At 40.7% G+C, this 144,179-nt stretch overlaps 2 protein-coding genes across 2 annotated transcripts; one reads left to right on the top strand and one right to left on the bottom strand.

The window, feature by feature from the left end:
• The first annotated feature begins 58,129 nt into the window (after positions 1–58,129).
• Positions 58,130–93,517, top strand: LOC114666887 (basement membrane-specific heparan sulfate proteoglycan core protein-like). Its single transcript, XM_028821927.2, has 10 exons — positions 58,130–58,359; positions 60,709–60,744; positions 68,619–68,900; positions 70,408–70,689; positions 75,095–75,385; positions 86,800–87,066; positions 87,466–87,498; positions 89,101–89,277; positions 91,670–91,765; positions 91,872–93,517. Exons 1-10 carry the CDS (start codon positions 58,329–58,331, stop codon positions 91,973–91,975), a joined length of 1,599 nt encoding a protein of 532 aa, XP_028677760.2. The 5' UTR covers positions 58,130–58,328; the 3' UTR covers positions 91,976–93,517.
• A 19,068-nt stretch (positions 93,518–112,585) lies between these two features.
• si:dkey-283b15.2 (neuronal pentraxin-1) lies at positions 112,586–117,344 on the bottom strand. Its single transcript, XM_051920163.1, is given in 6 exon segments — positions 112,586–114,123; positions 114,392–114,571; positions 114,735–114,991; positions 115,090–115,525; positions 116,134–116,496; positions 116,498–117,344. Coding segments are annotated over 6 exon segments (1,674 nt in total). The 5' UTR covers positions 116,726–117,344; the 3' UTR covers positions 112,586–113,913.
• Between the last annotated feature and the right edge of the window lie 26,835 nt (positions 117,345–144,179).

Raw genomic sequence — 144,179 nt, 5'->3', positions numbered from 1 at the left:
ATAGTCAGAAGTTAATAAAGGCTGAAGACAGAATCGTTACAGTCTGCCAGTTTGTTATGCAAATAAGTAAGAAAAGAAAAGAAAAAATCTATAGAAATAAACTTTAAATTGTATGTCTGCCAGTCTGTCCATCAGCATATCATGTAATAATGAATAGACTTAATTTTATGAAATTTGGAAGATAACCCAAAATTGTGTACACACTTCCAGACTTGAGAGTATGTTGGCACAGTGGTGAGTACCGTTGCCTCTGCCACCTCACAGGTCAAGCATTAACAACGTGTCCAGTGAGACTCTTTGGATAGTGTGGGGGGCTTTTTCTTGCACGTTGGAAATTGGTGAATTTAATTTTGTCATTTGTGAGTGTGTGCATGAGCGGACCCCGGAACAGACTGGTGTCCTATTCAGAGCCACTTCCTGCCTTGCACTCCGTGCGGCCATGATAGACTCCTGCCCACTGCAGCCTTGAACTAGTTTAAGCTGGTCTGAGAATATTATGACTTGCTGATGAAACTAAGAGAATTCAATTTGAATGTGTGAAACTTCAAGAAAGTCTAACAGTTGGAAAAGTGAATGTTTCATACAGACCCTGGTGAAGCAGCAAGCTGGAGATGTTAAATATGTCCAGGATGTCAGTGACTATAATGAAGAGCCAGGAGGAACCAGTGCACCTTCTCAGTGAGTTTTAAGCTGTCCTGTCTAGACATTCATGTGAATCAAATGACCCTGAATACTAGAGCAACAATTACTGCTATTATGAGGCTTAAGCCCATCAAAATAGTGTAATGGGACATGACTTTAAGTTGAAGCCCTCTACTCTATGTGATTAAGGTGACATTTTAATGGGAGGCAGTAAAGGATGATCATTTTCCATATCACATTAAATATTATCAGTTCCGTTTGCTTTCCTATGACTGCTAACAAAGCACAGGCAAGAATTTAAAAATAACATCAAATGTCCTGTTCTACCCACTCAAAGTCCTGCTTCCTTTTCCAGATCAAAGCCTGGTCACTCTCTCTTCTTCTTTTGCCTCCATTCCTCTTCCAACAAGCGTTGTCCACCTCCTCCCGACTCTGACTCCCAGAGTAATGGCCACTGGCTCCTTTTATGTGATTCCCGGCAGTGCTTCTGGTGTCCTATACGATGGTCTGGAAGCACTTTCAGGTAAGATGGTGTGGTATTGCGGGTCCACAGCTCTCAGCAAAGGCCAGTTTTAGATAAATAATCACCACGCTCGCAGCTTAGCGAGGGGGCCTGGTGGTGTGTGGCCGACGCGGTTCCTGAGGAGTTCGTGGTGTGGGCGTTTCTCACCTAAGTGCACAGGTTAGAAACGGTGCACATCCGTAATTGTTCCCAGGAGCTGCTGATTGCCTCGACTATCACGTACCCCTTTATATATAGAAGTGCGAGCTGGCTAGAGGAGGAAATGAACGGAAAGAGAAAGAGACGGAGGTTGCTGGAAGGAAGTGAGAAGAAAGCCGGTGTGTGAAAGAGAGAGATAGCGCGAAGGAGATCGTGCGAACGAGCGAGAGCAGGCTCGAGTGCAGCTGGACTGTGGGTCCTAGCGAGGTGTTTAGCTAACACCTAGGGCAGTTGATTGTAGTCACTCCCGCTGAGATGACTCGCCGTGGAAGACAGCAGGAGTCAGGAGACTTGGGCAGGTAATCTCCAGCGTGGGAGTCCTGGCCGCTGGAGAGAAGCTAAGTCTCGGGTCTGGGATGAGTGCACGACCGAAGCCAGGGATCGGGAGTCCTCCAGACCTGTGTGATTGAGAGAAAGAAGGTCAGCTGCAGAGAGAGCGTCTCGCCTGCTGCAGGGCCCAAACAGGAGAAGCAGGTGAGACGCTAGTGTAAAAGAAGCACCGGGCTTGTAATTGTTTTAAAGGACTGCTTCCAGCGGTGTTTTAACCTCTGCTTTTAAAGGATTGTTTTTGTTCTATTTATTAATTTTTAAACCTCCACGTTTGTTTTATGGATTATTTATTTATTTGAAGACTGTTTTTGAAAGCACTGCACTTATTTAATTTGAACACTTTGTTTTGTTATTGTTTTTAAATAAAAGCACTTTTGCACTTTTGTACCATCCCCTTGCTATGTTGTTGCCTCACTGTCTAGCTCATCGGTAACATTACCGATGGTGACGGGTTCAAGGGCTTCCGAACAACAGATGGGAGCATGGAGTCGAACCCGTATCGTCACAGGTGGGAGTCCAATGATGTACGGCTTAGGAGACCCTGTAGCATCCCCTGCAGCATCCCCTGCTGGCACGCATGGGACCCAACAGGGCTGTACCAAACTCCAATTCCCATGAAGTCCTGAGGGAATCTGTGGTGCCACAGCAACCCAGGAGAGCTGCCCTCTAGCATTTTGGGAGAGATAATTCCCTGAGCACGACCCGGTCCTTCCATTGTGGAGGCATTCTGGCTGGGCAAGGGACCCGGCCATCTGCCGCAGCACCAGCTTGTTTTTTTTATTGTTCCTCCTTTCCTTTCCTTTGTACTGCCACTTCAACAGCATTAGGATTTTCTGTTGTTGTTTTTCTTGTGAAAATCATATACTGCAAAAAAAAAATCTCCTTATGAATACATTACATTTACCATGTATTTTCACATATATTTTAACCTTGCAATATCAATTAATTGTTCCAGTATGAAATAATTTTTGTATTACCAACAGAATGATACTTTCTTAAAATAAAACAATTCACATAATAAACAATTCATTTTAATGCTAATGTTCCTAGTTTAAAAATTATACATTTATAATAAAAAAACACTTGAATTCTATTTCTAATATCATAAATATAACTGGATAATTGGTTTGTTTATGGTCAACTCACCTGAGGCTTCAGACTTAAAACAATAGGTTAATAAATATATTGTGGCGAGCGGCTGGGGGTGGTACCCAGCCAGGACACCCAAAAGGACCGGAAGAGGGACTATGCCTCATCCGGACCACGAGAGGGCAGCCGCCCTGGATGGTATGGGGACCATGGGAACAGAGCTTGGAAGCTCAACCCTATAGGGGCCCATGTTCACCGCCAGGGGGCACCCCAATGCCTGTGGAGCCCTGGCCCACAGCACTTCCGCCACACCCGGAAGTGCTGTGGGGAAGAAGACCAGGGACACTCAGAGTGCTTCCGGCTGCACAGCCGGCACTTCCGCCACACCTGGGAGTGCTGGCGGAAGGTTATTGGGAGGCACCTGGAGCACGTCCAGGTGAGCTTAAAAGGGGCATTCGATGGCTGGAGTTGGGTGGAAGTGAGCGGAGCTCGGAGGAGAGGAGTGGAGGCGGTCAGAAGAGAGAAAGAGGCATTTGGAGAAGCCAGGACTTTGGGGTGATTGGTGCTGTGGCACTGGGTTGTGTGTAGCATAATTGTAAATAATAGTTGTAAATAAACGTGCATGGTGATTCAAACGATGTCTACCTGTCTGTGTCCGGGCTGTTGTGGAAGATGAATGTTCTCTTCGTTCCCTTGTACTAATCCTTGTCTAAGGAGTTAAGCAGAAGTAAGCTTTAAAAACATGCTTTGCTGAGCAAACAGAAAAAATATTTGTTCAAAGGACTCAAGGTCTAAGCATTTCACACTGAGACTGCCTTATCACGTTTCCTTTTAATTTACATCTGAACGCCATAACAAGGAGCCAAGGAATCAAGTTGCACAAGGAGCATTGAAGGGGCTCAAGGATTGTGTATAATAAAGTGTTGACTGTTGCATTTTCATAATGATATTAAATCACGCATTCTAGGGGTATAAAAACTTTGCCCCACCCAAAAAACAGTTGCTCAGAAGAGCCCTGACGCTGTCATGTAATATTGATTGCCTGCTTTTCTGAAACCTGCTCACTGTGACGATGTGACAATAAAGCTGCTATATGACCACACCTGCTGTCTTGTCTACGTGATCGTCCACACTGTTCACCACAATATGTAATAGTATATTACACATACAATTATTTTGACGTTTGTTTTTCTAAAATAATTGTAAAATGCATTTTATACACAAGATGAAATGGTTCAATCTAATGTTTAAGCTCATACAAATGTAATTGTTTACTGCATTCATTTTCCTGCTATAAGCAGTTCAGAGGTCTCTGCTTGTGACTGTTTTCAGATGGCAGCTCAGCTACCAGTAAACCGTTAAAATGTAGCAGCACTACCTGAGAGGGGCTGTAATTCCCAGCATGCTGTAGGATGGATCACTGCAGCAGAAAACTGGTCAGTTTTTGAACTGAAGGCCCACCCCTCTCCTTCAGTCATTGGTCAAGAATCCTCTCTTCAGTTCAAAACATCAGTTCCGTGTGACTTGCATTTCCAGTTAATTATGCATATTGTGAGCAATCAGATGGATATCTGGCATTTGGATTATGCAACACAAAAAACTTAAATAATTTTTTTATACATTGTTTGTTGTTGGACAGCATTGGTCACTGTTGGCTTCTATTATATCATAAACTTTTTATCTTTGTTCTCCACGAGTGTGTGAAATTAAAAACTACACTATAAAACACATTCAGTAAGTAACATAAAGCATACGCAATTTTTGGGTATTACGTTTAGGTCCTCTATATAAAAGGATGCTGTTTTAAACTTAGAGGACAAAAACAACATTTATTTATATAGCACATTTTTAAACAAACAATGTAGCTCAAAGTGTTTTACCTAATGTCAAACAGATTATAAAACAGATATAAAACTAGTAGAAGAGCAGTGTCCTTATATACAATATCATAATGCAAGATCACGATAAGGTCAGATGGCCAGGGGGATAGAAAAAACAAAACCAAAAAAAGTCCAGTTAAGCTGGAGGAAAAAAAAAAAATCTGTAGGGATTCCATGGCCACTCAGCCCGCACTGGGCATTCTGCTCAACTTAAACGTTCTTAGGTCAGTCCTCTCTGTTTCCAGTGTAAATGGCACAGGGGTTGGACGGGCATCCTGGCCAGAGAAGGGGATGGTTCCTTACCCGGATGGAAGGCTGTGAGCAAACAGAAGGACATCCCGACCAGAAGAAAGGAAGGAGCCAGACCCAGAAGTGATGGCCGGAGTAGATGAATGGACAACCCACCAGAAGATGTCATTGGGGACTCTTTATTTCCCCAGGACGCTAGATGGCAGCAGCCCTGGATAAACAGTTTAGTTTGTTTTTGATTATCAACTCTGTAGTTATCATTCCATTCATCTTTATGGAATAACCTTATTATTACTCACAAGGATTACAGTTCTTTCTTGAATGTGTGGTCTTTGTTCATCACCCACTTGATTCGTGGGAGTTGTCGTCACACATAGAGGGCTCCATCCATTACAGATCATCATTGCACATTCAAGATATGGTAGGATAAGATTAACATTTTTCTGTATGTCTGTTTCACTTGGGCATATTTCCAGATGTCATCACTAACTCCATCTGGTAATTGGACTGCCTCTTTTGAACTCTGCTTGTATTTATTGGTTATTTATTGCTTTTAAGTCACATACAGTAGGTTAATTAGGGTGGCTTTTGTAAACAGTTATAAATTTGTGTTAGTAAATAGTTTCTGGATACACCTTTTGTACTATGACCTCAGCGTGATGTGTCTCTGTGGGAGTGTTGTGTATGTTCGACGAGGCTGGGTGGTGGCCTGGCATCCACAGTAAAAACAAACCATGCACTGCTTAAAATAGTCTTAGTACCCAAGCACTGCTACAAAATTATGATCATTTTTTTAGATTTTTCTTTATTCTGTTCTTTTCTTTTTTCTTCCATCCATCCATCCATTCTCTTCCGCTTATCCGAGGTCAGGTTGCGGGGGCAGCAGCTTGAGCAGAGATGCCCAGACTTCCCTCTCCCTGGCCACTTCTTCTAGCTCTTCCGGGAGAATCCCAAGGCGTTCCCAGTCCAGCCGAGAGACATAGTCCCTTCAGCGTGTCCTGGGTCTTCCCCGGGGCCTCCTCCTGGTTAGACATGCCCGGAACACCTCACCAGGGAGGCGTCCAGGAGGCATCCTGATCAGATGCCCGAGCCACCTCATCTGACTCCTCTCGATGCGGAGGAGCAGTGGCTCTACTCTGAGCCCATCCCGGATGACTGAGCTTCTCACCCTATCTTTAAGGGAAAGCCCAGACACCCTGCGGAGGAAACTCATTTCAGCCGCTTGTATTCGTGATCTCGTTCTTTCGGTCACTACCCATAGCTCATGACCATAGGTGAGGGTAGGAACATACTGTAGATCGACTAGTAAATTGAGAGCTTCGCCTTGCGGCTCAGCTCCTTTTTCACCACGACAGACCGATGCAGCGCCCACATTACTGCGGATGCCGCACCGATCCGCCTGTTGATCTCACGCTCCATTCTTCCCTCACTCGTGAACAAGACCCCGAGATACTTGAACTCCTCCACTTGAGGCAGGATCTCGCTACCAACCCTGAGAGTGCACTCCACCCTTTTCCGGCTGAGGACCATGGTCTCGGATTTGGAGGTGCTGATTCTCATCCCAGCCGCTTCACACTCGGCTGCGAACCGATCCAGAGAGAGCTGAAGATCACGGCCTGATGAAGCAAACAGGACAACATCATCTGCAAAAAGCAGTGACCCAATCCTGAGTCCACCAAGCCGGACCCCCTCAACACCCTGGCTGCGCCTAGAAATTCTGTCCATAAAAGTTATGAACAGAATCGGTGACAAAGGGCAGCCCTGGCGGAGTCCAACTCTCACTGGAAACGGGTTCGACTTCGGACCAAGCTCTGGCACCGATCGTACAGGGACCGAATTCTTATATGTGAAACTGAGACAAGCATACACAGATCTCTGACTGCTTATAATCCAAACTGTGCCTATACTGTAATGTCACGTACATGCATACTGTACGCATGGCAACAGGATTGTCTGTATGTTATATTTATGTTTTGTGCTTTTTAAATAAATCTAAGTTTTTCTTACTTGATACCTAATTCTGTTCATTGTTTTCTTATTTTTGTTACTTCATTAATTACTTCAGTCTGTTTTGCACAGATGCTTTCACATTCAAGTGTCGTCGGTTCACATGTGTCAGTTGAAGCATGGTCTGAAGAGGAAAAACTTAAGTGCTGGTACCTTCTGGTTGAGATTGATTGATTGCACCAATGAAGAGGTGAACAGTGATCCACTTCATATGGACTGAAGGTGTAACAGGGGCCAAAATCCACATGGAAGACAGTGTTTTACCATGGCGGAGTGTTTACAAATGGATTGAGAAGTTCAAAAATTGTTGGACAAGAGTTCAGGACAAAAAGAGAGAGAGAAAGAGAGAGACCCCCATCCAAGTGCACTACTGGCCACAACACTGAACAAGTCCATACCATGATTCTGACAAACCAACTTTACCATTCATCCTCATGTGTGGGGAAAGCTGTACATTCAGCCTAAACAAAATGATCATGAAAGTGCAGATAATTATTGACTTTCCTTTGTATGTTCAAAGGTTCATGTCAAATCATCATCCATGTGCAAAGGGAGCAGTGATGCCACTGATGGAAAGAAATAAGAAGAGATGGGTAACTTGAGGATGCAGTCTACCATATCATCAGGTGAGTGCACACCAACTGAGCTTTTCCTTGCTTGAAGATAGACTGCTTGGTGCCAAAGGGGTATCAGTCCAGAACAGGCTATCTTCAAATAATCTGTATAAAGAAAAAGACCGATCTCCACCTGGTGGTCTTTGTTCATGAGTTTTCCTCTTTAAAAGTTTATGGAGGAAACTTCTATCGCGCATACAGCTCTTGTCACACTGATCCCTATAGTATGTCATCTGTCATCTAGTAGTTCTGTGTAGAATGTAAATGTTTATATTTCCTTCACTTTGAAAATGTTGTTTTTGTGTGTAAATGGTTATTGTTAAGTGTCTGCTCTATATCCTTTATATAGAAACTGCTGCTGTTAACATCTAAGAGGACATTTTTCCTTCCTATCTGAAACCATTGTTTTCCAGCTTTTAACAGCAGAAAGATGAAGTGACAGCCTTCTGTCTACATTTTGTCATGAAGCTAAGCATTTTGGTTCTTTTGCTGTCTTTCTCTCTCTCCAACTATTTTTGCCGTCTCCACATCCTCCTCCTGCCCATTGAACTCTGTCGTCGTCAGACTGATACAAGCAGGCCATGATCTCATCGCTCAATTCCGATTGTTCTGCTCAGATCTAATTTGCCTATTTTGATGGTTGACGTTTATAAGTACAAGTCACTGGTATCTAATGCTGCATCCGACTAAAACTTGGAACTCATGATTTCTGACTCCAACACGGAAAAAGAAAAGAAAACACACCCCAAACTCAAAACTCATAGCTGCAAACTCGGGCCTGCTCTCTTAGGTCTGAGATTGTCCGACTACATATTATGACGTTTTTGTGGTGTGAAATTTTGAATACAAGTTGATAAATATTTTGTAGGTCTTTATTGGTAACTTAGACAAAGCAATGTAATTTTAGTGTTAAATCATTGATAAGAACAGCGATTGTTTGATGTTTAAGAACCCTATCCCAGTATTTTTTTTGTATTGTTTATCCTTTTTTATTGTTGTTTTTTTATTTCTGCTTTTATTTCTTTTGTTTTTTGTAGGTCATAACACATCACTGTTTTGGAACAAGTTTCTAGGACATTACTTGTTGTGGTGTGGCCTTCATGAGAGCATGTGATGTCCAATATAACTGACTGTAGACCCCCAGAGGTTTATTTTCTATAGGGATGCTGTCAACTGGCCATAGTTCAATTAACAATTAATTAATGGACAGACGTTGCTGGACACCATTTATGTTAATCAGTTTCAAATCACTTTGAGTCCTGTGTAGTTAAACAAGTGTGTGTCTTTACAGCGCATTGCTGCACCCACCACATGACAAACCAACTCAAGATCCCAGATTAGGACCCGAGTGCAGCCATGCAACGGGTGACACCTCAGCACCACACGAGTTCAGATGGAGTGGAACCAGTGTGAGGCTTTTTATGGTGGCTGGAGTGCCAATTTTGCCACCAACCCCCAGGTTTTCCCTGCAGGGTGGAGGGCCTACTTGCAAGGCTGGATGCAGATTAACGTCATACCCAGGTCAGAGCAATTGCAGGTTAAGGGCCTTGCTCAAGGGTCACTTTTGGCATTTATGGGATTTGAAGAGGCAACTTTCCGATGTCAGTGCAAATCCCTAGCCTTAGAGCCACCATTCCACCCTACAGTGAAGAGCACCAAAGAAAAATAAACTGATTTAAATTAAACTAAGTTGAATGTCACAGAACACTCTCACATAGTCAAGGCTGACATCTTCAGACAAGCAGAAAGTGTCTACCATCTGGAACTAAAGAAATATAATTCTTTTTTGTTATGTCTGATTAAATTCATTACACAAGGTGAGATCATCAGTCCAAAGATTTTAGAAAAAGAGTGGCACTCATATATATTTTTTAGAGCAAACAACAGAGAAAGATAAATCACTGCAGAGAATCATTACTGTTGGCAAAATCGGTCACCATAACCAAAAGACCCCCCCAAAAAAAACTCAAAACAGAAAGCAGACTCAACCATAAAAAGAAACTGAGCTAGAACTCTTCAACTAGGTTGCTCCTTTATTGAAAGAGTTTGGCCTTATGAAGATGCCCACCATGATTCCTGCACATGCTGCCATGCCTTCATGCATGTATGGCAATGCCAGTAAAGATCAGACTGGAAGCCTGCATGAAAAATGTTTAGAGTAAAAGGATCAGGAGATTAAAAAAAAATGTTCAAAAATTTGAAAAGGTGTCAGAAACCAAGCAAGCCAAAATAAAACAGTAAATTCGATAAGAGGGGCAAAAGAGAATTGCTGTCAACACAGGCGTTCCATAACCAAAAAGCAAGCATGAGGTCATACAAAGAAGACTTGCTTTTGGAATCCTGAAGCAAGCAGTTGTTTTATTTTAACATTTTACTATACTTTTGAAAACCAGCATACTGTATTTACTACAGCATTATACTCAATCAGATATGTAAAAATGAATAAAAGATACAAACAAAGGAAAAATAAAAATGCAAAGAAAAAAACAAAGCAAAACAAGATTCAACCCTCACCAAAAAGAAGTGAGACACAGGGAAAACGGAAAAAAATCTTTTTTATAATCATACAACAATTAATAATATAAGACAGTCAATTACAGGCCTGACATTCTTATTCTAAAATAGTATTAATAAAATTGTTTCCACATTTTAGAAAGTTTTAGACATATCCTGTAAGAGAGATTTTTTAAGATAATGTTCTGCAGTGGGTTTGCGCCCTGCCCGGGGTTTGTTTCCTGCCTTGTGCCCTGTGTTGGCTGGGATTGGCTCCAGCAGACCCCCGTGACCCTGTAGTTAGGATATAGAGGGTTGGATAATGGATGGATGGATGGATGGATAATGTTGCTTACCCACTGTGTTATCAAAGGTGTGCTGGGATTCTTCCACATGAGCAAAAGAAGGCTCTGGGCTATTACAGTGAACTCATCCCTAGGCAATTTAATGCCATCTGGGAGTATACCAAATGGATTAGTGATTGTGATTATGACATTAAGGCTGTCTAAGAAGTAAACTACCAGTCAGAAGTTTTAGAACACCTCCGTTTTTCCAGTTTTACTTTAACTTAATCAGCTGAAATGAAATGAATGACTTAAAATGGTGGAAAGGCCAGCAGTAAACTGCCAGAGGTTTCAATTTAAAGTTTAAGTTACCAAAAACTCAAAAAGGAAATTTCAGAATGTTACAAATGGGCCTTCTTCAGGGTACCACTAATAGGTTAAAACCTACAGATGTTCTGTAGCAATTAAAAGAAATTGAGCCTTGAAAGTTGAAGCAAACAATTTGCACAGGTGTTTCGGTATCTGTTGATTACTTAAAACCCCTTTGTCTGTCCTAAAGCAGATTTGGAACAGAAAGTGTTACTACGTCCTCTACACCTTAGAAAGTCGTAAAATCCAGTGATAATGGCAAGAAAACTTTAATTTAATAATTGACATAAGACTGAGTGTTGTTACCCTTTATAAATGTAGGCATTTAATTTAGAGAAATGAAAAAAAATCCAAATGTCAGTGAATCCAGTGGTGTCCTACACAATCCAAAGGCAATTGGAAATTGGAAGGAACTTTGATAGGAAGAGATCTAGCAGACCCAAAGTCACCAGCCAATCAGAAGAGAAGTTTCTGAGGGTCACCAGCTTGCATGACAAACACCTCACAGCACAGCAGATTCAAGCACCGCTTAACGGTTCAGGTCAAAAAAAGCAAGTCTCAGTTTCTACTTTGAAGAGGAGGCTTTGTGCTGCAGGTTCAGCAGGGCAAGTGACAGTAAGAAAGACATTCCAAGTTGATTCCAGTTCCACCCATCCTCATTGATCACCTCATGCAGAATTTGTTTGAGAGTCTCGCAAAACCATCAGTTTGAGGGCGATGTACTGTACTTTTTAAGTGCTTAATTTGAAGTAACTTGGCAACTTCCCTGAACGATACTAAGATGACAGGCATCCCTTGGTTTGTTAGGACTTTTTTATGGATGCTGACACGTGAAAGGACCCCTACCAGTTTCTGTGTGATGTTTATGGAACTGGCTAGTCTCAGAGGAATAGCCTCTGGATAGTGTATAACATAATCCACCATGAGCAATATATGCTTGTCTACTATAACTATACTATACACTTAACTAAATACTCAACTATACTATATCTGTACTATACTGTATCTACCCCCATGTGCTCAAATGGGATGTCAGTGAGCAGGACGTGGACCAAAAAAGCATGGTACTTCCGAGGAATTTCTCATAATTAACACTCCATACAGGAAGCACAAAAGTGGAAGACCTCCTCATTAATGCCCGGCCAGTAAAAGCAGAGCATAATCCACTCCACAGTCTTCTTGGTACCCAAATGAGTGCGTAGGTAATGGACCTGTGCTAATTCACAAGCCTTCCAGTAGATTCGCTGAACTAGTAACAAAGACCTCACCTCTCCCTCATGCTTGGCTACATAATTCAACAAGTCATTATTAAACACAAAGAGTGAGCCACTTGACATTGGATAAGTAATACGTTGTCTATCAATCAGAAGAACTACATTCTTTGCAAATTTTAAGAAATCATTGTTCCACTGTTCTGTTTTAAAAGAGTCCAGAGTTTCCCCTAAATTGAAAATGTAAATCTGAGAGTGGATCCCTGGTGACCTCAGGGGTTGGAGTGACGGCATATGATGACTTACTGTCCGTCTCCATGGAGACATCTGTGCAAGCCGGTGTAATGTCGCCCATGTCATACTGGGTACCCATGGATTTCTATTCAGCAGGCCGTATAGACAGCTTGAGTCTGGTGTTCACCATCTACAGCAAGGCCCAGTCCTTTATGTGAGGTGGTTCATTCTTCTTGGTTTTTACTTTGTGATCAGCCCCACCTTTCTATCATTGGATAAGGTGGACTGTACATAACAGCCATGCTGATCCCTTGGCATATGATTGTACAGGAGGCAGACCTTTACCATTGTGTTTCCCGTGAATATAATTTAGACTGTTTGATCTGGATTCCCACTGTTGTTGAAGCACGTAATGGTGTGCAACAATAGAAATGTTTCTGCTGGAATCTATAAGTACTGTTGATTACAACCACCCTAATGTATGGGAGGGATAAGGGATTGACGGCAAAACAATACCTTCCTCCTGGCGCTCAGCTGCAGTCTATCGGCTCACCAAAGTGGAGACAGTTCATTATGATATGGCCCACCTCTCCACACTTGAAACACTGGAGAAGGGATGCGTGCTCCTCCTTTGGTCTGACCCATGGTTTCAACTTGGGTAGGCTCTGGAGTGGTGACACATTCTGTCCGGGACTGATGGTGATTAGCAGACTGTTCCAAGCTCTTGATTTGCAAGGCTTCCCGGTGTTGCTCGAGGGCTGCTTTGAGGTCATCTGTGGGTTATTTTTCCTCATGCCACACCAGCCGGGCAAGGAAATTAGAGAGGGCATTAACTAGTAAGTTGCAGGCTAACAGTTCAACCACTTTTTTGGAGTTATAGGCCTCTGGTGTAAGCCAACACCTGATTCTGCCCCAAAGATTGAAACCCTGGGGGTGCATGGCCTCTTTGGGTCAAACATCCACTCCCTACAAGCTGTTGTCTACTCATCCAGACTAACACCATAGCTCAGCAGCACCTCAGCTTTGAATTAGTTGTAATCTGTGGTAAAGGGCTCATCGAGGTCGTTATAAGGCTGCTAAGCTGAACACACTATACATTCCCTTTGAGGATAGGTAGCACTACGCTCAAACACTAGTAAATAAGTGTCAGTATCTTTATCTGCATATAATGGCAATAGTACCTGAGACGGGTCCATCAGTCTTTCCTGTTGGAGGGTGATAAGCACCTGATTACATACCTCTATGTCAGCAAGCTGATTCCGTTGATACCCAAACTGGATTTTGGGCGCTTGGATTTCCATCATCATGGCCTGAATGATTGCTGCCAACAGAAAATCCTGCAGACTATGCCATGGTAGCAAAAGACAAGAGATCACAAACAGTTTGGGCACCAAATGACACACGCTGTATAATTGTTAGCAAAACAACAAACATAAATTCAAAATAATCGTGAGAACAACTTCTCAAATGTGAATCCAAGTAAGAACTGATTCAAGATGGCAGATCTTCCAGTTTTAATTTCTTCCAGCACAAATAGGCAAGGCCATGTGGATGGACACCAGAAGTGATGTCAGTGGTGTTAGAGCCCTCAGTCTTCCGGTCTGCAAGCTTTTCCTTACACACTGCAACCCGCAAAGGCATTTTATACACCAAGACAATGATGAAAAAAGCTTTATCTCAACACCTAAGGTCAGTTACCTAATCAGTTTAACAGTTAACACATCACAGTCGGGAAGTACAAACAGTAATAAAAAGGAAATGACAGAAATACAAGTTACAAATACAAGTTAAAAAAAACAATTTAGCATAAACAGGAAAAAAACTTCAAAAAAGACAAAAAACAAATCCATAGGAAGAGCATCATAACATAAATAATTTTAAGAATGTCAAAACTTGCAAAAACCGATGTGTCGAGACATCCCACTTGGGGACTGTCCTTTCCTGCTGCCAACACGTAAACCGCACACCCCTTTCAGCATGGCAGTCTTCACTCTTGATGAAGTTAGGGCAGTAGTGGAAAGAGCTCAAGCATGATCTGCTTTGGGTTCAATGGGTATCACTTATAAGATCAATAGGAACTATCCAAAGCTACTGAAGAGGCTATCAAAGCTTTTACAGACACTCTGGAAAAAGAAGCAGCAACCTGGCCTCTGGACACTAGCTGAGGGCTGCTTTGCCCCTAAATAACTAAATTCATGAAGACTTGACCAGTTCTGTGAGATATCCTTGTTGGATGTTGAAGGAAAAATATTCAGTCTATCATTGAAAAAAGGCTAACCTCGTATCTTCCTGACCACACGTATATTGACCCAAGTGTCCAAAAAGGAGGAGTCCCTGGGTACTCTGGGTGTTTGGAGCATAGAGCAATGTTGAATCAGATCATCAAGAAAGCCAAGAGCAATAACAGCACACTCTCAGTTATATGGTTAGATCTCGCCAAAGCTTACCCAAACGTTCCTCACCATCTGATTCAGGTCACACTGAAGGACTACCAAGTACAGTCAGAAGTAGTTAGGCTTGTGATATCATGCACGGATTTGTTGAAAATGAGGTTCACTCTGAGGAACTTTATCACCCAATGGCTGATGCTTGAGAAGGGCATTATGACAGGATGCACAATATTGGTGGTCCTATTTGTAGCTGTCATGAATTTATTATTGAAGGCAGGAGGAACACAATGTAGACAGCCTAAAGCTGATGATGCTACAAGACATCCTGCCTGCAGACCCTTCATGGATGATGTAATAGTGTTGATTCCATCTATTCAAGGAACACGATGGATAACTAAGCACACTGGAAAAAATGGCTGCATGGTCACAGATGCAATTAACCCAACAAAATCTAGGAGCCTAAGCATTCTGAAAGGGAAGCTGTTGAAGTGCATCTTCAGCATTCAAGGGGCTGAGATTCCAAATAATTCAAGAACAAGGGATACAATGTTTAGGAAAGAACTATGATAGCACCTTGAGGGACAGTGACAATCTCAATGACACTATGGCCCAATTACACATTTGGCTCAAGGCAATTTATGACAACCAACTGCTAGGGGGGTTTAAGGTCTGGTGCTTTCAGTATGGCATCATACCCAGATTTCAATGGGCATTTCTGCTGCATGACATACCCATGATTCAAGTGGAAGCAATGGAAATACTGTGCAGCAAGTCTGTGTGGCAATGGTTGGGTGTTCCCCCAACTTTCAGCTTGATGAAACTGTTCAGTAAGACCTCTAATCTCTGCTTACCTGTCTCATTTGTGGTGAAGGAATTCAAAGCCACCAAGGCAAGGGCAGTCATCTCATTGCTTCCGTCAGAGGATGAAAAAGTCTGACATGTCAAAAAGACCATCAAGTGTGGCAGGAAGTGGAAACCTCAGAAAGCAGTAAGGGAAGGCAAAATATACTGGAAACATCAGGAGATTGTTGGGATGGTTTGCCACTTGGTAATTAAAACACTAAGAAATGGAGCATGGCCAGTGCCAAAGCCAAGAGAGAATTATTGGTGCAGAGGGTCAGCAGAAGAAGACCGCCGCATAAGAATGGTTGAGCTTGCATGTCAGGTACAGGGGATACAGTGGGATCAGGCACTCAAGCGATCGTTATCCTGGAAGGAACTATGGCGTACCGACTAGGGCAAGTTGGCTTTAATTCTTCGTGCATTAGCTGACCTCTTGCCAACCCCAAGTAACCAAAAGTTCTGGGGCAAAGAAGAAGACCCATCCTGCAACCAGTATGGAGCAACTATTTGTACCCTGAATTATACTTTAACTGGATGCCACAAAGCAGTGGGAGAAGGCCAGTACAGGTGGAGGCATGACAAAGTTCTTACAGGGATCACTAAGTGGATGAATCTTCAATGGATCAAGCCCAATAAACAACAGGCAACACCACCTGAATGCATCCATTTTCAAAGACAAGGACATAAGGTCCCAAAGACAAGGACAGCTGCAAACAGCCCACCCTTCATCTTGCATCAAGCTTCAGACTGGGAAATGCAGGTCAACTTATTTTTCCAGAAGAGGCGACAGTAACCTTACTCCGACCATCCATGGTTCTTCTATCCAGGAGTATGAAAACTATTGTGGTGGTTGATCTAACAATACCCTGGGAGGACAGGCTAGCCATTACTCCCAAAATCAGGAAGGCCAAGTACCAGGATTTCATCAAGAAGCTCTAGTTAAAAGATGGCATGCAATCTTATTCCCCATGGTATCCAGCCGGGACGTCCAAGAGGACCGGAGGAGCGGTTACCTCTCCTCCAGTCCATGAGGTGGCGACCGCCCTGGTGGCTTTGGGGACCACGGGTACATAGCCTTGAAGCTCAACCCTGTAGGGGCCCATGGTCAATGCCAGGGGGCGCCCCAATGCCTGAGGAGCCCTGGCCCTCAGCACCTGGAAGTGCTGGGGGCAAGAAGACCAGGGACACCCAGAGTGCTTCCGGGTGCGCAGTCGGCACTTCCGCCACACTTGGGAGTGCCTGTGGAAGATTGTCGGGAGGCACCTGGAGCTCATCCGGGTGGTTATAAAAGGGGCCACCTCCCTCCATTTGATGGCTAGAGTCGGGTGGAAGTGGATAGAGTTTGGAGGAGAGGAGAGGAGTAGAGGCGGTCAGAAGACGAGGAAAGGCATTATGAAGAGGCCAGGACTTTGGGAGAGTTTTGGGGTTGTGTGCACTTGTAAATATAGAGTTTGTAAATAAATATGTGTTGGGTGATGAACCATTGCTGTCCACCTGTCTGTGTCTGGGCTGCTTTCCACACCCATCAAAGTCAGCTGCCATGGCTTCCCGGCAACATCAGTGTGGTATGTCTTACAGAAGATCAATTTGGAACCTAAATCCATGAAAAAAGCCACAGAGGAGGTAGCCATTGCAGCTTAGACCATTCAAGAGTTTTGTGGCTGACAAGAGCTTGCAGTTGAAACCAGTTTGCAAGCGTACAGGTTAAGAGGTGAAACGCTTGCTATCCTGAGATACCTGCTGACGATGCACAGGGTTTCTAACAATGTGTATGCTCTGATTAGCCACCAAGGAATACCATCAAGAAGATGAATGCGTGGTTCACGATTTCAAGTAGTTCCTGCAGTTTCTGCTTGTAGCAAAGCTTCTTTGATGTTTACTTCACCTATTACAACAAAATAAGGTCAAAGAAGTACATAAATATCAAACAAATTAAAATAATAGAGGATCCCTAGTGTCTTTCCAGGTCTTTTTGGACCCTGGTTAACAGGTAGGTCGGCTCACCCACTTACCCACCTCTGCAGTCCTCCCTTTCTTCTTATCTCTCTGTGCAAACTCTGCCTTATTTTTTGCCTAATTTTACTCCTGATTAATTAAACCCTGAATAAAAGGCAACTTTTTAATTCATCCATGGGTCATTTCCAACCATCTCATTGAGTCACCTGAGGGATCATGACCGACTTCAATTTGCTGTAGGGATGCTATTCTGACTAGTGGCCCCTGAAGTGTCTGCACTGGACCCTGACACATCATTAACCCATAAAGGGTCATTCTGTCTTTTACTGGGTGGGGTATCAGGCTTTACTGTATTCCTGGGAGGGGAGAGTATAACATTTTTCCCACCCTTCATTTGTGTCTATCATAGTGTGCCATCCTGAAGTCCTACCATGGTATCCCAAATACAACAAATGAATCCAAGTGATTACACTGGCCTCGTAACTTGTTTTGCAATCACCATCAAATGCATTACTAGGGTCTTCTATGGCCCTTAACCTCTTAGTACAAATTGAAGAGAAGGTTTGCATTAAAACACTTATTTGCATGTATTATTGGGGTAGTAATCAGCATATGAAAAACAACTTGGCGAGTGACTGGCCCTGGGTTCATGGGAAACTGAAGTTGTCTCAGCAGCATGTACTGTTCCATTAATGCAGCCAGCATATGGCTCTGTAATCCTGCCCAGGCCTACTCACCCACAGCTGGGTAATGCTGGGCTGGGTGAGACTTTAGGCTTCAATTGCACCTAATCCTCACCTAACGTATCAACCTTTAGTGGGAGTCTGCTAATGGCAGCTTGGGACATTCTGCCTTCATGCACATTTCACTTGTGACAGTACTGTTACCCCTGCTTGGTGGCCAAATATGAATTCCATTAACAAACCTAATGGCTTCGTTTCATTACTGCTACTTACTTACTGCTGCCCCCAGGGTAATGGAAGAGTCAGGCGAGGCTGGACATAATGGTCCTATTGTGTCCTCAGTGACTAAATGGGAAGGGGAGGTCAAATGATAACAGGAGTGAAGCTCCTGTTGCTATTTTGGAATTTGGGTGGCCCTAGTACAACAGTGCTCTCATCAAAGGCATCATTGTATTACTGTGCTTATTATTAAAACAATGACTGAAATAGGTGGAGCCCCAAACAATATGTACATATCTGCCACTAAAAATAGCCAGTCTGAAAGATGTGAGGAAGACAGGGCGGTCCTCTCACTAGACATAATTGGGATAATGGAAGATCATTGAAATGTGTATAAATGGGAGACGGAGAACCAGAGGCGTGGAGTCACACCAACAAGAAACAAACAGCAGACTGGGAGACTGGAGTCAGAAATGAGTACAAGACGGGAGTATCCAGGAAGAGTGCATCAAATGTTTTAATATTCAAAAATGGATTGTAATACAGGCTAAGCAAGAATAATGAGTCACTAGAAAGGGTGGACTCCAAAATGGGAGACCTGAGTCAGACATTCAGCAAGACAGGAGTCACTCAGACTCCTTGAGTTGAAGTGCTTCTTCTTCAATGGCCCCTGTGGTCCATCGATGTTTCAGTCCTGCTGTTCAGATTTTCACATTTTACTGGGTTGTGAACTACTTCGATTTCATTTCCCACCTGATGGAGCTCACGCAGTCAGAGCGGTATACGTGTTAAAGCAGCAGGGTGGACACGGCCTGCTTGCCTGCCCTGCCGCTCTGTACCGTCTCCCAGTTATCAGCAGGAAGCACCAAGGCCTGGGGAGGTTATCATAACAAACAGTGCGAAATGGCAGCTGGTGTCCAGTTACTTTTGTACACAGCACTCAAATGAATATGACATAACTCATTCACTGCAATTACAAGTCCGTGCTGCCTGAAACGGTGTATCCTGTTCCTGCCGCTTTTATCTGCCTCATTCATCTTTCATCCTTCTTTTTTCATCACCGTCCCAGTGGACAGCTTTCTGAAAAGAAAAATAAATGTGCAACTGCACATTTCATTCATATACCACTAGGGAGTGTTACCAAAATGCAACTTGTTTTTTTCAATAACTTCATAATGCTGAATAAAAATAATATTGTAAACTTCATAAACCTCATAAAAAACAGGATAGTTAAGTCAATTTCCTTTATAGCATTATCTTCATGCAAGCAGAAACACTCAAAGCATTTGAACAGCTGTGAGCATAGTGGGTAGTGCAGCTGGGACTAGACTACTGCAACTGAATCCTGAATTTTCTGACAGAGAGACCCCAGACACCATCATCACGCTAAGCACTGGCACTCCCCCCCCACCCTCTTGGACTGTGCATTCAGCCCACTTTTGTCCACTCTGCTGACTTCCAACTGTAGAGCTGTGCAGAGCTCCAATTACATCAATAAGTTGGCTGATGACACAAAGGTGGTGGATCTCATCAGCAATGGGGATGAGCCAGCTTACAAAATAAAAACACACTGATTGGCGGACTTGTGCAAGTACAACAAACAGTCCCTTAACATGAATACTATGGAGGAGATGATTGCTGGCTTTAGGAAGACCCATGTCATCCACACACCACTGCATGTTGAAGGCTCAGCGGTGGTAGTGGTCAGGTTAGGTTAGGTCAGGTCAGGTTGTGGAGCATCCACAGGCTCGGTGCGTTGCTGCACCCACCACATGACTAAACAGCTCTGTATCCTGGTTGGCAACCCTCCACCAGGCAGACACATGGTCCAGTCTCACCCTTCAAAAATGACTATCTATCTGCTGCAGCCAGATGTTTTGTTTTTTTTTTATTTTATTTATTAATTTTATTGAAATCATTCCATACAAAGAGATCAATTTACAGTAATCCCTCCTCCATCGCGGGGGTTGCGTTCCAGAGCCACCCGCGAAATAAGAAAATCCGCGAAGTAGAAACTGTATGTTTATATGGTTATTTTTATATTGTCATGCTTGGGTCACAGATTTGCGCAGAAACACAGGAGGTTGTAGAGAGACAGGAACGTTATTCAAACACTGCAAACAAACATTTATCTCTTTTTCAAAAGTTTAAACTGTGCTCCATGACAAGACAGAGATGACAGTTCTGTCTCACAATTAAAAGAATGCAAACATATCTTCCTCTTCAAAGGAGTGCGTGTCAGGAGCACAGAATGTCACATAGATAGAGAAAACAATCTCTAGCAAACAAATCAATAGGGCTGTTTGGCTTTTAAGTATGCGAAGCACCGCGGCACAAAGCTGTTGAAGGCGGCAGCTCACACCCCCTCCGTCAGGAGCAGAGGGAGAGATAGATAGAGAGAGAGAGAGAGAGAGACAGAGTTTGTTTTTCAGTCAAAAATCAATACGTGCCCTTCGAGCTTTTAAGTATGCGAAGCACCGGTGCAGCATGTCGTTTCAGGAAGCAGCTGCACAAAAGATAGCAACGTGAAGATAATCTTTCAGCATTTTTAGACGAGCGTCCGTATCGTCTAGGTGTGCGAACAGCCCCCCTGCTCAATCCCCATACGTCAGGATCAGAGAAAGTCAGCACAAGAGAGAGAGAAAAGTAAGCAATCTAGCTTCTCAGCCATCTGCCAATAGCGTCCCTTGTATGAAATCAACTGGGCAAACCAACTGAGGAAGCATGTACCAGAAATTAAAAGACTCATTGTCCGCAGAAATCCGCGAACCAGCAAAAAATCCGCGATATATATTTAAATATGCTTACATATAAAATCTGCGATGGAGTGAAGCCGCGAAAGGCGAAGCGCGATATAGCGAGGGATCACTGTATACAAAAAAGAACTGAAGACAAATCAAACCCCACCCTTGAGAAGAATAGCATGGCCAAATGAGAATTGCTTAGGGCTTTTTAATAAGGCAAAAATAAACAAAAGAAAGGAAAAAATATATACAGGTAAATAAAAAATGGAGATGGCAAAGAAATGCCGGAAATAATTATTTCTCTTATTCTAAAATATTATTGATTAGATCCTGCCAGGTTTTGAAAAAATTCTGTACAGATCCTTTAACTGAGAATTTGATTTTTTCCAATTTCAAATAATATAAAACATCAGTTTCCCACTGACTTATCAGAGGAGAATTAGGATTCTTCCAATTTAACAGAATAAGTCTGCGTGCCAAAAGTGTAGTGAATGCAATCACCGTTTGCTTGTCCTTCTCCACTTCAAGTCCGTTTGGAAGAACACCAAACACAGCTGTTAGTGGGTTAGGGGGGATTGTGACACCAAGGCTGTCTGAACGGCACTTAAAAATTTTGGTCCAAAATGATGTTAGTTGGGTGCAGGCCCAAAACATGTGACCCAGTGAGGCAGGAGCTTGGTTGCAGCATTCGCAGGTTGGATCCTGCCCTGGAAACATTTTGGACAGTTTTAAGTGATAGACAGATGAGCTCAATATATAATTTTTAGTTGAATAATTCTATGCTTTGCGCATATGGAGCTCGAGTGAATTCTCTGCAATGCTACTTTCCACTCCTTTTCTGATATATTGATTAAGAGATCTTTTTCCCAATGTCCTCTTGGATCTTTGAAAGGAAGGGATTCTAATAAGATTTTATATAATGCGGAAATGGTGTCTAATTCCTCGAAATTGAGCAGTATTTTTTCCAGCATGGTGGAGGGTGCGAGATGAGGAAAATCGGGCAGTTTCTGTTTAACAAAATTTCTAATTTGAAGATAGTGAAAAAAATGTGTAGCTGGGAGGGTGAATTTGGAATGTAATTGTTCAAAGGATGCAAAGATATTGTCTATATAAAGATCTCTGAGCAATTTAATCCCAAATCTTTTCCAGGTATTAAAAACTGGATATGTTTGTAAGGGTTGAAAGAGGTGGTTCTCTTGCAGAGGTGCCACAGATGAAAGATTTTCCATCTTAAAATGCTTTCTAAGTTGGTTCCATATTCTGAGTGAGTAAAGCACAATCGGGTTATTAGTATATTTGCGATAACTTGCATTTATTGGAGCGCAGAGCAGGGAATATAAAGAAGTACTACAGGATTTTACTTCTATTGCAGACCAAGCCTGTGTATGTTCAATCATTTGTGTCCAGGTTTTTATGGCTTGTATGTTTGCTGCCCAGTAATAAAACTGGAAATTAGGTAAAGCCATGCCACCTTCTGCCTGAGGTCTTTGTAGGGTCGCTCTTCGGATACATGAGTGTTTTGAGTTCCAAATAAATGAGGTTATAGTTGAATCTAATTGCTTAAAAAACGATTCATTGATATATATTGGAATGTTTTGAAATAAAAAAAGTTTAGGAAGGATATTCATCTTAACAACGTTAATTCTTCCGGCTAGAGTGAGATGAAGGGTTGACCATCTATGCAAGTCTTGCTTAATTATTTCCATACAGATGGCAAAATTTTGTTGATAAAGAGCTTTATGTTTACTTGTGATATTTACCCCTAGGTATTTAAACTGATCTGCTATGGTAAAAGGTAGGGTGTCTAATCTAATATTATATGCTTGTGAATTTACTGGAAAGAGTATACTTTTATTCAGATTAATTCTGAGACCAGATATCTTTTGAAATTCTGTGAGTGCTGTTAAAACTGCAGGCACAGTGTTTTCTGGGTCTGATATATATAAAACCATATCATCTGCATGTAGAGAAATTTTCTGTTCCAGTCCTTCTCTGATAATCCCCTTTATCTGATAAGAATTTCGACAGTGAACCGCCAGTGGTTCAATGGCGATTGCAAACAGCAGTGGTGACAAGGGGCATCCTTGTCTGGTGCCACATTCTAGCTTAAAGTAGTTTGAACAAATGTTGTTAATACAAACTGAAGCTTCTGGATTGGTATACAGTAGTTTGATCCATGCACAAATATTCGGGCCAAACCCAAATTTCTCCAATGCAGTGAAATGGTAGTTCTATTCAATCATATCAAACGTTTTTTCTGCATCTAATGATAGTAATATCTCTGGGGTGTTTGACTTTGCTGGTGAATATACTGTATTCCATTAAACAGGCGTCGGAGATTGGAAGATAAGTGTCGGCCTTTAATAAATCCAGTTTGATCCTGTGATATTACTGAGGGCAGCACTTTCTCCATCCTTCTAGCTATAATTTTTGAGAGTATCTTAACATCATTATTCAGGAGTGAAATTGGTCTGTATGATACACATTGTAACAAGCCCTTATTTTGTTTAGGAAAGACAGTGATTAATGGTTGACGAAAAGTTTGAGGTAGAATTTGATTGTCTCTGGCTTCTGTAAATGTTGCCAATAAGAGGGGAGCTAGCTGAGTAGAGAATTTCTTACAAAATTCTACGGGGTAACCATCAGGGCCTGCTGATTTCCCGCTTTGAAGTGACTTTATAGCATCTAGTAATTCTGATAGGGTCAGAGGTTTATCCAGTTTCTCCGCACTTAAAGCATCTATTTGTGGTGTCTGTAATGTATCCAGAAATGCATTAGATTGTGTGTTGTCTTCTTTGAACTCAGTAGAATATAAGGATTTATAATAATCCCTAAATGTGTGCATTATATTTTTATGGTCAATGATTTCTTCTCCATTCGTGTTGGTGATTACTGGTATTGCATTGCGAACTTCTTGTTTGTGAATTTGTTGAGCTAAAAGCTTATTAGCTTTTTCTCCGTGTTCATAGTAATGATGTCTTGATTTATAAATAAGTTGTTCAGTTACTTTAGTTGTCAAGATGTTGAGTTCTGTATGCAGAGCCTGCCTTTTCCTGTGGAGAGCTTCACTTGGACACCTGGCTTGTTGTTCATCTATTCTAGTAATTTCGCTTCTTAGCTCTGACACTTTCTTGGTTTCTAATTTATTTCTGTGGGAAAGATATGAAATAATCTGTCCTCTTAAGAAGGCCTTTGGAGTTTCCCAGAGTGTTCCTGCAGAAACCTCTGAGGGTGTGTTTGTCTCTAGGAAGAAGCTGATTTGTTTGGATATAAATTCTGTGCAGTTCTCATCTGCTAACAGAAGAGGGTTAAGACGCCATCTGCGAGGTGAGTGTGAGGGGCTTAATGATTTTAGCTCCAAGACTAGAGGGACATGGTCGGAGATAACAGTTGTGTCGTATTTGCACGATTTAATTGTAGGCAAGAAATTATTATCTATAAAAAAATAATCAATTCTTGAGTAGCTATGATGCACTGGTGAGTAGAATGAATATGTTCTTTAGTTTGGGTTAAGAAACCTCCAAGGATCTGATAAGTTGTGGTCAGTTACAAACTGTGTAATTGTCTTTGCAGTGTTAGATGTCGTCCCCCCTGTAATAATAATAAATAATTCATTACATTTATATAGTGCTTTTCTCAGTACTCAAAGCGCTATCCACACAGGGAGGAACCAGGAAGCGAACCCATAATCTTCCACAGTCTCCTTACTGCAAAGCAGCAGCGCTACCACTGCGCCACCTGTACCAGGAGTCCTATCTAAGAGTGGATTTAAAACACAATTAAAGTCCCCAGCCATTATAATTTTATGAGTGTTCACATTGGGAATGGATGCAAATAGATTTTGCAGCCAGATGTTACATGGGCATCCCCTTGGCCTGGTCCAGCCATTCAGGTCCTCAACAATGAGGGTACTGCGAGCCCTCGGGGAGTGGTGTCACATGGCCGTAGTGCCATAACTCACATCACCTCACAATGCAGGTAATGTGCCTCATTTGGGACTCCATGAGCAACACAAAGTCAAGCCAGCAGTACCCAAGGATTCTCCGAAGAGATGCACTTTTAATATTTAATATTAATATTAATATTTAATATTTAATATTGTTTATTGTATCAGAATGCTGCTGCTGGAGAATGTGAATTTCCCATTGGGATTAATAAAGTATCTATCTATCTATCTATCTATCTATCTATCTATCTATCTATCTATCTATCTATCTATCTATCTATCTATCTATCTATCTATCTATCTATCTATCTATCTATCAGTACCAAAACAGTCCAGCCTTCATCTCAGGTCACTGGATAGCGTCCATGTCTCACAACCGTATAGCAAAACAGGAAGCACCAGGACTCTAAAGACTTGGACCTTCATCCTTTTGCAAAGATATCAGGAGCACCACACACCCCTTTCCAGCAACACCATGACCCCCATGCTCTCCTAGTCCTTCTACTGACTTCATAGGAAGAGTCACCAGAGACGTGAATGTCGCTGCTGAGGTAAGTAAACCTCTCAACAAGGTCAACACTCTCAGCAACCAACACTGCTGATGGCTGTGCCTCAGAGGTCATTAAAGGCCTGGATCTTGGTTTTTATCCAGGACACTCGCAACGCAAGCCCAGACACTCAGACTCCTCACTGACTCTCTCAAGAGCCATCATCAGATCCTCCATTGTATTAAATGATCCACTAACTATCTTCTTCTTCTGACTCTGTGATGTCTCTCAGTCTCTGCAACTGAAAAACAATCTCACAGCATGATGCTGCCACCACCACGCTTCACTGTTGCAATAGTATGTCACAGGTGGTGACTGGTGCCTAGTTTCCTCCAGACAAGAGGATTAGAACTGAGACCAAACAGTTCAATCCTGGTTTCATCAGTCCCTCAGGTGCCATTTTGTAAACTCCAAGCAGGCTTTCATGTGTCATTCGTGTCACTCTGCCCTAATGCCCACATTAGTGGAGTGTTATAGTAATGTTTTTGCTTCTAGATGTTTCTCCAGTCTTCACATATCTTCTCTGGAGCTCAGACAGAATGATCATCAGGTTCTTGGTCATCACTTTTATCATGGCTCTTTCTCTTATGATTGCTCAGTTTGGCCCTGTTGTTAGCTCTATGAAGAGTTTTGGTTATTACAAATTTCTTCCATTTAGGAATTATGGAGGTCACTGTGTTCTTGTGAACCTTCAATGCTGTAGAAATTTTATGCAGCCTTCCCCAGAATGGTGTCTCAACCCAATCCTGTTTCTAAGCTCTGCAGGAAGCTCCTTCAATGTCATGGTTTGGTTTTTGTTCTGATACACATTGTGAAATGTGGGACATTGTGTACAGGGGTGTGTGTCTTTCCTAATCATGTGCAATCAGTTGAACTGACCACAGGTGGACTCCAAAGAAGCTGTAGAAACATTTCAATGGTGATCAATAAAATGGGATGCACCCAAGCCAGATTTCAAGTGTCAGGAATACTGGCGTGAAGGTGATAGTTCTGTTTTTTTAACTTTAAATAAATTTGCAAAAATTGCTAAAATTCTGTTTTCGCTATGTCATTTTGAGGCATTGAGTGCTGTCTGGTGAGGGGAAAAAATGAATTTAAATGATTTTAGCACAAGACTACAACATAGCAACACTTCTGAGAAAGTAAAGGTGCCTGAATGCTTTCTGACGGCGCTCCGAGTTTGAATTTGTTTCTGTCAACAAGCAAATTTTCACTTTGTAGATGGTAAAGGCAATTTCTTCTCTGTGAACCAAACGGCTTATCTGGGTTTAAGGAGGCTTGTCATTTTTTATCAAATGAAACTTTTTTCTTGTAATTCCTTTTCTGAAAAGACATAAATGAATTGTAAAAATAGTCCAAGGCACAATAAGTTAATGACGGGGAATGAAGTAGCATCCTTGAGCTATAAGGAGACCTCACTGTCCCCTGAAAGCAAACTGTCTGTCGGTCTCAAACTGTAAGTTAGCCGGACTGTCCAAATTTCTTTCCTTCTCTGTGTTTGTCTGCCAGCTCACAACTCAGATGTCTGTCTGTCAGTTCTTGTGATTTTATATTGATAAGACCAGGGCCGTCTTAACAGCATTATAGCCCCCCGGGCAAAGCAGTGCACTGGGGGCCCCTACCTACACAACCATTCAGAGGAATAAAAATGTAATTGGTTGATAAAATTAAACATATATTTATTGTATTGGTACTTCTAACAAAATCAGTGTTTAAACATTAAAAGAATAATCAACAGAAATGTTTGAGCAATATAACATGAACCTTGAAAAACGCACAAATCTCAACATATCAATGATACCCAATTGGTAAACCATACAGTATGGGGCCCCTATGCTCAACTGCCCAGCATGCCCATACGCTAAGATGGCCCTGGATAAGATGGCTGTCTGTTGGTCCGTTCCCGCTGTCTTATTTCTGTTTTTTAATTTAGGCTATTAAGACAGCAGAATTAAGGACATAATAGCTAGCTTTCCAAATGTAAAAAATGAATTCAAACCCAATGATGTCGTAACATACCTGAACTGTGTAGAAACTGTAATAGCTAAAAATAAGAACTCTTTTTCACTTCTGTCCTCCTGTGATTTCAGGCATCCGCTGAAAGCGTGTAAGTGTTGGGGCCATTTGAAGGGGGGGTCGCTGAGCACATCCCTCAGGAGGCCTTTTCTGTCTTTTATACTCTTCTGACAGTCTCTTTTACAAGTTCCTGCCATAAACAATAAGTAGCAAAGGAGGCAATTAGAGTCTGAGATGAAATGGGGGGGGGGGCTCTTGGCGTAATGAATTGTTGGCCATTTTAATAGCTGGAAGGAAATGGGGTCAAGTAGTGTGCCATTCCAGTTTCCTGCTTCCAGTTTGAAAAAAATTATTATGACGGAAGTGGACTGCTTCTAAGGAGATGCCTCCATTCTGGATGTTTTTGTTTTATTATTTTTTTCTTGAATAAAGTGAGTAAAATATTGTCAAGTTCCCAAATCCATATGCCTTCATAACATTGAATGACCCATCTGCCCGCACTAAGCATGGGGTGTCTTCACTTAAATCTTGTCACTTATGTCAGTGAAGCCTTTAATTAGATTATAAAGGTTTACAACACTCAAGGATATTGAATAGGTAGGTCTATCATGTCCAAGGAAAGAGTCATCTTCTTAACTCTGAGAGAAGTTTATGGCAATGGCACCAAACCTGACCAACATGGCGTTCAGATTTGTCCTTTTCCTGCTCATAGAAGTCAGAGTGCATTTGTGTCCCACTCACAGTTTCAAGCTGTATGCATGACTAACGACACTCTCATCTCTGGGTGAATTTCACCTGCTGCCCTCCTTAAATCAGTCAGAGTTAAAGTGTTTATGTATAATAAATCCAATAATGAGAGATTGTTTTGAAAATTCCTAATTGCCTAACACTTGTCAACTTAAATGACTGTTTGTTACGTCCACTGGACTATCAACTCAAGTCTTGCTTGGGTGCGGAATATCCTCGTAATTTATCAATCCCAGTCACTTCACTATTAGTAGGAAGGAAGCGGTTTGATGGAGGAAACTCACATCTGAATATTCTCTCAAAGAAAATGACAAAGTTCTGTGGCTTCCCACTCCATGGACGCATGAATTCACGTTGAAGCAACAGGTCAGCTTTTATTTAGAGCTTTGTAAAGTGACTCTACTCCATTGGACCCTTGCGCAAGGCCCTTAACCTTCAATTGCTTCATCCTGGGTATAACGTTAAATTACTTCTATCCCTGCAAGCAGGTCCTCCAATTTACAGGAAAAACTAGGGGGTTACATGCCAGGGTTGGCACTCCAGCCACCATGCAAAAATCCTCATACTGTTCCAGGGTGGTGCTGAGGTGTCACCCGCTGGACTCCGGTTCATCATTTGTTGTGTGCGGCTAACGCGCTAACAGCTATCAGTGCTCCCAACCAACCAAGAAAAGTTCTTATTACGTTTCACTTCTCAATGTTATCACTAAGAGATGGCCCTTAAGTCCAGAGGTGTTTAATCCCCCAGCACTCCTTACACAGTGGTCCAGTTGTTTTCACCCCTTTAATTATAATAATGACACTTTAACTTTGATATATAGGGGGATTCAAAAAAGATTCATCCGATTTCAAAGAGCTTTATTTTTACCACTGTCAGGTGCCTTAGGAACCAATCACATACCAATTGAAAGAGGGGGTCATAGAGTTTCTGAATGTCACCGCCATTTCTCATCGCTGGATTGACCGTAAAGGAGCCCACGATTTGGCTCTCCACTTCTGGCCCCCAACATCACCAGATCTGACAGCATGTGAATTTTTTTGTCAGGGTACGTTAAGGATTCTGTTTATGTGCCACCACTCCCAACAACACCTGATGATCTCCGAATCACATTGAGTACAGTGACACCCGACATGCTCAACTGAGTATGGGATGAATTTGACTATTGTGTTGATGATGTCCATACAGCTTGAGGAGGTCATATTGAGCACTTGTAAAATTACATAATAAACTTTATGTTCACTTAAACCATTTACAATTTACTGCATTGTTCTGTAATGATTTACAAGTGAAATAAATCATTTTTAAATCGGATGAATCTTTTTGAACCACCTTGTATTATCTGGCAGTGATACTATTGTCATGTATGACCACCCATCATCTGAAGTCTCATTAACTGCAAAATTTATTGCAGTAAATATTACCAATGGCACAACTACATCCCATCTAGTCGGGGACCACTATGTAAAGAAATCTTACCGGATGTGTGCTAATTTTTCTTATGTCAATTAATGAATGTCTTTAGTGTAGTTATTTATAAGCACTTTCACTTTTATTAATAGTTACTAGCCAACCCGCGGCGTAGTATACGCCGCATAATTATGTATTGATGGGTGAACACTTCCTGAACGACACAGTTGTCCAAATGGGGTGGGTTTGTGGATACCACTGTGAGTGAATGAAAAGATGGACCTTTGGAGAGAGCAACATACAATTGTCCGTGACTGAAAGCGGGATCGTCTGTGACGATGGAGGCCACGCTGGTGAAAGTTACTTCGTCGGTAGGGATAAGTTTCAGCACTTGTTCATTAAGGTGTAGCGAGTCTTCGTTGTTGACGCTTAATATAGCTTGTTTACTGAGTTGTTCCGGACTCACAGTTGAGAAACACTTTTTTAATGTCTTTTAAGCACAGGGAAAAAAATTAACATGTGAAACATCCGTAATGTAATAAGCCACCAAGAAAAGTAACATTGCAATAATGCTATCTATGACCCGATCGCTGTAAACAGAAGTGAAAACAAAATCGAGGCCGGTGCATGCTTTAACTGCCTTGTAGCGCAGTGGTAGTGTTGCTGCTTTGCAGTAAGGAGACTGTGGAAGATTTTGGGTTCGCTTTCCGGTTTCTCCCTGTGTGGATAGCGCTTTGAATACTGAAAACACCGGTATATCAATGTAATGAAGTATTCTTATTCATCCAGCGCTCAGTCTGTCTCGCAGGTGCCTGTATGTGTGTGTGTGTGTGTGTGTGTGTGTGTGTGTGTGTGTGTTGCTCGCTCGCTGCACATGTTCCTGCAGGCATACCAGTAAGCGAATGAAAAGATGGAACTCTGGAGAGAGCAAAATACTCGCTGATCATGTTTTCTAGACTCAATATACAGTGGAACCCCGGTTCACGACCATAATTTGTTCCAAACCTCTGGTCATGAACCGAAGCAATTTCCCCCAATAGGATTGTATGTAAATACAATTAATCCATTCCAGACCGTACAAACTGTATGTAAATATATTTTTTTAAAGATTTTTAAGCACAAATATAGTTAATTACACCATAGAATGCACACTGTAATAGTAAAGTAATGTAAAAACATTGAATAACACTGACACAAACACCCAGGCTCCCGGCTCAGATGAATGCGCAGGCTCTCTCTCTCTCAGCAGCACGGGAGCCTCCCCAGCCCTCTCTCTTTTTCTTTCTTTCTTTCTCTCTCTCTCTCTCTCTCTCTGTAACATTGCAGCAGTTCGCGTATAGCCTTACAATCCGATCGTTGTATAAACACTTTTTTTTTTTAAATGAGTTTTAAGCACAGGGGAAAAAAAAGGAACATTTGAATAAATCCGAACTTTATTTAAAAGCGAACCAAGACAGTAACATTGCAGGAGTTCACGCTAATAGCATTACAGCCCGATTGCTGTAAACACTCTTTTTAAATGAGTTTTAAGCACATGGAAAAAAATAAACATTTGAAAAAAAGAGAAAATTAACATTGCAACACTTTCTTCTCATCACTCTTCCCCTCTTCCCTTGCTTAGAAGCCATGGTTAACTGCAAAAGCACACGAAATACTGTAGAGCACAAAGAGTTCACAGGTATAGCACACACGTATGACTGAGAACAATGAACAGGGAGAGGCTGAACACGTGCTTAAATACAGTAATCGGGGTTGGAACAAAACCCTGCATCCACAGGGGTTCCCAGGACCGAGTTTGGGAAACACTGCTGAACACAGACGAAACCGACTCAGGTGAGGAGCTGGGGTTGGCAAAGTGGTTGCAGCTATTGATTATTCAGTGTTGTTTGCCTGGGTGTCTGATCTGCTCGACGGGATCATAAATAAAAGGAAAACAATGTGAAGGCAATGTCACAGGTGATCCTGTGGTAAAGCGGGTCCACAGCTCCCCTTCAAAAGGCCATTTTTAAATAAATAATCATCGCACTCACAGCTTTAGGGAGGGGCATGGAAGTGTGGCTGAAACGGTTTCCGGGTGGAGTCGTGCTGCGGGCATTTCTCCCCTGTGCGAGCGAGTGAGGAGAGAGAGAAAGCCGGTACGTTATAGTGAGCGAGTGCAGGCTCAAAGGCAATGTGTTCCTGTGGTATAGCGGGTCCATAGCTCCCTTTCAAAAGCCCATTTTTAATCAGGCGACTGACAGTAGTGGAGTCAGGCACAGAGAAGGTCAGCTGCTGAGAGAGTGTCTCAACTGTTGCAGGGCCTGAAGTAGGTGAGATGCTAATGAAAAAGAGGCACAGGGCTTATTGGTTTTTAAAGACTGCTTCCTTCATTGTGTTTTAACCTCAGTTTTAAAGGATTGCGCGGCTCTCTCTCTTGCGCTGCCTGTGTGTGTGCGTCTGTCTCTCTGTGGCGCTGCCTGTGTGTGTGCGCGGCTCTCTCTCTCGCACTGCCTGTGTGTGTGCGCGGCTCTCTCTCTCGCGCTGCCTGTGTGTGTGTGCGCGCCGCTGTCTCTCTGTGGCGCTGCCTGTGTGTGTGCGCGGCTCTCTCTCTCTGTCGCGCTGCCTGTGTGTGTGCGCGGCTCTCCCTCTCGCGCTGCCTGTGTGTGTGCCTCTGTCTCTCTCTGGCGCTGCCTCTGTGTGAACCAAGGTTCCACTGAGGTTGACTAATGAAAAGTCAACATGGCTCAGAGCTGCATGTGGACTGTGGCACAGACAAACAGAAATGAAGGCATGTTTTCCAAGGCGTCGCGTCCGAGTTGGTGGGCGTGGCTGTGCGAGTTTTCGTCGTATCCAATGGTCTTAGGGTTGGTGGGCGTGGCTCCTTCCTGTATGCTATCATAGGTGTCTTGCCCGCTCTGGCGGCAGCTTAGAGAATCTATATATGGCTCCCTCCTGCGTGATTCATGGGTGTCTTGCTTTGCTCTGCGTGGTTTCAAGGGTGTCTTGCCCGCTCTGGCGGCGGCTTAGTGAATTATACAGTATATATAGATACTACTCCAATTCAGCTTGTGCCTCAGTGTCACCTTCAACTTTGGTAATTCAGACAGTGTTGAGGGTGGCTAGCCCATATCTGTGGGAGAAGCAACCACCCTCACACTTTTCATGAGCCCATATTCTTAAGTGAAGTGGCATCTTTGCTTACCGAAGTGACATTTTCTTTATACCCCACTCTAGGATCCTGAATGTGAGTAGCCTCACTCCAAGTGACATTAAACAGAGTTACTACACTGGTTGCCTGGCTGTCTCTCTGAAATACCGGTGTCTTGATGAGTTTCACTTCTGACCTGTAGCCAGTGCTGGTGTTATGCTATTTTGCACCCGAGGCCAAGCTTATTAGTGCACCAACCGACTGTTTGGTAGCTAACCCGTGCAGCTGGGTTTCCCCCCTTATGATCTGCGCCCTAAGCGAATGCCTAATTTGCCTTAATGGTGGCACCAGCCCTACCTGTAGCATTGTACTGTCTGTCACATAATGCTGGCTCTACAGTAGTGTCGTTCTTTTCTGTTAATTTCTCTTGTATTTGAGGCATCCATCATGTTTCCCCCAAGAAGCTGGGCAGCACCCAAGAAATGAGGCTACGATTCACCTGAGCTGGTGTGTAGAATGCCATGCAGTACACATTTCCAGACAAAAAATAAAAACTCCAGGCTGCTGTTTTCTTCCCCTAATCAGCCCTAATGTTTAAAGACTGTGAAGTTGGTCCTGACTCTTTCAATAAGCAAGCAGTCTCTTTTGATATTACCACAAAAATATATAATCTTACTAATAAGTAGGGACGTCATGATACCAGAATATTTGTATTGGACACCAATAGCAGTGAAATTTCACAAGACTCTAGGCCTATTCAACACCAGGGCAAAACCAGAAATCCCTGTCACAAGGTTTTGAACGAAAAGTAACTCCATTATTCAAGTGGGCAATATTGTGCATTTTTCTGTAATAGAGTATAAAATGTTGAAATACTAACAGCAAATTTAAAACAGCGGTGTATCAATCAAGTAGTTGCTCAGGTACTATTTAATCAAACAAGTATTGGCATTCGTAAATAACAAAACACAATGTAAGACTTGCATTTAATATGTGACAGATGTGAGAATTGTACCAGTGTAACAACAAGTGGGGATGTTTAGTATGGGGGTTAGTTGGGGGGGGGGGGGGGGGGGGGGTTGGGGGGTTGCTATTATCATAGGGGAATTTCAGCGTAGGGTTTATAAGGAATCATACCACTATTTGCAACCTAATTTATCTCACCGGGTGCACAGTCTAATTTTATTCTCTGACATTTTCTCACTTGTAAATGAAAAATAATTAAAACAAAAAAAAATCCAAATCATTCATGGTACTGTTAAATTTGTGAATTCCAAAATAATTCAGGATATTTTCATTTAAACTAACTTTTTCAAGCTGTTTTGCTAACAGCATGCATTAAAATCTCCAACATCCTACAGTCCTTTATGTGTGACCCACTTAGAAAATGGAGGGATGCTCAGACAATAACTGTATGTGAACAACCAGACAGCAAATGCAAAGCCTCTGTTCCTTTCTTGGACAGTGTAGGACATGATATTGTAAATCGATTCATCTCACCATCTACAAGTTAAACGATTATAACTCAGATCAAATCGGCCATGTGCTCTCAAAGCGTACATCATTTTCATATGTAGCTTTTACTCATGCTTTTATCACATGCTGTATTATCGTTTCTTCTGAAGAAATACATCTACTTGCGGTCAGTCATCAGTGTGGTAGCTACTTTTATTTTGGCTCCGATACTAAGAAACAGCTAGTAGCGCTACATTCTCAGCTTTTTTTGTCTGGAATTCACACCAAAGTACCGCTTCTTGTGACATCCCTACTAATGAGTGTGTGACACACACACCTTATGGGAGTGTGTTGGAGGCTCTGCAATTAAGAAAGAATGGGGGACAGGTTTTGATAACCCTAACCTTAAACCTAAGCCTAACCCTCCTCTCTGCTATCACCTCCACAGTGTCCGGTTTCACCCCAAGGACTGAACTGGCCTTCCTGATGATCTTGTTCAGTCTGTTAGTATCCTTGGCTGTAATGATACTGCTGCCCCATCACACCACAGCATACAAGATGGCACTCAATACTACAGACTCACAGAAAGTTCTCAGCAGCAGGCCTTTCTCACAAAAAATAGAGTTGTCTTTTGCCCACATTCTACTCCCATCCCGCCTTATCAAAATTGTAGCTGCTAGGCCCTGTTCCTCAATCTTTCTTCTTTGAAGACCGATTTATGATGTTTCCTAGAAAAAATATCATCTAGTGGATGTTCTCTTGCTACAACTTTACCAGTTTTGTCCTCTTTCCCATGTCTCCAAAAGTGTTTCACAGTCATGCTTGAAAAAGACAGAGTAGCATCCTGATTGGTCAATGGGAACTGAAACAAAAGACCCCTCACAATCGACTAATTCAAGCTGACAGTACACAATCTTTTTGAAGTGTCAAAAAACCACCAGGGGTCTGTAACCCACTCGAATCGGATCAGAATATACGTTGGATTAGAGCTTGTAAGTAATGTAGGAAGAGGTGTGTGGTCACTCAGTTAACTAATTACCTTCTGGCAATTAATTTAAAAAAAAATCAACAAGTTGAAGTTGAACAAGGGACAAGTGAGGGACCTCTGTTTCACTTCCCTGTCAGGATGCCAGTAATATCAAGAGATATGTACAGTTTATGAATGAGGTTCACAAATTTGAAACAGTCTACATTAACACTTACAATTTTGTCACTGAGGTTTGACATGGCCATAGACTTACTTTCACAAATAATCTAGAAATGCTTGTTGCAATAAGCACAATAATATGATGCATTTATAAAATAAGGACAATCAGCATGAGCTCAAGCGCATGCAGAAGGAACTCCAAGTCCAACTCAGGGTGGCGAAGGAGCAGTACAGGAGAAAGCTGGAGCAGAAGTTGCAGAATAACAGCATGAAGGAAGTGTGGGATGGGATGAAGATCATCACTGGCTGCAGCTCGAAGCGGGGTGCCACCATCGAGAGAGACGTGAAGAGAGCAAACCAAATGAACAACTTCTTCAACAGGTTTGACCACCCTAACCCACTCTCACTCTCACCTCAGAGTACTGCACCCTCCACACATCCTTCTGCTGATACCAGCATAGGAGAGACATCCCCACCCATAATTGCAACAGCGCAGGTGAGCAGAGAGCTGAGGAGACTTCATACCGGCAAAGCAGCGGGTCCAGATGGAGTATCGCCACGACTGCTGAAGGTCTGTGCATCGGAGCTGGGGGGTCCTCTACAGCGCATCTTCAACCTGAGCCTGGAACAGGGGAAAGTCCCGAGGCTTTGGAAAACATCTTGCATCACCCCAGTCCCAAAGGTATCACGTCCTAGTGAGCTGAGTGACATCCGGCCTGTTGCTCTGACATCACATGTGATGAAGACCATGGAGAGGCTGCTGCTTCACCACCTGAGGCCACTGGTTCAACACGCCCTCGACCCTCTGCAGTTTGCATATCAGGAGAAGGTGGGAGCGGAGGATGCCATCATCTATATGCTACATCGATCCCTCTCTCACTTGGACAGAGGCAGTGGTGCTGTAAGAATTATGTTTCTAGACTTCTCTAGCGCCTTCAACACAATCCAACCTCTGCTCCTTAGGGACAAGCTGACGGTGATGGGAGTAGATTCATACCTGGTGGCATGGATCGTGGACTATCTTAAAGACAGACCTCAGTATGTGCGTCTTGGGAACTGCACGTCTGACATTGTGGTCAGCAACACAGGAGCGCCACAAGGGACTGTACTTTCTCCGATCCTGTTCAGCCTATATACATCGGACTTCCAATACAACTCGGAGTCCTGCCACGTGCAAAAGTTCACTGATGATACTGCTATTGTGGGCTGCATCAGGAGTGGGCAGGAGGAGGAGTATAGGGACCTAATCAATGACTTTGTTAAATGGTGCGACTCAAAGCACCTACACCTGAACACCAGCAAAACCAAGGAGCTGGTGGTGGATTTTAGGAGGCCCAGACCCCTCATGGACCCCGTGATCATCAGAGGTGACTGTGTGCAGATGGTGCAGACCTATAAATACCTGGGAGTGCAGCTGGATGATAAATTAGACTGGACTGCCAATACTGATGCTCTGTGTAAGAAAGGACAGAGCTGACTATACTTCCTTAGAAGGCTGGTGTCCTTCAACATCTGCAATAAGATGCTGCAGATGTTCTATCAGACAGTTGTGACGAGCGCCCTCTTCTACGCGGTGGTGTGCTGGAGAGGCAGCATTAAGAAGAGGGACGCCTCACGCCTGGACAAACTGGTGAGGAAGGCAGGCTCTATTGTAGGCATGGAGCTGGACAGTTTAACATCTGTGGCAAAGCGACGGCGCTAAGCAGGCTCCTATCAATTATGGAAAATCCACTGCATTCACTAAATAGGATCATCTCCAGACAGAAGAGCAGCTTCAGCGACAGACTGCTGTCACTGTCCTGCTCCACTGACAGATTGAGGAGATCGTTCCTCCCCCAAACTATGCGACTCTTCAGTTCCACCCGGGGGGGTAAACATTAACATTATACAAAGTTATTGTCTGTTTTTACCTGCATTATTATCAATCTTTAATTTAATATTGTTTTTTGTATCAGTAAGGTGCGGCTGGAGTATGTGAATTTCCCCTTGGGATTAATAAAGTATCTATCTATCTATCTATCTATCTATCTATCTATCTATCTATCTATCTATCTATCTATCTATCTATCTATCTATCTATCTATCTATCTATCTAATAAAAGATGAATATATGCAAGTGTATGTATAGATATGTATGTATATAGATATATATATATATGCTTAAGATAATACCAAACTGCACAAAAGATTAATTGAACTTTTTCTCTCTTATAGAACATGGCACATAACATATGAATTCTGATTTTTCAATCTATGTGTTCAAGATGAATAACTTCTTTGTCTAATTTTTTTTTTAACAACAACAACATTTAATTATATAGCACATTTTCATACAAACAATGTAGCTCAAAGTCCATTACATGATGAAGAAAGAGAAAAAAGACAAAAGAAATAATTAAAATTAGGGAACACTAATTAACATAGAATAAAAGTATTAAGCTTCTCATGTCGGCTTACGACCCCCTCACAGCAGTTTTTGCAGTTTTTGCTTTGCACTTTCTTACTGGATTATGGATGATAAATTCATAATCACTAGAACTTATTTTTCGCAAGGTTATTGCCTTTTTGTTACAATGACACCAATGCCATAATGCATTAGCTGGCTTTGTCCTGTTTATTAAATGGCAATTAATAGTTCTCAGAGTCAAAGTAGGGGTACTTATGGTTCAGTGTAAGTGATGCTTTGTTCCTTTCCTGGTTGGCTTTCTCCAGACATGTGGCAGAATCTAGAGCTTGTTTCCCTATTTACCTTGGTCGCACCTTTGGGTTGTGAGTGGTACTACAGTTTCACTTCGAGGTTATAACAGACACGTTGTCCTCGATTGCTTGTAAACTTGTGCCTGCTGGGTCAGCTGGTAATTATTCAGCTCTCATTTCAGCAAGACAAATGTGTGGCTTTATGTACGTATATGATCTCTCTCTCTCTGCTTGTTGTTCAGCAAGGTTTGGACTAATGGCAACCTCATCTAATTCCATTATACACAGATCTTCTACCATTTCAGTTCAGCACAGTTGCCATTTACAGTAAATGGATCGTTCCAACTTCTGTTATAGTCATAACCTATAAACACTGGGTCTAGCTAGGCAGAGAGCTGTAAGCTTGACGAGAGAAGAGCCCAGAGCTGGGTTTTGCAGGTTTAATAGAAGGAATAAAAGTCTTGCCATTGGTTTCTTGGGTTCATATAAGCCCATCTTTTTGGTTCATAATCTGAGCTAAGTTTTGTCAATCAATGTTACAAATCCTTGAGTTACAGTCCTTTGTTCGAACTTGGGTGTCCAGCTAGTGCCTCTAAGAATTAACTGTCTCTGAGACTTACTTGGTCTATAATTGATCATCTTATCAGATAATGCATGGTGCCTTCATGGAAACTGAGAATTTTAGCTGACTTAAGAGTGTTATGATATCCAGCAGGCCCCTCGGTGCCCCAACGGCAGACACTACTCAACCACAATAATCAAATGGCACACTGATAGCTTCTGCCTCCTTCCTGTCCTCCTCCTTCTTGTGGTATAGCGGGTCTGTGGCTCGGAAAAGTGGGCCATTTTTAGAAATAAATAATTAATTGTCCGTCTCATTCTCTGTGGGTGTGCATGCTCATGCAGCTGTGGGGAGTTGGTGGAGTGATTGGGGCGAGACGCACCATTGTGTGAAGGTGCAGTTTGTCTCAGTTGCTTCACTGGCTCCCTGCGTTGTGCAATTCAGGGGAAGAAAAAAAGAATAAGAGCGATCGGAAGAAAAAATGGAGGTTAGAGGAGGGAGAGCAGAAAGGCAGGAATGGGAAAGAGCCAGTGTGAGCAGACGAGAGAGAAGGCAGAGAGCTGGGAGGAAGTCCCAGGTGGAGCATGTGAATGGCGCTCAGGGGCTAATGGCCACTATAGCTGAGTGACCTGGGAGTTGGAGTGGCTAAAATGCTTCTCAGTTGTAGCGACTCACTGGAGAGAGGCAGCGTGGCTGCAAGGGAGTGAGATGCTGAGAGAGATGTTCTACAGGTGGTGCCATGGACCACAGGGACTTAAGCCTGGCAGCATGAGTCCGAGACTTGATGAGGTGCCCTGCCTGGAGCCACAGAGATCTACAAGTGTCCCGAGCCTAGGAGTAGCACTGAAGGTGGGCTGAACTGCCGAATAGGCGTCTCCTTGGCTGCAAGAACCCGTATTGGGTTAAGCCAAAGAGACAACAAGTATTAAAGGACTGCACCAGGGCTCATGGTTTTAAGGACAGTTTCCTGCTTGTGTTTTAACCTCGTTTTTGAGGGATTATTTATGGATTGATTTTAACCTCCACTTTAACTTTTATGGATTATTTATTTAATAAGCACTTCACATTTTGAACACTGTTTGTTTGGATTTGTTTTAATAAAACCACTGAACACTTTACACCTCCCCTTGCTTTGTATGAGTGTCCTCATTTTCTGCCTCATCCTCGGATTTATCAGCGGTGGCCGGTTCAAGAGGCTCCTGGTGGCACCCTGTAGCACAGAGCAGATCTGCATTGTTACACTCCTCTGGAGACAAAGTGGCTCCTTTTTTGTGGGAACCACAAGTACTTCCAGTGCTATGGTATTACACCCCAAAAGCAATTCTGGGCCACATGGAAGCTGAATGAAGCAGCACCCCTGGCAGCATGCAAGGACCCCAACAGGGTCAACCTTCTGCAGTGCAATTCCCATACAAACCTGTGGATGCCAAGGTTGGGAGCCAGCCAGACGAATACTGCTACCTCTCATGCTGGGAGATGAATTGTTGATAATATCCAACCTCAGTCCATCCATTATTCGCTCATCATGACTGGGATAGGAATTGAGGTTCCTCCCAGGAGACTCCTGAATCTACTCCTGTGGTCTTCCCATTACAGCTTTCTGTCTGACTTGGGTATTATCCTCAGTCCCAATCAGGATGCCAGTCTATCCACTCCAGTGTCTATCCTGGCTTTTAATCCAGGACCTGTGTTCTAGCCATAGCAAAAATGGATAATGTCAGTCTGTCCTACATTAGCAACATTATAACCTTACATGAATTTCTCACGATTTTGTACTGATTTGAAAAATGAACTTGCTCTAAAATTACAAACTGAAAAATCAAAATATATTTTTTTTCATTTTGCCAACACTGACTTTATATGACCTAGGCCCAGTCCAAGAATTTCTCCAGGCTAGAGTTTCCTTTCTGTTATCTCTACTCTCTAACTTCCTCTTCAATGGTTGCCATACTATCCATGAACACGCTGTTGAAACATAGTTTGGATCCTTATCATATGGCAGTCTTTAAAGGGTGATTCAGTCAGTGGTGCTGTTTACACGTAACTCTTTGTAAGTGATATACAGTATTGACTTGTTTATCCAATTTAGCTCTATCTTCTATATACCAGTTCCACTCAATTTTGTGCAGTTCAGCTCCTCTGAATTACTGCACCATCCCTCACCCACCTAAATATTGGCAAATAGCTTCCGACCATTACAAGTACTTCTGGTGTAATGCACTCTGAATTAAGCAAAGCCAAGTAAGCGGATAAAATTAGTTTTTCAAGCATGTTGTATTTGGTCTGTGCTTTAGTCAGCTCACTAGACCAGTTAGAACACCTCTGCCATGGACTCCATCTTGCAACATTATTCTGTTCATGTAATGATATGGTTTTAAATTAAATTTATTGTAATCTTTCTAATATGATTTGGGGAACATTTTGCTTCCTGTATTAGGCTTTGGAATGCTGGGATTTTGTATTACGCAACAGTTTTTTTTAAGAAAAATGAATTAACTATAGGTTAGGTTAGGTTAGGTTTAGGTTTAAACAAAAGTGTGTGGTTAGTATCGTCAAGATGTTTTAAAGATAATGCAATGCCCTTCCTAATCCTTCAGGTTTATGGAGACAGAAAGAATTTCTATGCCAGTGCATTTTGATGGCATTTATTTCAAAAGACTTAAACTTTGCTTTCTCTGGCAGATTTTCACTTTTATTTTGGACTTTGCCAAAAAATTGGCTTGACCTCCAGTCAACAAACTTGGCTTGAATCTTGACTCACGTCTATCTAATCTCCTAAACCTTCCTCATAAACATACTGTCTTTCTCCTTTAAGACAGCTCAGTTCTGACATTCAAAGTCTAGTTGTACTTTTACTGGCCAGAAGTCTTAAGACTGATATAATGCTTGTTTAGTTCTTTAAAATACTTTTTGACAATATGAAGAATAAAATTCCACCAGTATTCTAAAAATCTTACAAAAGATTGTAATCTTCTTTTCTGTGGAACAGACAGTCTGCTACTTTCTGAGGAGTCCTGTGGTTTGCGAATAATAATAATAATAATAATAATAATAATAATAATAATGCATTTTATTTATTCATAAGGGCCTTTCTAAACACTCAAGGACACCAAACAATAGATAAAAATCACATTATAAACAAAGCTAAAAATACAAAGAAATATAACAAAAGTTAAAAGCTTTGATGTCTTGGGCTGTACCCTAGACTTTTCCCTAGTTTAAGATCCATCCTCTGCTCTGCATTTAATCCTTCACTTTTGGCAGTATTTTGGTCTTTTTACTATCAATAACTATAATATCAAAACATAATGAAAATACTTTTTATCTTTCAGTGCATTACAAGCAACCAAATCCCTGGCTACTAGACCATGATAGAGAGCTGGGCCACTTCTGCTCCAACATCAATAAATGCCATCACTCACAGTAACCTATCCCAGTTCCAAGTTATTGTTAATGGGATCTATAGCTATTAGTGTTAAGGTTGACATTGAAATGCAACCAAAATGCATAGGATGAATATGAGAAGAGTTGTAAAACAACCAAGATGAGGTTTGGGTCTCAAGAAGAGAAGGAGGGCAAATTACTTCATATTTATCCTTTTTACTTCCACAGCTGTAAGTGCCAACACAGCAATAGGTTCTTTACCCATACTACCTGCCAATAACAACAACAGCATTTATTTATATAGCATGTTTTCATACAAACAATGTAGCTCAAAGTGCTTTACAAGATAAAATAACAAGGAAGTTAATATATAAAACATAAACAAACAAGATTAAGCAATAATATTATACAGTAAGTAACAAAGAAAAGGGCAAAGTCGGATGGCCAGGAGGACAGAAACAAAAAAAAAAACTCCAGTCAGGCCAGATAAAAAAAATAAAATCTGCAGGACCTCCCAGAACCCACTGGGCATTCTGCCTAAAATTGATGTTCTAAATTAGTCCTTATGGTTTTCACGCTTCACATGGAAGAAATTGAGGATGATGGTCATGTGGATATCTGGGACACCAGCCATTCAATACATAAGTACAGGGGGCATCATGGTTCCTGATCAAGTGGTGGTGGAACAGATAGCCACTACAAAACAACTGGAAAAGACAGCAGAGAATAGTATAGATTAACAGGGAATTGCAGAGCCCAGAGGAAAATGATAATTCAATGCCCATATAGTGCGATAAGGATACAACTAAAATGTAGCTGTGAAAAGGCCATTTTAAAATAATGGGTTTTAGCATTTTTTTTAAATTTTCCTACAGTATTTGCAAATTTCTGTTGGTAAAGTATTCCACATTTTAGATGCATAAAAGCAAAAAGCTGTCTCACCAATTCTTTTCAGGCTGGAATTATAAGCAGACCTTCATTTGAAGATCTGAGGTTACAACTTGGAGTGTAAGGGGACAAACATTCCAAAATATAGGATGGAGCAAGATTATTTCAGGCTTTGTAAACTATTAGTAGTATTTTAAAGTCAATTCCAGATAACACCGGTAACCAATTTAACAATGCTAAAACTGGTGAAATGTGTTCAGATTTTTTTATTTCTACTTAACATTCTTGCTGCTGCACTCTTCACTAACTGTAACTGATTGATGCCTTTCTTATATAGTCTTGTAAGGTGTGCATTACAGTAATCTAGCTGAAAACAAAGCAGGACCTAGTTGTTCAGAGGTCTAACTTTAGCTATATTGCAGTTCTAGTAATCTGATTAATATGTGATTTAAAATTTAGGTCAGAGTCAATAGTTACCCCTAAATTCTTTACCCGCGACTTGACTTTTAAACCTAAGGGATCAGGTTTATTTCTAACACCCTCACTATATACATTTTTGCCAATCACTAAGGTTCTGTTTCTCCTTATTTAGTTTGAGAAAGTTACTGCTCCTTCATTTGGAAATTCAAGAAAACACAAGATCAGAGAGCCAATAGCGTCAGGGTCATCAGGCACCATCAATAAATACAGCTGTTTGTAATGTGAAATCAAGGTTAAAGCTAATTTATGAAACAATGAACTGCCTTTACTTAAGATTACAAAGTATCCTCCAAAATTCAGAAGCAGTTTGTCTTATGTGTGTTTGGATAGAGTTGTTGTTTGTTTTTATCATTATTATTATTATTTTTTTTTTTTTTTTGAGTTTCTGCAAAATTTTAATTTCCCCTTGGGGACAAATAAAGTTTAATCTATCTATCTATGGCCAAACAGTGAATTTTGTAAGCTGGAATGTCAAAGGTCTCAATCACGATCTAAAGAGAAAAAAAGTATTTGCTCACCTATCAGACCTAAATGCTAAGGTAGTACATTTACAGGAAACTCACCTAACATATAAGGACCAGTTTCGATTGCAAAGAAATTGGATCAGCCAAATTTTTCACTCCAGCTATATAAAGAAAATAGTGGTGTGGGAATCTTAATACATAAAACAATTTCATTTGTATCATCAGATGTAGTATGGGATCCTGAAGGGCGCTTTGTCATTGTGATGGGTAATTTATTCAAGTCTAAAGTGATTTTGATAAATATTAATGCACATGATGTGTATGATACAGATTTCATCCAAACATAATTAAATCAATTCCCAATATGAACACTCATACAATTATAATGGTTGGAGACTTTAATTTTGTTTTAAATCCTGACCTGGACAGATCATCAACTAAAGAGGCAATTGCATCTCATAACGCAAAGACAATTACACAGTTTGTAATGGATCATAACTTATCAGACCCATGGAGATCCTTAAATCCAAACTCTTTTAACTAGCACATCATAGTTACTCAATAACTGATTACTTTTTTTATCAATGATAATTTATTGCCCACTGTCAAATCTTGTAAGTACAACATTATTGTTATCTCTGATCATGCCCTTCTGGACTCGGAGCTTGAAACACTATGCCCTACGCACTCCTTTCATAACTGGCATCTTAACTCCCTGTTATTCACAGATGTGAACTTTACAGAATTCATCTCTGAGCAAATTGATTATTTTTTTAGAGACAAATGCACCTTAGAGGCCCCTGCCGAAACACTATTTGAAACTTTGAAGGCTTATTTACTCAGGACGGTTGCAATGTAATAACAGAAATGGAAATAAAATCATTGACCATCTTAATACATAAATCGCCAGTCTCCTCACTCACTCACTCGCTTACGTCCGTCCGAAGCCGAATGCACCGTCGCCTTCTGCGCAGTCGTCTTCTGCGCATGTCCGAAGCCGAATGCGCAGTTGCCTTCTGTGCAGCTGCCCGAAAAACCTTACGAGACAGACATCGCGGCAGGCGGCGGATTTACGGCCGCGAAAATTCAAAGAGAAAGGCGACTACGGCCGTGAAAATTCAAAGAGAAAGGCAACTTCGATTAAAGCTCTAGAGGCCTGAAAGGCGATTTTGACTACAGCTCGAGGACTAATTACGCATTCATTCAATACACCTATATCAGGTTTGTGGTGCTTATACTTATTACTATTCCACTCGTACTCGTTTCATCTTATGTTGTCGAAACGGGCTCTTTGTCTAGTAGAAATATAACACGCACGTCCAGGGAGTACTATAAGTCCTTATATTCTACTCAGTTTAAAGAACACAAGACATAATCTAAGGAGTTTTGTTGATGCAATACTAATACCACAGCTAGATACTCTTAGTGACATACAGACCAAGTTTACTTCTGAATAATGATGTTAAGATACTCTCAAAGTTTGAGAAAGTCCTTCCTTCTGTAAATATCACAAGACCACACCAGATTTATTAAAGGCAGACACTTAGCTTCAAACCTTCAGTGTCTGTTTAATGTAATATAATCACCCATAAAATCTAACACACTAGAGATCTAATTACCTTTGGACAGAGAAAAAGACTTAGACAGATTTGAATGGGACTACCTATTCACCAAATTGCACACAGTTGGATTTGGCCAAAAATATAGTATGTGAATGGATAAAACTACTTTATACCAGTCCAAAAGCCTCTGTCTCGACAAGTGTGCCTTCTACCACCATTGCTTTTTGTAATCACTATTGAGCCACTGGCCATTCACGTTGCATTAGAGATAAAGGGGATTATCAGAGAAGGACTTTAACAGAAAATATCACTATACCATCGCACTGATGACTTAAGTCACAAAACATCCAGGACCCTGCTTCGAGGTAACCACAGATGCAAGACAACTACTGCTTCACAAAATATTGTCAACTGGAAGTACACAAAATTAACAAAGATTACCTGTGTGTAGTAAGTCCCTCCATCAAGAAGCAAAACACAGGAGGTATAGAGCTCAAAATCAACAGTCAGACTTGGCTTGACCTGGGTCTCCAGAGTCAGCCTCACCACCGTCAGCCAAGATCCAAAGGCATCAGGTCAGAGTCAGGCTGGCCAAAATGTGGCAAAGACTTTTAACAATCACATAGCTAGTCCTCTAGCACTTTGACTGCAGTCTTGCCTTCTTTATTGTGTATGTCAAGTCTATTCGGCGCACAAAGTCAATTAATCATTTCTGGCTAGGTTCTTGTTTCTTAGAAGGAGGCAATTCCATATAGGACACACAGATTTGAATGTTTTCTAAAGGAAAATTACAATGTTCTGTGACCTTACACTGAAACACACACACACACGCACGCACGCACACACATGCACGCACACACACACACACACACAGACACACAACCACAAGGCCATGCTGAAATCAAAAAGCTGATCATGCTTCACAGTTTTTTAACTCTCATTCCAGCATTAGACCTCCTTGAAAGCCTTTTGCATCCCAGAAAACCTTAAGATTTTGATAAAAATTTCAATTCATTTCACAAAGACATAAAACAACGCATGTAATAAGTACATAGGCAAAATAAACATACTATAAGAGCAGTGTCAAGGCTGGGGGGCTGTCAAGAGGCAGGGCCTGTTAAAGCCCATTGCGGCACTTCCTGTGTGATTTTGGGCTATACAAAAATAAACTGTATTGTATTGTATTGTATTGTAAAACAATAAAGAGTTGGGGTACCAGCCTAGTAAACCAATATAATGTAATTGCAAAATAAAGAAAAAACACTCAGTAATTGTGGAGACTTCTTTTTAGATGTGAGTTCAGGATTGAACTGCCAAAGATGGCAGACCTTCCAGTTTCTAGTCCTTCTGTCAGAAAAAGATGGGTCCCAGTGGATGGACACTGGAAGTGATGTCAAAGGTGTTATAGCCAACAATCATTCAGTCTGTAGAGGGAGGAAGAGAGCAGGGCATTAGGAGACAGCACCAACATCTGGTGCGGTGGTAGAATTACAAACACTAGTGCCCATCAATATATTCACTATATGTGGACTTCTGACATAGTTAGATCCTTAATGTGGCTTAGCAGGGATAGAATACACCCAACCTCTGTGTAGGCCCTTGGCTAAATGGTCATCTGAATAGGCCTGATCTGGTTAAGCCATAAGGATGGGCAGTATGTGTGCAAAAGCTGTCAACCAATATCCATACAATTCACATGATGCAGCTCTGAGGAGTAAGCAACACAGGCATTTTGGATAGAATGGAAAAAAAAAAGACTCACCCTACCTGTAAAACCTTCTCACTCGCACAGGCTCTGTTAGGCAGAACGTTATTGGCTGTCAGAAAAATGGGTAAGCTTGCTGGAAACTGTGCTGGAAAGTCGTCAGAGAGGCGCATAATCGGTCATTCCCACCGATATCTACTCATGTAATCTGACATACTCTAGCAACAAGATCAGCACCTGCACTCATCACGTTTGACATCCCATTCAACTAGAAGTTGTGTAATGTGATATAAGCTTTGGCAAATTTTTACAAGGTAAAATTGTAGAAAGTCTTTTATGGAAACTTTAAACTGGAAGTCTCCAAGGGCATTAATCTGACATTTCTATATATACAGGAAGTACAGCTAAGGAAGTTATCTTGGATTTGCCCCAGAATGTATTCTTATTAGATGGGAAAAAGCTGGTCATTACATTATTTTTAGGGAATAAAAGGAAAAATTACAGGGGTTGGGTTAGGGATTCATACAATATTCCTCCATTTATTATCTGAGTGTATCAAGAAAAACAAAGATATGCATTGCATCCTTCCTCCTGTTTTCCAACATTCCCTGCTCCATTATTTTGTTGTGGTTTCCATTCATTCATTTATTTTCATTTTCTACATTTTACTATGGCAAGACCTTGGAGAGCCAGAGCCACAGGACCCAAATACACATCACTACAGTCACTGACAGACCACCAACTGACCAAACAGCACTTTGGAATGTGGCAGAAAACCCATGTGAGCACGAGGAGAACACGCACACCAACTCCACGCATGCCTGAACCCTAGGGCTGTGTAGAGGTGAGTCAGTAGAGAAAACCAGTGTACCACCATGGCAGAGGCCATCAGACTCATACCAGCCCATCCATCCATTTTCCAACCTGCTGAATCCGAACACAGGGTCATGGGGGTCTGCTAAACTCAATTTTGTTTTTTGTGACTTAACCTTCTTTTAGTGTTTCTTCCTCTGCTTTTCAATTTTGTTTCTGTTTTTAACTTTTAATTGGTTTGCAACTCCATTATTTCACCACATGTTCCTATCTTCCGGTGTCCACATTTCAGATGGTGTCCATGTGCCCTTCGTCTTCATAAGTGGCTTCTAAGAGACCCCTAAGTTATGGGGTCCTGTGCAAAAAAAAAAAAGACACACAGTACAAGCGACACTTAAGATGGCACAAATGTATGTGCACCTTAACCCATTAAAGTGAAAAGATGTTTTGACTCAGCAGTGTTTGGTCTTGATGTTGTTTCAGCTCAGGTTCCTAACATCTTACCTCTTTGTTTGTTTACTAGTTTATGACCCCACGGTTCATTTTTTTCCTTGAACATATATACTGTGACTTCAGCCTTAACCACACACTACTACCTTAATATGACATCATCTGCTGCCAACTCTTTTGTCCTTTACACTTGCCTTTCATCGAAAGACGTAGTAAGTTGCCTGGCAACATCAATTAAGATGTCAATCACGTGATGCCAAGGTGGCCTAGTAACAAGTCCTTCATCTTCTTTCATTCTCTTGCCTCTTGGGGCTACTTTTGCTTTCCCAACTCCTTGCTGTTTGACCGTGTCTTGGTATTTTATAGCTACTGTGCATCTCAGGTCTCATCTTTAGCTATGTTGTGGTCTAATTGGACAGAAGTAGTAAGCCATTTTAGGGCTCAGTAGAGACTTGTGAAGGTCTTGTTAAGAGAGAAAGGCAAAAGAATTGTCAGTAAACAATACCAGCACCTGTAGCACTTCAATTAGAACGATGCTTCATCAGTAAAGATTTAAAGCCAGCAAGATCCCTAAGAATTGATTGCTTTAATATGAAAGCAAGGCCTGAATCATAATCTTTGGACAATGTTCAGTTCAAGCTGTGATGATGTCATGCAACCATGTAGCATCATAGAGACTAAACAAAAAAATGGTGGCATCCCCTGAAAAACAATCATATATCAACTCATGTCAAAATGACTGTACCAAATAATGACAATATATTTTTGAAACAAAAATAAAACTGGAAAACATTGAAGACATGAAACAAAATGCATTAAGCAGCTGTCACGTGTATTCTTGACAGGATACAGATTTGGGTTTATTATCTCCTGCCTGAACTTTAATGACTGTCTCGCCTGATTTTTAACTGAGTCTACTTGTGTTTGACTCCTGCGTCTGTTGACAGCTACATCTCTTCATTCGTGTTATTGTCAGAGATGCTTATTGGTGTCCAAGGATTAATTGTGAGATAAGGTGACCAGGTGGGATAAGTGCTAAGTAGGAAGAGCAGCAAAAGACAAAACTGAGAAGACAAACTAAACGAGGCAAACAGGATCAAAGGGCAAGACAAGGACTCATAGTCAGGGAAGGAAGAAAGTCGCAGTCAGGAAGGAGATTCTACCACTAGGGCTGATTGAAAAGCAGCTAACTAAAATTAAGAGTTGCAGTTTGCATTTTTTATCCACCATGGGCTGAGAAGGGTAGGCTCATGGCCATACTGTATTTACAGTATATCATCAAGTCTAGATGTCACAGTCTCAAGACTGAAAAAGGCAAGGATTTGTCCTTAATACATATAAATATTATGAGGGAAAAAAATTACAGGAACTGATTCCTGAACAATCTTAATTTTCATAAAAAAATTGCATAAATCATGATGGTTATCATTTTTCTTGTTTATGCCATTATTGTGTTTTTTTTATTTAATTTTTCAAAATTGTTTCATGGTGTGTTTCTATCACCATTATTTTCAGTTGTATTTAATGGGTGCTGCCATATAATTTACAGTAGCGACCCCATGCTAATCATATGGTGCATGACCTGTGAAGTCATTGCATCGCCCCCTTAAAAGATGTTGGTGTTGGTGACATCCTAGCTTTTATATTCTCAATATAAAGCATATAAAAGTGTATGTGTGTATAATATTTTATATATAATAGGGGGCTTTGCCCCCTGCTCGCTTTGCTTGCCAATCCCCATGCTTGCGCTACACAGTAGCCTCTTTGCGGTTCTGCTTCTCGCATATGGGGATGTGGATGTACAATTTACTAACTATTTTACATTACAGGGAGTAATTAACCATATTAAAAAATATTAAAATTTAATAATTTGAATGTAAATTATGTTTCATGTTGTGTTAGAGTTATTCGTTGTGTAATATGATTTTGTTCTGTTTAGCTTTGAAATTAACACACAAAAACATTTTAAACGTACACTTTTATTGTAAAACAATTTTTTTTAATTAAATTTTCATCAATGTCACATTAAATTGAGATTCTGTGTTTGGACATTCATTGTGACAATGCCACATAAAACTGCATGTGATCGAATTTCGTTTCTTTCTCTCTATTAAATAAAATTACTTTTTTGAATGTTTGGCTCTGAGATTTGTAAATTGTCTTTGAAAAAGCTATTCTAATGGGAAACTGTTAACGTTTTAACACGAATGGCATATCAAGATCTCCTTTGTCGTCTAATGTTATCCCCTGAAGGTGTACTACATTACCTTTCTTGTATACATCCTTCTTTTTACGGTAATTTGTGCGGAGGAAAACTGGACGGTTGTAAATATTCTTTGGAATATTGTAAGTTGATGTTTTTATCTTCTGCACGATCACCACCAACTGTTTCTGCATAGTCTATTGATACGCATTTAACCAATTTGCAGTGTAACCGATCATCATTTTTGGTTTTAATTCATTTGACTTCATCGTTTCTCAAAGCTAGGATTGCCCGTGTACTCATTTTTACTGTTGATAACCCTTCGTGGTTAAATTCTTCACAAAGATTCTTCTTTAATTGGGAACTTAAAGTGAGGAAAACGTTAAAATTTATAAGAGCTGAGAGAGCAAGAACTGTGTCTGTCAGAAGCATTCACACAAATGAGAGGTGAAAATACCATGTGCTTGGTTTTCTATGGTTGAGAGGAGGGCATGACTTGAAAACATCTCATGGCCAAAGTCTTGACTTGCGGGACTTAAAATCTTCCAAAAAGTCTTGTCTAGTTGCAGGATTTTTTTAATTATAGTAGATATAGATATATATATATATATATATATGGTTGAAATAGTTTACTGTCAAATAATGCAAAGAGTACGTGACACGTGTTTTGCCCTAATTCTGGGCTCATCAGGCGTACACACTCTACTGCACTCCCTCTCGGGAATCGAACCTCGGACGTCAGCGCCGATGCCCCTAACGTTGCGCCACGGCGTGTGGTTCGTTTATTTGACAGCATGTAGATCGGGGTAATTACATTCACGGCATTCGTAGTCTGAATCACAATCTGATTGTATGGGTGGTTACCTAGAGTGTGTACGCCTGATGAGCCCAGAATTAGGGCGAAACACGTGTCGCGTACTCTTTGCATTATTTGACAGTAAACTATTTCAACCATTCTATGATCTGCTTCTCACAACTGAGGGCACCGTGGCGGATGTTAGCAGACTTGCTGGCCAACCACAAGCGTTACCTGGTAGGTAACCACCCATATAATCAGATTGTGACACAGACAATGAATGCCATGAATATATATATATATATATATATATATATATATATATATATATATATATATATATATATATATATACACACACACACATATATAAGGTGGACTGAAGGGGGCTCTTCAGCTCCCCAAACTCAACACAAGCACACACTGACATGGACAGAGGGCACTTCCAAAAATCATTTTCCACCAACACAGTACCAAGCACAGTAAATAATCACAGATACGCACTTTACCTTCATTCTTTCTCTTCCTTGTCTCTCTCCATCTCTGTTTCCTCCCTCCTCCAGCAAGCTTTGTCTGTTCCTTCCCGACTCTGGCTCCTGGAACTGCAGCAGCAGGCTTCCTTTATATGACACCCGGGAGTACTTCTGGTGACCTGTTAACATGGTCCTGAAGCACTTCCAGGTGAGGCGGGAACCTGATAAAGTAGAACTCCCAAGTCTCTGCAGCACCCCCTGGCAGCATCTATAGGACCCAACAGGGCTGAGACATTAAACCCTGAGGGAACCCGTAGGGCTGTCATGTAACGTTTCTGGGGAGATAATGTCCTATGCATGCTCTTTCCCCCGGTTCTTCCAGTACACAGGCATCTTGGCTGGGTATGGGCACCGGCCATCGCCCACTCTATATATATATATATATATATATATATATATATACACATGTATATACATACATACATACATACATATATCTGTGGTGGACTGGCGTCCTGCCTGGAGTTTGTTTCCTGCCTTGCACCCTGTGTTGGTTGAGATTGGCTTCAGAAGACCGCCGTGACCCTGTAGTTAGGATATAGCGGGTTGGATAGTGGTGGGATGGATGGATAGATATATATTGTAACCACAAAGGGAGCCACTGATACCTAAATCACAGACACAGTAATACCCAACACAATTCAAGGTTCAAATAAAGGTTTTTATTTGAAAAAAACTCCTTCTTCATAAGAACACAGGCAAAAATACACAGTTTCCTTTCACCTCCGAGAGAGCGTTGCCCACTGCCTCCTGACTCTGACTCGTTTAAGTGTGGCGCTGGGTTCTCTTTTAAAGTTGACCCAGGAACTGCTTCTGGTCTTATGCCCAAATTGTCCAGAACAGTCCTTCCCTGGCAGCGTCTTCTGGCGGTCCCCAAAGCCCCCAACAGGGCTGTGTTTCTGGACTCCAACTCCCATACAGCCCTGTGGGTGTCCTAATCATGTTCATCCCTGAGGAACACTGCCATCTGTCCATCCATTATGACCTCCCGACCAGGCATGAATCCTTCTTTTATCCCGGCCAGGATGCCTGTCCTTCCTTCCTGTCACCTACAATATATAAGGTGGAAAGGTTTCAGAACTGGCATGCCTCCATATAATGAGGAACATTCAGTCCCCAGCTTAAACTTCTTATTTTAAATGCTATTTTAATAGCATAGTTAGACAAGTTCATCTGATATTGAAAGGCAGAAGGAGGACTGGAAATGAATTTGAATGAGCAATGCTAAAGAAGTGTCAAATTTCAGGGGGCAGCAACTTAGGAACAGCCACCAATGACAGAAAACCAGTCAGTCTGGGGTGCCAGTATATTCAGTTCAAATTATATTTGTTACATCTGTACAATTAGGGCAAGGACATACATTACAAATAAATGCCAATTCCACATATTCAGACTGATGAGAAGTGAAGTCTGACTCAGCAAGGCTGGAAATGGTGTCTCAAAATAAAGACAAATGGCCATTTATCTAATTTCCAGTCTGGCTGAGATGGGCTGAAAAAAGGTTTTAGCTCAGAGAGATTTTCAATATTACAGGATTCCAGACTTGACCCCATTGCAGACTTCCATTGTCTGTCATTATTAATTACCAACAGCCTTGTCTCATGGTCTTGGGGCTCACTTTCTTACAACTTTGTGTCATTTTTAAATCCATATTTTAGGATGGAAGCCCATCATTGATCACTATTGTAGAACTTTTGGCAGATCCCTTGACTTAAAGCAATTTGATGGACTGGGAAGCGTTACAATTACCGTATATACTCGCGTTTAAGTTCTCCCGCAGATAAGTTGGAGCTTGATTTTACCGTATAATTTCTGGTATTTTATAATGTAGGTCGTATAAATTGAATGCAGAAAACTCACACTATTGGTCCAATATGATAAGCTAACACCCACCTGATAGAGTAACCACGGAGCACACGGCCTTTTCTTCTATGTATTCTGCCTATGTGACCACACGGTAATACCCGAACTATTCCAGAGCGATGTTTGCACTGTTTTGTGTATCTCACATCCTCATACACCTTTATTGTAAGAGCATCCCTTATCTACGATGGAGCATTCGATCAGAAGAAAATATGATGCTGGTTTTAAATTAAACATCGTTCAAGTAGTGAAAGAAATTGGTAACTGTGCTGCTGCAACAAAATTTGATGCGTCTGAGAAACTGATGAGAGATTGGAGGAAGCAAGAAGATGTAAAAAAAAAAAAAAATTAAGTGTCGTATTGTTGAATGAGTGTATAAATCGGGGTCTGATTTTATGATCAATTTTTTGGGTTTCAAGACCCGATTTATATGTCAGGTATCTGCAAATGTGTTGTTGGCAAATGAAGCTTGGGCCGGTTAAGTGAGTCATTTAGCAGGGTGTGTATAATCTTAAAATGCAGAGTCAGAGCCAGTGCCCCGCATGACCTGACTAAGGTGATATCACATCCTGACACTGGCCAAGGAAAACCTGCTGCTGAGTTAGTATTGTGGGCTAATCTACACAATGAAAACAAAAGAACACTCCAAGCAACACCATGAAAAACACAAGTCAGGGGCTGGAGACAACAAAATATCCAAGTTACTGAATATCCCTTGGAGTCCAGTTAAGAGATGTAAAGAGTGTGGCACAGCTGTACTGTTCATCTGCCTAGAGCAGGCCGTCCACAAAACACTGAGTGGTTGTGCACGAAAAAACTAGTGAGGAAGGCCACCAAGGTGAAGGAGATACAGGCGTCAGTGACTGAGACATGAGAGACTGTGGATGTAATAAATGTTGCTCAGCTTTATTGGAGTGTGACGAAGAGAAAACCGCATTAAAAAAATATATATGTACCTGAAATCTTGGCTAGTGTTTGCCAGAGGCACATGGGAGACTTTGGGAAGGTTCTATGATCAATTAACATTGAGCTTTCTGGGTGTTTAGACTAAATGCCACATTTCACGTAAGCCAAGCAGTGTCCATTATCTAAAACACAGAATCTCTTCAGTGAGGCATTGTGGGTGGTGGCATCATGCTGTTAGGATGCTTCTCTGCAGCAGGTGCTGTCTGAAAAATGAATGCAGTAAAACACAGGGAAATCCTGAAGGAAAATGTGCACCTTGGGAGAAGATTTGTTTTCCAGCAAAACAACAACCCCAAGCAAAAAGCCAAAGTTACCCAGGACTGGCTTGAGAACAACAGTATTAATGTCCTGGAGTGACCAAGTCAGAGTATATGCCTTGCATAGAATTCACACTAAAAATTGGCATACGGACAAAACTAGAAATGTCTGTACGCACAAAAACATTCAGATGCATAGAGCTGTGTGTAAGTGAAGTTCTACGCACTTCCCCTTTATAAATCGCAATTGGCATGAATTTTAATGCACATGCCCACAGCTCCTCCCAGAATTTTGAATATGCAAATTAATATAAATAGCCCCTCCTGTTCCGTGTTTTGTTAAAAGACACTGGCAAAAGCACGTGTGAAAAAGAAGAATTTCAGTGAATGCGATGTGGAGGTCCTGCTCAGTGAAGTGGAGGCGAGGTGAAACAAACTATTTGGTGGCTAAAGCAGTGGTATAAACAGCAAAAGGAAATTGATGGAGTGGCAGAACATGGCGGTGCCACTCAAAAGTTCAAGTTCAGAAAGTTGCACATTGTCTGAAATAAAAATGAAGTGGTTGAAGTGAAAAGGCGAGTTCCAGCTCACTGTCTGATTGTCAATTGGAGGAGGTAGAGGAATTCTGGGGCTCACACCGTTTAAGCAGCAAGCTGCTGCCATTATTGGCGAGACACTAATGTCCAGCATTTTATCGTTGCTCCCTCAGTGGGTTGACGAGTGGAGTGAGAAGTCACGTTTTCAGCAGGTACCCGCTGTCACCGAAGTAATTGTGTTATATGGTTACATCACACAGATAACTTACAATTTTGACCAAAGGGATAATATTAAATGTCTTATCTTACCCAGAAGCCAGCCATCACACACAATACCATTTTTAGCTTTGTTCTCAACACTACTATTTCTCAGATAGAATGAATCATGAATTGAGCCAGGCCATCTTGCCACAACATTAATGAGATGCATTTTCACATCACAGATAATTAAATTATAATTTAAACATTAATAGAGTGGAAATGCTTTCTATTTACATAAGCACATTCATTCTCTGAAGTCGCCTTTATAGCAATGTGAATGCAGTCGATCACTCCGATTGCAGACATTGCTGAGAATTGCACTTTGATGTTTGCCAGTTTAGTGTTGTGGCACCCGTATGGGGTTCACGCCCGGCCGGGATGCCCAGGAGGACAGGAGGAGAGCTCATTCCTCCTCCAGAATGCGAGGGGGCATTCGCCCTGGTTGTATTGGGGGCCCGTGGCCACCGCCAGGGGGTGCCCTGATGCCTTGGGGACCCTGGACCCCTGCGCTTCCACCACACCCGGAGGTGCTGGGGGGAAGAGAAGAAGGGACACCCGGAGTGCTTCTGGGTACACAGCCGACACTTCTGCCACACTGGGAAGTGCCGGTGGAAGATTGCCGGGGAGCACCTGGAGCACATCCGGGTGTGTATAAAAGGGGCCGCCTCCCTTCAGTCAAAAAAAAGAATCGGGAGGAAGTAGGATGACGTCGGGAGGAAGACAAGGAGGCGGCTTGAAGAAGGCATTGTGTTGTGGCCAGGACTTTGGGGTATGTGGGCACAGGAATATTGTAAATAGTCAATTAAATAAACGTGTGTTGGGTGACATGTACGTGTCTGCCTGTCTGTGTCCGAGCCTGTCTTCACAGTGTAAAGAAACCTTATATATCTGGATGACATGCAGATAATACCACCCCATGCAACTGTCATGGTGTGACTGAGTAATGACTGAGAAATACCTGATCAGTCAGTCAGTTCAGGTTGAAAACCTCCTGTGGCTAAAAACCAGAGAGTGGACAGAACTTACAAAGGTGCGGGTAGAGCATAATTCCAGTTCAGCACACAGTAGAGTAGCTCTTGGTAATCGAAATCGACCTTAAGCCAGTCATCCATCCATCCATCCATTATCAAACCCGCTATATCCTAACTAACTACAGGGTCACAGGGGTCTGCTGGAGCCAATCCCATCATCATCTCTAAATACGCACTCTCTTCTAATTCTTCCATTTGCGATGTTTTCTAACAACGCTAAAGCACCTATGTTAGTTGGAATACTTTGGCCATTCTGTGCATCATTATATTGTTAAAGAACAGTCAAGTGCCTCAAATTTGTAAACGATATGCAATTAATTTCAGTGTATTTAATTAATCCTGCATCATGGATGTGAATCTAAAAAAGAAAGGGAAACCACACAGAAACAGCAGCACTGCTTCAATGCTGGGTGCCACCCAGGCTGCCGTGAAAATCTGCATGGCTATACTCAGAGTTTAATTTTTATATATTTTGATGTGAGAGTGGAAACGGGCGTATGCAACATTTTTCTGTATATGCACCGTTTATACATGAGGCCCCTGGTCTCAAAGCAATTAAGAATTTGTGGATGGACATAGAAATGCTGTTCACTCACGAGCACCATGACACCTGACTGAGCTGGAGGAGTTTGATAAAGAAGAATAGAGAAAAACTGCAGCGTCCAGATGTGCCAAGCTGATGGAGAGAGTCTGAAGGCTGTCATGGCTGCCAAAACAGCTTTGACTAAAGACAGGGGTGAATACTTGGAATCAATTATTTTGTGTTTTATATATTTGTAATGAATTTAGACTATTGTGCAAAGATTTTTCATTTTTCTTTTAAACAGCCTTTATCTGTTGATCAGTGTCAGAAAAGGCAAGTTAAATCCATTGTGTTTCAGTGTTGTACATTATAACAATAAAATGTGATTTTTTTATAGGTACTCTGTTTGGTCTTGTTGAACCTGCAGTAATGTAGCACAGACTTTTTGAGCAAAAAATTACCAGAGATATGTTTTGCAACTAAAATTCATTTTTACCTCTGAATGGCAGGCTATCATTCCAGTTGTTTGGACTTTGATAAATAATAGGAAATTAAACAGAAAGCAAGTAACATCAAACAGCTTCATAAATAAGGAATTCCTCTGATTAAATCATTAGCTCACTTTCCTGTTTCTTCAAGCAGAAAAAAAGAATAAAACAGGGTGGGCACTTGGGAATTGAGCCTAGGTGGGCAAAGGACATCCAGCAGAATTGGACAATATCCTGGGAGGAGCCTCAGAGTTGTGTGCAGTCAATGCCCCCTCACAGCCCTTGTGTTTTTGTGGGACTGGCCCGGAATTAGGCTGAATAGTGATCAGTGCTGAACGTCAGGAGGGGCGGGGGGCAGGAAAGAGTAAACACTGTGTGCCCAGGGGCGTACAAGTGCACATCTGTGAGAGTCTTCAGTGGGGTGGGGACCCAAATGTTAAGAGCTCTGCGACTGAAGCCGTGCAAGCAGCTCATCTCCCAGCTTAGCACCACTACTGCGTCCTCCCATCAGCCAGATGAAGACTGCCAGGGTGTACTTCATCACCGGTAAGTGGCTTGCTTAGAAACTTTGAGATCAATTTATTTTTCAATAACCAAATTGAACTTTATATAAATGTAGAGATAAAAGGTATGGGTAAACAATACATTAACGGAAAATGAGTTTGTATTTGGAAAGTAACTGTGCAGAATAGCATACTTCTTCTAATAAATCTCTACTAATAATCACAATAAACAGAATGATGATATTTCTCATCAACAAATTATCAAACTTCCATTACTGTAGCCATCAAAACTACAAAGTAGTAGATTACCAAGAGGTTAATTGTTAATATTGCATTAAGACATATCTTCTTTTGCATGAGTTATATTCTCACAATGCCAAACTGCATGATTTGGAAACTCATCAATCAGAATAAACTATTAGTAACCCAACGTACCAAACATGGCATGTGTCTGTCAGTTTATTAGTGCCTCTCTATCTGTCTATCTGGTGCTGTCACGTCTGGCTCCTTATCTAAACTGTTGCCCTACATTTTTAGATTAAGTCTTATACTTGGAATGGGAAAGCTGACATCTTTAATCTGTGACACCTCAGCATTAACCTCGTCCTCCACAGTGCCATCTGCATGTGCTCTTCTGGGGCCTCCTGTTATTGTCTTTATGGATTTCACTCTATTGCTTGATTCACTTTGGTCTATAATATATTAAACCTTGTGCACAGATACGATCTAAAAGTAGATTTGATTTGAGATCGATTAGTCCTTTAATATTAAAGGACAGTTTTGCTCATTAGTCTTGCACACACACACACACATAGGAGTTGTATTCTCACATTTAATATTACAAATGCAACTCTTTGCCCTTCTTTTTTAAATCTTGGTGTTTCGAAATGGTCAGAATTTAAAAGAAAAGTGATTAAGGAAATCTGGGTCTTATAACGATGGCATACTTTACTGTTTTGCTTTTCTATTTTACACACAGAGTTTTAAATAACAAGTTTAAAGCAATATCTTACTGACTAGACTGGCAATTTCTATATATATATACATACACACACGCACACACACACACACATACATACATTATATATAAAATGTGTGTGTGTGTCTGTCACCAAGGCAACCACAGGTTCGCAGTGCCACCGAGGCAACTGCAGTTTCACAGCCGCCCCGCGTAACACGTCTGGTGATGCGGGTAACACTGACCTGGCCGCGTCCCTGCTCGTGTGCCGTATCTCTGTGTATTGAAGTGCTAGTCTCCCGTTTGAATAAACACCCTGACTGTTCTTGTTTTGATTCAAATAAAGCTGGTTCTCTTGAAACCTTTGGACTCAGCATCTTCTCTCAGGGGGTAAGACAGTGGCTCATGCGTCACAAAATATATATAAGCAAAGATCTGTGATTCGGTTTTCATACCCACAAAAGAAGAAAATGAATCATGTATCTTTTATTCCTGAGCTTTCAACACTCATCAGGTGTCATCATCTGAGGAAAATGACTAGACATACAGAAATCAAAGGCGATATATAGCAAATGGGAATGAGGGGATAGGTGGGTGTAAGAGGGGTGATTAGTAACCCCAATCCTGCTCAGGAATAAAAGACTGCTTTAAGATAAGTCACTGTGGATTTCTAGTTACATAAATATCCTGGTAGGTAACCACCCGTACAATCAGATCGTGTTTCAGACTACGAATGCTATGAATGTAATTACCCCGATCTCCAGGCTGTCAAATAAACGAACCACACGCCGTGACATAACGTAAACGGGCTTCGCCGCTGATGTCCGAGGTTCGATCCTCTCGAGGGGATGCAGTGGAGTGTGTACGCCTGATGAGCCCAAATAAGGGCGAAACACGTGTCTCGTACTCTTTGAAGTATCTGACAGTAAACTATGTAACATTCTATGATCTGCTTCTCGCAACTGAGAAGGGCATGGCGGATGTTTGCTGACTTGCAGACCAACCACATGCGTTACCTGGTAGGTAACCACACATACGATAAGATTGTGTTTCAGAGTGCGAATGTTATGAATATATACACACATATACTGTAAATGCCTAAAGTTCTGTCCGAAATGTATCCTATTTCCCACCCTAAACAGTCCGGTGGCATTTCAAACAGTTGCTGCTCCTTTCCCGACATTGGTTCATTTTTAATGCAGTTTATCTTTTCCTTTCTACCTTTTCAAGGCCTCAAGTCCTTACACTTTTCCTAAAGAGTTTTGTGAGTTTGCCTCAATATCAGACTGATGACAGACCTCTAAGGTCACACAAATAAATGGAGTGTATCGTGTAGAGAGCTGTGGTGCTCGTAAGAGAAGGCCTACTCTTAAAGTGACTGACCCGGCCTGAGCTGACTTTATCCGTCTGACCTGCTCCTCTTGTGTTTTGCAGTGCTGGCCATGATGACCGCCCTTGAAACAGCATCAGGTAAGCTACTGAATCTTCATAAAATTGATGTCTCATTAGTTGATATATAAACGTTTGTTCACAGCAGCTGAGAGTGCTACACATATTATTATGATGAAACTTGAGAGCACAGCTTCCATTTAGGATAGAAACCCAAGCCACGGTCAGTCGACTAGTCTCAAAGCCTCTTAGTTCAGTTAAGAGCTACAGGGGACCTCAGGCTATCATGGCAGTGCTGGGTGCAAAGCAGGAAACAATGTAGGACAGGATGCCAGCCCACTGCAGTGCCCAGGCACCTCTATAGAAACACTGTGTTTTGAAAATAATTTTAATTTTTACATGATAATTTTTTCAAACTTGTTTAATTCAACTGAGGATTATTGAAGCCCACCCCAGTAGCACAGCCAAAGCCAGTCCAGGGCACATCCACAATCTCACTCATGCCAGGCCAGTTAATCTAACATGCATGTCTTAGAGGATGTGAGGTACACTTGGAGGAAAACCACAGTGACAATGACCAGGCAAGACCCCAGTCACGTCCGGTGACAAATTGAAGTCAGGGTCCGTTTTGAACCATATCCATGACTGGTTTATCAGCCGCACTAATCTCATCTTTTAATTCTAACCATTGCAAGTTCCTGTCTTGCACCAACTAAGTCTGGCAGCAATAGGCTTCTCCTCCCGGTTATCCTGAACTGAAATAAACATCCATCCATCCATTTTCCAACCCGCTGAATCCGAACACAGGGTCATGGGGGTCTGCTGGAGCCAATCCCAGCCAACACAGGGCACAAGGCAGGGAACCAATCCTGGGCAGGGTGCCAACCCACCGCAGGACACACACAAACACACCCACACACCAAGTACACACTAGGGCCAATTTAGAATCGCCAATCCACCTAACCAGCATGTCTTTGGACTGTGGGAGGAAACCGGAGCGCCCGGAGGAAACCCACACAGACACGGGGAGAACATGCAAACTCCACGCAGGGAGGACCCGGGAAGCGAACCCAGGTCTCCTAACTGCGAGGCAGCAGCGCTACCACTGCGCCACCGTGCCAAGTTGCTAAAAATGGAAAGTTTCTCATTTGACATCTGCATTAGGCCGCAGATGGAATAAGGCTGGCAGAGGTGCTTCACTGAATTTTGAGGTGTAAGTCCACTAAAACTGAGCATTCAGGGTCACAGAGGGCAGGAGCCTAACCCAGCAGCATTGGGCACCTGGCAAGAATCAACCCTTGATGGGGCACCAGTTCATGGTAGGGCATACACGTGAGCACATCCATAGTCAGTCACCTTAGACTGGCCAGATAACCACACATATTTGTCTTTGGAGCAGACCCTGGGACATCCACGTGGATGAATGAGGGAGTAGTGCCAACCCCTGTGCCAATCTAAGGAAATGTCCTATCAAAAAACAGATTGGCTTCCACAGCATCTGTCCATCCATTCACTGGGTATTCTGATGTGAGCCTATTCATTTCTAAAAATGATTGATCTGAATTAAATCCATCCGTTTAACCGTCAGTCTGTCCATTATGCCTAATGGCCCTGAACTTTGGGGCGCTGTAATAAAACATATAAATAAACAATTGTACTCCAGCTTGGCACTCATGAAGAGTTGTGGGGTAGTGATCATTAGAGAAAGATGCAATATAAAGTAAAGATTGCTTGTGCTTTCTTATCCATATAACCCAGCCTTGTAGGGCACTCTGAGCTTGTTAATGGACAATGTGCTGACAGATTGATTTGAACTGAATCCATTCATCCATCCTTTCATTTTCTCCACAGTCAAATTCCATACATGTAAGCTTACTGCTCGGCCATCGCCTGCCTTTTCATTGTTTATAGTCATCATGCAGTCATGGTGCCTTCTTTCTCCTCTTCGGCCAATTTTTGGCACTGGGGCAGTTTGCTCAAATCCACCATTCGCTGGCCCAGAGAACATGGCAAATTGTTTTAGCATTGAATCCATTCTTCCTTTTAAACAAATTTTTAAATTTGAATTTGACAGTTTTAGGATTTGACCTCAGCATGTAGAAAATGGATATGAACTCATGCCCATGTGGATTTTAATTTGGTTCTGCTGGTTTTTCTCTCCATCACTAAAGCCTTGCAGGCCGTGTATGCAAGAGTGGGCTCTGTGGTGTGCTGGCGTCCTGTCTGAGAGTGGCACCTGATTTGTACTTGGTGTTGGCCATCAGCAGATAAACTGGGAACCCTAAAACCCGAATGTGGATTTAGTGGGGTTGAGAATGTTAATGTTAGGTTATATAATACGGTGACCCTGAAGTGCAATGCACAAAAACTAATTCAATCATGCAAAAACAAATCAGAAACCGCAAACACAAACTGAATATGCAAAATAAATCAAAATATGCAAAAACAAATTGAATATGCAAAAACAAAATGATCTGTCCGAACTGAAGGTGATGATCGCTGAGCTCAAGCAAGAGATAACGAATGATATAAAGAAAGACAGAAATAGTATGCTCAAGACAAACGAGAGGATAAGTGAGAAGACAAGCGAGAAGACAAGTGAGAAGCTGTGGTGGGAGCTGCAAGAGCTGCGGCAGGATAATAAAAACTCGGAGAAACGCGTATATAATTGCTTTGAGGCGGCCTTTAAATGTATGCTGGAAAAAATTGAGGAGCACATTCAGGAAAATGTGTCTAAACTGAGCACATTTGCTGATCAGCTGGAGGATGTTAAGCAGACATTCACGACTCGAATTGAAACAGCCAAAAATCTAGCATCCTCCACTGATGGAAAAGCAACAGTGTGAATTCTGAATGCAAAAAACTCGGAGACAGACTTGCTGCTCTGGAAGACGGATGCAGAAGGAATAATATTAGAATCGAAGGTCTACCTGAGAATCGCAAAAGTCCAAACCCAGTGAAATTCGTAGCTGAACTATTCTCCAAAATAATTGGAGAGGACTTTAAATCAGACACCGAGACAGCTGCAGCTTATTGCATACGGGGATCGAACAAGTCTAAGCATAGGACTTTTATTGTGCGCTTCGAGAAGTTACAATCTAAATTAAATGTAATGTCACTTCTCAGACAGAAACAAGAGATTATGTTTGAAAATAACCTGATTCGCATTTTCACTGACTTCTCACCCTCAACAGCTGCTAAGTGTGCCTCTTTTTATAATATTAAACAGCGCTTACGAAAAGCCGATATCAGATACAGCCTCTTGTATCCTGCCAAACTGAAAGTGGAGATTCAAGGCAAACATTACATATTTACCAGTAGAGAGGAAGCAGACAAAGAGTTAAGAAAGCTGAACCTAACACTCTTCTGAAATAAGACCGTGAGTCGCACTCTGTCATGGCATCGTAAAGAAGATATCACCGGCTGTCTGATCCGCTTGCAATGACACTGGTACCGTACTTATACATCCTTTTCCCTTCTCGGTCACTATCTGTTTTTATTTTAATTACAATTATACATGTTTATGTGTGGAAGAAATTAAATTAGTAACTCTTTTCTTTCTTTTTTTTTTTTTACTATTCTAAAAAGGGTTTACTATCTTAACATTTCAAGAATGTTAAAGATTTTCTTTCTTTTTTTTTGTTGTTACGCTTACAGTATTTAGACTGTATTGGCAATAAATATCTCTGTTTTAATTCACATACACTGGTGCTGGGGGCTTGTTCTGTTTTGGACGTGTTCTGTCTCTAGGTATGTCAGAGGACTGCGACTTTGTGAAGTGTGGTTCAGCCTCACGTGGGGAGGCAAAGCGGGGGGGGGGGGGGGGGGGAAGAGAGCAAACTATCTCTAATCTATCCTTTTAATCCTTATAATTATAATTACCAACGTAACAATAGACTGTAATGCAATAACCCCTGGGAAAATTGGAAATTAAGGTCAAAGCTGTCTCACTTTTGGTTAAGACTACAAAATGACATCAAAAATTCAGAATCAATGTGTCCAGGACGGGACAGTTAACTTTGTGAGCTGAAATGTTAAAGGCCTGAATCACGAATTAAAAAGAGAGAAAGTATTCTCTCATCTAACAGGTCTAAATGATAAAATAGTATTTTTACAGGAGACCCACTTATTAAGCAAGGATCAGTTCCGGCTGCAAAAAGAATAGACTGGCCAAATGTTCCATTCTAGCTTTACAAAAAAAAACTAGAGATGTGGGAATTCTTATCCATAGAACAGTTCCATTTGTAGTATCAGATGTTGTATCTGATCCTGAAGGGAGATACACGATTGTCATGGGTAATTTATTTAATTGTAAAGTGATTTTGATAAATGTTTATGCACCCAATGTGGATGATAGGGAATTCATCCAAAATGTATTTGTGTCCATTCCCAATGTGAACACTCATAAAGTTATAATGGCTGGGGACTTTAATTGTTTCCTGCCTTGTGCCCGGTGTTGGCTGGGATTGGCTCCAGCAGACCCCTGTGACCCTGTGTTTGGATTCAGCAGGTTGGAAAATGGATGGATGGATGGACTTTAATTGTGTTTTAAATCCAGGCCTAGATAGGTCTCCTGTCACAGGGGCGATGACATCTAACACTGCAAAGACAATTACACGGTTTGTAACTGACCACAACTTTTCAGAATATAATAAAAAAAAAAAAAAATGAATACACAAGAAATCAGAATATGCAAAAACAAATTGAATATCCATCCATCCATCCATTTTCGAACCTGCAGAATCCGAACACAGGGTCACGGGGGTCTGCTGGAGCCAATCCCAGCCAACACAGGGCACAAGGCAGGAACCAATCTCGGGCAGGGTGCCAACCCACCGCAGCAAATTGAATATGCAAAAGCAATTCAGAAAATCAAACACAAATTGAATATGCAAAAACAAATCATAAAACACAAATTGAAAACACAAACACATATCAGAAAACACAAAACAAATCAGAATATTCAAAAATAAACTGAATACACAAGAAATCTGAATATGCAAAAACAAACTGAATATGCAAAAGCACATCAAAACACACAAAAACATATTGGATGCACAAAAATAAAATGAGAAAACATAAAAACAAATTGGAAACGCAAAACCAAATCAGAAACCACAAATTAAAAACAACTTGAATACGTAAAAAAAATCAGAAACAACAATTACAATTAGAGCGACGTGCAAACAAAGCAAAGAAGGCAAAGTGGGAAGAACGAAAACAAAAAGAGCGGCGCACAACCCAAACCGAAGCAGAATAAGCAGTGAAAGCTAAACGAACATCGCAAGTCAATCCCAGCTTTTCAACGAGTGGTGTAATGGAAGTGAGAACACTGAAAAGTAAAACAGATCTCTTATCTTTTTTTAGGTACTTTGGCAGAAAATAACCTGTATGTCAAAATGAATGTACAAAAATAACCTTTTTTATGTACTTAATAAGATTATGTCACATATTTCCATTTAATTGAGCTAAGCATTTCTAAGTGAAAATCTTACATTGCAAACTAGTTATTACAAGATGTTATCAAATGCAATAAGCTGTTGGACATTATATTATGTATTATTATTATTATTATTATGTACTGTATATACATATTCTGCGGTGGGCAGGCGCCCTGCCCAGGGGTTGTCTCTGTTTGTGCTGGCTGGGATTGGCTCCAGCAGACCCCCGTGACCCTGTAATTAGGATATAGCGGGTTGGATAATGGATGGATGGATGGTATATGCATATTCCATCCATCCATTTTCCAACCCGCTGAATCCGAACACAGGGTCACGGGGGTCTGCTGGAGCCAATCCCAGCGAACACAGGGCACAAGGCAGGAAACAATCCTGGGCAGGGTGCCAACCCACCGCAGGACACACACAAACACACCCACACACCAAGCACACACTAGGGCCAATTTAGAATCGCCAATCCACCTAACCTGCATGTCTTTGGAATGTGGGAGGAAACCGGAGCGCCCGGAGGAAACCCACGCAGACACGGGGAGAACATGCAAACTCCACGCAGGGAGGACCTGGGAATTGAACCCAGGTCCAACAGATCTCCCAACTGCGAGGCAGCAGCGCTACCCACTGCGCCACCGTGCCGCCCTTATATGCATATTGATTATTATTATTATTATTATTTATTATTATTATTATTATTAGTTCTAATACAAAACAAACATTCCCAGTTCTTGTTATTACAAGTTTACTGAATAAAATAAGCGGTTGAATCTTCTTAATCTTTTATCTCCCCCACCATCTTAACCGCATTGTAATACCTCCCCGAACAAGCAAGCCCAGACTGTTAGATTTTACAGTATATCAGTTTCAACTAATGTATTAAAAAACAACCCCGAGTCTTCACATTGAGAAGACCTCCATGCTCTGATGTTGTACGGGGCGCAGTGTGTTTGCCAGATTATTGAAGACACAGCACAAAGCCATTTTCTTAAACACACAAATCTGTGGCAGTTAAAAGGCTGTTGTTATGTTCAGGGACTTTTATCTTTTCCCTGATACAGCAGACATGGATTAAAATCCCCCAAACTCTCTTTGCTATCATTTTTTAAAATTATGTAAATTAACTAATCTTAGGCACATGACACATCTTGCCAAATAAAATAAATGAAAATTTTCACAAGCATTCTCGAAAATATCCCAAAATATAGTACTCCGCTCGAGCCTTTTTTCCCTTCTTTGGAAACTGTTAAAACAAATCACCGGAGTAATAGGAAGCGGTCGCTTAGCTCCGGGCTTTGTCCGTCTGGTGTAACGGAGATGCTATGGCAATAAGGTGAATTTGCTTTGCTTAAATAGAAATGAATCGGGGTATTACGGCCACCAACAAAATGATGTATTAGAAACAGAAAGATAAACCGTACGATGCTTATTTTCAATCAGCTTGAAGCGTAATGATATTTCACAAATATTTTTAAAGCTTAAAAGTATACAAGTTTTGAGTTAAGACAACCTAACGTAATAAGGTAATGGCAATATATTATTTTTGTGATTAGTGCTGTTAATTAAAGCAATGAGATTAATTTACGTGGCATGCTCATAAATTATACAGCATGTCTAACTGTGATACAAAAATAAATTAATTCAGTTGTTTTAAAAATAATATGTAAAGCCTAAAACACGCATAATTTGAATAAATTCCAATTAAGTTAGCTGTATAATAGCACCATATACTGAAAAATATTTTTGAATGTACAATACGTAATGAAACGATCCACATAAAAATGACATAACAATAAAACGTCACCTTTTACTTTAGCTCCCTTGTTTCTGTGTGTCCCGCAGACAATTCAGTTGCTCGGCTCCTTTCCATAACCTCAGCAGAACGATAAAGAAGACGTCCGTCATTTAACCGACTTCGACAAGACCGTCACGCGACGCCCTGCAGCGGAGCTGAGACTCGCCTGCGGTTATCTGAGATCGCCCGGCCAGGAGGTCCAAAAGCGGCCGCCTGCTCTCGTCTGTGGAGACCGTCGCGCAGTTCGTGACCGTTTAGCACCGTGTCCGGACAGGCCTGCGCTGTATCGCAGGATCGACGCACGTTCGGATCTTAGCCGCTCCGCACGAAACATCGAGCCTCGGTCCTCCTCTCAGCACAGACACCCATATCTGAGTGCGCTCTGTCAGGTATCCACCTTTCTTTAGAACTTGAACGGACTTTGTTGTGCTTATTTTAAAGTACCGTGACAACGAACGGGGCTGGCAGTCTAAAGGTTGCGGTACACGAGGCACGACTTTGACAGTTCGCGATTAATGTATACCACATTGAGTCTAGCAAATAAGTTAAAATTACCAATAAATTAATGAGAACACACCAGGGCACCCAGCTCACAAAATGCAGGCGCCTTCTGCCACTGACCAAGGTCGGTGGGCCACTGAGCCTCTTCATTACTTCTCTGACCTTTGTGTCTCCTTCTCTTCCTCCTCCTTCACTCTCTCTGTTCACAGAGGCCTCCCAAATCATGTTGACCCAGGATCCGAGGCGGAATCTCTTCACAGTGGGTGAAACCATCAAATTTATTTGTCAAGTAAATTCCTCAGATGTATCCTGGCAGTATTCCTGGTCCAAAGTCATCAACGGCAAGAAGATTTCCCTGAAGACTGAAGAAACGCAAAACAGTAGTGTCTACACCATCACACTGGTGACCTTGGCCGATGCGGGACAGTATGTCTGTGAAGCAACGCAAAGTAACGGGACCCACTCAGCTAATGTCACAGTCCAAGTTGCAGGTAAGTGTGGTGCCCTGCCTGGAGGGGGTGCAATTAATAGTGTTAGCTGGTTAGGCCCCAAAGCCTAAGTGGAGAAATTTTGCACAGTTCATAATCATGATGCCTGAATGAATGAGAGTGGCATTGTGGTGAGTATGGCAGCCCATGTGTTTCCCCCATGTCTCCTTGAGTTTATTCTCCTACATCCTAAAAGCTTACTGGTATTCCTAAACTGGCCCAGTGTGAGTAAACACGACTGAAGCTATCCTTCAATGCACTGGAGCGTCATGTTATTATGATGCTTGCCTAGAAGCGGGTGCTGCCTAGGTAGGCTCCATCTCCTTACCATCACATACATGGATGGATTTCTCTGCCTCTGTCACACACACGTGTGTACAAAGAGAAAGGATGAGCAGCATGTGAAGAGCTTCTTATTTCATGGAGACATTTTCCCGAGACCTTCCAGCCTGGATGCAGGTTTTCTCAGAGGTTCTTCAGTCCACTGGCAAACATATTCAGCCAAGCCTGGTTTCGTAGCATAAAGAAACATTTAGCACCCCCCTGCTGGTTGTTACTAGGGTCTATTACTTTGCAGTGTGTCTCTTTATATATGAATTTCATATACCGTATATACTCACGTTTAAGTTCTCCAGCAGATAAATCAGGACTTGATTTTACCGTATAATTTCTGGTATTTTATAATGTCAGTCGTATAAATCGAATGTGGAAAACTCACTCTATTGGTCCAAGAGATGATAAGCTAATGCCCACCTGGGAGAGTAACCAAGGGACACACTGCCTTTATTTTTCTATGTGGGTGCGGCAATGCGCTGTATCAGCGTGCGCTCCTAACCTCTCTCTGTCTCTGTCTCTTGTGCCCACACGGTAATACCCAAACTATTCTGAAGCGTCATTTGCAATGTTTTCTGTTTTTTGTATCTCACACCCTCATAAACCTTTATTGTAAGAGCATCCCTTATCAACGATGGAGCGTTCGATCAGAAGAAAATATGAAGCTGGTTTTAAATTAAAAGTCGTTGAAGTAGCGAAAGAAATCGGAAACTGCGCTGCTGCAACAAAATTCGATGTGTCTGAGAAACTGGTGCGAGACTGGAGGAGGCAAGAAGATGTAAAAAAAAATTTAAGCGATGTATTTTTGAACGGGTGTATAAGTCGGGGTCTGATTTTATGATCGATTTTTCGGGTTTCAAGACCCGACTTATATGTGAGTATATACAGTGCATCCAGAAAGTATTCACAGCGCATCACTTTTTCCACATTTTGTTATGTTACAGCCTTATTCCAAAATGGATTAAATTCATTTTTTATCTCAGAATTCTACACACAACACCCCATAATGACAACGTGCTACCCAGACAGCCACTGTGCTGCCCTAAGATTTCACATTAGCAGTATTTTTAAACTTTTATTAACTTTAAACAGACAGTCTTTATTTGATCTTGTCTAGGTCATGGGATTGGTGTTTGTTCCACGTCTGTAGATAACACTGGTGGGTTTCTTTCAACAGAAGCATTTAAAACAACTTTGAGCCGAGATGTCGACGGCCTAGTTCTGAATGGAGAAGCTGTTACCTTACAGTGTCTGGACCATGCAAATTATTCCTCTGGAACCTATTTGTTTTACTATGGCCAGGACGGGCCAGAACACTTGATTCATAGCAGCAAAAGCTCAGACTACACCATCAATTGTGCTGAGAAAGTTAATGAAGGCAAATACTGGTGCCGCTCCCAAAGACAAGACTATCCTTACTCTTCAGGCATCAGCAATTACATTTTGCTGGAAGTCAACGGTAAGTTAACACTCATGTTGGTTCAAACCCGAATACTCCAGCAGACCTGATGTGTGTGACGTGTTGGTAGCCTGGCTAAGTCGAGATTTAATAGATATGTGTTTCTAGCCCAGAAGGCCCCTTGTCTACATAACTTCTCCCACTGATCTAAGTGTAGCCAGTAAAAAAGCAAGGGTGTGTGTGCACAGGAGAAACAGGGCAGCCACAAAAACCAGCATGGCATCTGATCATCCAAGAAGGGTGACAGTCCTAGGGGTGTCCAGAGAGCCATCCTGGATTTGTTTGCTCTGTAAATGATAATTGGTGCTCGATGGAGCCAGCATAGAGTTTAGTAGCAGAGACAGCAATGTTACATTTGTACTTTGTATAGCTCCCTTCATAGTTTGAACCACACTAAATTATTTAACATAAAGGGTATGAAGAAATAATATTAGTTGAAGCATAGTGTGGTAGCCATCACACATCAGGGTATAGTCACGAAAAGCATTGTGAATTTTGGAGTGCAAAGGGCTACAGGCGTAGTGATGTGTGCCCAGCAGGGGGTGCCTGAGGGCATAAAAAGGGACCTCCTGTATATCTGCTGAATGAGTCCTGCTTAGTAGTAGAGCAGAGCCAAAAACCTGGCATGCATGTCCGGGGGGCCTTCCCTTAGCATGAGATAACTTTTTATTGCATTCATCTGTCATTAAACCAACCTAATTCATGATCACATCCTCTCTCAGCTGCACTGGGTTTAAGTTAAGAACCTAGGAGAGGCTCAGGTCTTCTATGGCCCTGAGCTGGTCTGAGTGGATTTAAGAATATTATATAGATAGATAGATAGATAGATAGATAGATAGATAGATAGATAGATAGATAGATAGATAGATAGATAGATAGATAGATAGATAGATAGATAGATAGATAGATAGATAGATAGATAGATAGATAGATAGATAGATAGATACTTTATATGTCTGCTGATGATGATGATGATGATGTTATCGTCAGTATCAGGGAGGAAATTAAACTTCCTAAGTTTCCAAAGAATTTATGCTTTAACAGATAAAGATAGAGATGCTGGCTAATGACGGGTTGTAAGCAAAACAAGTATGGCATTAAGTTGCTTGTTACTATAAAAAGTAATCTGACTACATAATGCCCATTACCTTTAACGTGTTACTCCCAGCACTGATGAGAGACTAGCACAGCAACTGAGAATGTAAATGGGACCACTGTAGTTCAAAAGTGTGCACAAGATGGGTGTGCCTGTGAGCGTGAGAGCCGGCCAGGCTGTGACCAGTTAACTGGAAGACAATAGGCGCTCAGGGTGGGATGCCCAGTGTTGGCTTAGCAGCGATCTGAAAGATTTCAATGTCATACGGTGACTGCATAGCTTCCAGTATTGGACAGCTTTACCCCAAGTGGCATTTTTTATTTCCATTAGGACTGCGTTCTTGAAATTCACCCTATTGCTTGTATTCATGTGCTGTGGCAGTTTTCAAAGCTGTGCCATCCACCTTTTCCTGTTTACATGAATTGCTGGGTTATGGCTAATTTGCTGCTCAGTGAGATCATTTACATTTAGTTATTTGGCTGACGCCTTTACCCCAAGGCGACTTACAACATTTATGTTACAATTGGCTCTGTTTTTTTTTTGGTTTTCCAATTGGAGCAGAGGCAGGTCCAGTGACTTGCTCAGGGTCACATAGTTTCAGCAGTGGGACAACCTTAGGGTTTGACGTCCAAAGCCTTAACGACTACACCACACTGCACTGACAAGTTTAGATGCGTTAAATGCACATAAAAGCAAATGGAGTGGATACAGCATTACAAGATATGCATTGTGACCAGCAAGTACAATTCTCAGTCAGTTCTCTTTAATGTTATTTTATATAATGAAACGTGGTGAGAGGTCAGCAATACATCACAACTCTGTGCCTCCCAATTGTTCTAGAGCTGTCCTGTTTATATAATGAAGTATGGTGAGAGGTCAGTGATACGTCACAACTCTGCACCTCCCAGTAGTCCTACTGGGAGATTCTGCTTGGTAGGACGTTCATGTGAAATTTCCTACTAAGAAGGTCATATTTCCCCTAACACTTGGACGCAGCACTACATTTAAAATTGCTCCCTCCTCAGGAAGTCTGTTCAGGTCAAGCACAGGTCTCACTGTAAAAAGAGCAAAGTACTTGGGCACACTCCTCCTGAACCCTCTATCACACTAATCCCGTGGTTTATTGGTAGTGAGGCTCAGTAGAAAATTAAAGGCTAAACATAACATTTCATCTGTGAGAGTGAAAGGCCATGTAGAAGGCGCCAAGTTTTAATAACACATGTTAGCATGGACCAGTTTTAGATGATTGCTTACCTTGCAGAATAAAGTCAGTCTGTTAAACAGATGCAGACGGCAGTTCAAAACTGAGGTACACCAGTGAAATGGCAAGCTGAGGACCTCTTCAGGTATCACAGTGATGTCAGCTTCAGATGTCTTTTAGTTTCCTTGTCTGCTCACAAGGTCTATGGAGTTTGCCTGCTTCCCAATGGACAAGTGTTTTGTCCTACGCTTTCCTTCCCAGTTGTACTGTTTGGCAGATGACGGAGCCCTGTGATTGCTAGGCATCTCATCATGGCTGCTATCTGTCTTCTATACTATGGAGATGGAGATGGCGTCGTATCCTGTAAGTAGCAAACACCTAAACTGCAAGTAATGACCCAAAGTGGAAGAAATTGAATGAATTTGCCGGGTCTTACGTGATCCGAGAGCATGGGGACCTGGGCTGTCTCTGATCTGAGAGCCGGCTCTGCTTGACCGAGAGGAGCCGTCTCATTGTTTTCCTGTCTGTCCGCACCCTGGCAGATCAGCAGTGGAGCCAAAGTTACTGGGTGGAGGCGTGGAAGCCCAGGGCTGAGACAATGTGAATTCTCTGGGGATTCTGAAAGTTGGAGCTGGAGCTGTTGTACTTTTGCACTCCTTGCTTACTCTGTCCCTCGTAGACAGAGGTTACATTTCCCTTTCATTTCTTTTGAATAATTATTTCACATTTTACTTCCTTGAAAATTATTTTTGGTGCTGTATTGTAGCTTTGTTTTTGATGCTGCTTTGTTTTACATTTGTTTAGCTGTTGTATTGTGGTTGCTACACATGCATCAATTGATGACTTGGGGGCTGCAGAAACCAAATGTCTGCACTTCATGTGAACAATAAAGGAAGGACTCCCTCAGTCTAAAAGAATAATACTTAATTATCTTGGCACACTTTTATTTGTTTGTATCTTTGACAACAGTTTCTGGTTTCCCTGTCTTATGATTGTGAACACATAAAACCTCCATTGACACGTTTTGTTTTCATAGACAGGGGTTCTCCCTGATCTCAAAATCCAAATGAATGACAGGATTTCAGCTGTAAATCAGGCTCCTTGTGACTCGTACATGCATAGACTGCATCATTCAAGTTTCAGGTCCTTTTTATAAAACATTAATGTGACAAACGTTGTCCAGCCAGTAACACTTTTCAGTTTGTCCAGACACCTAAACAAAGACAAGTATGAGAGAGGGTGACGTACACACATATGGCTGTGGAGCCCAAGGTTCACATCTCAGCCTGGTCTCTCTGTTGGGTTTGCTCTTGATGTTTACGTGGATTTGGAGCAGCTGCCCGGGTTACTCCCATCCACATTTCTTACGGCTTCTCCTCCAGAGTGTAAATTCACGTTGTATCCTTTGCACAGGTGATAAGCAGCCATGTTAGCCATTCATGGTCACTGTCTGAAGTGGTTATTTGGCTTTTTGTCTCACTTCACTTTAACCCTCTCATAGACTCTCCCTGGTATAATGGATAATATTTAGCTTTTTGAGCTTTTTGTGTATTTGTGTTTGGTATGTAAGCTGTCATTTACTTGTATTAGAAACTTTGCAAAGTCTATTGGAATATGCATACAAAGGCCTTGAATGTACATTATACACATATTACAAAGGACTAGGGTGTTGTACCGTGTTAGCCATCATGGATGCAAATGGCCACTTTTATTGGCTAACTAAAAGATTACAATATGTAAGCTTTCAAGGCAGCCCATCTTGCCTGAAGAGGCCTGAGTTGCCTCGAAAGCTTGCATATTGTAATCTGTTCAGTTAGCCAATAAAAGGTGTCATTTTGCTTGACCTGTCGTTACTTATTACATAGAATTTTTGAGTTTTTGTTAAATTTAAGTGTATAAGCAGTTGTATAAAGTGCTTGCCAGTGAGAAGTGTGCTATACAACATTCATCTGAAGTGAGTGTGTTCAGAGTCATTTAGGCCCTGAAGCCAGTTACTCATCCTTGGTCTAGTGTGTGTTTCCAAATTATGTGCAGTATGGTCAGCTTAGTATTTATGAATTTTAAAACCATAATGTCTGTGTCCTGAGTTACCCTTTTTGTCTCTGCAGAAAGACCACTTGTTACTTTCAATGTGACTACGACTGAAACTGGAGAGATCTATGAAACAGAATTTGTGACAATGAAATGCCAAATTGGACTAGAATATCCCAAACATAACTGGACGTACCGCATCTACAGAGCTGAGAAGGAACTCTTCACTACTTCTATTTGGGAAAATTCTGTAATGTTCTCATTCCTAGCCAATGTGTCTAAATCTGGACAATATATATGTACAGTGGAGAGGACTAATCATAACACATGTTTTAAAGCAAACGCCGTACTGGACTTAGAAATACTCCGTAAGTATATTATTCATTTATTAAACAAAAGAATACTAACAGTAGGAATTATGAGCCATAAAGCCACATCTTTCTTGTCAACTCTTAAGGCTATTTCAGTTTTATTTATTAATCCATCTCTTTACCTGTGTATTGGCAGGATTTTTTAAGGCTTTCAATATTTCCTTTCATTTCCTTTGTATAAAGTGCCCAGGGACTGTAATTTTAACTCTGTCCCCTCTATTGTAAGCCCCAAAGAGACGCTTCCCTGTAATCGTTCATATTCATATCTATATTACTAAACGAAGGTTGTATATATGCACGGATGCCAGACGCACCGTAAGCGCACGCGCACTGCGCCTCAGTGCCCCAGAGTCAAACCCAGTGGCTTCCCAGAGTCAGTAGGTGGCGCCCAAACAACACAACACAACCTGTAAACTAAACTTCACGTCACAATACAACCGCCGCCCAAACGCGAACACCACCGCATATAAAACCTTCGTTTAATGATGTTTGTATATATGCAAGAAAAAAGCACCGAAAGTGCACCCGTGTCAAACCCAGCGGCTTCCCAGAGTCAGTAGGTGGTGCCCAAACAACACAACACGACCTGTAAACTAAACTTGAGGTAAAGCGTGCACGCTAGGTTGTATATATGCACAGATGCCAGAGGCCACAAGCAAGCCGTACACAGTAAAACCGCTGTCCCCTTCGTTTGGTAATGTAGATCTCCAAGCCCGATCCGCCGCCATGGTCACTTCAGCATGCAAAGCCGCCGCCGTCAGCAAACAACTTCTAGCTAACGACACAGCCATACAGAAACAAAAACGAGACCGCATGGATAAAAACAATGAATGCAGGTGCCTACAACACGCTTCTGAAACACCAGAACCAGATGAGTCACGGCTCCAAAAAGAAACCGTTTTAATACAAATATATTTATTTAATTAAGTGAAAAATTTCCCAGGACGCACCCACCCTCCATGATTTTTCTTCCCTCCAAATATCGGAGGGAACAGAAAGTGTTTGCCATTCTTGGATTTGCGATTCTTATGAGAATCGCAGGTTTGCTGCTTCCATTCTAGAGTTCAATCTGCTAAAGTACCTTGCAGTTGTGAGTGCTCACATTTTGTGAGCTGCACTGCCTCAGTGTGAACATTTTCACGTGAAGATGACATACTATATATACAGTATATATACTACAATAAGACTAGACAAAAAAACAAAAGCATATTTTCATAGAGAACGGAAATAACAAACTTCCTTATATAATGGGCATTCATGGTGACAAATGCTGGGCTAGAGTAAACAGTTAAAAACAAATAAATAAACATGAAAAATTCTCTGGTTGCTTATGTCATATAATCCATGCGTCAAGCCATCCAGTCCTAAGAACACAACTGTCAAAACGCAGGCATTTTTCTGAGAAATGAAATTCAAAGCAATTGTACTGAAGACAGGACTCTTGACCAATGAATAAGGGGAAATTCAAAAGCCTTTTCCACCTCTTGCACTGCTCTGATTTTCCCAAAGTATTTATGTAATAATATTTTCTCAAAAAAACATTTTGAAATGATCCATCCAGTGTGTCCACTTCAGCGACACTGTAGGATATCATTCAACAGAAGATTTCACAATGCAGTACAATTGATTGCACTCTGCAATAATTTAAAATCAAGTACATTAACTTACATAACATGTATTAGGTACACAAGATACTATGACCACCAAGCTCCCCAACAATGGACACCATGCGCAAGTGCGGCAACACGCACGTTTTATTTACAGGTGGGAAACACTTTCCAAACCGTTCCCATAAGCAGCACAGTACAATAAGTGCAGCACAATAAACAAAGCACACAGCATTTCTTCCATCTATCCTTCCGCCTCCACGTCTCCTCAGGCAAGCATCGTCGTCCTCTCCCTCCCAACTCTGGCTCCTGGAATGAAGGTAGTCAGCTCCTTATATTCAGAACCCTGGGAATACTTCCAGTGTCACATAATTGTGTAAGGCAGGTGAAGGCGGAAGCCCTATATAAAAGGGCTCAGCAGTTCTTGCAACACCCCCTGGCAGCCCCCCCAGAACCCTACAGGGCCGAGCTAACAAATACCAATTCCCATACAGCCCTGTGGGAATCTGAGGCACCCTTACACCCCAGAGGGGGCTGCCAAATAGCAGCTTCGGGGAGATAGCGCCCTTCATAAGCCATCTCCCCCTGTCGTTGCATTAAAAAAGTATCCCGGCCGGGTAATGATCCCAGCCATCCTTCACATTATGTAAAATAAAATATAAAGGAAATGGAATCATGTGAACAAGTATTTACAAATAATATTTTATTAGAAACTAAACAGAAGTAACATGAGATTTCTTTCATGGGAGTGATTATATTGTTTGCTGTGGTGCAGTTGGTCACCACAGATACCCAACCTACCAGAATTTTTTTTTATCTCCATTCTTTATGAAAACATGAAATAATATTTTTTTCCCATACAATTCTACACATTACATGAGGTATGTAGCAGATAAAAAAATATATAATTTCTGGGTGAAGTATTCATTTAATTGATTTCTGTGTTTCAAATTGCAATTTGTTATGCTTTTAACTAGCAGGGTTCAGATTTATTTGATGACCATTGTTTTACTGTTGTGGCTCTTACCCGGCCGGGGAACTCTGACTATGGAAGGACCGGGGGAGAAACTGTCCTGGAAATACTCTCTCCCCCGGTCCTTCCACAGTCAGGGAGTCCTGGCCGTCCGCCAAAACAGTATATGTTGTGTCTAGTAGCGGGTGCTCGCTCCCTTAGAAGGTGTTCTCTTTCAGAAATGCAGAACGTACTTCTACCTGAATATATACCCCTTCAGTAACTGTGACGGAAATATGAAAGACAAGCGAAATATGGTACAAAAGGATATATAAATTTAACTTTCTTTAAAATGCAGCTTTCAATTCCAATATATATTATAGTATAATCATTTAGACATACAAGTCTAGGCTGAAGAGAAGCTATCAGAAGAGTACAATCATTGTCCAGTTCTTCAGTGGGAATATGTCGATGACTGTAATGCTGATGACCGTTGTTCCAGTTCAGCAGAGCGCAGGAGGCATTCTTCTGGCTTGTGACTAGATGTTCACTGACACGTGCTAAATACCCACACATTTTGCATATTTGGTGAGCTATTTGTGACCAATAGCATATGTGATTAGCCTCTCGAAGGCCCTAATAATAGCAGCACTTTCCCTATGTGCACACAGTCAACCAGTTCTAATCACTCATGGCTTGTGCCTGCTTTAATGACCTAAGGTCCCTGCCTCAATGAACTGCCCTTTCTTAAAGGAAGCACTGGAATCATGGGGTAGAAGAATCCATCCATCAGAATGGCTGGCCCAGCACTGACCCAGCTATAGACGGGAGGTGGCTAGTTGGCCGAGGTCTCCAGGACTCCGTCTGGGTCTGGCTTGTCTGACTCCTATTCTACAGTCTGGCAGCAGCTCTACAATTAGCTAATGGATGGATGTTGTTGTTTTTCATTTAAGTTAATTAGTTTCTACTTTGTTTTTATACTGTAGATTTGAACAAATCTAAATCCTAATATGTGATAGATTATACCACTCACTAAATGCAGAACTGTTCTTGCATTTTGCCTCACAGTTTGTACTATAGTATTTCTGAGGTGGCAATCATAGATGATACCTCTGTGAAAAGAATTACTTGTCTTCTGTTTTGTTTATTGTATTAATCCATTTTTTGACACCCATATCACACCCAACCTCTCACTTTATTGCCTTTCCCAAGATTTCCTTCCCTACAAGGAGTTTTTTTGGTTTGTCTTCTTAGGGAGTCAAGGCTGGGGGACTGTCAAATATCACGGACTTTTAAAGCCCATTGAGGCACTCGTTGTGTGAGCTGGGGCTGCACAAGCAATACATTGTTGTTGCTTCACAATTCACAGTATCAGATAGTTATTTCACATTTCTGGTTACAAATGTTAATGACTCTGATCTGAGAAGGTAATTAAGATTTCTCAGCTGAAACATGTAGTCATTCAAATGTACCTGCAGACCCATCGCCCAAACTAAATCTTAAAGCAGGCACTTGCATCTCTGTGGGTGGGCGCTTGTCAATATGACTTTCCTATGTAAAATCAAAATAATTCTTAATGAAGGATAAAAATCAAATCATGGATTAGATATTAATAAGGCATTGATTTCAAAAGAATTTATATTTAACAAACAGAAGTGTCACTGATGCTGTAATCAATGTCATCCCAGACTGAAGAGTTGGTTTGCAACAAGACATCAATGCCACTAAGGACAGACACCCTACACTGACATCAATGAAATAAATCTTTTATTCAGAAGCCAAACTAGAGTTAACCCAGGATCAGCACACATCACAACCAGACAATAAACATGCAAAATATGTTTAACACAAAGCAGGAGCTGCAAGCATAATATAAAAGTATATTATTCAAATAATATTGTAATCAAATGCTATACTCTATAATGATCATGAACACCAGAATGGAGCATCACCAAGGCAGACAAAGCACAAACATACAGTCATATGAAAAAGTTTGGGAACCCCTCTTAATTCTTTGGATTTTTGTTTATCATTGGCTGAGCTTTCAAAGTAGCAACTTCCTTTTAATATCTGACATGCCTTATGGAAACAGTAGGATTTCAGCAGTGACATTCAGTTTATTGGATTAACATAAAATGTGCAATATGCATCATAACAAAATTAGACAGGTGCACAGAGATATGACATCAATACTTAGTTGAGCCTCCTTCTGCAAATATAACAACCTCTAGACGCTGTCCTCCTATAGCCTTTAATGAGTGTCTGGATTCTGGATGGAGGTATTTCTGACCATTCTTCATACAAAATCTCTCCAGTTCAGTTCAATTTGATGGCTGCTGAGCATGGACAGCCTGCTTCAAATCATCCCATTGATTTTCGATGATATTCAAGTTAGGGGACTGTGACGGCCATTCCAGAACATTCTACTTCTCTCTCTGCATGAATGCCTTTGTAGATTTTGAACTGTGTTTTGGGTCATTGTCTTGTTGGAATATCCAACCCCTGCGTAACTTCAACTTTGTGACTGATGCTTGAACATTATCCTGAAGAATTTGTTGATATTGGGTGGAATTCATCCTACCCTCGGCTTTAACAAGGGCCCCAGTCCCCTAACTAGCCACACAGCCCCACAGCATGATGGAACCTCCACCAAATTTGACAGTAGGTAGCAGGTGTTTTTCTTGGAATGCGGTGTTCTTCTTCCACCATGCAAAGCGCTTTTTGTTATGACCAAGTAACTCAATTTTTGTCTCATCAGTCCAAAGCACTTTGTTCCAAAATGAATCTGACTTGTCTAAATGAGCATTTGCATACAACAAGCGACTCTGTTTGTGGCGTGAGTGCAGAAAGGGCTTCTTTCTCATCACCCTGCCATACAGATGTTCTTTGTGCAAATTGCGCTGAATTGTAGAACGATGTACAGATACACCATCTGCAGCAAGATGTTCTTGCAGGTCTTTGGAGGTGATCTGTGGGTTGTCTGTAACCATTCTCACAATCCTGCTCATATGCCGCTCCTGTATTTTTCTTGGCCTGCCAGACCTTCTGGGTTTAACAGCAACTGTGCCTGTGGCCTTTCATTTCCTGATTACATTCCTTACAGTTGAAACTGACAGTTTAAACCTCTGAGATAGCTTTTTGTAGCCTTCCCCTAAACCATGAGACTGAACAATCTTGGTTTTCAGATCTTTTGAGAGTTGCTTTGAGGATCCCATGCTGTCACTCTTCAGAGGAGAGTCAAAGGGAAGCACAACTTGCAATTGACCACCTTAAATACCTTTATATCTCATGAGTGGACTCACCTGTCTATGAAGTTCAAGGCTTAACGAGCTGATCCAACCAATTTGGTGTTGTAAGTAATCAGCATTGAGCAATGACAGGCATTCAAATCAACAAAATTACAAGGGGACCCACATTTTTGTACAGCCAGTTTTTCACACAACTAAATACTGCTTCACCTAAAAATCTTTGTTCGGAAAACACCGCAGTACTCAGATGTTCCTAGGAAATGAAAGACATACCACTGTTATCTTTTTTTGTTGAAAGGAGAGTCAATTATTATGCAGGCTGAGAGGGGTTCCCAAACGTTTTCATATGACTGTAGAGTACTGAACATGCAGAGCAGAGAGAGATGAATGTGAGAACTCTCCGCTCAAGGGGCTCCCTATGTATTTAGTACAACTTCCTGAGGATTGTCTGAGTCTTGTGATTTAGTTTGTCTCTGCTTGGTGCCCCCTTTGTGCCCCCATTCCTAACCACTTGTTAACAGCTTTCTGTCTCCAATCGACACCAATGGGGGAGTTTTCTGCAGAAATAATTGCTTTAGGGTCAGAGTCCTTTCAAATCTTGCCTGTAATCAAAACTGTGAGAATGATTTTATGCATTGTCTGATATCCATACTACAAATTTTGAAAAATGATGTTCTCTGCAATTATCATCAGCCTACATTAGTAGGCAAGCACCTGCTTAACGTAACACTTAGTTACCACCAATCTGGGCAAGCAGTGCAGTCGTGGCTGCTATAAAGGCACCTTTCCTGCTTAAATTCTTTGTGAATTCAATTTATATATTTTTACAGTACTTATTAAATACAAAAGAATTATTTTTCCACATAAAAAAATCATTACTGGATTTTCCTTGCATTTTGACAAGTCAGGTATGGTCCCCCTGAAGCCCACCCAGAACAATATGTTTGAAAATAGATTGTAGATACATGAATATTTCTTTGTGAGATCCATGATTAATACTAAGAAAGGGGACCGTTAACATGCTGTGTTCACAATAAACTATATTGTATATACATACGCATGTGGTACTGTGAACACAGCTCCTTGGTAATGGTAACATTTCATATTAGTTCAACCAACTACAAAAAAATAAAATATTTTCAAGATGATCTGCAACACCGCCCTTTAAAAAGGGTCTTCTTAGCTTTTTTTGTTTTGCTGCTTTTTTGCAGTTTAGATGCTACTTCACTCCAGTCCTAGAAGGCCGCAGTGGCTGCATGTTTTCATTCTAACCATGTTCTTCATTAGTGACCAGTTTTTGCTGATAATTAACTTCTTTTTATTTAGTTTTAATTAACTTGACTCAGGCCCCTTTGTTGTTTTTTATTCCTTAATTTGCAGCCAAATAATAATGAGACACAAAACAAGCCGCCAAATGACCAGCTCACCTGTGCCCATCACACAATATCTGAACATAAAGAAAGGTGAAGGTCTCAGTAAGGTTGATCTCTCAGGTCACCAAAACATTTTGATGGTGTTCTTAGAAAAAAACAGAAAAATCAACAGTTTTGGAAATGTCTGCTGTAGCAGAATGAGAGCGGCAACAAGCTGTGAAATTAAATAACAGGTTTAATTAAAGCCAGAATCAGCTTCTCATTCAGAAATTGGTTGGAGTTTGAAGCCCCAGTTTAGCTGGTCATCTGTTGGCTTGTTTCATGTCTCATTTCTGTTTGGCTGTCATTTAAAGAAGAAAACAATCAATTCAGAGGACTGAATCCTTAAAAACAGGGCTATTAACATGAAGGGAAAAGAAGATAATTAGCAGTGAAAACTGGTCACTGATTAGGAAAAGAGTCAGAATGAAAACCTGCAGCCACTGCGGGCCACCAGGACCGGAGTTTGACACCCGTGCTTACAGGATCAAGCATAGAAAGCCTCGAGTCTTACCTCGCTAGCCCATTCCTCCTCCTGTAACATTTTGTCAAGGGCTGGAAACAATTAGGCTCTGCCATTTCCTCTTTACTAAAACAAAGTAGAAATTCTGTCAATAGTAAATGGATCCAAATAAGCCTCAAAGTCAGATGCTTTTGTTCCCAGGAGTCATTTACTTGAGTTTCTGGATTTACACAGCTAGAAATTCTAATTTCTGAAATATTGAAATCAAACCCAGTGTTAATTTTATTTTTAGCATTAACAGTATCTACTCCGGATATAAATTGTTACCATGAGCACTAAATGGGGGTCTACATTTTCACTTCTTAGACTTCCATCTGACACTAAGCTTGGACTGGTCCTGCTAATTTTAGCCTGGAGATATTAAACCCAAATCACTTTAGCTGAATTACGTATCTAAATTAGGAAGTTTTCACTTTTCCTAATGGGTATTAGTTAACTGCATCTCTCAGCTTTTGAAATCAGGATAATTAAAACCTTTTTCCTTTTATTGTCTGTCTGGTTAAGAAATATTTACCTGAAAAAATGCTCTACCTGGATTTAGTTAGTTGCGTGATATTTGCTGTAAAAACAGGCAATTTGTGAATATTGGAGGTGACTGAGAGAAGAAACAACATAACATCCAAAAGCAAGAAGATCGCAGCTGAGAATCTCTTTTGTCTGTCATCAGACCCTAATCTTAAATCAAAAATCAAAGTTTAAGCCAAAAAGCAGATCTACTAATACTAATACACAGCAAAACAACAACCACACAGAGATTTCTGTTGAATTATCTGCAAAGTCTGAGGAAGAAAGGTTGTCACAAGCAAAACATTAACTCATTGTATCAATGAGCATCTTAATAACTGGAATACTAAAAATGGGGCATGGATGAAAATCAAGATGGTGTCAAAATGAAACATATATGAAAACATTTTATTAAGTGAATTAAGCCAGAAATTAATTGTGTGACCCAAAAAGCCTATACCTGCAAATAAGGATCAGCCATAAGGATTCAGAAAAACTTCTAAAAATTAATAAAAAGTGCCAATCATAATAATTTGGAGAATGGTGATGGATAGCAATTGTTAAGGTTTATCATCCTGTTAAATAATAATAACAATAATAATAATTCTTTACATTTATACAGCACTTTTCTCACTACTTAAAGCACTTCAGTGAGTGGGGAGCCACGTCAACCACCACTAATGTGTAGCGACCACCTGGATGAGGTGACGGCAGCCATTTTTGCGCCAGTACGCTCACCACACATTAGCTGTTAGGTGGTGAAAGTGTGAGAGTGAGAGAACCAGTTAGAGACAGGGCATGATTAGGGGACCAGAATAACTAGGCCTTGGTGGGCAATTTACGGTGGACATCAGTATACACCCTACTCTTTATGAAGGATGCCCAGTGATCTTTTAAAATCACAGAGACTTGGGGCCTCTGTTTTGCGTCTCATCTCGGTGCCATTTTTACAGGACAGTGTCCCTTCGTCATGCCCTAGTTCACTCAGACCACAGGGTAAGTTCCTCCTGCTGGCCTCACCAACATTTCTTGCAGCAGCAACCCAAGAGTTCTTAAATGGTCTCTCATCCAAGTTCTGGTCAGGCCCAAACAGGCTTAGCTTCAGGTGGATGACCTCTTCTGAAGCGCATGTGGTATGGCTGAATGATATCAGTGGTTGCCACTTTTTAGAACATTAGAATGTTAGAACAGTAGAAAACATTAGATGAGACAGGCCCTACAAAGCACTCCAGTCCTCACCACCTAAATCCCTCAAAATAACATCAAGTCGAATTTTTGAAGGTTCCTTAGCTCCTACTGTCTACCTCACTACATGGTAACGTATTCTATGTGTCTGTAGTTCTCTTTGTAAAGATAAACTTCCTAATGTTTGTGTGAAATTTACCCTTAACAAATTTCTAGCTGTGCCTCTGTTTTGTTGATGAACTCATTTTAAAATAACAGTCTCAATCCACTGGACTAATTCCCTTCATAATTTTAAACACTTCAGTCATGTCGCCTCTTAATCTCTTTATACTTAAACTGAAAAGGCTCAGCTCTTTAAAACTTTCCTCATAATTCCTCATAATTCATATCCTGTAGCCCTGGAATGAGCCTAGTCACTCTTCTCTGGACTTTATCTAGTGCTGCTATGTTCATTTTGCAGGCTGGAGACCAAAACTGCACACAGTACTCCAGATGAGGCCTCATCAGTGCATTATAAAGCTTGAGCAGAACCTCCTTAAACTTGTACTCCACACATCAGGGCGCTATATAACCTGATATTCTGTTAGCCTTCTTAGTGGCTTCTGAACTTCATGTGTCAGTTGATAGTGTAGAGTCCACTATGACTCCTAAATCCTTCTCATAAGGTGTACTTTCAAAACTTGCATTCTGTATTCAGATCTAACATTCTTACTTCCTACATGTAATGCTTTACATTTGGTGACATTAAATTTCATCTCCCACAAATCTGCCCAAACCCCTCTGTAATGATTCAGTGGAATCTCGATTATCTGCCTTTGCACTTACCTTGGTATCATTTGCATACTTAACCAGCTTGTTATTTATATTCCTATTCAAATCATTTATATGTATATAAAGACCTAGCACTGACCCCTGAGGGACACCACTCTTAACATCAGCCAGTTCTGATGAGGTTCCTTGCACCATCACCCACTGCTTCCTGTGTCTGAGCCAATTCTGTACCCATCTACAAACATCACCCTGAGCTCCCACTTCTTTTAATTTGATGCCCAACCTCTCATGTGGCACCTTATCAAATGCTTCTTGAGGATATAATTTGCTCCACTTTGCTCAAATCATTTCGTTGCTTCCTCATAGAATTCCAGCATGTTGGTAAATCACGACCTCCCTCTTCTAAACCGATGCTGACTGTTCAGTAAAACTCCTGTTCTTGCCATGTGTTGCTTATCCTTAATAATTCTTACCATTAATTTACCAGTGATGCACATTAAGCTTACTGGCCTAAAGTTACTTGGATGTGCCTGATTCCCCTTTTAAATTACAAGATAAGATAATGTTGGCCATTTCCCAGTCCTTTTGAATTTCCCCAATGCACAGTGACTTCCTAAACAGATGCTTCAAGGGTTTTATATGTGTACTCACAAATTGCTGAAGCCTTCTAGGATAAACATTATCTGGTCCTGTTGACTCGTTCGATATCTGCCTTCATTTATTAGATTTCAGACCACGACTATAGGAATGGGTCAGTACATTCCTACTGAGCCTACTTTGGTAGGTTAGAAAGTTTATCAGCAATTTAATGAGTCTTCAAATATTTACATTCATTCCAGCCATTTAAACATTTACTTCTTGTGACAGTCTCCTCTCCGTTTGTCCCACATGGTTGTGATTTTCATCCCCACAAAGAAAACAGCACCTTCTTCTTCTTATTTCTGCTGCTTCCATTAGGGGTTGCCACAGCGGCTCATCTCTTTCCATATCTTCCTATCTTTATCTTCCTCTGTTACACCCATCACCTGCATGTCCTCTCTCTCCACATCCATACACCTTCTCTTCGGCCTTCCTCTTTTCCTCTTGCCTGGCAGTTCTAATCTACCTTTATTCTGCCTTATCAATGCCATGCATCTGACTCAAGCTCTTCAAATGTATTGGACAAGGAGAACAAAGCCTCCCACCTAACAATCTTCTTTTGTATTGCAGCACTGCCTAAACCTGAATTGTTCTATCAGCAAACTGAAAACTCCCTTCATCTGAGCTGCTCCATTAAGGGAAATGGTTGGAAATATTACTGGTACAAAAGCAAACAGAACATATCTGGTAGTGTTTGGCAAAGTACTGTTGAAGGGAATATAACTGTACCTGTGAACAGTGTGGACAATGAGACTTACTTTTGGTGTCAGGGTCAAATGAAGACCAAGCAGTCACTTTACTCAGAATACATTCAGCATTTTCAGCCTTTTGTAAATGGTAAGTGGCCTTGACAAGCGAAAGTGGCACTTGACCTTTCTTGGGTCACATCTGTTTTGCCAACAAGTAGTTAGAAGTGTTTGCCCTCCTCCTCCTCCTGGTTAAATAGACCTCCCCACGAGGTGGTACACATACAGATTGAACTGGCATTGTCTGATTCTAGATCTGGTTCAGGCAACACAGTAAATTTTCTATCAGAGAGACAGAATGGCTAAGGTACAGAAGATTGAGAATTATATCCAATTAGACAATTTATTTTTTGACTCCTAATTTAGAGACTAGCATCAGTAGATACACCTTGTATCTTTATTTTGTTTATTTTTTTTAATGCTTGATCAAAGTGTATTAAAAGTAAACCTACCTTGTCTATTGTGCTTCTCTTTTCTGGTAACCTGACAGAAGAAGAGGTCCAGAAGTCATCTACGTTTCATTGTAAGTATCTGAAAATGGATTTATTATACCAAGTGTGTTTGTGTCTAGTGTGAATAATTCAGGGAACGGCAAAAAGACTGCTTCTGGGGCTGGTGTAGTAGCAGTTTAATGTTCATTCTGTTAGCAAACTGTAGTGGGCACTGCAGTCCACTCTTTTCTCTTGAGCATTTCCTACAATTTAATGGTAAAATAAATCCATAAAGAATATTCTGCTTTGCATAAAATTATGATAGACAGTAACAAGGAAGAACTAAAAAATGTCATATTTGTTTAAACATTCACTAATGTGTAGCATATGACATGCAGCGGGGCCGAATAATGGCACAACGGGTAGCTCTGCCACTTTGTGGATCCAACATAATGGATTTAAATCCCACTCCCAGTTGTCGCCTACAGTATGTAGTGGTTATTTCTCTACCTCCTTCCTGTTTTTTTGACTGGCCATTATCCTGTACATGGTATTAGTGCCAGTGCATGTAAGTGTGAGTCCTACGATAGACTGTTGATTACTGCCTTGTGCCCAGTTCTACTGAAGGAAGCTTCAATCACTTATGAACCTGAATTGGATTAAGTGGATCAGATAATTTAATAATACCCTATAAAATGTAATGACTATTTGTTGAGCAATCTAAGCCATCTGAGTCCTTATTATCATTAAAGTAAAAAGGTCATAATCGATTTTACAGAAATGAAGGAAAATGTGAAACACGATTTGACACTTTATATTGTAGGTTCAAGAACAGCAGAGAGGTTTGAATGGCGGAGATCTCCAGGGAACTGACTAGTATAGGTCTGGAATGTCATACTAGGAATAAATAAAAACAAAAAAAGTAAAAATGCAGCCCCAGCGAGGAATAGCTGAAAAGCGAGTAATAGTGAAGGGTATATGAAATGCTCATTTGGGCAAAGGCAAACCCTAACCCTAACCTTTACCTAAACTGAGGATAACAGAGCTTTTGTGAATGCCATCCAGTGAACGTCGGTACATAATGATTTATTTTAAAGTATCCATATTGCAGTGAACCCTGAAATTGGAGAACTTGGAAGTTTGCCACAAGAGTCAGTATTTTGAAGAAATGCCTCTAGTAGCAGGATGTCTGGCCTGAGGATGGTCTCTAAGATGCTTTCTGGGAAGTGAAACTGCTTCCCTAGGTCTACCCTTTTTTGCGAGTCATGTGCTGTTCCAAGGAGTCCTACTCTTGCTTTTGGCTGAGGTTGAGATGCCTGGATAAATGAGATCAATCTGCCAACTGTTTTTTAAAAAATACTTCACAAAAAGATGTGTACAGTGTTGTATCCCAACAATTCCACAAAGTAGCTGAGAGCTGAAACATTACATCTTGCATCTCGGCAATTGCTAAAAAAGAGCAGTACTCGATAACCAGAAAAGGTGATGATATGAAACGTGAAACTGGTGCAAGACATTTGTATGGCAGTATTCATTTGACTACAGTCTTTATTTCTGAGCAGGTCAGTCCTGTTTTCCGTAACCCTGCATGTGTTTTTATTTGGCAGTTAGCACAGTTTTCACATGTACATGTGTTCTGTTTAATGTAGCTATGTATCTCCTTGTCATTTTAATGAGTGTATCTTGCCATACAGCTCCTCCAGCAGACAGCTCTGAGGATACCCAACATCCACTCCCAACGTCCATTTCCCCCAAACGTTCAGACCGCGAAAAGAGTGAAACTGAAGACAAATCCCAACAGGCATCCCATTTGGGGAAAGGAAACCCTGCAGAAAAGAAATCCAAAACCAATGAGGACAAGACTCCAACAAGTAGGCCTTTTCTTCCTTCATAATATGAGCACACTGCTAAGTACTGAATTGAATCAAAATGGTTTCATGATAATAGGCTGATCATTCCAGTGGAATATGGAGATCCCCTTTCTAGGGTTTATATCATCTCACCACATGTATACAGTAATCCCTCCTCCATCGCGGGGGTTGCGTTCCAGAGCCACCCACGAAATAAGAAAATCCGCGAAGTAGAAACCTTATGTTTATATGGTTATTTTTATATATTTTAAGCCCTTATAAACTCTCCCACACTATTATAAACATTTCACGCACAATTATACAGCATAAACCCTTTGTATTCTCTTAGATATTAGGTAAGATTCGTTGAAATTATGTATGTAAACACAGTTTACATACAGTAAAACCTAAATATTATTTTAAAGATATCGAGCGTCTCCGATATCACATATGTGTTACAGCCATTACGACAGACAGGCCACCAGCAATAAATACGTACAATGCAAGAAAAATTGTATACAGTGACATTAAACTATGTACATGTAATAAGTACTGTATGTAGATAATTAATTATGGTTACTCACCAACAATGACACGACGACTTGTCCGATAACGATGAGTTTAATTTTACTGCACAACAAAGGATAGCGTTACAGCTCTTCTAAAGGAGCCTCTTCAGGCGACTGTTTAGCACCGCCGTTGTTCTTCTTCCATCACTCTTCAATCCAAATCCCTAAAGCAGATTCCATCCAGACTACTGCCTTATCACGTCCACTTGCAACTCGTTTTGCACCCTGGTTAAAGGACACTGCGGCCGTATATCTTATATGCTTTTCCTCCTTTTTAAATAAAAAGAATCGTGGACTCATTGATGCTGTAATGGTGTCCTGCAGCGGTGTAGCTGTTCCCTTCCTTCAACATATCCAAAACTTTTACCTTTTCTGCAATCATTTGCATCTTCTGTTGGCGCTTGGACACTGCTCCTGCAGCAGTAGCAGTAACGTGCGTTAATGCTGAATGAGTGAGATTAGACTTCCTGGTTAATGCAGCACTCCGTCGCTGAGCCAATCAGCAGCACACAGGAACTTAACCGAAGGCTCTGATTGGGTAGCTTCTCAGCCATCCGCCAATAGCGTCCCTTGTTTGAATTCAAATGCGTCCCTTGTTTGAATTCAAATGGGCAAATCAACTGAGGAAGCACACGTACTGTAGACCGCAGACATCTGCGAAGCAGTGAAAAATCCGCGATATATATTCACATATGCTTACATTTAAAATCCGCGATGGAGTGAAGCCGTGAAAGACGAAGCGCGATATAGCGAGGGATCACTGTACACACTTCTGAGTAAATGTTTGATACTTTCTATATTCCAAGAATGTTTTCTGTAGATGTTCATTTTAGTTACTCATGTTCTGTGATGGCCCAAAAGCACAGTGTCAGTATGGCCTTTTCATGGATCCAACATCCTGTGCTTGATTGTTGATTGATTGTGGGTTTTCTTCTCGCAGACAGGTTATTTTAGTTGGAAACTCTAAAGTAGCAGTATATGTGAGTGGGTCCTGTCATGGACTGGTCTCCTGTCTAGGTCTGTTTCCAGTCTAGTGCTGCTGATATCTTCCTGAACTAGATTAAGCAGGATTAATGCCATTATGTTATAATCCATTTATTGCAGTTTATTGTTTGTAGACACAGAGCGCTCTATAGATATAAACTTCACTAATCACAAAATGAATACATAAAGTCATTTGAAACTGATTAGCATAAATGTAGCCTAGCACTATCTGTCCATTCATTTTACTGTTGAACTATCGGCAGTTGGCAACAGAGGAGAGGAAAACAAAACACCAGTCAGCATCATCCCCTGGAAAAAAATAAATCTCTGCAGGGTCCAAGGTCAATTATAAGAGAAAAAGTCAAAAACAAAGTGAGACACAGTCACAGTTCTGGAGCCCTCGGCCCTGGTTGGAATTCAAATGCCGTATTTACATCTGTTTTGTACTTTTTTGGCGTCTTTGGTTACGTGACATTTATCGATCATTTAGTTTTGATGTATCTGTGTATCTTGTCATATGTACCTTGGGTTTTATGGGTGGTTCCCCAAGATGCAGGACCGCCTGCCCAACACTGCAAGGGACTACAGTCATCCCTATAAGGGTGGGGTCGACCCACAGTCCCTTGCAGTTCATTTGAATGCACTCGGAAGTTGGTGAGTGCTACTAGAAACCCACTGCCAGGCAATTAACTGATGAACTGTCGCCAGATGACAATGGAGGAGAAGAGAACAGAAGTTCCTATTCTGCATTCCCTATTTGCCGAAAATGTGGTGGCCTTTAAATGATGTTTTTTCTTTTCTTTTTTTAAAGTCCTTCTTATTTCGTAGCCTTCATGCTCTGCTTTTCTGCTCTGTTTCAGGTATGTGGCTCTGGATTGCTGTGGGTATTGGCTCAGCGTTGATCATTGTGGCCCTGGTATCAGTAGCTCTGCTGATCCCAAACAAGAGATACTCAGGTAACAGACAAAAGACAAGAGGTGGAACTAGAATAGCAGCTACTGTAAGTCTTGTTGATGTACTTATAAGTAACTGTCGCTCTCTGTCTGTCATCCTCCCCAATAGTAACCAAGTCCATCCACTTTCGGAGGCGAGGTGTGCAACTGATCCGCTATGAACAGCAGATGGATACTGGAAGTTCCAGGTCAATTAACAAAACTTCTGTGTAACTGTACCCAAAATGAACATAAGTAACCTTTAAGGACAGAGCGTTTGTGGTAGAGAAAAGGTGTGGAAGATGACTTGGTGGCACAATGAGACGGCTGGTACACTGTGTGTTTCAGAGGCAGAGTCTCTTCTACATTTCCTAATTCAAGGCATTGCTTCTTAAAACTAGACTGAACAGCTACTGTATGAACACTATATAGTACTGTATGTGTGAGAATAAGTGTACGGTATAGGATAGTGATGTGATATGCCGTCACTCTCACATGGATGATGTCCTTCTTTTCTGTCTTTTGTTAATGTAATGGATGTTAAAGCCTTCATTAATATCAAGTGCCTCCACGAATCCATGAAACGTATACAAGGCACCAGTCCAATCTCTTTTTAATATGTTTTATTTTAAATAGAAGGAGCCTTATTTTATTAAAATTAAATAGTGAAATAAAAATTATAAAATTTTCCCACATGTTGTGACACTGGGAGCTGCAGTCTTTTCTCACACTTAACAACTCATTTGTACTGAGAGCTGATTGGAGGCAGGCACACATTCTGCCATCTTAATCTAATTCAAGGCAGTGATGGTAAGAGACCATCCTGACAGCAGCAGTGGTCCATTGCAGACAAATCCCACAAAACATTCTCTTGGTAAAATCATAGAAGCATTACTTAAAAGTGTCCTTTTTAAAGGGTAAAGCGACGGCTAGCGTTGGTATGTTCCTAAAGTTTGGTCTGCATGAACGCAATTACATCTACAAAAAAAATAGACTTTTTAATGATTCTATAATATAGTACAAAAGAGGCATAACAGCCCATAAAATGGCTAAGGCTTAGCATCTCAGAAAGGGAGAGTAAAACCAAAATAATCCGTGGTTTAAATTATCAAAAATATTAATATTTAATTTATTAAATTAAATACAGAAAATACAACAATGCAAGACAAAGAATCAAAATTCCAAAAGATATCAAAAAAAATGTAAAAAATTAAAAAAGGCACTAAATACAAAATGAAACTAAATATAAAAATATCGGAAAGGAATCCAAAATCCAAGATAAAACTGTTAGGAAATTAGCCAGGGTTTCAAAACCTTGGCTCAAATGTGTTTCTTTTTATTTAATTTTGTTTATTTTTCTTTAAATGTTGCTTTGTTAATGAATATGTTTTTATTTGTATTTTATTTTTATTTTACAAATATTGTTTTGTTGCATTGTGTTAATAATTATGTATTTATTAGTCTTTTATATTATGCCACTCGTCCTCTTTACGTTGAGCCTTAGGGGGCAGTGCCACCTGACACTCTACCTGTAAGGCTGCCTTTAGGCCTCTAAAAGTCGGAGTTAAACTTTTGTTGTAAAAGTCATCTTTGGATTTTGGATTTCACTTTTTAAATTTTTTTTATATTTATTTATTTTTAATGATTTTTGTGTATGGTTACTGTTAAGGTTTGTCTTTTGGTATATAGTATGTTATTTTTGATTTCTGTTTTGCTTTTGTCTTTATCATTGTTCTTCACTTTTAACATTTTGTTTAATAAAACTTTAAACATAAAGGAACTCTCATTTTACTTATTTGGGCTTTTACAGTTCCTATCTCTCTTTCTGATTTTTATAAAGCTGTACTTGTACTGCTAGCACACAGTGACAGCAGTTCAGAGAGAAAACAGAACCAGGAGATGACACTGAGAAGTCAGAATGCATGTGGGGTTGCAACCGAGAAGACACGGGTTAAATACCAAAGCTCAGTACGTGTAGCCAGAATCTTAATCAGAAAACAGAGCACCAGAAAGAACGAGATCGCGAATACAAGCGGCTGAAATGAGTTTCCTCCACTGGGTGTCTGGGCTTTTCCTTAAAGATAGGGTGAGAAGCTCAGTCATCCGGGAGGAGCTCAGAGTAGAGCCGCTGCTCCTCCGCATCGAGAGGAGTCAGATGAGATGGCTCGGGCATCTGATCAGGATGCCTCCTGGACGCCTCCCTGGTGAGGTGTTCCGGGCACGTCTAACTGGGAGGAGGCCCCGGGGAAGACCCAGGACACGTTGGAGGGACTATGTCTCTCGACTGGCCTGGGAACGCCTTGGGATTCTCCCAGAAGAGCTAGAAGAAGTGGCCGGGGAGAGGGAAGTCTGGGCATCTCTGCTCAAGCTGCTGCCCCCACGACCCGACCTCGGATAAGCGGGAGACAATGGATGGATGGACAGAGCAGTGCATCACAAGCTAAAAAGGATACATGTAACTTTAGCCAAGAAACATCAGATGTAAACCACAATCAGAGGGCAGAACAGAATGTTGTAACAAGTAGAATCAAAAACTAACAATACAAAATAAGATAATTTTCTTTCAGGTATCTAATCTTGGATGAATTAGGTACTTGTGATGCTGACTTTTTAAAAATTCACACTAGTGATGTCATTATGCACCACCTCCATGAACTGTCTCCCAGCACTGCGGTCACCAATTTGTTGCCATTCATGGAGAAAACAAGACATCACTACACAAGAATATGATAGAACATTAGAACTTTAGAACAATCTAGACAAGAATAGGCCATCCAAGCAAAATAACATCAAGTCCACTTTTGAAGGTCCTAAATATTCTGTTGTCTACCACACTACTTAGCAATTTATTCTGCTGAGTATCTATGAGTTTCTGTGTGAAGAAAAACTTCTGAATATTGTTACAAAATCTATCCTTAAAAAGTTTTCAACTGTGTCCCTGTGTTCTTGCTGAAATCATTTTAAAGTAACAGTCTCTATCCACTGGACTAATTCCCCTCATAGTTTTAAGCACTATAAATCATGTCTCCTCTTAATCTTCTTTTGTTTAAGCTCTTTTAATCTTTCCTCATAATTCACCCCCTGTAGCCCTGGACTCAGCCTAATTGCTCTTCTCTGGACTTTTTCTAGCGCTGCTATGTCCTTTTTGTAGCCTGGAGACCAAAACTGCACCCAGTACTCCAGATGAGGCCTCACCAGTGTGTTATAAAGACTTGAGCAGAACCTCCTGTCACTTGTACTCCACATATCAAGGCGCTATATAACCTGACATTCTGTTAGCCTTCTTAATGGCCTCTGAACACTGTCTGGCAGTTGAGAGTGTCGAGTCCACTGTGACTCCAAAATCCTTCTCATAAGGTGTACTTTCGATTTTAAGAGTGCCCATTGTGTATTCAAACCTAACATTTTTTAAAACTCCTACATGTAATACTTTACATTTACTTTGTGACACCCCATGTAGTGGGAAAGATGGTACCACACTACACACTGGGTGTCTTGTAGTTCAAAACCGATCAGAATTGAGAGGTGTTAGACAGGGAGACGCAGACACAAAAATCTTGTATTGCAAAAACCAGTGAGTTTTTATTTCCAGGGGCACAGAAAATAGTAAAAGGCAGGTTTTCTTACACAGTCCTGACTGCACAAAACACAAAGAAGCAATGTCCCAAAAAACAGTGAAACTGTACTATATTTACAATGAGTATTACAAGTCCCCAAATGAAAAAGAAACAAAAACAATAAATGAATAAACACAAAAATGTGTCAGTCTTCCAAAATAAAAAAGAAATTAGGAAGATTGTTTAAACGAGGGAATCTGGGGGCAGGGAGTTTAGGACAGGCCAGGTTTAGATCTATACATGGTAGAACAAACAACGGTGTAGAAACAAGAATGCATAGTAATGTAAATTCTAAGCAAACATTTAAATGTAGAAGGAGTAACACTTTAAAAATAGCTTGCCTTAACGCTAGAAGTATCAAAAATAAGGTAAGTGAGTTGGAGTATATGTAGCAGAGCATAATTATGATATTATAGCAATAACAGAAACCTGGCTAAATAACAAAGATGGGGATGAGTGTAACATAGAGGGATACATATTTTTTAGGAAGGATAGACAGAACAGAAAAGGAGGTGGGGTTGCTGTTTATGCCACACAGAATTTAAATGTAAGTCATCTTCAGTTGGATGATGAGCCCATCTTAGTGAGGACGTGTGGCTTCACCTGGAACATATTAGGGAAAGAGGTCTTATTTTAGGAGTATGTTACGGATCGCCCAATTCAGACAGTAATTTCAACACACATCTTTTTAGTAATATCAAAAAGGCAAGTTTAGTCATGGGGGACTTTAATTATCCAAATATTAACTGGGATAACCTTACAGATGGAGGAGCATAAGAGCAGGAGTTTTTAGAAGTAATCAGTGACTGTTTTCTAACACAGCATGTTAAAGCACCAACACGGGGTGAAGCCTGCCTGGATTTAGCATTTTGCAATAATTAGGATAGAATTGAGGGTGTAGAGGTGATTGAACCACTAGGGTCAAGTGACCATAATGTAATTCAATTCTCAGTATTTTGTAAGAGTGCATATGCAAAGAGTAAAATTGTTAAGTTGAACTTTGGTAGGGCTAATTTTGAGCAGATGCGACAAAGTCTAAGTAGGATACACTGGGATAAGCTTTTAAGGGTGGAGACAGTCGAGGAGCAGTGGAACAGGTTTAGAAATGTTTTACATGTAATGCAGGACAGAGACATACCTAAATTTGGAATTAATAGGGAACTAAAAAAAACTCCACAGTGGATTAATAAAGATTTAAAAAAGAAGTTGCAAAGGAAAAAACTGCTTTATAAGGCGTATAACACTAATAACTGCAAAGTGAATTGTAGAGCGTATGAGAACATGAGGGCAACCATTAAGAAGGATATCAGGGAGGCTAAAAGACAGTTGGAGAGGAATATAGCAGATAAGGCGAAAGACGACCCTAAGAGATTCTTTCAGTATTTTAGTAGTAAAAGAACAGTCAAGGAGGAGGTCAAGTGCATCAGGAATAGTAAAAGGGAATTAAAAGATACAGACAGTGAAATAGCAGATGCCCTAAACTTACATTTTTCTCAGGAGTTCACAAGTGAGCAAGTGGATAACCTCCCAGAGGTTACAGGGACTACTAAGGAGGTACTGAGGGATTTGGAAATTGCAGAGGGAGAAGTGCTGGTTTTTTTTTTTTTTTTAATTCTACTATATCTTAAAGTAGACTGTTTAACATCATACCCTTGGTTTATTCCTTTTTCTACTATTTATACTATTACCATTATACTATTACAGTAGGAATTACCAGGTTTATCCTAGACTAGTTTATAAAATCATTCCCAGGGTTGATTCTTCTTTTTTTTTTTTATTTTAATCTTAATATCTTAACTTAAAAGCGCTGAAGATTATTTCAAGCTTAAATACTGTTAATGATAATATTTTCGGCAGACAGTATTAAGAATTTAGCTGCAAAATATATCTCTGTTTTAACTTTCTAACGCCGCTGCAGGGTGGGGTTTGTTTTGTTTTGGACGTGCTCTGTCTCTTCGTATGTCAGAGGACTGGGACATCACGAAGTGGGATCAAGCCTCATGTGGGGAGGCAAAATGGGGGGTGGGGGGATAAAGGGGGGAGAGAAGGAGAGCAGGTTATATCTAATCTATTCTTGTAATCCTTATAATTATAAATATCAATGCAACAATAGGCTAAAATGAAATAACTCATGGGGAATCTTGAAACTAAGATTAAAACTGCCATATTACCAATTAAACTATAATGACATTAAAAACTCAGAATCAATGTCTCCATGATGGAACAGTTAACTTTGTGAGCTGGAATGTTAAAGGCCTGAATCACGAATTAAAGAGAAAGAAAGTATGCTCTCACTTAACAGGCTTAAACGCTAAAATAGTATTTTTACAGGAGACCCACTTACTAACCAAGGATCAGTTCAGACTACAAAGAGACTGGACTGGCCAAATGTTCCATTCTAGCTTTATAAAGAAAACTAGAGGGGTGGGAATTCTCATACATAGAACAGTTCCATTTGTAGCATCAGATGTAGTATTGGACCCTGAAGGGAGATATGTGATGGTCATGGGCAACTTATATAACAGTAAAATGATTTTGATAAATGTTTATGCACCCAATGTTGATGATAAGGAATTCATGCAAAATCTATTTGCATCCATTCCCAATGTGAACACTCATAAAATTATAATGGCTGGGGACTTTAATTGTGTCTTAGATAGGACTCCTGTGACAGGGGGGACGACATCTAATACTGCAAAGATAATTACACAGTTTTTAAATGATCACAACTTATCAGACTGGAGGTTTCTTAACCCAAACTCAAGAACATATTTGTTCTACTCACCAGTACATTATAGCTACTCAAGAATTGATTATTTTTTTATAGATAATAATTTCCTGCCTACAATTAAATCATGCAAATATGACACAATTGTTATCTCTGACCATGCCCCTCTAGTCTTGGAGCTAAAATCATTAAGCCCCTCACACTCACCTTGCAGATGGTGTCTTAACCCTCTTTTATTGGCAGACGAGAACTGCACAGAATTTATATCCAAACAAATCAGCTTCTTCCTAGAGACAAACACGTCCACAGAGGTTTCTGCAGGAACACTCTGGGAAACTCTAAAGGCCTTCCTAAGAGGCCAGATTATTTCATATCTTTCCCACAGAAATAAATTAGAAACCAAGAAAGTGTCAGAGCTAAGAAGTGAAATTACTAGAATAGATGAAGAACAAGCCAGGCGTCCAAATGAAGTTCTCCACAGGAAAAGGCAGGCCCTGCATACAGAACTTAACATCTTAACAACTAAAGAAACTGAACAACTTATTTATAAGTCTAGACAGCATTACTATGAACACGGAGAAAAAGCTAATAAGCTTTTAGCTCAACAAATTCACAAACAAGAAGTTCACAATGCAAAACCAGTAATCACCAACAAGAATGGAGAAGAAATCATTGACCATAATAAAATAATGCACACATTTAGAGATTATTATAAGTCTTTATATTCTACTGAGCCCAAAGAAGACAACACACAATCTAATGCATTTCTGGATACATCACAGATACCACAAATAGATGCTTTAAGTGCTGAGGAACTGGATAAACCTCTAACGCTAACAGAATTACTAGATGCTATAAAGTCACTACAAAGTGGGAAATCAGCTGGCCTTGATGGTTACCCCGTAGAATTTTATAAGAAATTCTCCACTCAGCTAGCTCCCCTCTTATTGGCAACATTTACAGAAGCTAGAGACAACCAAATACTACCTCAAACATTTCGACAAGCATTAATCACCGTCTTTCCTAAACAAAATAAGGACTTGTTACAATGTGCATCATACAGACCAATTTCACTCCTGAATAATGATGTTAAGATACTCTCAAAAATCCTAGCTAGAAGGATGGAGAAAGTGCTGCCCTCGGTAATATTACAAGATCAAACTGGATTTATTAAAGGCCGACACCTATCTTCAAATCTCCGACGCTTGTTTAATGTCATATATTCACCAGCAAAATCAAACACCCCAGAGATATTACTATCATTAGGTGCAGAAAAAGCATTTGATATGATTGAATGGAATTACCTTTTCACTGCATTGGAGAAATTTGTGTTTGGCCCGAATATTTGTGCATGGATCAAACTACTGTATACCAATCCAGAAGCTTCAGTTTGTATTAATAACATTTGCTCAGACTACTTTAAACTAGAACGTGGTACCAGACAAGGATGTCCCTTGTCGCCACTGTTGTTTGCAATCGCTATTGAACCACTGGCGGTTCACTGCCGAAATTCTTATCAGATAAAGGGGATTGTCAGAGAAGGACTGGAACAGAAAATTTCTCTATATGCAGATGATATGGTCTTATATATATCAGACCCAGAAAACACTGTCCCTGCTGTTTTAACAGCACTAACAGAATTTCAAAAGATATCTTGTCTTAGAATTAATCTGAATAAAAGTATACTCTTTCCAGTGAATTCACAAGCATATAATATTTGATTAGACACCCTACCTTTTACCATAGCAGATCAGTTTAAATACCTAGGGGTAAATATCACAAGTAATCATAAAGCTCTTTATCAACAAAATTTCGGTGTCTGTATGGAAAAAATTAAGCAAGACTTGCATAGATGGTCAACCCTTCATCTCACTCTAGCCGGAAGAATTAACATTGTTAAGATGAATATCCTTCCTAAACTTCTCTTTTTATTTCAAAACATTCCAATATATATCAATAAATCGTTTTTTAAACAGTTAGATTCAACAATAACCTCATTCATTTGGAACTCAAAACACCCACGTATCCGAAGAGCGACCCTACAAAGACCTCAGGCAGAAGGTGGCATGGCTCTACCTAATTTTCAGTTTTATTACTGGGCAGCAAACATACAAGCCATAAAAACCTGGACACAAATAAATGAACATACACAGGCTTGGTCCGTAATAGAAGTAAAATCCTGTAGTACTTCTTTATATTCCCTGCTCTGCTCTCCAATAAATGCAAGTTATCGCAAATATACTAATAACCCAATTGTGCTTTACTCACTCAGAATATGGAACCAACTTAGAAAGCATTTTAAGATGGAAAATCTTTTATCAGTGGCACCTCTGCAAGAGAACCACCTCTTTCAACCTTCGCAAGTATATCCAGTTTTTAATACCTGGAAAAGTTTTGGGATTAAAATGCTCAGAGATCTTTATATAGATAACATATTTACATCTTTTAAACAATTACGTTCAAAATTCAACCTCCCAGCTACACATTTCTTTTACTATCTTCAAATTAGAAATTTTGTTAAACAGAAATTGGCCGATTTCCCCACCTTGCACCCTCCACAATGCTGGAAAAAATACTGCTCGAGGAAATAAACACTATTTCCGCAATATATAAAATCTTATTAGAGTCCCTACCTTTCAAAGATCCAAGAGGACATTGGGAAGAAGATCTCTTAATCAATATATCAGAAAAGGAGTGGAAGGTAGCAAAGCAGAGAATTCACTCGAGTTCTATATGCGCAAAGCATAGAATTATTCAACTAAAAATTATATATCGAGCTCATCTGTCTCGCTTAAAACTGTCCAAAATGTTCCCAGGGCAGGATCCAACCTGCGAGCGCTGCAACCAAGCTCCTGCCTCACTCGGTCACATGTTTTGGGCCTGCACTAAACTAACATCATTTTGGACCAAAATTTTTAAGTGTCTTTCAGACAGCCTTGGGGTCACAATCCCTCCTAACCCATTAACAGCTGTGTTCTGTGTTCTTCCAGATGGACTTGAATTGGAGAAGGACAAGCAAACGGTGATTGCATTCACTACACTCTTGGCACGCAGACTTATTTTGTTAAATTGGAAGAATCCTAACTCTCCTCTTATAAGTCAGTGGGAAACAGATGTTTTATATTATTTGAAATTGGAAAAAATCAAATTCTCAGTTAGAGGATCTGTATAAAATTTTTTCAAAACCTGGCAGGATTTAATCAATATTATTTTAGAATAAGAGAAATAACTATTACCGCATTTAACTCCCTTCTCCATCTCTTATTTACATATATATTTACTTCTCCCTTTCTTTTGTTTAATGTTGTCTTATTAAAAAGTCTTAAGCAATTTTCCTTTAGCTAAGCTCTCCTTCTCAGGGGTGGGGTTTGATTTGTCTTCAATTTTGTTGGGTTATAAATTGATCTGTTTGTATGGAATGATTACAATGAAAATTAATACAATAAAAATATATAAAAAAAAGAAGTGCTGTTCAGATTAAATAATCTGAAATCAAACAAATCACCAGGACCAGATAATATTTACCATCAAGTTCTTAAAGAGGCTAGGAATGAAAGTACTGCTTTCAAAATACTGCTGGAATGAAAATGAAGATTCTGGGAAAAAAGTTTGCGCACTACTTCCGCAAATGCTGATTGGTGTACGGATTTCAATTTTTACCAATGATAAGGATATGGAGAGTTTCAAATTTTAGGAGCCAAAACTTCAGACATTTTCAAAATTGTATTAATTCCTCCCAGACATGTTCTCATCTTTATGGACTGAAAATGAGGATGGTTGGCAGCCCTAACTATAAGTAAATATTCCAAACTCACAGTGAAATCTACATTTCTGTTTGTCTTTTATTTTAAAGTACCTATTCTGTATGCCTTATCTTTTTTGTGTTATTCTAATTTGTTGTAAGATATTATAAACAACTTCCATTTTGTTCATTAATTACACTGGTCAACAAGCATTTTGCTACTGGGAGTCTTTCACCTTTATTTTAACAGGTTTCACTTGCTGACTCCAAATCTGAAAACGGTTTTTGTCCAGCAGCGCGTCCCGTTTTTTAGTTATGATGTTCCAGGTCTTGGACAACTAGGGTGACTGGACAGTAAAGGCAGATAACAATTTTGATAAATACCGGTAATTCCACTAGGGATGCCATTGAGATAAATGATTTCGCCACAGGTTACTAACAGCTGTGAGTTGTTTACCTTGTCATTACTAATTTTTTTTTAATTATTAAGTTTTAATTAGCAGAAAAATATTTGTTACTGATTACCAGATCTTATATGACTGTAAAGCATAATGACACAACTCAGACATGACGGTGCAGTTGGTAGAGGTTTTACTTTTAAACATAACATTGCATTTCAGGACATTTCATTCGTTAGATTCACTGTTACTTTGAAAATTCTGTCAAGGCGATGGACAGAAACAGCGATGCTTATCAGCATTTAAGAAATAAGTTTGGTCTCGAGAAAAGTGAAGCCAAAATTAAGGAAGGTGTTTTTGTTGTTCCTGAAATCCGTGAACTGATGCTTGACGATGAGTTCAAAAGGAAACTGAAGCCAACTGAATCAGCAGCATGAGAAGTATTCATGCGGGATGTCCAGAATTTTCTTGGCAGTCACAGAGCAGTGAATTATGCTGAGCTTGTGGAGAACCTGCTGAATGTCACTGAAGACGTATTTTCTTACATTCTCATCTCAACTTTTTTCCACCAAATCTGGGCGATGTCAGAGATGAGTACAGTAATCCCTCCTCCATCGTGGGGGTTGCATTCCAGAGCCACCCGCGAAATAAGAAAATCCGCGAAGTAGAAACCATATGTTTATATGGTTATTTTTATATTGTCATGCTTGGGTCACAGATTTGCGCAGAAACACAGGAGGTTGTAGAGAGACAGGAACGTTATTCAAACACTGCAAACAAACATTTGTCTCTTTTTCAAAAGTTTAAACTGTGCTCCATGACAAGACAGAGATGACAGTTCTGTCTCACAATTAAAAGAATGCAAACATATCTTCCTCTTCAAAGGAGTGCGCGTCAGAGCACAGAATGTCACATAGATAGAGAAAACAATCTCTAGCAAACAAATCAATAGGGCTGTTTGGCTTTTAAGTATGCGAAGCACCGCCGGTACAAAGCTGTTGAAGGCGGCAGCTCACACCCCCTCCGTCAGGAGCAGAGAGAGAGGGAGAGAGAGAGACAGATAAAAAAATCAATACGTGCCCTTCAAGCTTTTAAGTATGCGAAGCACCATGCAGCATGTCGTTTCAGGAAGCAGCTGCACAAAAGATAGCAACGTGAAGATAATCTTTCAGCATTTTTAGACGAGCGTCCGTATCGTCTAGGTGTGCGAACAGCCCCCCTGCTCACACCGCCTACATCAGGATCAGAGAAAGTCAGCACAAGAGAGAGAGAGAGAAAAGTAAGTTGGGTAGCTTCTCAGCCATCTGCCAATAGCGTCCCTTGTATGAAATCAACTGGGCAAACCAACTGAGGAAGCATGTACCAGAAATTAAAAGATCCATTGTCCTCAGAAACCCGCAAAGCAGCAAAAAATCCACGATATATATTTAAATATGCTTACATATAAAATCCGCGATGGAGTGAAGCCGCGAAAGGTGAAGCGCGATATAGCGAGGGATTACTGTATAGAGAAAAATTTCATCAAGATCTTAAAGTGATGGAAAACTGATATCAGGTAAAATTCACTCCGAGCATGATGGGTGACTACTGCTGGTTCTTGCAAAGAGAGATGGATGTGCAGTACAAGCGCAAAAGCGAGTACCTCCAACATTTTTGGGCACGCTGACCTCACTTTTATATTTAGGTAAATTGACATAAATATGCTTTAACGTGTCTCTGGTATCGTCTTCTGGTTTGTTTTCAGAATAAACACATCAAAACAATTTTGGTGGGACATAGTCCAAACTCCAGATATCGTGTTGATATATTATATTGATATTCAATGGAACGTCAATGATGTGTATTTCAAAAACCTGATGTGCTAGCTTAATTCCGATTTCATATATGGAATCAGTGTACAAAAACTTAATAAAGAGCTGCTCTGAAGATCCCAGTAGCAAACAAAAAATATTTTTTGTAGACCAGTGTTATCCAGCAATAGTACAAGAATTTTAGATTTTTACTTCTTTCTTTGTCACTAACGTGTTAGGCCTATGTCTTGGAATTTAAGGCCCAGAATTCTGTAAAGCTGCTGTGTGACAGTACTCATTTTAAAATGTGCTATATAAATAAAATGTGATCGAGTGAATGAATTAAAGTCATTAAAAGACGTCAGTTTCTAAAATATATAAAACATTTGCTTTCACTATTTTCTATGTGTCTTTTACCACTAGACATTGGCTTTCTGTAAAATATAAAACATAATGTATATGCAGTACCCCAAACATAGCTAGGCTCCAGTTTCCCATAAGTCTGCTCTGGATTAGGTGGGCTTAGAAAATGGTATCGTATGGTGTGGGTATTTCTTGAAATATGTCTGTTTGATTACTTGGTTTATAATATGCCAATTCAGCCTAATTTATGAATGAGCACCTTCAACGTTAATAAAGCACCCACGGCTAGGCCTTTTTACCCATATTTCTGTTATCTTTTTTAGAATTGCCATATTAGCTTGATTCAACAAAATGTTCTTTTTTAGTTTTGTTAGAGAACAGAAATAAATATAAAAATAAGTTCAGTGAAAGCAGTCTGTAGCTTCTTGAACAGTAAACTAAGAGAACAGAATAGTGGTGTTTGTCTGGTACAATACAGAAACAAATGACTAAATGTTTTATTTGAACCCCAATCAGTAAGGCTGAAGCCAATAGATTTTAAAATGAGTCTGTAGTGAAAGCTACGTGTAAATTGTTTCAGAAACTGTGAGTATGTCAGGCCTGGCTTTGATGCTGTTGATGTTCTGTATTTTTTTGAAGGTTTGGTGACCATCTTAGTTCTTGTACTTACACAGCCTCACACTAGAAGGCTTACATTAGAGATGAGTACTCTATTGATTATTCTTTCCATTGTTATAGGACTTTCAGGTTGCTCCATGATGAGTAAACAAATGTTAGGAAGTATTCCTAACTCAGAGCAAATAGACACTGTAACAGAAAAGAGTCGGAGCGAGAAAAAGGTTTGGAGATGACCACCTCGTACAATGAAAAAAAACAGGTTGAAATTAACAAACAGGTCTTTACAGAACAGAGTTCAACAATGGAAATGGTTAACAATTAGGTTCTTGGGTGTATATACTGCACAAGCAGGAAGAGGTGGAGTTTCTGGAGGCCGGAAGAGGAAGTGATGTCTGCACCGGACAGGACGTCACCAGAGAGGAGGAACAGAGGCTGTGCTACAGAGGGACAAAGGAGAGAGTATTAGAAGGCAGCGCCAACCCCTGGTCTGGCTGAGAAATGACACTGTTTGAGCCTGTAAACCGTCTCTCATGTCGGACAACACATAGAATAAGATACTACAAAGTGTGGTTGATCGTAATACTTTGGAAATCTTCAAATCTGTACTCGGTGATGATTGTTAGATAAACAAAGAGCCATACTGAGCTACGTGCCCCGTTCTCGTCAAAATGTCTTATGTTCTTGAGCTGTAAATCCCTCCATAAGGCAATCTTTTTTAGAAACATAAGAGAAATAATTGCATTTCATGTGAAAAGTAAGTACTTTTGTAAATGTCCTCTTTCATTCATGAACACAAAATGTTAAATATCTGATTTCATTTCATTTATTTACTGTTTAGCAGGTGATGCTTTGAAAGTGCTGGCTTACATCTGCTTCTGTAGAGGCCTTTTTTCCATTTTCCCAGTCTACAAAATGGACCATCCTAAAATGACAATGTACTTTATTCAGAGCAGAGAAACGGGGAAATAGGGGCTTGCTTAATTAAGTTAGAAATCCAATTAGGAGAAGAAATGACAAAAGCCTGCAGCCACAAGGGGGCACCAGGACTGAACTTGAGAAGCATTGTTCTAGAGAGCAAAGGGAAGGGCTTGAGCATGGCAGAAATGAGTTCTTCATCCCTCAGCCTTCTTTATAACTTTTAAGAGGTGTTTTACTCCTTCCAAGAAGTGGTCGGATAGTAATTACTTAGAAGTTCTTAAAAGCCTTCATTCACAGTCCAGTTCATACTTCATCCCGAAGAGCAGAGATTACAATGTGCAGTGCTTTAGTGTCTAGACATTCATTTAGCGCGGAAATGGAATAAAACTCTAAAATCGGCAGAGCTTCAAGAAGACAGAGACACCTCAAAGAAATCGCCGGGCAGATGGAGAGGCTGGGCATTACATGGTGTTTGAAAAGTAGATTACACTCATCTGACTTTTAAATACTGTTTTAACAAGTAATCCGCTCCCTCCGCACTCTACCAAAATCTCCTCAAGCAGGACACAGGGCAGAATTTACACAGATAGATAGATAGATAGATAGATAGATAGATAGATAGATAGATAGATAGATAGATAGATAGATAGATAGATAGATAGATAGATAGATAGATAGATGTGAAAGGCACTATATAATAGATAGATAGATAGATAGATAGATAGATAGATAGATAGATAGATAGATAGATAGATAGATAGATAGATAGATAGATAGATGTGAAAGGCACTATATAATAGATAGATAGATAGATAGATAGATAGATAGATAGATAGATAGATAGATAGATAGATAGATAGATAGATAGATAGATAGATGTGAAAGGCACTATATAATAGATAGATAGATAGATAGATAGATAGATAGATAGATAGATAGATAGATAGATAGATAGATAGATAGATAGATAGATAGATAGATAGATGTGAAAGGCACTATATAATAGATAGATAGATAGATAGATAGATAGATAGATAGATAGATAGATAGATAGATAGATAGATAGATAGATAGATAGATAGATAGATAGATAGATAGATGTGAAAGGCACTATATAATAGATAGATAGATAGATAGATAGATAGATAGATAGATAGATAGATAGATAGATAGATAGATAGATAGATAGATAGATATGAAAGGCACTATATGATAGATAGATAGATAGATAGATAGATAGATAGATAGATAGATAGATAGATAGATAGATAGATAGATAGATAGATAGATAGATAGATCCACGACTATGTAATGGATAGATTGCTGTGATAGGCACTAAATGATTTTTATTTGATTTAAGCCACTGAGAAAACAGAACGAAGGATGAGATTACAGAATTGTTAACATTGATATTTCTGAAAATTCTACATCAATAATTAACATACAGCTTTGTTCACCTTTTTTTCTTTCGCCCAAGTTGCCATTTCTTCCTCCAACTATCAGATCTCCAGATAGTCACACCAGCAGCTTATCTGTGTTATCACATCAAGAGAGGTTAATCTGCGCTCAGCCTCTTAAATCGCTGGAGCTGCCCAGAGAGGGACACGCTGCCGGATTAGCAGGCTCTTTACAAAAGCCGGAGTACACTTCCTGACTAGGAGGAATACTCTTTAAGAGATCTAATTTGTGGGAGGAGTTAATGGGGGGGGGGGGGGGGGGGGGGAGGCGACAGTAGCACAGTGTTCAAGCTGCTGTCCTCCATTTGCTTCTTCTTCCAGTGTGCCCATTTTCCTCTTATACCCCCAAGGCAGGTTTGTTAGGTTGAGTGGTACCTCCAATTGAACATGTGCAAGTAAAAATGGCTGTGTGCTTAAGCGTGCCTTGTGACAGACTCAGAGCCGATCCACAGTTGTTTCTTGCTGCTGCAGACATTAGCTACTTGCACTCATGACCTGAAAACAGCGGGTCTGTAAAATCATGGACAGGAGAATTTGAGTTAGAACTATCAGCGGCCATGCATACAGTTTACAGCTGCCCGGCACTGCATCATGGCTCAATGTCTGCCTTGTGTCCAATGCTAATGGCTTCAGCTCCAGTCCCCAACAACTTAAAATCAAATTATACAAATTGTAAAAAATGAACAAACAAGTGGATGTTTCTGCAGTTATTAATTCAGAATGACCAAATGAGGATGCTGCTACAGTTTTAGACTGGAGAGATCCATAAACGTTTGACTAGGAGGGCTTGTGTTTCACAAAGCAACAGTCAAGAAGTTACATAAAACACAAACACGGATAAAGGTTCAAAGAAAAATGAGTTAATTTAAATTTTATATTTGTGCACAACACAAAAATGCCATAATGGCTCCCCTATAGTCTAGCTATTCATAAATAATCTACAGGCGATGTCCACACGTCAGTGTAACTGACTAGCACTTTGAGTTTTTAGTCCACTCATCTGTCGTTAATAAAATTAGAAGCAAAATTCCATCACCCTCAGCAAGTGTTCGTGTTCTGAATTATTTTTTATTTTTCTGCCTACTACAGTAATTGTTTTGGGATGCTGTACATTAATTCTGTGTAAACTAATTTAGTTTCATATTAATGTTTTGATTTTTTTTCTCATGATTTTAGTGACGATAATTGTGGCACAATTTTCCACGCAACTGTTGCCATTTTGTGTTGTTTCTGAATGGCCGCCACCATTGCAAGGTTTTCACACGTGAAAATATTTCAGTAACATCGCATAATAACTTTTCTTCTTGCTGCTCCCGTTGGGGGGTCGCCACAGCAGATCATCTTCTTCCATATCTTCCTGTCCTCATCATCTTGCTCTGTCACCCCCCATCACCTGCATGTCCTCTCTCACCACATCCATAAACATCTTTAACTCTGCCACCTCCAGCTCTGTCTCCTGTTTTTTGGTCAGTGTTTCTCCTCCAGGCACTGCGTGGCCAATTTTCCTGTGTACTTCACGTCATTGTCATGTTGAGAGGTGAACCTTCTTCTTCCCATCTTCAACTTTCAGGCAGCAGGTTTTCCTTGGGAATTTGATGGTATTTTGCCTCATCCATTTTTCCTTCTACCCTGATAAGTGTCCCAGTCCCAGAGTAATACCCCCACCCCTCAACACGATGCTACCACCTCCATGCTTTACTGTAGGTATGGTGTGTTTTGCTATATTGGCTCTATCTGCCAGGTGTATCATTTGGCCAAATAGTTCAATTTTGGTCTCATCTGACCATAACACTTTTTTGCACTTGGCCTCAGAATTTTCATTGCTCCTCCATCCACTTTGGAGGGATGGCTTGATCCAGGGAGGATCCTAATGGTACCAGACACTTTCTATGTCTTAAGTATGGAGTGTATTGTGCTCCTGATAAAGCTTTTGAAATCTTCTTGTATGCATCTCCTGACTTGTTCCTCTCCACAACTTTGTCCCCGAGATCGTTAGAAAGTGCATTACCAGCGACAGTCAATTATTTGCTTTCCGTTGCAATACCAAGTTCTGGAACCCTCCAGGCATGGCTGTTTATATGCTAAACTACTCACAGGGATTACAACTGATCACACGTGGAGGCCAATTACCTTGGTGCACAATGGAGAAGGTGATCACCTTCATCAGATTGAGTTTACAAGTATTGTTTCAGAGTGAGATGATCTTTAATCAATTTTAGTGATTATTATTTTTCCAAACTTTTACTTCCATCCATCCATCCATTTTCCAACCCGCTGAATCCAAACTTTTACTTCCATCCATCCATCCATTTTCCAATCTGCTGAATCCGAACACAGGGTCACAGTGGTCTGCTGGAGCCAATCTCAGCCAACACAGGGCACAAGGCAGGAACCAATCTCGGGCAGGGTGCCAACCCACCACAGGACACACACACCAAGCACACACTAGGGCCAATTTAGAATTGCCAATCCACCTAACCTGCATGTCTTTGGACTGTGGGAGGAAACCGGAGCGCCCGGAGGAAACCCACGCAGACACGGGGAGAACATGCAAACTCCATGCAAGGAGGACCCGGGAAGCAAACCCAGGTCTCCTAACTGCGAGACAGCAGTGCTACCACTGCGCCACCGTGCCGCCCAACTTTTACTTGGATATAATAAGTTACATTGAGTAATTAAAGCTGAAAAAAAATATTTTTATGTGCGTTTTCATTTTAGACTGTAACGCAATAAAATGTGAATATTTTTAAAGGGGGGATTCTTTTCTATACTCATGACAGCACCTATTCTAAAGTTGTAAAGATTTCTCAATGAAAAGAATGTTATTGTAAAGCAAAATATTTTTTAAAATTACTCTCTGCGGCATGGTGGCGCAGTGGGTAGCGCTGCTGCCTCGCAGTTGGGAGACCTGAGGACCTGGGTTCACTTCCCGGGTCCTCCCTGCGTGGAGTTTGCATGTTCTCCCGTGTCTGCGTGGGTTTCCTCCCACAGTCCAAAGACATGCAGGTTAGGTGGATTGGCAATTCTAAATTGGCCCTAGTGTGTGCTTGGTGTGTGGGTGTGTTTGTGTATGTCCTGTGGTGGGTTGGCACCCTGCCCGGGATTGGTTCCTGCCTTGTGCCCTGTGTTGGCTGGGATTGGCTCCAGCAGACCCCCGTGACCCTGTGTTCGGATTCAGCGGGTTGGAAAATGGATGGATGGAATTACTCTCTGCATGAAACACTGGTTGCTGGATATGCAGACTTGAAAAACAGGAAGCCAGTATACAGGTTCTGAGAAGAGATCTCAAAAATAAAGAAGACCACTTTGAGAATTTGAATAGCCGACAACAGATTTCAGTTAACTAGCTAGTTTGAAAGTGAGAGATGAAGACATAAAAAGAAATGTGACAAAAATGCACATTATGATCAGGAGACCCAGTGCATGCCTTGAATGAGCACCCACCACATTACCACACCACCACTAGCCATCTGTACTGTTCATACCTGACAGGGTGACACTTGGGGCTTTTCGTAATATTCTGGTCCTCCCATCATAATATCATAACACTGCTCTCGGTGCCAGGTAAGGTCCTTGTTAAGGTCGTCCTCAATAGGATCTGTGATCACTTGCTCACCTACCAGCGACTGGGACAGTCTTGTTCTATGCCTAAAAAGTCTACTATTGACCACATCCTGGCACTGAAGGTTCTCATCAAGCACAAACGTGAATATCAGCAGAGTTTCTTTGCAGCCTTTGCTGATTTTCATAAAGCGTTCGACTCCAGTTAATCGAGTTTCCCTGTGTGACATCTTGAGACTTCGTGGAACCTCCCCTCGAGGTTGCTGGATATCATGGCCAGCCTGTACTGTGAGTGCTGTGCAGAGTGGAAGCAGAACCTCTGTTTTTCCCAGTTGATTCTGAGGTTCATCAGATGTGTGTTCTGCTCCTACTCTGTTCAATGCTTGTATGGACTGGGTGTTGGGCAAGGTCGTGGGGTCCAGTGGCTGTGGGGCATCTGTTGGCGAAGAAAGATTCAATGATCTTGACTTTGCTGACAGTGCTGTGATCTTTGCAGAGTCAATGGAGGCTCTGATTGGGGTGCTCGAGAGACTGAGCGAGGGGTCTGAGTGTCTGGGATTGAGTGTCCTGATAAAAACCAAGATCCAGGGCTTTAATGACCTCTGAGGCACAGCCATCAGCAGTGTGTCTGTCTGCGGTCCTTGTCAAGAGGTTTACTTACCTCAGTAGCAACAGTCGTGTCTCTGGTGACTCTACCTATGAAGTCAGTAGATGGATTGGAAGGGCATGGGGGTTCATGGGGTCGCTGGAAAGGAGTGTGTGGCGCTCCTGATATCTTTGCAAAAGGACGAAGGTCCAAGTCTTTAGATTCCTGGTGCTCCCTGCTTTACTGTATGTTTATGAGACATGGATGCTATCCAGTGACCCGAGACAAAGACTGGACTCCTTTGGTACTTTGGAGAATCCTTGGGTATTACTGGTTTGATTTTATGTTGAATGAGCGGTTGCGCACGGTGTCTTGAATGAAGCACATCACATGCATTGTTAGGGAGAGTCAGTTACGGCACTATGGCCATGCGGCGTGATTCTTCGAGGGTGATCCAGCTCACAGGATTCTCATTGTTGAGGACTCGAGAGGCTGGACCCTGCCAAGTGGACACCCATATAACACATGGCTGAGGTAGATAGATGGTCATTTCAGGGGAGGTGGGACTGGCAAGGCTTTTCCAAGTCAAAAGTGCCCACTGTTTGTGTTCTTTCTCCCACTGAAGGTGCATATTTTTCCTTGTTACCAGCATGAGTTAAATTAGATGGGTGCTTAACTGCCATGCTCCATCCATAAGCAATAACTGACAGCTTGTGCATTCTAATATCCCTCTTTTGGCAGCATGTCTGCACTCAGCTGCAGACTAACTGACTGTAGCACATCCATTACTCAGACGTCTGTTACATCAGCTGTCTTGTTCCTTCTATTGGTTTGACTTTTTTCAGGGCTGTGTGACCCTGTCATGAGTGAAAGCTCCAGCAGGAGAGCTGATACATCTAAACAGTCTAAAAGCAGTCTAATACATGGTCTGGCTCATTCTCCCCTTGAAACACACACACGTACAGCAGGATTCACCTACCTACATTAAACAGCACTGCCAACAGTCACGATGGCACCACTGACACAGCGGTCCATTGCAAGAATAAAAATAATCTATCACAGGTAATCTTTGTCAAAAGCTTTATTTACAAATATTTCCAGCAAATTAAGTAACAGATTACATGTTTAAAATATTTACATATAAACATTTTCCATTAAGAACACTGAAGATAGTTTTTAAAACATAAAAAGTCCTTTAATGTGACATAAATGATTTCAAACACGTGCATACAACGATATGCAGTATGCCCATCTCAAGTTTTGCACAGTATTATGTGTTATTATACTGGAACATAAACGAATGAACAGGTGATTATTCTAGACATACAGGCGTTAAGAACTGTTAATTTAGAAAGCAAACTTAGCACAGTATTTTCCATTCGTTTTCAACAACAGCTGCATATTCATATTCATGTGACACATCTAAGCTCTTGCATCTTCTTTAACCGATTTCCATTTTATCACACAATCAAAATCAAGTATATTGAAATTTTTGACCAGTCATCAGCTACTGAAATTTACATTTAACCCTAAAACCTACTTCAAGTTTTGTTTACACCGTTTTCCGGTTAGCCAAAATACCCCTTTCACTAAAAAACCTAAGCTAGGCACCATTAAAGTGATAGTCAGTGGCAATTACATACAATGAGAAAAAGAGTCTGATGTCACTATTTACAATGCATTACAAAATTATAAAGGTATGATTGTAATTTGGCCATATCTACAGGAAACCATAAACCTTTACCTCCACGAATGGTATGGTCCTTTCACGCCTTTGACAGCCAAATGACGAAACACACATGGCTAATGCATGATCTTTTGATTTAAGCAGATTCAGAGAGTTTACATAAGCTTGTTTAAATCATTTTTGATCATGCCTTGTCTCCCTTCTACTATAATCTGGCCTTTATGTTTGTGATGACTCTCTGCCTTTTTCAAATTAATATTCAGTCAGTTTGATAAAACTTAATGAGATATTTATGTCCTCACTCTTTGAAGGACATTCTCCTAAGGCTAATTTGTGCTTTGCTGCAATTAAGCAGCTTGGCAGTAATGTAAGTCTCTTTGTTAGTCAGAAACCCATGAACAATGCAAGTTACATATTAGCACTGTGGAGCAATTGCATATGACTCATAAAACCTGATGAAATCCAATATAAAGCAATTCCATAACGGTATTCTAAAACAGTTCTGCCTTTATGTCATCTTACCCTTACATGAAATGGTCAACTGGAAACAGAGGCACCATATTCAGGTACTTAGGGAGTTCTCTGCCGGTGGGCATGAAAGAAGGTTCCAGAGAGGGTGAAGGTTTTGCTGTCCCTGCAATTAACAACTTAACAGCACTCCACAGAGGATGCCATAGCATCACAAAGCCTTGTACAGTTCCCATCTTTTAATGGCAGGGATCAAAGGGGTACTTTGTCACACCCCCATGAAGTTCAATAACTGATTCTGTCCAAGCGATGATATCACCAGTTGCATGGCTTCCACATGTGGCCAGACTGTAGATCTCACTTGGTGTAAGGACATGTGACCACATATTAAGATCTGACATCTCCCCAACAAAGGCTTGCGTGGCATCAAAACGACCACCCAAAGTGTCCTGCATGAAAACAAATACAAACAATAGTAGAGCGACAGCTTACCCGTAGGTCAAACAACCCAGCTCACTAAGAAATAAACTCAAGTTTTACAGATTTGGATAAAAGTTCTAGGTTACTCGACTATAAAGCATTTAGGATGCATGTTGTTCTGTTCAAGTCACAGATTTTTAAAACAGATCATGTATATTCAGGAATCAGTTACTAGTAAAGAATCAAAAACATAATTATAATTCATTGTGAATTATAACACGTAGGACAGCATCTCACCTGTTCCTGCCCCAGGATAAAAATGCCTCCTGGTTTGATGGGATGCCAAGCTGCTAGGTTTTCTCCTGTGCCACGCTTGGTGCCATCCTGGTATGATTCCCATAAACCATCACGTGTAGACCACGTCACACAAATGTGGTGCCACTTGGCATCATTGATAGAAAGCGGAAGTGTGACAGCCTAGAAGAGAGCAACACAAATATTTCACAGCTTGCATTGATTTCAAAGTAAGATGTAAGATATGGAAAACAGTGAAAAAACATAATTTTTTAAAGTAGTGTGACATGCCATGGGGAGAGAACTGAACCACTCTAGGAAGAACAAATCGTTGAGGTGACCTCACCTTGTCATTAACCAGCAGTTCCATGGGATTGTTGCCCCATTCAATGAGGACAAGCTCATTGGCCTGGCCTGGAACCGAGTAGGAGAATGGGGTACCCACTCCAGGAGATGAGCTGGACTTGAGCCACAAGCAAAGAGTCATGGCAAATAGTTCATGGAGCAGTGTCCGTTTCACACGGCCATACATGTAGTTGGTACGCATTGGGAATCCAATCTGAAAATCATCTGGACCTTTTGTCTTCTTGTGTGTCAGTGCAGCTGAAAGAAATAGAAATGACGAGATTATCTATCTATCTATCTATCTATCTAAGAGCACAGTTCTTCTCATAGCTGTAGACATTTTTTAATTATCCTACCTTTTTCGGCACTTCTTTGGTGCAGATGGTTCATAACTGTATCAAGTTTATGATGGTGGCTTCCATGAATATTGGCTGATGTGCGGTGATAGTCATGAGGTGTATGGTCCTCGTGACCTTTTGAGGTACTCCGATGAGGGGCATATCTAGGTGCATGAGTATCATGGTTGTTGTGAGCATCTTGGCTGTCATGGTGATCTGCTGTATTGTTGTTGTGGTGATGATCACTGTGATGTTCCCTGCCTTCCTCGCCTTCTTCATCCTCTTCATGTTCATCTCCTTCCTCATCTTCATCCTCGTGGCCATGTTCCCCTCCTTCTCCATCATCCCTTTCAGAATGTAGTCGCTGCTGAATCTGGTGCTCCAAGGTGCTGATCTTCCTTTGAAGAAGGTCCCTTAAAGAGTTGGAGTAAGTGGTTGATGTATTTTTTGTGTGCTACAAGAGAGCAGGAGTTACAGAAATAAGTTTTCATTGCAAGAAGACAGAATATTCAATTTTGTAAGGCATCTTTAGTAACAATTTGTTTTTTTTTTTCAGTTCCTTTTACTTATTTTGATTGTAAAGACAACTGTCACCCTTTTCCCCCAACCTACCCTTAAAGGTGAGGGTTTGGTATTGCTCCCTCTGAGGACTATAATTGACTTTACTTTGCAGATTAAAAAGATTGGCAACAAGACTTCAAATACACAGAAGGGCATAAGCTTAGAGGAAACCCACTCATTTTAAACAGTGCAATTTAAACAAATATCAGAAGGGGAAAACAAAGAAAATGCAAAATAATGAAAAGTGTTTAGAATCTCAGAGCTGCACAATTTCTACAGGCCAACTATGTAGTTTCCAGTAACTTTCAGACAATCTAAAATATTAACTACAATATTGCTGATAGATAGATAGATAGATAGATAGATAGATAGATAGATAGATAGATAGATAGATAGATAGATAGATAGATAGATAGATAGATAGATAGATAGATAGATAGATAGACACACACACACACACACACGAAGGAGCAGTAAATGCCACATGAGATACTCAGATACCTGCAGATTCTCAAGTCTCTCTTTCAGTGACTGCAACATTCTTCCCATTTGATCGACTGATTCCTTGTGTTTAGGAGGGTCTCCCATGGTGTTCTTATTTGGAACATGGACCCCATGAGACATGTAAGGCTCTGAGAGATGATGGGCTCCCGAGTGCCCTTCAGAATGGTGTCCAGAAGAATGACCAAGCTGGTTCAGGTGGTGTAGTGCAGCCCGACCATGAAAACCATCTTCAGGTTCCAGAGGATGTGCCCCCAGGCTTGGGCCCTCATGAGTTCCCCCAAATCCTTCGCAAAGAGTGAGCTTGGCCGTGAGCTCGCGGATTGTCTCCCTCTGGTCAAGGATGGTTTCTTTCTGCTGAACCGATGGTCTCCCGCAGGTGTAAGATGGTTGTTTTAGCATCATCTGTTAGTCCTCCCCAAGAACCTGCCCCAGCTGGTGATGCATGTCTGCTTCCAGAACACCCAGGATCTGAATCAACTGGTATGGGTGAGCACACAAATTTTGGCAGAAGTCCGTAGTCGGGAGCAGTTGTTTGTTTGGTCAGTGAAATCAAAAAAGACCAGACGAATAACAGCCACAAGGCAGACATATTCAAAGTTTAGTCGATGGTGAAAACAGAAATAAGTGAAGCTGCGCCACCAGCTCAAGCAGACAACTTCACTGTTGTGGACTAAAGTGTAACTGAGAGTTTGACGTTTTCAGGCCGCTTTGGTCCCTCTTCTTTTCAGGTATTCCTGAACTCAGTCTAATTTTGCCTCGTTCAAAGCTGTCTTTAGGCAGATGGGTGTATCAGCATTTTGTTATTCTTTTTTAAAGGATATAAATCCAAAAAAAAATCACTAAGGAGTGAAGCTTTCCTTGAAAGTGAAACAGTCCAGGTCCAAAATGAGGTCAGTCTCATTAACGGGCCCCTCCTCCTCCTTGTATTATTTCCAAGAACCTTATGAAAGCAGACTTAGCGCACAAGTACTATTTTCAATCAATCTTGTCTCCTGATGCTGCTTCTAAAACTTTTAGTTAGATGAAGAAATGTTACCAGTCATCATAAACTAGTCCACCCATGTCCTAAAAAAGAAAAGAAAGTTCAGAAGAAAGAGGACGAGTGTGGCAGGCCGGAGAGATGCATGCAGAAGCAGAAGCTCTGAGAAGTGCAGATGGCTGGCAGTGTTACATCGTCAAGAGTGACTTTCAAGAAGATTTTGACTGCTTAGTGGCTACTTAGGGACACTAATTCTCGTTTTCTTTGTCCTTCCCTGCAGACTCCTCCTACTCAGCACCCCCCCCCATTGGAATGTCTAAGGCCACAAGCTGTCAAGTGAGTCAGGATGTCTGCCAGGTTACATGAAGCATCTTTTAATATCTGGTGCCGTTTCCTTTGGGTTTTCTCTTCCTCTTTGCCTTCTGTGTTGTCAAGCTGCCCAGGTACTCTTGTCTAACCTGTCCCAATTTATTTATTTTCTTTGTCTGGATTTATCTCTGGCTGAATTAAGGATTATAATGTCTGTCTCTATGTATGAAAGGTCTAAGAGAAGGTTTATGGATGTGGTGAGAGAGGACATGCAGGTGATTGGTGTGACAGAGCAAGATGCAGAAGACAGGAAGATATGGAACAAGATGATCCGCTGTGGCAACACCTAATGGGAGCAGCCAAAAGAAGAAGAAGAAGAATGTCTGTCTGTATGTCTGAGCATCCTCTCCAGTATTCCATGAACTCAATTAGACCATTTAGGAACTCAAAAGGGGAGTGAAGGCTTTTCAGTTTATACTTCTGCAAAGATAAAGGTTGCATCCGATGCACAATATCACCTCTTCATGAACGTTGCCTCAGTAGTCTTGAACTTAAGCCCTGAGAGCAGCCAGTCACATCCACACATCCTGCAGTGCCTTACATTTCTAGGAAATCGTCTAATGGAGGTTGCACCAATTCTGAAAGATCCAAGTGTGCCTAACATGAACATCTGTTCAAAAAGAAATGAGTCCATCAATGTTTCTATTTACTTTGGAGTGGTTGAAATAAAAAAAAAATTAAAATTAAAAGTCTAGCAGAGTTCAAATGATCGGGCAAAATTTAGTACTGAGGCAAAACAAGAATTGTAGTCAAGGCAAAGCTTTAGAAGGGAACTTAAAATTACTAATCAATGAAAAATTTTTATTCTTGAGGCAGTTTTTTTTAAAAAAAAATGAAATATCCTTGATGTATTTTGGAGAAATTGGCTGACTAGGATTGGTAATCTTGTTGGACAGAATGGCTTGTTCCTATCGATATTGTTCTAATCTTCCAAAAATTCACACAAACATATTAGACCTTCGGACTATTTTGAAAAGAACAAGCCATTCAGCCCAAAGGGGTAATTTTCACCTGATTTCTACTAAATAACATCACGTCTAGATTTGAAGATCCCTAAAGTCCTACCGCTGCTTTTTACATTTATTCCATGTGTCTATGGTTCTGTACATGAAGAAAAACTCACAATTGCATTTATAAATCTGGACAGAGCACCTAAGTATATAAAAGAGTGGGTTTACTAATCCTTTAGTGACAGTTGAAACTGAGTGATTATCCTTCCATAAACTGGGACAGGTACACTTTATCATCCCCGAGGGAAGTTTGTTTGCAGTAGAATAGAACATAAGCCATTGTTACACAGATGCAAAAAAAAAAAAAACAAATAAGCAAAGACACGCCAACTGAAAACCAGTGTCACACACACTCAAGATTAGTATAAAGATGAATAATTACCTTTAACAGTACACACAATTATAATGTAACAGAATTCAAAATGTTTATAGCTCTGGGAATAAAAGATTTTTTTAAAACTGTTGCTGTTAACCCTTGGGGACCCAGTGATGCAGCTTGATGACAACAACTGAAATTTAGGAAAGAGAGGATGGCTACTGTCTGTCAGAAATGACATGGCCTTCTTTCTAACCTGTTTATGGTACAGTTCAGTGATGCAGGTCTGCTGCAAACCAATAAATTTACAGTGGACTTTACAGTATTGTTAAGATGTATTATATTATATTATATATATATATATATATATATATATATATATATGTGATGAAAGTAACAGGGCGGCACGGTGGCGCAGTGGGTAGCGCTGCTGCCTCGCAGTTGGGAGACCTGGGGACCCGGGTTCGCTTCCCGGGTCCTCCCTGCGTGGAGTTTGCATGTTTTCCCCGTGTCTGCGTGGGTTTCCTCCGGGTGCTCCGGTTTCCTCCCACAGTCCAAAGACATGCAGGTTAGGTGGATTGGCAATTCTAAATTGGCCCTAGTGTGTGCTTGGTGTGTGGGTGTGTTTGTGTGTGTCCTGCGGTGGGTTGGCGCCCTGCCCAGGATTGGTTCCTGCCTTGTGCCCTGTGTTGGCTGGGATTGGCTCCAGCAGACCCCCGTGACCCTGTGTTCGGATTCAGCGGGTTGGAAAATGGATGGATGGATGGATGAAAGTAACAGTCTTCAGAACTGGCAATGGTCATCTTGGTAGTAAATAAAAACACTGCAAATGTTAAACCGACACTTAAAAAAAGGAATTGTCTCTATGCTCGTTTGTGTGAGAACCGATTATAAGCAGTCCACAGTGATCAGACTGCATTCTGTGTTAAAAAAATGTAAAACTAACTCGGCAGAGAAAATAAATAAATAAGTGTGTGTGTGTACAGGCGTCTATATCTTTGCTTTCCTGCATTGTGCTCTCGTATCTTTGCCCTGTAATATTGCGAGCTTGGTTTCATTCTCTTGCTTATTGAATAGACCAGTGGTTCTCAAACTGTGGGGCAGGCCCCCCTAGTAGGGTGCGAAGATGTGAAAAAAAGAAAACAAGAATCAAAAATATGAAATATACATCTATTGAAACCAAAACAAATTAACTTAAACTACATTCAGATACTAGAAAAATAAATATAGAGTTAGATAAATGTCGATAAAAGTTAAGTAGGTATAATAAAATATGCATCTATGATATATCATTAATTAAAAAAGAACAAATTGGTATTAGTGGGCTCCTTTCAAAAAAACGTTAGGGGGGGCGCGATTAATTACTGTTATGAAAACTTGGGTCGCAAATACTTAAAAGTTGAGAAATGCTGGAATAGACTAAGTTTAAGTAATAAATGTTAATAAGGGGCTGTCAACTGGGTTATTTATAATCTAATTTTCTCATTGTGCCGAATTTTGCACTACAATGGTAATGTCACCAGCAATAGGATTTATCGCAAAACTGTAGTGACCAGTAAATAATTTGACTTTTGCACACATATACAGCATTCAAACCGTACAAAACACAAATTAAATGCTTACAGGTAATCAGCACGACCAGGACCATGAAAAGCAACTCTTCTATGCCCGCTATGTTTTTCTTCCATGACAGGTGCCCGATCGTTGAAAGAGACATTGTAATGTGCAGAAACCAATCAGAGAAAGGCCACGAAATAAGCACGAAAATGGAAAACTCCATTTTCGCCCGTCCACACCACAACACTGATGCTGCGTTTACAAAATCTTCAAGCGCTGAGAGTGTATTGAAAAGTCTTCATTTTCAGGGGTAAGGAATGATGGGGTAGTGTGAATGAAAGGCAGAAATGGAGACAAATGTCTGCATTTTAAAATACAAATGTGGTAGTGTGAACTGGGCCTTGGGAGATATTTAGAGATCATCAACAACAGGGCCATTGCTTTCCTTATATTGTAGAAGACTCACAATGGCAGGATTATCAGCAAATTTCAGGATATGTCTGTCCTTGGGTGAACTCCTGCAGTCATTTGTGTACAAGATTAACAGAAGCGGAGGCAGAAAGTAGCCTTGAGATGATCCCATAGAAAAGTTAAGACTATCAGAGAAACGGTCATTAACACTCACTCTTTGTGTTCTGTTAGTTAAATCTGTTAGTTAAACAGTCCAGTATCCACCTTGCCAAGTCAGGGTCCAAACAGAATTGATCAACCAGTTTGTCAACTAAAATGTGGGTCTGGATTATATCAAAAGCTGATGAGAAAACTATACATCACAATCTTTTATGTTTATTTATTTTTGGTCCTTCATACTGCTAATACAGTAAATTCACTGTGGCGTCCTCCAGCCCCTATCTGTTGGGTCACTGGTGTGGATCACTGGTTACCTGTGTCATTCAGGATTGACTTTAAAATTCTGCTTATGGTTTATAAAGCCTTAAATAATCTCGCCCCATCTTACATATCGGAATGTCTGACATCTTATATTCCAAATTGTAACCTCAGATCCTCAAATGAGTGTCTCCTTAGAATTCCAAGAGCAAAACTTAAAAGAAGTGGTGAGGTGGCCAATCTGGAATCTGGAATAGCCAGCCAATAGGAATTTGCCAGGCTAATACAGTGGAGCACTTCAAAAAACTGCTGAAAACACATTACTTTAACATGGCCTTCTCATAACTTCACTGTAATTTAAATCCTGATACTCTGTATATCCAATTCATTATAATAACTATTCATGGTGGCTCTAAAATCTGTACTAACCCTTACTCTCTCTTCTGTTTCCTTTTCCGGTGTCCTTTTGGTGGTGGCTTGCGCCACCACCATCTACTCAAAGCACCATGATGCTCCAACAGAAGTCTGCATGACCATCATCGTCAAGTCCTTCCATGAGAACCCTAAATACAAAGAGGACTATTTCATTTATGTGAGGTAGAATGCCCAGAGGGGACTGGGTGGTCTCATGGCCTGGAACCCCTGCAGATTTAATTTTTTTCTCCATCTGTCTGGAGTTTTTTTTTTGTTTTTTCTGTCCCCCCTGGCCATCGGACCTTACTCTTTTTCTATGTTAACTAATGTTGTCTTATTTTAATTTCTTATTTTGTCTTTTTTCTTTTCTTCACTATGTAAAGCACTTTTTGTATGAAAATGTGCTATATAAATAAATGTTGTTGTTGATCCAGATAAGCCTGTGTTTTATTTAGCAGCTCTGTCACAAAGTATTTCATGATACGAGAAGTTAAGACCACTGGTCTGACATCATTTAATGCTTTTGCAGTGTGTAGTTTAAATGTCTGCTGAGATTTTCCTTTTTTACACTCCAACATCTTCGAGTGGAGTGGAGTGGCTTTATTGTCATACTGTACTTACACAGTAGTGCGGCATACAGCAGTGTGAAATAACAGCCTTGTATGTACAAGTGAAAAACAGATAAAGAAGTATACCGATAGATAGATAGATAGATAGATAGATAGATAGATAGATAGATAGATAGATAGATAGATAGATAGATAGATAGATAGATAGATAGATAGATAGATAGATGCAATTTGAAATAGAGCAACTTAATGATGCATGTACATAGCGTACAAACTAGGAAGGAATACAAATGGCGTGAGTAGAGAGCTTCAAAGCAAGAAATTAATAAGAGGGATGCAAAGTTTACAGGGGGATATCAAATTATTTTAATATTAGCTGGGCTAACTTTGCAAACTGAGTACAAGAGCGGGAGTTTTAAGAAGTAATCAGTGACTGTTTTCAGCACAGAATGTTTAAGTACCAATGCAGGGGGAAGCCTGTCTAGATTTAGTATTTTGTAATAACCAGGATAAAATTGAGGATGTACAGGTGATTGAACCACTAGGGACAAGGGACCATCATATAATACAATTCTCAGTGGTATGGAAGAGCGCAGGGGCAAAGACTAAAACTGCTAAGCATAACTTTGGTAGGGCAAATATAGAACAGATACAGCCACATCTACACTGGACAGCACGCTTAAAATTCACTCAGTTCTGATAAGGCCTCTTGTCTTCTTTTAAAAAGTGTACTTTTCTTTCATAGCGAGCATGTCATTTCTTTTGTGTCCATCTTAAAAACAGTACATAGTCAGATTTTATGTTTATATTCTTTGTCATATTTAAAGTTTAATGTCATGTTTATGTCATATTACTTTTCACAAGTTTATTTAGTCCACTGAAAGACTAAAAATAAAAACAAATTATGATGTTACTACCACCCGAATGATTTTCAATCAGCTTGCGATGCTTTTTTGTAGATGACTTCATGGGGCAGGGTTAAGTTGCTGCTTAAGAAGGGTTTTAAGAAATACACGAAAAGTAGTTTGGACACTATGCACATTCATCAAAATGTTGCTCTATTTCAAATTATTCAATATTATTCAATTATTTAATATTAAAGGCTTGCTGAAAACAGTTAATGTCCAAACCCAGTGAAATTTCTAGCTAAATTACTTTCCAAAATAGTAGAAGACTTTGAATTGGACATTGAGATCTGTGCGCCTTATTGCACACAACAACAACAATTCATTTCGTTCATAGCCCAAAATCACACAAAGAATGTCTCAGTGAGCTTTGTTTTTGAGAGCCCCCCAGCCTTGACTCTGTAAGAAGACAAGAAAAAAACTCCCAAAAAATCATTTGTAGGAAATTAAAACGGAAGAAATCTTAGGAAGGGCCATTCAGAGAGAGAGATCCCCTTCCAGGAAGGTTGAGCATGCCATTGATTTCAAAAACATATGTGTAGTACTAAGGTGTTGTACCGTGTTAGCCATTATGAATGTAGAGAAAAGCCAAGCAAAATGACACCTTTTATTGGCTAACTAAAAAGATTACAATATGCAAGCGTTCGAGGCAACTCAGGCCCCTTCTTCAGGCAAGATGTAATATATATACTGTAAAAGAAAGACAAGAAGCGCATAAAGGTTTGGGGTTTTCCTGCCCCGTATACTGTAGAGAATTGCAAATAACTGTCATATAAATACAGACAATGTCATAACACCCTCCGCCGCCATGACGGAGGGGGGAACATTTAAGCAGAGGGACCGGAAATGGAAGAATGGGCTGATGGGAAAACCAAGGTGGATAGTGGGACTGTTGACGTCATCGGGGTGAGACAGAGGGAAGGCGGAAGTGGCGTGTTGTTTTCTTCGTGATTAGGAGGACTCATGGCGGCAGTGCGTCTTTCTTCCTGTAGAGACAGAGAGAGAGAGGTTAGTACCCCGCCATTCCCGTCTGGCATAAGCTGTCGTCTTACCTTTTGGATCGTTCCGCGGCTCCCTAATCGCACGTGCGTGACAATACATATATATGTATATACTGTATATATACACACAGTATGAAAGATTTTTAATTTCCAGTTGCTTATGGTTAAATCACAGAATGGGTAGAATTTTCCTCATTTCTTTTGGAAGACTGTTCAATATCATATCCTAGGTTTATTGTATATGAACTATACTATCAAAAGATATCTCAATTTACTCCTTACCACACAGCTGCTGGGAGTTTGTTTTGTTTCGGATGTGCCCTTTCTCGTGGTATGTCAGAGGACTGGGACTCTGTGAAGTGTGGTCTAGACTTACTTGTGGAGGCAAAATGGGGGAGGGACGGGGAGGAGAGCAAGTTACTTCTTATCTATCCATTTTACCTTCAGAACTGTAAGTGTCAATATAATGACAAGCTCCTTAACCATATTATCTGGGAATAATGACATGAAATCAAGGTTAAAACTAAACAACATACTACTTTTACTTAAGTTTACAAAATGCCCACAAAAGTTCAGAAGCAGTGTCTCTCTGACCAAGCATTGAGCTTTGTATCTTGGAATGTCAAAGGTCTCAATCATGATCCAAAGAGAAAAAAATATTCTCTCACCCAACAGGCCTAAATACTAAGGTGGTATTTTTACAGGAAGCTCACTTATGAAGTAAGGACCAGGTTTGATTGCAAAGAGTTTAAATTGGCCAAATGTTTCACTGCAGTTATGTAAAGAAAACCAGAGGTGTGGGAATGTCATTTGTAGCATCAAAGGTAGTATCTGATCCTGAAGGGTGCTACGCCATGGTGGAGGGTAATTCATTTGAATCTAAAGTGAATTTTGATAATATTTATTCATCTAATGTGGATGACAGAGATTGTATCCAAAACATATTCACATCAATCCTCAATATGAGAACTCATAAAATTATACTGGCTGAAGATTTTAATTGTGTTTTAAATCATGACCTCGGTAGATTATCAACTACACTGACAATAACATCTAATTCCACAAAGATAATCAAATAGCCTGTAATGGATCATATCTTATCAGACCCATGGGGATTCTTAAATCAAAATTAAAGAGAATGTTCCTTCTTCTCACAAGTACATCATAGTTAGTCAAGAACTCATTATTTCTTTAGTGACAATAACTTATTGCCCACTATCAAATTTTGTACATATGATGTTACTGTTATCTCTGATCACGCCCCCCTCATCATAGAGCTTGAATCGCTATGCTCTACATGCTCATTTCATATCTGTGGTCTAACCCTCTGTCATTAGTAGATGCAAACTTTATGGAGTTCATGTCCAAACAAATTGATTATCTTTTTTAGAGACTAACGCATCCTCAGAGGTTTGCACAGGAATACTTTGGGAAACTATGAAGGCATTTTTAAGAGGATACATTATTTCATATCTTTCACATAAAAATAAATTGGAGACCAAGAAGGTATCAGAGCTAATCAGTGAGATCTCCAGAACAAATTGAGAATATGCTAGGTCTCCAAATGAGGCACTTAAACAGAAAAGACAGGCTCTACAATCAGAATTTAATCTCTTGACAACAATCAGAAACTGAGAAACGTTTCTTTAAATCACAAGATCAAATGAGCACAAAGGTGTAATAAGATCTTAGGTGAACAAATCCACAAGCAAAAAGTTTGCAATGCAATAACAGAAAATACCAACACAACTGGAGATAAAATCATTGACCACAAAAATGTAACTCACATATTTAGGGAATACTATAAGTTCTTATATTCCACTCAGTTTAAAGAAGACAATACACTATCTCAGGAGGTTTTTGACACAATGCAAATAACACAGCTGGATACACTTAGTGAAGAACAACTTGACAAACCTCTGACACTCTCAGAACTACTGGATGCTATAAACTCTCTCCAAAGTGGGAACGCAGCAGGTCCTGATGGTTACCCAATTGAATTAAAAAAAAATTTCAAATAAGTTACCTTCACTATTATTAGCAAACATCTTTACCATTATTCCTTAATGCACAAGAAGCTTTTCAAAAGGTATACGGACTCAAATCAATGTGAATAAAAGTGTGCTTTTTTCACTGAATTTTCTAGCACACCATTCTAGACTGGACAGCTATCCATTCATTTGATTACATCAGTTAAAATATCTAGGGGTAAACATCACAAGTAAATATAATGATCTTTTTCAACACAAAATCTGCTATCAGCATTGAAAGAATTTAACAAGACATGAACATGTGGTATAAAATTTGAAGCAGCACCTGCCAGTAGGGAGTTGCAATAATCGATGAGTACAAGTCCAAGGAGGTTCTTCTCTTCTCCCACTTGGACAGAGGCAGTGGTGCTGTAAGAATTATGTTTCTGGACTTCTCTAGTGCCTTCAACACCGTCCAACCTCTGCTCCTTAGGGACAAGCTGACAGAGATGGGAGTAGATTCATACCTGGTGGCATGCATCGTGGACTATCTTAAAGACAGACCTCAGTATGTGCATCTTGGGAACTGCATGTCTGACATTGTGGTCAGCAATACATGAGCGCCGCAGGGGACTGTACTTTCTCCGGTCCTGTTCAGCCTATATACATCGGACTTCTAATACAACTCAGAGTCCTGCCATGTGCAAAATTTCGCTGACGACACTGCTATCGTGGGCTGCATCAGGAGTGGGCAGGAGGAGGAGTATAGGGATCCAATCAAGGACTTTGTTAAATGGTGTGACTCAAACCACCTACAACTGAAAACTGATTTTAGGAGGACCAGGCCCCTCATGGACCCCGTGATCATCAGAGGTGATTGTGTGCAGAAGGTGCAGACCTATAAATACCTGGGAGTGCAGCTGGATGATAAATTGGACTGGACTGCCAATACTGATGCTCTGTGCAAGAGAGGACAGAGCCGACTATACTTCCTTAGAAGTATAAGATGCTGCAGATGTTGCATCAGATGGTTGTGGTAAGCGCCCTCTGCTACGCAGTGGTGTGCTGGGGAGGCAGCATAAAGAAGAGGGACGCCTCACGCCTGGACAAACTGGTGAGGAAGGCAGGGTCTATTGTAGGCATGGAGCTGGACAGTTTGACATCCGTGGCAGAGCGACAGGCACTGAGCAGGCTCCTGTCAATCATGGAGTGTCCACTGCATCCACTAAACAGTGTCATCTCCAGACAGAGGAGCAGCTTCAGCGACAGACTACTGTCACCGTCCTGCTGCACTGACAGACTGAGGAGATCGTTCCTCCCCCACAGTATGCGACTCTTCAATTCCACCAGGGTGGTAAATGTTAACATTATTCAAAGTTATTGTCTGTTTTTACCTGCATTTTTATCACTCTTTAATTTAATATTGTTCTTTATCAGTATACTGCTGCTGGACTATGTGAATTTCCCCTTGGGATTAATAAAGTACCTATCTATCTATCTATCTATCTATCTATCTTTATAACACACTGGTGAGGCCTCATCTGGAGTTATGTGTGTCCAGTTTTGGTCACCAGGCTACAAACAGGACATAGCAGTGCTCGGAAAGGTCCAGAGAAGAGAAACTAGGCTGGTAGCCGAGGACTCCAGGACTGTGATTTAATTTTTTACTTTCTCTTTTACACTTTTAATCTCCTCCCTTGTCAACTGGCCATAGTTCACCAATTAATTAATGGACAAATATTGTTGGTTTCCAGTCTGAGGGCTATTTATTATTACTATTATTGATGTTGTTACTGTTGCTGGTTTATTATCTACTAGCCAACCCGCGGCATAGCATACGCCGCATAACTATTTATTGATGGGTGAACACTTCCTGAAAGACACAGTTGTCCAAATGGGGTGGGTTTGCGGAAACGACTGTAATTGAATGAAGAGATGGAACTCTGGAGAGAGCAACATACAATTGTCCGTGACTGAAAACTGGTTTTGGCAGATACAGGCATATCGTTTTGAAAGTTTGTCCCTGTGCCTTATTGTTATTACAAAGGCCAATCTAACAGGAAATTGTCTCCGTGTAAAAGTAAAAGGCAAATTTGAATCTGATGGGGTCAGGGATATCTCAGAAGTGAATGGTGATAGTAGCTGGAAGCATTTGGGACATTGCCACAATTTCTGCCTCACCACCATAAACTCCGGAAGTATTCATGTAGTCTGTGTATTGTTGAGCAGACTGTATGACTATGCTTCCGTGACTAAGACCAACGCTCTGTCGTGCGTATCCCATGGTCTAAAAGTTGGCGGGCGGGGCTCTGTCGTGCGTACCCCATGCGCACTGCCTGCTCATGCCTCGAGAGTGAAGGTGGACGCAGGAGGAGGGTTAGAGTTGGCAGGCGGGGCTCTGCCGTGCGTATCCCATGACGCGGGAGAAGGGTTACAGTTGGCGGGCAGGGCTCTGTCTTGCGTGCGTGCGTATCCCATGGTTGGGCGACTTGGAGGATTATATATAGAAAAGCAGCCAGAACCAAAAAGAACAATGAAAAGTCAACATGGCTCACAGGTGCACGTGGACTGTAGCAGAGTGCAAAAGTAAAAGGCAAATTTGAATCTGATGGGGTCAGGGAAATCCGGGGAATAAGGACAGTTTGTGAGGTAGCAGCTGCGATAGTTTTACACTCCAGTACATTGCGGTGAATGCTGGTAACAGTCAGGCGGGCGGGCAAGCCAACAAAAACACTATGCTCTTAGTATGGTATGAATCAGGTTTTTGTAGACAAAGGTTTTCCCTGTTCCTGCAGGACCATCTAAGAAGAAGCATGTTTGTCGCGGATGGGAATCGCTGTATGCAGCGTGTAAAACAGTTTGCGAGGGTGGACGCGATCGTGCGTATCCCATGACGCGGGTGGAGGGTTAGAGTTGGTGGGCGTGGCTCTGTCATGGGTATCCCATGGTCTCTGTCTTGCGTGCCACGGTCGGCTGCTTAGTGAATTGTTGGCGGGCGTGGCTCTCTGTCTTGCGTGTGTCTTGCTGCTTAGTGAATTATATATACAAGGTATATAGATGTTGTAGCATATAAATTTTTGTCCTCTCCCATTAATGTTTATGACATGTCAGTACCCACACATATTACATTATGTGCATACTAATTATGCTATTTTGTAAAATTTTGCTAAATTGTAGAATTTGTTTAAGGCATCAGTTACAATGTCTCTTAAATATCTCTAAGTTTGCATGGCATGTGTTTAATTAAAAAAAGGCAGGCAACTTTCAGCCAAGGTATGTAGAGAAGTGGGCAGGAAGTACGTGATCCTACCATGCCCCCCATAGCATTTCAGAAGTCCCCCTAACCATTTTGGTCTGGGGCCATGGATGGTGGTCTCTGCTGCTGTGCAAGAAACTGGCAACCTTTACACATTTGCTTCACGGCTGTGCAGGTGGTTCACTACTAAATTTCCCTTTTACTTTCTATAGTTTTAATATGGGAGGCACGGTGGCGCAGTGGTAGCGCTGCTGCCTCGCAGTTAGGAGACTCAGGTTCGCTTCTCGGGTCCTCCCTGCGTAGAGTTTGCATGTTCTCCCCGTGTCTGCGTGGGTTTCCTCCAGGCACTCCGGTTTCCTCCCACAGTCCAGACATGCAGGTTAGGTGGATTGGCATTTCTAAATTGGCCCTAGTGTGTGCTTGGTGTGTGTGTGTGTGTGTGTGTGTCCTGTGGTGGGTTGACACCCTGCCTGGGATTGGTTCCTGCCTTGTGCCCTGTGTTGGCTGGGATTGGCTCCAGCAGACCCCCATGACCCTGTGTTCGGATTCAGCGGGTTGGAAAATGGATGGATAGTTTTAATATTCATGAACATCTTCACTGAAACATGAAATGCCAAAATGTCATCATATCTTTGCAGTGATGAATATGTGCTTAAAGCCATCACATATGCTACAGTACACACCAAATAATGAAGCACATTGTTTACTAAGGAGATATACAGTATATATATATATATAATTTGTACTGTACATTTAAGTGCACAAGTGAGTGTGTGAGTGTATGTGGGGCAGCATGGAAGCAATGATTAGCACTTTCATCCCATGGATCTAGCATGTTATAATCAAATCCTGCACTAAGTCTGTGTGGAGTTCACTCATCTCACCATGTCTGTTTGAAACATCTTACAGGAACTCCATGTGTCCTTTTACAGGACATGTGGTATGTATTAGGTTAATTGTCCCTTGTGGGTGTGTGTGTGATTATGTCCTGTCTGGTTCCCTGCTTAGGGTTCCATAGTACTCTGACTGAATACCACAACCCCAAACTGGATTAAATCGTTTGAGCATATCATGTTATTGAGCAAACATGTTGCTGTCCTTACATGAAAAGTTCAAAAAAAGGGGACAGAGAAAGCGTGATATCTAGGTCTTGGAAGAGTTACATATTGGTCTTTGCCTTGATCATTTTGAAGCTACCAGCTCAGAATGAGGAATGCCCCTCAATAAAGCAAGTCACCAAACTTGGAAGGTCAGCAAAAGTCTTCTCACTAAGCGAACTAACATTGTGGACTGGATTGTGTCCTGTGGGGCATCTGGAGGTATGTCATTTCATTTTCAGTCAATGCGCATATGGAAAGTCCTGGATGGATCTTGTATTCTTTCAGCATCTTTTTATTAAATGTACAGTATAACAGGAGAGAGCACCATTGTTTGACATGAACACACAAGAGACTACAAGTGCCAAAAGAGGTGCGTTTCTTAAAACTAAAACAAACAAACAAAGAAGGAAAAGACCATGGAAAACTCAAAATACATCCTTTATCAGTTTCATAATCCACTTACATAGTTTAAATTCTCAGGAAGTCTGTGCTTCTCTCTGGCAGCATTGAGCTCAGGCTGAAATGAACCCTCGACAAAGCACTAGTCTATCACAGGGCAGAGCTTGAACTCTCAATGGAGAAGATAAGCACATCAAACTCTTGCTCCATGCATCTGATAAGGCAGACTTAAACACACTCACCCACAACTCTGTCTATCAATCAATCATATGGTGCATTTCATGTTTATCTGTCTTTCACTCAGTCTTTCTACTATGCACATATCCCAGGTTTCTCCAACTTCTACCCAGAATCCTTTGCTTTTAACTCTCCTCCCAGCTGCAAATTGTAGCCCTCCTCACATGGACTTTCACTGGACACTCTGAGCACTAAAGCATGTTTAATAAATGCAAAGTGCTTTGTCATTGTTCTCTTTGTGATTGAATGAATTTGATGGTTGAATAACAGCAGACTAAACAATTGTCACTCAGGAAGACAAGAAAGAGAGACCCCCTGGACCGTGCTGACTCAGCAGACGTGAATGGCAGGGCAGTCTGATTGACTCTTGGCTCAGAGGACGTCGGTCTTATTGGCCAAGCCCTTCCCCATTGACTTACTGTCGCCATGGATTTAATGTCTTCGTCTTGTCTTAAATCTGTGATGAATTCCTGCCCAAGCCAATTTGAAGGCAGCCATCCTATTTGCTGCCAGCCACAGAGTACTCACGTCAAAGTTTTGTAGGCTTGTTTGTACTAATCAATCTGATTAGCCGTTCAGCGTAAATGGACAGTCACGGCTGGAGCTCAGCACTCTTCCCTGGAACCCTTAATCACGGAGGTTTGAGAGAGTCAGCAACTCAGGAAGCAGGGATTAATAAGAAAGAGGACAAGTGGGGAAAGGGGAAGAGCAAAGCAGATAATAAGAGAAAAGCGACACAATGTGGGGATGAAAAGACAAATGCTCCAGCAGACACCTCCAGTCACAAAGCCAGCTGTATTGTGTATCTTGTTTTAATTCTTGCCAAGTACTGCCAGTTACCTTGAAGGTTCAGACTGCACATTAGTTTTCTTTGACCCCTCCATGAATGAGGCAGCCGAGATGATGGTCCGATGGATATACAGTGTAATGCACATTTAATACTGACATACTGATATCCATATCATGCTTCATGTTAACTTTTTATCCTTTAGAAATCACCAAACCCAGCCTGTGTCCTCCCTCATGTGTAGGCTGACTGACATGCCATCTAAAATCAAAGGAGTGTGACAAGTTAATAAATTCTCCTGCTTTAGAGACACGCTGAATATCCATGTGAAAATTGATATCCCCTACAATTAAGAACATGTCTTAGTTAGTTATATTAGTATGGATATGAAGTCTGAGAAATCCTTGATATAGGATGCATTTTATTCAGGGGATCTATAAATGGTCAATAAGTGAGATTGCATCACTCTTTGCATAACTATGGCAAAATACTCAATAGATGTGACAGTACCAAAACTGGCATCTTTCTCACTTTTCTCACTCAATGTAAGAAAGTCTGTTTACCTATCACAAATAAGACTGTTAATGTAAAAAAGTCTTACTGGTTAATATTCTAATATTTAGCAAAGCCATATTTAATTTCTTGGAAGGGCACCGCAGTATCGAAGTATTGGGGCATCTTGAAAGTTAATTACGTTTTTCCTCACTTTGTCTGGACCCTACAGTGAGCCTATAGTGCACATCTATAGGTGAAGCCACTATGGAGTTATCATATCCTAATACGGGTTTATAGCTAGCCAGACTAGAACTGCATTAATAATTAATATCCTGATGCTATGAAAGGTCACTTTATAAGTCACGGGTTGGCATGATTTCACCAAACAATTAATGACTGGGACATGTATTAAATTTGACATTAATCCCTCATCATATACTGCTGTAAATGTGTGTATTACTGGTTACATGCATCTTAATATAACACACATTTTTAGACAACTCAGCTACCAACTTTACTATGTTTGAAATATAACATACATTAGCATTGAGACTGATTTCGAATAGTCATAGCTGATTAATTACCTTAGCTGAGAGGACCTGGGCCTTCATACAATATTCTACCATTTATACTTATCCATCCATCCATTATCTAACCCGCTATATCCTAACTACAGGGTCATGGGGGTCGGCTGGAGCCAATCCCAGCCAACACAGGGCGCAAGGCAGGAAGCAAACCCTGGGCAGGGCGCCAGCCCACTGCAAGGGCGCGCACACACACGGGACAATTTAGACTCGCCAATGCACCTAATCTGCATGTCTTTGGAATGTGGGAGGAAACCCACGCAGACATGGGGAGAATATGCAAACTCCATGCAGGGACGACACGGGAAGCGAACCTGGGTCTCTTAACTGCGAGGCACATTTATACTTATGCCTCAAGAAACAAGACAGAGCAATAGAACAATCAAGAGAGAAAGTTACACTTCTAATTAATTAGGTATTATAGATATTTCCAAATTATAAAGAAACAGAGCACTACAAGTGTTGGTTAAAAAAACTAGACAGAGAGACAGAGAAAGAGGTTGGGAGCATGTGCTAATTACAGCACATTGCCGCACCCACCACACAGCAAATCAGCCGGATTGAGATCCGAGTACAGTTGTGCAACCTGATAATACTACATGTGCATTTTTAGGTGGTGCAATACTTTTAGTTACATTCAATTCTCTCTGGTCAGCTTTTCATCTGCACAGAATTGGAATTGTCAAATCATTTTCAGGTCCTTGCACAGCTGTGGGACACCTCAAAGCCAGTTCCCAGAAAGACAGAGATAGTGATAGTTGGGGACTCAATCATTAGGGGGTTTGAAGCACAGGTTTGCTCCACAGAAAGAGTTTGGCATGGTGTGTTGCCCTCTGGGTGCACAGGTAGGGAGACCTCCATGGAAGCATGGACAGGCTCTTGGATAGAGCGGGGGTGGATCCAGTGGTCATTGTCCATGTTGGAACAAATGACATACATACAGTGCATCCGGAAAGTATTCACAGCGCATCCCTTTTTCCACATTTTGTTATGTTATAGCCTTAGTCCAAAATGGATTAAATTCATTTTTTTCCTCAGAATTCTATACACAACACCCCATAATGACAACGTGAAAAAAGTTTACTTGAGGTTTTTGCAAATTAATTAAAAATAAAAAAACTGAGAAACTGCATGTACATAAGTATTCACAGCCTTTGCTCAATACTTTGTCGATGCACCTTTGGCAGCAATTACAGCCTCAAGTCTTTTTGAATATGATGCCACAAGCTTGGCACACCTATCCTTAGCCAGTTTCGCCCATTCCTCTTTGCAGCACCTCTCAAGCTCCATCAGGTTGGATGGGAAGCGTCGGTGCACAGCCATTTTAAGATCTCTCCAGAGATGTTCAATAGGATTCAAGTCTGGGCTCTGGCTGGGCCACTCAAGGACATTCACAGAGTTGTCCTGAAGCCACTCCTTTGATATCTTGGCTGTGTGCTTAGGGTCGTTGTCCTGCTGAAAGATGAACCGTCGCCTCAGTCTGAGGTCAAGAGCGCTCTGGAGCAGGTTTTCATCCAGGATATCTCTGTACATTGCTGCAGTCAGCTTTCCCTTTATCCTGACTAGTCTCCCAGTTCCTGCCGCTGAAAAACATCCCCACAGCATGATGCTGCCACCTCCATGCTTCACTGTAGGGATGGTATTGGCTTGGTGATGAGCGGTGCCTGGTTTCCTCCAAACGTGACGCCTGGCATTCACACCAAAGAGTTCAATCTTTGTCTCATCAGACCACAGAATTTTCTTTCTCATGGTCTGAGAGTCTTTCAGGTGCCTTTTGGCAAACTCCAGGCGGGCTGCCATGTGCCTTTTACTAAGGAGTGGCTTCCATCTGGCCACTCTACCATACAGGCCTGATTGGTGGAATGCTGCAGAGATGGTTGTCCTTCTGGAAGCTTCTCCTCTCTCCACAGAGGACCTCTGGAGCTCTGACAGAGTGACCATCGGGTTCTTGGTCACCTCCCTGACTAAGGCCCTTCTCCCCCGATCGCTCAGTTTAGAAGGCCGGCCAGCTCTAGGAAGAGTCCTGGTGGTTTCGAACTTCTTCCACTTACGGATGATGGAGGCCACTGTGCTCATTGGGACCTTCAAAGCAGCAGAAATTTTTCTGTAACCTTCCCCAGATTTGTGCCTCGAGACAATCCTGTCTCGGAGGTCTACAGACAATTCCTTTGACTTCATGCTCGGTTTGTGATCTGACATGAATTGTCAACTGTGGAACCTTCTATAGACAGGTGTGTGCCTTTCCAAATCATGTCCAATCAACTGAATTGGTGGACTCCAATTAAGCTGCAGAAACATCTCAAGGATGATCAGGGGAAACAGGATGCACCTGAGCTCAATTTTGAGCTTCATGGCAAAGGCTGTGCATACTTATGTACATATGCTTTCTTAATTTTTTTATTTTTAATAAATTTGCAAAAACCTCAAGTAAACTTTTTTCACGTTGTCATTATGGGATGTCGTGTGTAGAATTCTGAGGAAAAAATGAATTTAATCCATTTTGGAATAAGGCTGTAACATAACAAAATGTGGAAAAAGTGATGCGCTGTGAATACTTTCCGGATGCACTGTAAAGGTAGTCTGTAAGTTCAAATCCAAATGTGATCCAAATTTAAAGAGTTAGGTGCCAAGGTTGTTTTTTATTTTAAGTTCTGCCTTTGCCATGCACCAGTCCAGTTAAGACTGAGGAGATAGGAAGGCTTAACATGTGGCTCAAATCTTGGTGTAGGGTAGAAGGGTATAGGGTTATAGGGCATTGGGACTCCTTTTGGAACACATGGGACCTGTTCCGCTGTGACAGGTCACATCTGAACCAGTGGGGCACCAATGTGTTGGGGAGACGTATGAGCAGGATAGTCGAGGATTGTTTAAACTAGGGAATGGGGGGGGGGGCAGGGGGTTTAGGACAGGCCAGGTTTAGAACTGTACATGAAGGAATAAACAATAGTGTAAAAATAAAAATGCATAGTAATGTAAATTCTAAACCAATGTTTAAATGCAAAAGTAAAATGAGTAACACATTAAAATAGTTTGCCTTAATGCTAGAAGTATCAAAAATAAAACAAGTGAGTTGTAGTTGAAGCATAATTATGATATTATATCAATAAAAACTTGGCTAAACAACAAAGACGGGGTTGAGTATAACAGAGGAACACACATTTTATAAGAAGGATAGACAGAAACAGAAACACAAAAGGAGAGGAAGTTGCAGTTTATGTCAAACAAAATTTAAATGCAAGGCCTCTTCAGTTAGACAATGAGCCCCATCTTAGTGAGGACATGTGGCTTCATCTGGAAAGCATGAGGGAAAGAGGCATTATTTTAGGAGAGTGTTATATAACACCCAATGAAGATAGTAATTTCAACGCACATCTTTTTAGTAATATTAAAAAGGTAAGTTTACAGAGGGGAAACTATATTATTATAAACAATATTAACTGGGACAACCTTGAAAATAGCAGAGCATAAGAGCAAGAGTTTTTAGAAGTAATCAGCAACTGTTTCTTAACATAGTATGTTAAAACATCAACGTGGGGTGAAGCCCATCTAGATTTAGTATCAGAATTAAGGTTGAAGAGGTGATTGAAACACTAGAGTCAAGTGACCATAATATAATACAGTTCTCAGTGTTTTGTAAGAGTGTGAATGCTAAGATTTAAAACTGTTAACTTTGTTAAGTATGGCAAATTTTGAGCAGATGCATCAAAGTCTAAGAAGGATGGACTTCAATAAGCTTTTAAGTGTGGAGACAATTAAGGAGCACTGGAACAGATTAAACAATGTTTTACACGTAATGCAGGACAGGTATATCCCTGAAATTATAATTAGTAGGATTTTTTTTTAAAGTAAGGAGATTAAAAAGGAGCTGTAGCTGTAAAAAGTGTACAAGACTAATAACTCGAATACTAATCTTATGGCACATCAGAGCATTAATATAACCATTAAGAAGGGTATTAGGGAAGCTAAAAAGCAGTTACAGAGAAATACAGTATAGCTGATAAAGCAAAAGATGACCCAAAGAGATTCTTTCAGCATTTTTTAATGGTAGAAGAACAGTCAAGGAGGTGGCAAAGTGCATCAGAAATAGTAAAGGGGAAATAAAAAATATGGACAATGAAATAGTGGATGCTCTAAACTCCCATTTCTTGAGGTCTTCACATGTGAGAAAGAGGATAACCTCCCAGCCTTAAAGAGGACTACTAAGGAGATACTGAGTGATTAAGAAATTGTAGAGGGAGAAGTTCTGCTCAGATTAAACTGGCTAAAATCAAACAAATTATCAGGGCCAGATAATATTTACCCTCGAGTTCTTAAGGAGGTTAGCGAGTACAGATTTGGTACAGAGTACACAGTACCTTTGACATATATTTTTAGGACGTCACTGCACAGTGGGGAAATTCTGAAGGACTGGAAAATGGCAAATATTATCCTGTTAAATAAAAAGGGTGACTGGGCAGAATCAAGCAAATATAAGTCAGTAAGCTTAAAGTGCATACAGGCAAATTAAAGCAAGAAATTGAGGACAAGATTGAACAATACATAGCAAGTACAGGAGTATTACAGAACAGACAGCATGGGCTCACAAGAGGGAGGTCATGCTTTACCAACATGTAGAATTCTATGAGGTAGTAACAAAAGGATATGATTAAATTGGAGCATATGATATTTATCTGGACTTTCAGAAAGCATTTTATAATGTGCCACATGAGAGGTTGGTCATCAAACTAAAAGAAGTGGGAGTTCAGGGTGTTGTTTGTAGATGGGTGCAAAACTGGATCAGACACAGGAAGCAGAGGGTGATGGCGCAAGGAACCTTATCAGAATCCGCTGATGTTAAGAGTGGTGCTCTATAGTGGTCGGTGCTATGACCACTGCTATTTTTAATATACGATCTTATATAAATGATTTGGATAGGAATATAAGTAACAAGTTCATTATGGTTTGCAGATGATACCAAACTAGGTGGAATGGAAGATAATCTAGAATCCGTTGAATCGTTACAGTATTACTTGGACAGCATACAGGCTTGGGCAGATTTGTGGCAGAGGACACTTAATGTAAGTATGTGCATAGTATTACTTGTAGGAAGTAAAAATATTAGTTTTGAATATACAATGGGAGGTCTGAAAAAAGATGAAAAGTACACCTTATAAGAAGGATTTAGGAGTCATAGCAGACTCGACAATATCAACTGCCAGACAGTGTTCAGAAGCCATTAAGAAAGCTAACAGAATGTCAGCTTAATATATAGCGCCCTCACGTGTGGAGTACAAGTCCAAGGAGGTTATGCTCAGGCTTTATAACACACTGGTGAGGCCTCATCTGGAGTATTGTGTGCAGTTTTGGTTTCCAGGCTACGAAAAGCAGTGCTGGAAAAAGTCCAGAGAAGAACGAATAGGCTGATTCAAGGGATAGTGTGGATGAATTATGAGGAAAGATTTAAAAAGTTGAGTTTTTTCAGTTTAAGCAAAAAAATATTATGAGGAGACATGATTGAAGTGTTTAAAATTATGAGAGGAATTAGTCCATTGGATTGAGACCGTTATTTTAAAATGAGTTCAACAAAAACACAGGGACAATGCTGGGCACTTGTTAAGGGTAAATTTCGCACAAAAATGAGGAAGTTTTTCTTTAAATAAATAAAGAATCATAGACACACATACAATAAGTTACCAAGTAGTATGGTAGACAGCAGGATGATAGCGACTTTCAAAACAGACTTTGTTATTTTAGAAGAATTAAGTGGATAGGACTGGGGAGCTTTGTAGGGCTGAATGGCCTGTTCTTATCTAGATTGTTCTAATGTTGTTTCATGCATGTTGAGGCCGAATGCTGTGGCTGGTACTGCTGGCATTCTCACCCTATTTCTGCACACATGTAACTGTCACATCTCAAAGACATGTGGATATGGTCAAATGGCAATTGAGGACTGACCACCATGTGGGGGTGTACATGAGTGGACCGTGAAACAAATTTCCACCCCATCCAGCCTGGCACCTAATGATGCAGGGGCAGTCCGTTATCTATTACATTATTTAGTGTGTACCAGGTATAACATCTGACAAATGATCAATTCAATTTATATGAATGTAATTCTACTTGAGAGCCCAGTATGCAATGCAGTCTTTACAAATATAATACATTAACAGTGCTAGTCCGGAATGTCAATGTGAGGTACCAATATCACTGTATATAGAAATGTGCTGTAGGCAGACTTCAGACTGGCCAAGAGGGCACCCTAACCCTGTTGTCTTTACTGCCTCAATTTTTTTTTCTGTGCTGCGTTGGGATGGAAGGTCACGTAGGTCTATAAGGAAGTCTGAAGTGAAGAGAGAGCCTGTTATGGCTCAACACCTCCTCCTGGCTGTCAAAAGGAAAAACTGCAGTAACTGTATGGAAGATACAAGAAACTGATTTTCATCTTTAACATGCATGTTTGGATTGAAGGTTCATAAGGTCAATATTGCCATGTGTACTGAGTCCACTGAGATTCTATCTTGCATGTGATAATCAAGATATCAAGACATCACCATTATTGCCTTACAGCAAAATAACTACCTTAAAAAGTCAGAATTGTAACATGAAGAATATAAAGTTGTGAAAGTATTCACACCCATTAGATATTTTCTGTATTTGACTGTTAGATTTTGGAAACACGTTGTATTAAACAGTCATATCTTAGCACTTCTAAATGAAAACACATTTAAAGCTATATCACCTTATCTGATGTTGTCAATTGCAATTTAAGACAGATATGGTGAGGTAATGCATACAGCAGACTGTAAGGGAGTCAGTATATGATGCTGAATGGAGCTCACATGACAACTACTTAACAAGACACTGAACCTCCACTAGAACTGTACAACAGGAAGTGCATGGAAACTGTTCATTGCTTTAAATCAAGAGATACTGATCGAGGAGGTGGCCTTGCGATAATTATATGTGACAAACTGCAAACTACCTCTAAAAATGTACGCAAATTTGCATCCTTTGAGGCACTCGCATTAGATATTAAAACAGATTTCAGCACAATTATGGTACTAGTTTACAGACCACCGGGGTCATAGTCAATGCTCTTGCCTGAATGTGGTAGCCTTTTATCCAATTTAGCCATTCATTATGTTCATGTAGTGTTGATGGGGGATTTTAATTTACACATTGATATGAAAACTGACACTTTCAGCAAATGTTTTACTTATTTCTTAAATTCAACATGTTTTTGCCAGATTGTCAATGGCCCAACACACAGTCATAACCACACATTAGATCTAATTACTACTTACAGAGTCGAGACTCAAAATGTTAATATTACACCGTTAAATAGTTATTTCTGATCATTACTTAATTACATTTGACTTGGTTCTGCCCTTTCCTGTATTTTGCAGATTAAAACAAGGACAGTACAACATCTAGATTATAACTGCATCAAAAGTTGTAGATATTTTGAGCAACTCAATCGTAATTGTTGAAAACAATTGAGATCAACTAATAACAAATTAGAATGAGACTTTGAAAAATGCTTTGGATATAACACTTCCCATCAAAACAAAAGTGATTTAAGTGCATAGAAACTCACCCTGGTTTAGTGAGAAGACTGAAGCTCTTAAATTAGAATGTCAAAAACTGGAGCAGAGATGAAAGACAACAAAGCTGCAGGTCTTCTGAATTGCCTGGACAGAGAGTGTTAAAAAGTACAAAAAAAGCTCTCTTTATAAATAACTTGGACTACTTTTCTAGATTAACAGAAAACAACAGTAATAATCCCCATAAACTGTTTAGAACAGCACCTAATTTACCAAATGGCCTATAATGCAAAATACCTAAAGACAATTAGCAGTACATATTGTATTTACTTCCTTAATGAGGAAAACGGCCATAAAAGATCCCAGATTTCAGTGTCACCTTGCAAACTAGGTAAACAAACCCTGTCTCATCTCATGCACACCACTTTAGCAAGTTTAATTTGGAAACAGAACAGGAAGAGACAGCTTTAAATTTCTACAATTAATCCTATTACTTGCACTTTAGACCCAGTCCCAACTATACTAGTAAAAAGATCAACAGGTGTTCTGCCAGCACCCACTCTTAGCCGTATCAATAGCTCATTGCTTTATGACACAACTGTTAATGAACTAAAAGTTTCAGCTATCAACCCATTTCTTAAATAGTCAGACGTAGACCCACATACGCTTAATAATTATAGACCCATTTCAAATTGACTATTTCTCTCCAACATACTTGAAAAAGTAGTTAGTCAGTCTCACCTTACACATCGCAATGTATCTGAGAAATTTCAATCTTCCTTATGCACTGGTCATAGTACAGAAACGGCACTAATCCGTGCTGTAAATGACATTCTGATATCCTCTGATGAAGGAATTTCTACTGTAAATCTGTTGGTATGAAATGTTATGCTTATAATCTAACATTGGCCTTTCTATTTTATTACAAAGGCTAGAAAATTACTTTGGGCACACAGACATTGTACTTGCTTGGTTTTGTTCTTATTTATCAAACTGTTACCACTACATACAAAATGTGCTAACAGTAGTCCATCGTTCTTCTCAGAACTTAAATATGGTGTCCCACACAGGTCAGTACTGGGACTTTTACTGTTTGTCTCTGAATACAGAAATATTAGTTACTGGGGGAATCATGCTGACAGCAACAACATTCTGTCATTCTTTACTCAGTTGTAATCACTATTATGGAATTAACATGTAAATTAGATGTTAATTTTGACACTAGCATGTAACTTAAAATATACATTACAAAACTATAGAAAACATGTTTTTCCATCTTTAAAATGTTGGAAGATTAAAATGTTTTCTAAATATGCAAGATACTAAGAAATTAATTCATGCTTTTATTTATAGTAGGAGTGACTACTGCAATGCATTATTCACTGGCTGCTCAAATTATTCTTCATGCAGCTTTCAGTTAATTGAAATGCTGATGCAAGAATCATTACACAAACCAGAAAATACAAACACATAACTCCAGTTCTCAAGTTCTCACAGTTGCTCACAGTTATGCTTAAGGCTTATTTCAAAATTCACCTTTAAATTATATAGCCATAAATGGCCAAGGGCCTGCTTACGTATCTGAACATATCATTACTTGGAAACTAGAGCGCACATTGAGGTTTCAAGATTCCAGACTTCTTAGGATTCCAAGGATCAAAGAAATAACAGTGGGAGGTTGACCTTTTAGTTACAGGGCCCCAAATCTGTGGAGTGACCTGCTTGCTACTGTAAGAAAAGCCCCTACAGTCTTGGCTTGTAATTCAACACTGCTCCACCATGACATTCTTCAGTACAAAGTTCCATTAATTTATTTCCTGTGGTAATTCTATCACATAGTCTAAAATGTAGAGTATCAGGTAAAAAGAAGAAACTGACCCCAGTCGTTCAGTTACAATGACAGTTAGCAAAGTGGAGCAGTAAGAGAAAACACACTTTGACACAGGACACTAGTGGTCTTAATGGCCCTCCTCCCAAATACCCTTTCTGATACTTAGAAGAAAGTAGACTGCAGGTCATCTTAATGGGCACACACAATATGTTACCATGCCCCACGACATTCACTGACCAAGTGCTCATATTTGGTCCCTTTACTTGCAATATCCTTGGGAAAAAACTGACAGTTATAACTGTAATTACAAATTAGATAAAATAAGGTTCACTTACCAGCATTAAGTCCACAGAATGTTGCAATTGATGGCCTGCTCCCATATTATCCTGTTACCCCATCCTTACAAACACTGATGCAGTCGTACGCTACACGTTATCTGAAACTTGCATTAGAACAGTTTATGACGGTCCTTGCCATAGACATTTATTATTCTGAAAATGCCAATCCCTGCCCAGCCTGATACCACTACTACAATAACTTAATGCGTCGCACCCATTCCCTTAATGTGCTTGACTGCATCATGAGTCCTCCACTTTCCACTGCTATTTTTGAAATCATAGGACTCCCAATACAGTTTCAGGTAACCCTGCACTCACCATTCAGTTTTTTGTTCAGCCCCCAAAAGTAGTGCTGCATAAGCTGTAGTTTAACCAACCACCTCCCCACAGCCAACAGTGGGATGTCACAGTCCAGCAAGATCAACAGGTTCAGTGGAAGGATGTCATGTTGGTAAAACAATTCCTCTTGCCAGTTGAAACCTTTTCCTGCTCTCCTTTAAAAATCCAAGTTTAATAGCCTTAAGACCAAAAGGAGCCTTTAACCCCTGGTCAGAAATAACTTTACTTAATGTCTCAGAGATAACAACCCTCCTTCTAGAGGTCCATGGTGTCCCCGCTGTTATTATATTCAGCTCCTATGTAAAGTGCCAAGCAAACAACAGGTCACCTGTCCATGATAATGGGTAGCAGGGATCCACATATAACATAGCAAAGTCTCTCAAGTACCAAGAAGTGTAACAGAGAACTGCTAATCCATTATGTGGTGCCCCCACTGACCTCCCATAACATATTCACCTCGAGAGTAACTAACTCTAGGGTTACATCCATAAACAAGGGAATCTAGCATCCCCTTGTTGCAACAGCCCAACAATACAAGTGGTAGTATAGTGTATAGCAGTGTTTCTCAACCTCGGTCCTGGGGACCCACTGTGGCTGCAGATTTTTGTTCCAACCAGATTCCTAATCAGTGATAACACCTGATAACACTGAGCTCATTTAAATAGCTGGTATTATTTTTCTTTTATCCTACATTCAGAAAAGCACAGCAGCATGATTTTTACATTTATAAGACATTTAGAAATATTTCTGCTTTTGCTATAGATTTAAATGCTTAATTCTTTTTTATTGATTTCATCATATTTTGCCCTTTCTCTGTGCAGTTTTTCCCCTTTGTTGTATCTTATTAATGAGAATTAAAAATGAGCAGAGCAGACACGCAGGCAAACAACACTAAATAATCAAAGGCTGCAACTACTTTAGCATCAGATCCACTAATTAGTAAATAATGGATTAATTAAACAATTAGAAGACCTAGAAAAGTAGAACGAAAATCAAAATGGAAATATTGTTAAAAAGAAAAAAATACATTATTCCCATATAACTTCTTGGTACATTTTAATATGTATTTTTTTTCTTTTTAACCAAACTTAGTTTTCTAATTTCTATACTGTTCCCAAAACACAGAACTTGGGAAATAACAGTTCACTTAATTAGCCCAGGAGTCCAATTAAAAACAGAAGCTGGTTGGAACAAAAACCTGCAGCCACAGTAGGTCCCCAGGACCGAGGTTGGGAA

The sequence above is a fragment of the Erpetoichthys calabaricus genome, chromosome 16 (assembly GCF_900747795.2).
Source record: "Erpetoichthys calabaricus chromosome 16, fErpCal1.3, whole genome shotgun sequence".
Lineage (NCBI taxonomy): Eukaryota > Metazoa > Chordata > Cladistia > Polypteriformes > Polypteridae > Erpetoichthys > Erpetoichthys calabaricus.
Note: the sequence above shows the minus strand (reverse complement) of the source record. Positions and strands in the feature narration are given on the sequence as shown.

Bases quoted from the DNA above. Each gene is read 5' to 3' on its own strand.
- LOC114666887 (XM_028821927.2), top strand. From the start codon at position 58,329: ATGAAGACTGCCAGGGTGTACTTCATCACCG. The intron at 75,386-86,799 runs GTAAGTATATTA...TTTGTATTGCAG, and splicing joins ACTGGACTTAGAAATACTCC to CACTGCCTAAACCTGAATTG. The intron at 89,278-91,669 runs GTAGGCCTTTTC...GCTCTGTTTCAG, and splicing joins TGAGGACAAGACTCCAACAA to GTATGTGGCTCTGGATTGCT.